At 42.6% G+C, this 144,179-nt stretch overlaps 2 protein-coding genes across 10 annotated transcripts in view; both read left to right on the plus strand.

Moving 5' to 3' along the window:
* The first annotated feature begins 7,645 nt into the window (after positions 1-7,645).
* On the plus strand, positions 7,646-102,108 carry SPIN1 (spindlin 1). Of its 9 annotated transcripts, none has more exons than XM_059724871.1 (8): positions 7,646-7,939; positions 15,226-15,365; positions 49,704-49,858; positions 58,285-58,513; positions 76,786-76,834; positions 89,130-89,383; positions 91,789-92,022; positions 98,583-102,108. In XM_059724871.1, exons 4-8 carry the CDS (start codon positions 58,462-58,464, stop codon positions 98,780-98,782), a joined length of 789 nt encoding a protein of 262 aa, XP_059580854.1. In that variant the 5' UTR covers positions 7,646-7,939; positions 15,226-15,365; positions 49,704-49,858; positions 58,285-58,461; the 3' UTR covers positions 98,783-102,108. The 9 variants fall into 9 exon arrangements, with proteins under 9 accessions (XP_059580854.1, XP_006277633.1, XP_019333624.1 ...); XM_019478076.2 differs by lacking the exon at positions 7,646-7,939 and adding an exon at positions 8,552-8,819; XM_006277571.4 differs by lacking the exon at positions 15,226-15,365.
* A 34,008-nt stretch (positions 102,109-136,116) lies between these two features.
* NXNL2 (nucleoredoxin like 2) overlaps positions 136,117-144,179 on the plus strand; it is an 11,570-nt gene continuing 3,507 nt past the window's right edge. The window contains exon 1 of the mRNA XM_006277570.4: positions 136,117-136,447. Within this exon, the coding sequence (XP_006277632.1) occupies positions 136,146-136,447 (302 nt within the window). The 5' untranslated portion in view covers positions 136,117-136,145. The remainder of the gene's footprint in view (positions 136,448-144,179) is intronic.

A 144,179-nucleotide genomic window follows, 5' to 3' on the forward strand; every position in this document is an offset into this window, starting at 1 on the left:
CAACCACATAAATCAATTAGGTGCATACACACACACACACTAACAACTCAGGCACATATACATCCAAACCAGCCTAGGCATTTGCATACCTATCACCAATTCAAGCACATACGCACCAAAAATTAGACAACAATTGGATTGTCAATACCCACACCCTCCGTACACATACACAGATCACTAATTCGTATATCACACATGATGACATGTGTGTGTATATATATATATATATGTGTGTGTATTCACCAGTTCACACGCATACCACCCACCTGCACATACACACAGGTGAGTTCCTAACTTGGATGGTATGGTGTGTGTGCGCTTGGGGTACCTGGAATACTTGGGGGAAGGTTAAGGTGAGAAAGAGAGCTGAAGTATAGGGAGTGAAAGTTGCCAGAATTGGGATTAGAACTGGTGGACTAGAGAGAAGCTGGCTAAGGAACTGAGACTTGGGGTTACTTAAGGTCAAATGGCCCCAGGGTTACTCAAGGTCATTGATGCAAGGGGAAAAGCCCAGTGGGAGAGACAGCCAGGAAAAAGAGAGAGGCATAAACCTGGGGGTTTGGAGCTGGAAACTGAGGCAGACAGCTGAGAGACTGGGGGGGCAGAAAAGTGGTGGCAAGGAGGAAACAGTCAGGAAACAGACACAAACCCAACTCAGGGTTTCAAAATAACAGGTTTATTAAATAGACAACACACTACACAGCCCCATAAACTTATTGGTTCCCCCCCTCCACATACACAAGCACCCACAATGGCAGCAGGAGAAAGAGACTCAGTGGAAGGGCTGGAGTCCAGGTGGGGAAGAGAAGCAGAGTCCAAGTCCTTGGTTGAAGAGGGGGTGGGGGGTGATAGCTACCTATCCAGGCTGGAAAGGGGTCCTTGTCCAGTAGGTGTTGTCCAGAGGACGGTTGCCGGCAGGGCCTCTGGGTAGATAGGTGGTGTGGCGTGGTGTTGGTATAGATGGAGAGGGCATCCCAAGGAATCAGTCTTCACTACCCCTTTTTATGGGGCACACTACCTCTGATCTCCTGGCACAATGGTGGGCTGTCTCATCTTTTGTTTCTTGAATGCTGAGGGTGGTTCCAAGGGGCTGGGTCATTGGTCCAGGTATTGGTTTTGATGGTTCTGTCATTCAGAGGGAGCTATTTTTAGACCTACTGCCATTGTTTCTCAAGCACCCTCATTCATCCCCATTCATTCAGGAACCAAGTTACATAGGAGGGGGTAGGTATGAGTCATAGGTTACACAACAGGGCATGAGGACAAGGTGGAGACCTGACAAATAAAATGGAAACTTGACATGATTTATGCTAACTTACATATGCAGGCCTAAATCATATAGTATAAGTAAAACAGTAATATAGAACAGCAAAAATCAATATAAAATAATAATTATACAATATAAAGAAGGAGAAAAACCCCCCAAATACAACTTGCTACCAAAATAAAATGCTGAAGCTTATCCTATGTCTTAGCTCACTTATACTTATCTATAGGGAATAGAGAGGGAGAGAAAAAGTCAGAAAAGGTCGGGGAAGGGGAGGGAATGTATTTTTAAATAAAAAAAAACAACAACAAAAACTGGGGGTTTTGCTACAGCAGCAGGGAAGGCAAGTGATGGGGGAACAGGTGGCAGGGAGCAAGGGGCAGGGGTTCCTTCTCCTGCCCCCTTACCGCCTCCCTCTCTGCTGCTGCTTTTCCCACTGAAGCAGTGGGGAGGCGGGATGTATTTAAGCCAACCCCTCCACTCCTCCCCCCCATAATTAGATTCTAGAAATGGAAAATTCATTAATTTGTTATAATTTTCCAGGTACAGAATCTAATTACTGGGGAGTTATCTTAAAAATTGAAAGTTGCCTTCGATTTGGGTAAATACATTATTGTAACATCCATGAATGAAATGCACTATATATAAAGGAGATGGAAATATGGTAACCCTACATAACTAGAGATGTGCTCTTTTGAACCCATGAACTTGTTTCCTTGTAGAGCTCCTTGTGATCCAAGTCACCCTAAAAGGGGTAAAGACAAGAAACTTATTGGCTACACAAATGAAGGTGTGATTATATCATAGATAGTAGCATACCTGTGCAAGTTTAATCAAACATGGGCATAAATAGACATGATGGCATAGATTTTAGAACATGCTAGCAACCAAGGTTTATTTTCAGAGTTTCTAGACAGTTTGTACTCTGTTTGCTAGCACATATACTCTCGTTGCTGTACCCCATGATGACAAGTCTCCACTGCTATTGCTATTTTGGTATGTTGTGGCTCCATGTTCCCCCTATGGCTTTTGTCTTCACTAAGAAAAAAGTGCTGTTGTTGCTTCTTAACATGAAGTAAAACTCTAGTACAATGGCTGTCAATCTTTTTAGACTCAAAGCACCCCTTGGAAAATACCAGCTCTTAGCTTTCTCTCGTAGTTGACTATTGAATATAATAGAGCTATTCTTCTATTGCAAATAACTCAGAAAGACCACAATAGGTCTAAATGGTTTTGACACACTGGATTCCTATTTGAAATCTCTGGATTTATCTTGCAAAGCATGTACAGGTGCTTGCACACCTGAGTTCTAATATTATGCAGCACCCTGTGTCACCCTTAAAAGGAAAAACCTTGAAAAGCATTAGTTAAACATTTATGCCGAGAAGAAACCTTGCTGTTATACAAAGTCCCTTTTCTAGCTTAAGCATTTGCATATACTTTCCCTTCAGCATCAACTTAAAATAGATAGATGCTTTGGTTATTCTTTTCTTTTATGTAGCTTCGTCATAATTCCTAACAAACGGGCCTTAACTTGAAATATTGATTCACCATAATTATAGCAACAGTGCAGGGCTGAACTAAATAATGTGGAAAGAAGATACTATAGCATCAATAGCAAAAAAAGCAATAAATCATAATAAATTCAATATTCAAAGGGATATTTGATTTATAAGTTTATGTATACTTTTAAAGTAATAAAGTAAAAGTTACAAATTCATCAAAAGTCAATGAAGGCAAAAAACAAAGTTTATCTAAAAAGATGTTTTAGTCTCTATCTTAAAGAAGTAGAAATACTTAACAGTTTAACAAAAAAATTAGATCACTATGTTAGAACATCATCTCCTTGATCAGTACTGTATCTTTGAAAGAATGGAATTTCCATATCTTTGAGACATATTAGTATGTAAGGTTGTGAGTTCATCACATCACATCACTCCCTCTCTCTCTCTCTCTCTCTTTACTGGCTGAAAATTTTACCAGTGTCTTTTTTTTTGCAGCTATGTTTCTTTTATATATTATCACTGTTAGACTCCCCAGGGAAGCTGTAAAGCACGAAACACAGACAGTACATGTGTCTCAACTGTTTCTTAGTCTTCTGTAAAACAAAAATTCTCAAGGTGGAAATGAATGTCATCTGTTTGCAAATTAAGTTGCTCATCAAGTCGTCTGGGGTATATGGCCCTTGTAAAGGAAATATGAAAGGTTATATATGAGGTTACATTTGCTTTGACAATTATTGTTTGTCCTAATCTGTATAGAGATCACCGCAAAATAAAATTGCAATAATTTGTCTGGCAGCAGCTAGTTATCTATTTAATAATATAAACTACATCTATATTAATAGGGTCACCCATTCCTCTTACTATTGACCAGAAGAAGTTCATTGTAAAAACAGACCTCTTTCTCATAAAGGTCATTTATGGTCTCTTATGTTTTAAAGAGACGTCTGCTAATATCAGTGATTTTCTCTCCTGGCACATTTATTGGGTTGTTTCTTCACTCATTTATCAGTATATGATATCTTGAATAATCTATTTATAAAAGGGGAATAAAGATACTGATAAAGGTTGAGGGTGCTGGTAGGAAACAAAACTAAGTAGGCAGGCTCACATGGCAATGACAAAAACGGCAAGTTTTGCTAATAAAACTTTCTAGTGTCAACTATTCTTGTTAGGGCTAGGAATTTGGCCCCCAGCAAAATATAATTTTTGCCACAAATCCAGTACTTCACTTTTTGAAATCATTTCATTCACCTGATGGGTGAATGCTTGATCTCCCAAAGCTTGAGTCTTGAATTTTGTTCAGATTCAGGAACTAGGTTATGTCTTTAGTACTGTGTTTCAGACCCTTCTACTATGTTATTTTCATTCCCTGTGGGACTGTGAGATTTTGCAAGTTTATTCTTATAGGTGTTAGGGATATTTGTTTGAGAAGTCACTGGCTGTGCTGGGAGAAGTAAGATATTTTTGAGGGCAAACTTTTACATAGGTACTCGTTCATCAACACCAAAAAGCATTTTACTTTGTATGCTGGCTTTTATTCATCTGCTTCTATGGAATGTAAACTTTCACTTAAAAAAAGACCGCTGGTTTGCAAAGACTTTTAGAATATGAACATGCTGTTGAATAAACAAACATGTAACCTGACATAGTAGAAAGTAGCTCTATTCATGTACGTAGCTGTTCTATTACCGGCTTATGGGTTTCTACAAAAATTGAGTTAGGGGATTCAGTTAGAACAAATTTAAGTCTTGTCCCCATTACAAATCGTAACCCTATTGCAACTAAGCTAGGAAATACCCATGTTGATAGGAGGCTCTTTGTATTAGAGTTCTCTTTCTGTGGCACCTTACTTGGAGCAAGACAATTCATTAGTCCTTTAATATTTTCAACCTAAGGTTATCTTCAAAGGTTGTCCAGCTTCACCTTTATTTTGTTGCAGTTTAAAAGTGACCAGTTATGATTGCACCACTTCAGCAAAGGTGTATTCTAAACATCAGGCCCTGGACTCTGAGTTGGGATTGAAGCTACACACCACTATCCTGTCTCAATTTCACCCATCCTCCCCCCTCAGGTCAAGCTGGTAGACTTTACCTGGCCTGGTGGATCCTGATTTATTTTTGTCTTTTCTGGAAGACCAAGCTTTGCTGGTATTCAAACCTGAGTTAGTTTTCTAATAGGATGGGAGAGTGATATGACTTCAAAATTTCCGTCAGGAGAGAGAAGGCCCGGTATACCCTGTCCCACCCTCGAAACTGTTATATCTGGAATTTCTGCAAACTCCCACTATACCCTTTCAATCCAAACTTATTTTGACTACTGGCAGGAATTAGGCTTTACATATTTTTGGCTCACACTGCATTATATTGCCAAACTATTTCTGTCAAACACAAATTTGCGAAGTTCAAGGATGGTTTGATTAGATAGAACATTTCTGGTTCAGATTACTGCCTCAATTGTTCACCGTTTGATTTTTAGAGCAACAGATGATTGGTGTCAGAGCAGTCATAAATCTGTGAATGGGTCTTCATGTAACATCCTCAGATACACGAACAAGGGAAATAGACTATTGGGTGGTGAAACATTCTTATTTTTATAATATTTCACTTTGTTTTTAGTTCTGGGTATGTCTTCAGAGGATTACTGGTATCTTTTACTTATTTTGTGTGATTTTTCTATCCTTCTCGTAAAAAAATTCCTTCCTGAAAAAAAATTTCACTTTGCCTTCAGCTGTCTACTCTCTGCAGATCACACAAATTAAGCATTGGATCATTCCAATATTTAAAATTGAGATTTTTAGAGAACTTCTAGGTGCTGCAGTAAGTGGTGACAGTGATTCAGTAAGTGATATTTACCAGTGCGTCTGGTGAAACATAAAGCATTGGTCCTGGTCATTTGTGGCAGCTACAGATTTTGCATTATATCTCATAAGATGTGTTACCCCTTGAAATTTGGGACCCTCACATAACTTTCCCATTTGGAACAGAGATTGATAATGGGGAGCTAAGTATTTCTTAGTTAGTTAGTTAATTTGTATACAAAATGTACAAAGCCCTGTTGCCTTGGACAGCAGTAGATACTAACAGCATGTTCAGAGAGCTTCTTTTTGAGGGGATTCCAGGTCACCTTAAAAAGCAGATACTCTATTCTGCCTCTTTTCAGGAAATTCTCCTAGATTTATAATCAAATACAGATTTGTTTCCTCCTGAAGACCACACTCTGCACTCAACCTCCCTTGCATTTAGTTCCAGATCTCAGCTTGAGTCCAAGAAACCCCATAAGTCCAGATACTTCCTCTAGTTTCTGGGCCTGGACAGCCAGCTTCAGCTGGCTTAGTTAACAATTAAATATCATGCTACCTGGATTTATTGTATATAGCATTATAATCATGTATTGGTTTTAGTAGAGTCACATGAAAAGGGCAGAATTTTGTGTGGAAGGTTAGCAGAGATAGAGTGGAACCTTACTTACAAATTTCTTGAGTTGCTAGTATTTAGAATGGCTTTTTAAATATTCTCCTAATATTCTTTTAAGGTCAATATATTCATTCATCACTAAAAAAAAAAAAATCTGATAATGGCTTTGTCTTTCTACTCTCCAGATTCCCCAACTGAGCACATTCTACATATTCTACATTTCAATGCAATAGCTAATATGAAAGATTTAAATGTAAACGTGAAACTTTTATTTTATTTTCACAACCTAACTCTTGGCCCCTTGCATCCCCATCTTTATGGTATACTATTACATCAGTAATTGTATTGGAATGAAGTATATGTAGCTGGATTTGACTCAAGAAGCAAAAACAGCAATTTGGGAGCTAGGAGTAACTGGCCAATTTTTATATTGGCAAAGCATGCTTGAGGAGAAGCCTTGTTAGTGAGAAACAAAGCAGTTTCCTTCAAAACTCTTGAGAAGCAGGAAGCATATTTACATATAGTTCACCAGAGCTGTTTTAAAAGCATTGAGTTCACTGTTTTTAAGAAGCAAGAAATGGCCAGGCTGTCCCTTCCACACACAAGGCAGCCAGAGTTGGACGGCTCTGGACATTTTGTGCTTTACAAACAACACGAATGAGAAATCTCGGGGGTTGGGGGGGCACAGATTTTGCTAGTAAAGTGTGTGTGTATTGTGTTGGGGGGGCGGGTAGTTTTTCTATGACAGGAAACATTTATTTCTCAATTTGTGCAATTGATTTTTGATTTTCAGCAGGTTATTTCCATAGTGGTTAAGATGGCCAGCCCTGGATTTCTGTGTGCGCACATGCGTTTTGGTCAGCCCTCTGTGTGCATGCGCTGGTGAGCTCTGTGTGTGTATCCATGCATGCATGCGTATGCGTGGGTCAACTGTGTGTGTGCACGTGTGCGTTGGTCAGCCATGTGCACGTGTGGGTCAGCCATGTGTGCATGCGCTGGCAAGGTGTGTGTGTGCATATGTTGGTCAGCCATATGCATGTGTGGTCAGCTGTGTGTATCCATGTGTTGGTCAGCTGTGCGTGCATGTGCTGGTGAGCATGCCTGCACTGGTCAACTGTCTGTGCTGTGTTGCTTTCCCACCCCGTGCCTGAAGGGAAGCGACCGCCTCTCTCTCATTGGCCCAGGCGGGGCCCTATGAGCAGGGGCAAGGGGCGCGGGCGGAGCGACCCCAGCCCCGGCCAAGGCAGCGAGGAACCCCCGCGTGGGGGGGGGGGGGGATACGCTGCCCCGAGCCCGCGCAGACGCGCTCCTGCCCGAGCCCGGTGGAGCAGGAGGGGAGGGGAAGCCCCCCGCTTTCCTGTCGCAGTTGGGCGGGCGCAGTGCGCGTGCGCGTCGGCGAGGGGAGGGGGCGCGGGGGGGGCGGGGCCGCGCTGGAGCGGCGGCTGCGGGCGGAGGATCACTATTTGGCAGGAAGGTGAGGAGGCCTCGCTGCCGGCGGTCGAGCCAGCGCGGGTAGTGGGGGATCCCAATGTGGCAGAGGCGCGCAAGAGGCAGCGGCGGTGGAGACAGGCGAGGGCAGCAGCAGCAGCAGCCGCCGCCGCCGCCGTCGTCATCATCGTTATCGTTGTCCCTGCTGCCGCTGCGGAGGAGCTGAGCTGAGCTGAGCTGGGCGGCCCGGCCTGGCCCGGCGCGGGGAAGGGGGCTCTGGCCGCTGCGGCGCTGGCCCCCCCGGGACGCGCCCGCCCCGCTGGCAGGTGAGAGGCGGGGGGAGAACGCGGAGCGCGGGCCGCAGGGAGCCACTGTGGGGGAGCCACGCCGCTCCCCGTCCCGCCCCTCCCGCGGGGCCGCGTTATTTATTCCCCGCTCCCCACCCCACCCCCCCCGCGCCCCGCCCAGTCCCGCCGCCGCCGCCGCCGCCTCCTCCTCCTCCTCCTCGACGGCCCTCCCGGAAGCCGCCGCCTCGCTCTGGCCCTGCCCCCCCCGCGGCTCCGCCCCGCCCCGGCGCTGCGGCCTGGGGCCCTGCGCGGGCCCCTCCCCTCTCGCGGCGTCATCACCGCGGGCGTTCGAAGGGGGGGGGGCTGCCCCCTCCTCCCGTGCCCGGGGTGTTGGGGGGAGGGGGGCGCACTGCGGGGCGGGGGGAGGGGCCCGCAGGCCTGCGGCTGTGAGACACGGGATGTGTGTGTGTGTGTGTGTGTGTGTGTGTGTCTCGGGCTTTCTGGGTTCCTTTGTCTGCTGCTGCCGCCGCTTTCCCCTCCTCCTCCTCCCTGTGCCTCTCTCCCTTCCTCCCTCCCCTCCTTTCTCGCCTCCCTCCCTTCCTTCCTCCCCTCTCTCCCAGGCTCCAAGCGCTGCTGCAGCTGCAGGTTTGTAAATACTGGACCCACACACACACTCTCACACACGCGCACACACACACGCACACAAGCAACATGGCTGACGCTTGTCCTGTTCCTCCACCAGGCTCTTTTCCTCCTCCTCCTCCTCTGTCTGTCTCCACTGCTGCTTAGTCTCTCCTCCCCCCCCTCCCCCACCTTTGTGCTTTTGTCTCTTCCACCCCCCCTTCTAAAAAAAAAAAGAGAGAGAAGGGGGGAGGAAAACAGTTCACCCTCTAATTGCGGGCATGGCGGGATTTCAAGGGTAAGGATCCTCGCTTTGGAAGCGTTTGCCTTGCGTTTTGCTGTTTGCAACCAAATGCAACCTAACGTGAGAGCGGGTTGGGAAGGCTGGCCAGGCCTGGGCCGGAGGGGGAGGGGGCGGGTGAGCCCGGCTGCCAGAGGCTTGACTGGAATGTGCGTATCTTTTTCTCTCTTTGGGCTTGGGGATGAGAGGGGGGGAGGTGATGCACCAAAAGGCTGGCAGAGATGAAATACTGTTACACGTGCAGCATGCTCTAGGGCTGTTTCTGTGGTTGCAGGGCATAGCTCCTTGGGAGGTATCAACCCAGGATGGTCATGTTATAACAAACCAGTTATGTCAGGATGGGGGTGGTGTAGGTGAAAACCATAACATGCTGAAGCTTTTGGCCATCTTCGCTGTCCCTGCACCGTTTCTCATGAGATGTCAGTTTTGTAAAGTGCTCTCTCCTATGGCAGAATCCAGAACTGGAATTAACACTTGTCATATCCTGCTTTGCAACGCCTACTTTATTATCCAGGTCTGTTTGCCCTTGTGATGACCATGTCATGTCCAAAGTATGATTGTTTTTATGGAAACAACACTCGTGCTTTCCAGATTTTTAGAAATGCCCAACACCATCATGAACTTTAGTCTGCTATTGAACTGAACCAAGCGCTTTTCTTACCTCTCCTGGCACTAGTCAGGCAGTCACCCCCCCCTCCTTCAAGTTCTCTTACCAACTGCACCCCCTTCTGGTTTCGTTGGTGATGACCTGCATTCTTTTGCTAAACTAGATGTTAAACTAACCTCATTTCTTGTTTATATTTTTACCATTTTCAAGTGATTTGGAAGTGTGTTCCTCCTCCCCCCCCGGTTATTTTTTAAGATAGTAGTAGTCTACTGCATCTTGATCCTAAAACATACGTTTCCTTGTTTTCTGGGGGGTTTGCAGCTAATGGTAAAAAGCTTGTTTTCAGAGTTGAAATTTCAAGGATGATGCTGGTGTTTAATTGACTATCATTCACTTAATATAGCTGGTATTAAAATTATTGGGATAACTTACACTGCTGCTTTGCTGTAATTATTCCACAAAAACTTGCTGGCAGTCATAATTTTCTTTCTTAGTTGTCTGAAGAGTAACGTTTCAGCTCTTGAAGTCTTTGCTTGGGAAGTTTCTAGAAGTTTCTAGTTGACAGAGACTGCATACTTGCAGTCATGAGAAAAAATTCAGAGAGATGAAATTAAATGTCGTGGTCTTTAATAGAGTACTTGTGATGTTTGAGCATACAATACTGGAGTTAACTGATATGTTGACATACACACTGGTTCCACTAGTGCTTTTCCTCCTAATTGCGTCTAAGCTAGAAAATGCTAATTTGCTAGAGGTGAAAGAAATCTTCTCATTCTGAGATCATAACTATAACATGAAATTTGAGGTCAGTTGTAGATCCAAGTTACAAAATCTGTTTGGAATGCATATCTATGTCATGGATTCTGAGCCAAATATAATACTAATGCCTGCGAGGCCGGCTTTTCCCTTTCTTCTTCTATCTCTAACAGAAGTTTGTAACTTTTTATTATTTTTTTTCCCCTAATACTTGATACAACCTCAATTAAGTTACTTCAGAGTTTGGTTATGGTCTTGATCTGGGGTGAGGTTCACACAGTATCCCATCTGAAAGACCAGGTAATGGAACCATTAAAACTTCCAAGAAGATGATGAGTGCTATGAATCACGTGAGACACAGAGAAACATATCAACCACATTTCAAAATTGACATTTTTTAATGTTAAAAACGTGAAATGCACTATGTACCTGAAAAAAGTTCAAGGTTTCTGGGTACAAGCGCATCTGTTCTGTAACTGAATAATAACTGGATGTCTAACAACTTGAATCTTTTTGTAATTTTACTGTGTAGGTGAGTTTGCGCCCAAACAAAAATAGTGAAAAAAACTTTTCATGACTGTTATGTACCTAACAGATCTGACCAGTAGATACGATGAGATTGATCTCAACTTTAATCCTTTCTTTGAGCACAGTACAGCGGCTACTATAAGACTATTTCTTGTACACTGAGGGGAGAAAATATTAGGCTGCATTTTAGGCACAAATGCAATACCATGGCTAATAAGAAAAAAATGGAATCGCAAACTACATTAAACTTTAATAGATGACATTTTTACCTAATCATATTGTACAATGAGCCTTTCAAGAAAATAAATTGCAAACAAAAAATTACTGCACAAAAGAAACTAGGAGGTGGTGGTGAGAAATGGGAAACACACAGACATCTTCTCTAACATAAAATATTTGTCACTGGACCTTTGTGAAAACAACAAGCTATAATTGAGTTGTTCTTAATTTTAACAGCAAATTTCACCAACTTAAATTTTGATGGTTTCAAGTAATTTAAGTTCACCTTCTGTTGAACTCCTAAGGTTTTCTAACTTTATGGGGGCATGAGAAAATACTTTAATCAGTTTATCTTATTCCCTACCTTTTTCCTCATTTGCTGCCAAACTAACTTTTTAAAATCATGTTGAGATTTGTAAATATTCCACTTGTGGAATAAATGAGCCTGTTTTTAAAAATTTAATACAACACTTTTTTTAATTCCTACATGTTTTGCCAAATACAGTTGGTATTTTGAAAAACAACAGAACAGCTGAACGTAGTCATTTAAAGGTCTGCTGCTCTAAATATTTTGTGCTTTTTGTTTCTCTCAAACTTTAGGAAGGTCAAACCGACTCTGATTATGTACATGGCAGGGAAGGTATTTTGTAGATAATTATGGAAACTTGAATGATAGTATGGTTTAAAACAACTTTAGATCATGTTGTTATATTTAAAGGATGTTTGTGAGAGATTAGTCATAAATAAACTAGGCTGGATCACCCTAAGTGATTACCTTTAAAATATTTCAGAGGTAATCAAGTTGCAGATCAAATAGCAAGAAAATACCAAGAACAGCTAATTTTTAGGTAGTTTGTAAAGGATTCAACTTCTATTCTTTGAAATATTGTTGCATTATCTTGTCACTGTGGTTGGTTTTAAGCCAGCTCATGGTAGATCTGAGAATTTTCTTTAGAAGTTGATATAGAAGTCACCTTATTTGATCTTATTGCAGTCCTTTTCAAATAAGTGCCCTTACCAGGTGGCTTTAGACCCGAAAGAAAAATCAATTTTTTTATCTTGTTTTTAAGTATGGTTGAACAGCTCTTTGGCTATGGCTTTGGCGTTCTTATTTCTTCTTGCTCTGTTACAAGTCTACATTCCATATATCAGCATGTAGTCCATTTACTAGCTAAAAAGAAATATTCATACGTGTTAGCAGGCTGCACAAGAAAAATATGACTAATCAGAAATATCAGTAAAGACAAGTCTACGGCATGTGCTTGGTGCTTTTGCTCCATGGGTCAGATGCCAATGTGGGTCCATAGACCCAATCCAGTGCATGCTAGATTGGGCCCCGGTCCTGCATTCCATATGGTGGTCATGGGATCAGGGCCCAGTGCCCTGCCTGCACCCCCTGAACACTTGGGATTGGGCCCTGTCCCCTTGCCTATATCTTCTCGTGATCCAGCTTGGGCCAAGCTGCCTATTTTTCAGATCGGTCCCTATCACGCCATCCCTACCTTCTTGCACTCTGTATTGGGCCAAGATGCCCCTCATGTGCAGGAGCCATCCACGTTGCTCACCCTCAGCTGTGCGTGGAAGATCCAGCCCTGCTGCCAAAGCCCTGCGTGTGCCTGAAGGGGAGGGAGGGAGGGCTTACCCACCTTCGTGCATGCAGGGAGAATCACATGTGCAGTGCCACATTATCCAAACCCTGTGGATCAGAAACTTGGTGGAGGAGCGGTTCAGAGTTAATCACCACCACTCCTTCGCTACCTCCCAGCCCAGTTTCTGGACCCTGGGGGAACCCGGCAGGACGGATTGCATAGCTCCATGGACCAGACCTGCCCCTTAGGCTGGGGATTGGACACTGCTTTTTTATACGATCAAGGAACTGTTCTAAGTAATACCAGTGAAGCATGTTCCTGTTGCGTATATGCTGCATCCTGAATCATGCAATGTAGCTACCCTCACGTGGCACTGAATCTCCCAACATGGCAGTCTTATTGGCAGGTGGTCACTACTGCACTGTGTCTACATTACATCCCTTTTCCAGTAGAGTATGCATGGCAAGCATCGTGGTAGTGCTGCCTAGCGTGGTCTTTTGATGCTTTGACGTAGGTGATCCTTAATGTCTGAACTAACCCACCCCCTGTCCCCCATAAGTGTTTAGTGTAATAAATTGTTTTAGGCAGTTTGATTATATCATCCATTAAAATAAACTGTTTAACGGATTAGGAGTCCTTAAAATGCCTTGAAATTTCAACAAAGGCATATAGTTCAACAGTTAGCAGTATCTGTATGTTTCACCATGAGGATGAATTTTACTTGGTATATCAAAACAGGAAGTCAAATTTTGCAAGCCAGTGTAAGTGAAATTAGGACTATAGTTGAATCTGCTCCCAAACAGTTTTGAAAAATATGTTGAAAGTGTTGTCTTGGCTAGGAATCTCTCTCATTTTATGGAGTTGCTGTAAATCCATACTACATGAAAACTTTCATAATTCAGTCTATTGTTGATTTTTTTTTTTTAAGTGTAATAGTTTTACCACCTGCTGTTATGTTTAAGTATAACCAGCAGTGTGCATGAGAGAACATTAAATAATGTATGAACATCAGTTCCTAATATCTACATTTTAGGAAACTTGTTGTAGACATTTACTTATAGAAACATACTCTAAATCAGTATGAGAGAATTAGAAAAACATACAAGTTTTTTCACTGGGATAACCAGTTCACAGTAGCTTTCACTAAAGAGTAGTTTAATAGTTTTAGAAGCCGGTATTTTTGGGTTGTGGAGGTACATTGTAAGAGTGTATTTCACTAAACTCAATCAAACTAGTACATTATTTTTTTGTAGTTCTTGTAATTATGGGATTTATTTATACTAATTCATACTAGGCAAACACCTAAAGATCAATGTTATCTCCATCAAACCATCCTGCATCTTATGTATATTTTCACACACAATTGGACATTCGGCAATGGTCAGTTTGTTAGGGCCTGATCCTGCATATATTTCCTGTTGAGTATGGTATTTGTTTCCATGAGTAGTTTTGTTGACTTTAGTAGAATTACTTATGGTAATAAAAATAAAAAATAATGGCAGTTTTGTGCTAGTTCAGGCAGTTATATTTGTAAGTTAGCTATAGGAGGGGTTGTAGAAAATGATGTCATATATTAAAAAAAAAAAAAAACAACCTTTCTTAAAATTGGCCTTGCCTATTGATCATCATTGACTGATCCCACACATTCCTAAGAACTGATAACATTTGTATTGGAAGCTAGCAACAGCAATTAACCCTGGTGTTGTGACTGGGATAACTACCTCTGACCCTTTCCTGGTCTCAGATTGTTGCCTCCCTTGAGATGCAGTCAGTAATTTTTGTTCTTAACTCTCCAGGTACTAACCTTACCTGTTCTGTATTATATTTAATAGCAGCAGTTCTTCTCCTTGGGAGTGCTAATTAATGGGATCCCTCAACCTGATACTGTGCTTAGCACTGAGGATTTTTTATTATTATTTTTATTTAGGACCTAAACATTTCAGTGGAAACAGAACTTGAAATAATAAACAGTCCACATGAATGCCTATCTCCTTTGAGGTTTATCATCCCTGTAAGTTTGGAATGTCCCCAAATTTTTCAGTGACTCCTGCAAGACATGCCTGTAGGTCATAACCCATTGGAAAATCTCTGCTCCTCTCTCTGCCCAGAATGGTCCTAAATGTTTAATGATTCTACTCTCTAAGTTCCTAGTCTTGGCAAGCAGCTGCCTAAACTTTGGCTGAAGCCTGGAAAGAGATGGTGGTTGTCATGGGATTGCCCCATTAGCATATGTTTGGGAGGCTGTTTGTACTCATTGTGATGTTTTCTGTTCACTTCTCCAGCATACTTCTATTAAGCTAACCCAATACATTTTTCTCTCAAATAATTTTAATGCACCTATACAATGATGAAGGCAGGGTGGTTAGCATCTTTAGAGACTAGAACCATAAACTTCCCTAGACAGCAGCTTAAATTTTATGATAATATCTCACTTCCTAGGTCATAGTGTTTATGAAATTACATATTAATACCCTGAGATTGTGACAGCTTGTGTCCATCAGAAGGGATGCCCATTGAAAGTGGAGTTGCTGTTTGCGCACTCTTTAATAGTTGGCAGTAAAGTTGGGCATTGTATTTCCAATAAAATACCACTGTAAACTGTTAAGTAATCCTGACTCTATGATCTGTCTACCTTGTCAGTCTCTCTAGAATCTCACCTTCCTTCACTTTCACAATAATGTAACATTTCTGTGTTTTCTTTCAGTTTATATCAATGTTACGAAAATGCATTTAAAAAAGATATTGTTCCCATATTTCTGCCACCAAAAACAAAATACAGAAGGAAAGAGGGATATTTGACCAATTATGCTGGCCTGATAATCTCACATCTCAACATTCGTTAAGGTGAGGAAAAAAAGTGGCAGTATGTCACTTTGATCATGTTGCTACTGTCTCGAACATCCCTTCACTGACTTAATTTATCACATCAAACATCTGCTTCTCCTTGCTTTAAGAGTCCTTCATGGTCTAACTCTACCCTTTCATTTCCCCCTCCTCAGCAGTATTGAAATAATGATTTCTGCCTCTGGCCTGGTAAGCCATCCCCCATCACTAACTTGTTAGATTCTTGAAGCAAGCACCTTTGTGCTTTTATTTCTTGCTGGTTGGCAGGAGCTTCTTTATAAATACCTACATTGCCACCTTTCTGTACCCCCTCAAATTTCAGCTCTCTGAATTTTCAGTTCTCTGTTATGATGTTACCAAAAATACTAGTGTACTCAGAAGATGCAACTTCTCATTAAATCATAAGACCTCTGTGCAACTGACCAATGTGTTTGTCAGGAGAAGCGAACCATGGATGCCCAGGTAGTACCACAGTGCACACCACAAGATTTGGCAACACCAAGAAGCAGTGCCCTGTACAGACTATTGGGACCAGACCATATAGAAAGGTTGGATTTGGGGACTCGAAGAAGACGACCAAAAATATTTGAGTTAAGATGCTGATACTCTGCAACTGTCTATGTTGCTGAACAGTGTTACGTTGTTTCTTGATTTCTCCGCCTCTTGGAATGTATCTCTAGCCTTCCACTTAGTACCTACCCTGAAGAGCTATCAGTTTGTCATCTTGTTCTTTATTGTATGTTGTCTAGTAGAATGGGTTCTCGGTCAATGACAAAGTCCCCTAGGTGTTTTGGGGCATTAATTCTTAGAACAGGGGTGGGCCAGGCCATTCTATCTGGCCCATGGGGCCCCTAAAAAATTTAGAAAATTAATATTTATCTGTCCCATGCTGCCTGTCATGCAGGCCACAATGGCTTGCCAAAACTCAGTAAGTGGCACTCCACCCAAAATAATTGCCTGCCCCGCCTTAGAAATTAACTTCTTTTTCTTCAAAGACCTCTGATTGTAGAGGTATGTTAATGTATCTTAATATAAATATAGCTGGTTCTGTCTGCATTGGTTACTTCTAAGATCTATTGCTGCTTAGCTGGCATATTCTCTTTCAGATGTTCAGAGAATCCCTAAACACTGGTAGTCCAACCAATAAAAATGTTTATCATCAGATGTGGAACTGCAGGGATTAAAGGTCAGAGGAAAAATAGCATGTTAGTTGAGCCTGGATGTGCCCTAATGATAGTATCACCAACACTAAGAGGAGTGAACTCCCTTTTTCTTTTATTCTACAACCTAAGTAATACTTAAGTGAGTGTAAGAGGTCTGCTCAGTAGAAGGTTCTGGTCCCTTGCATAGTATGACTTTTAGTAGTGCTGAACAGTAACAGATATTTGAGTAGCGGGGTGCTGTAGGTGTTCAGGATCTTGAAAAATTGGCGAGGGCTACCCATGGTTTTTTCGCTGCAAGATTTTTATTGCAAAACACTTTACTCAAGAAATACACACCATTTTTCCAGTGAAGAAGGCCGCTTAACAGTGGGAATGTTTGTGTTTGGCGGGGGTGGGGAAAAGGTGGCATTAAAGATAAAGGTGGAGGGGAGGAATCCATGCTCCTTTTGACTGTTCTCCAGAAAACTGTCTTGAAATAAAGATCTTCCTAGCAATGTTTCTCAAGTCCTTGACTTCACTTTTCTTCCCTTCCTTCCCGCCACCACTTTTGTGTTAACTTCTGAAGGTTTGGCTCATGTTTATTGTACAGTCGAACTCCTGGCTACTCTGCTTTGTCTTGCGGAGCTACTTCTGTAAAAAGTCATTCTTAGGCTGTCCTTTTTAATTTTGCAATCTCTCAAAGTAAAGTTTCAACAGGAAAAATATATAGTTTCTGCTGAGCCATATCTAACTTCCAGTAAATCATTGTTATGTTTTGGTATAGGCCAGTTGTACTCAAGTTTTTGGCCCCTGGGCCAGATGAGTGCTGTGGGGACTGGTCTATGGGTCAGATATGGCTCTGTGCTGCCTCCACCCAGACCCTCATGTCCAGATTGGGCTCTACAAAACCTCAGCTGGCACTTGGACACCTGAATCAGGTCCTGGGGCCCTGAGCCACCCCTACCAGACCCCACACACTGGGATTGGACTCTGCACACCCAATCCAGTGTGTGTGTGTGGGGGGGGGGCATGCTATTTGGTCCATGGAACTCCCCACAGGTCTGGAAATTCAGCAGCAGGGAAGCAGTGCCACCGTTTCCCTCCACTGCCAAATTTTCAGACCTGTTGGGAGTGACAAAAGCCAGATGGCATGGTGCTGGGGGCCAGATCTGGCTTGCAGCCCAAGGGTTGAGCACCCCTCGTACAAATACTATGTTACAATATTTCGTATGGAGTTAATTTTTGTTGTGTTTAAACTTGCTTCCTGAACATGGCACTCTTTCAGTGGGAATGTTGGTGTGACAAAACTGAATTTTGTTTCTGGCAGTTCACGCAAAGTCTGAAGAAATTTTCAGTGCATGGCAGCCCTTGTAACACATCCAAAGCAATGCATATGCTAACTAACTTATACTGGAATATTCTCGCTCCCATCATAAATCAGTTATTTCTCTCCTCTCAATCCAGTATATCATTTCATTCACCAAATGCCTCGAAACACTTCTGCCCTACCTTTTTGCTCTACTTTTTGGCTTTTTATTCTTCTGCCTTCCTGAGTGCTCAGATATTCTTTTAGCTTCAAAGCTATTCTTCTTAATTTTTTTCTCCATTCTTCAAAAAGAACTCTAGCAACACTAGGAACTTTCTCTTTTTTTACCTTGCTTTGCCCTCCCATCCAAAAAGAGCCATCACCTCTCCAGGATGACTTTCCCAATAAAATATTTAGTCATTCTTGATTTAATTGGTCAAGATCCTCAAACAAAACATTTTACTTGTAAACTGAGCAAACGTGATGGTTTTTGAGATGCAATAAATATTATATGCTACAACATAGATGATTTTCATTTTTCAGAGAATAAGCACTTTTAAGGAATGTTCAGGGTCTAATTAGTAAATATTTTAAAAAGTGAATTGTCCTAAGCATGGTCTTGCATCGCCTTCAGCGTTTCATTGTCAGGGCCTTAATCTTGCAAAAACATGACATAATAAGTTGATGCAGTTACATACCTAATTAGAGACTTAAATGTTTAAACTTAAAGGCTGAAGTTCAGATGAGCTATAGTAAATGTGCCGATGATGATAAGGGAATTACCATGCTTTTTATTTTGAATCTAGCAGAAATGTAGATTTTATGCAGTATATAAGAAATGTATGTTTAGGATTATACAAAAAAACTAGAACTCTTGGTTCCAAAACGATACCTAATGAAGTAATGAAATATTTCCTACCTATGGGGACTTTTTAACATCTTGTACCATCTATACTTTTCCCAGAGCCTGATGAAGGGACTTTGATCCTAAAAGCTTGCAGAAAAGGACTATTTTCTTGCCATTTTCCAGTTGGTCTAATAAAAGGTATCATTTTGGAACCAAGAGCTCTAGTTTTTTGTGTCTTTTTGTCTCAGACTAGTACAGCTACCAAATACACCCCTATTTAGGATTATGTAATTTGCATTAAAAAAATTGAAGCAAGACATTTTCACAAACTATTTTCTCACATAGTTCACACACCTTATTTTGGGGAAGGCAGAAAGAATTTTTAGAAATTAATGTTATGGTCAGAGAGTAGGGATGGAATCTGATCTTCAGCTCACTCACCCTCACTTTCCTACTTGGGCAAAAGCTACAACTTTGCCTTTCACAACTGAATTGTCAGCAGTTCTTGGTTGCTCAGCCAAAAACTGAAACTAGCTGCTGTTGAAGACTGAGTTTCATGGGCTGATCTAGGATTATAAAAAGAGTTAAAACCAGTCTGCAGGGATGCAGAATGGGAAGAGACATAGCAGGAGCAGCTAACAGATACCAAAAATTGCCAAATAAAGGATAGCTTGATTAGTGGAACATCAAAATATTGAAAAGGAGACAGGGTAAAGAGTAATTGGTGGGAATTGGATCTCTTATAATTATCAATGAAGTCAGTTGGCTGTTGGTGCTGTTTGAAAGAAATGCCCCTTTGTTGCCATGCAGTTAGTTTTAAACTGGCGGGGGGAGGGGAAAGGGTGTAGTGGAGCAAGCATCAAAGAAGGATATGACAGTACCACAACTCTCTTCTCCCCTGCAGTTCTACGCCTGCTGTACTTTCTCCCTCCCTCAACGCAACTCATAGAGGGAACAAAAAGAAGCAGTAGCCATCTTTGCCTCTCATATTTTTATTATGGGTGGAAAATCAGCTTCCATGCTGAAGGCACACACATTCATTTTTTGGAAGGTTAATTTTTGGGGGAAAAGGTGTGTGTGTGTGGGTGGTATGCAAGTAAATGTGGTATGACTTGAAATGGGTTTGAGTTGAATTCAGGTGCTTGTTCCTCAGGCTCTGCAGTCTGCTATGGTACAACTTAAATGAAAATGAGAAGTTTTTCTTTGGGTTCATTAATTTTCTTGTTCATTCTGGTCTTGCAAAAACTTGTGCAGGTAATTTAACTTAAGGCAACAGACCAGTTGAGATTGGTGGAGCACTTGTCAGTATGGTAGGTATTGCACATCAATGCCAGAAGAAGTCTTGATAACTTCCCCATTTATATTTAGACGGAGCTTAGGATCTCTCTGTCGGTGTGCTCCCACATAAACAAAAATTTGAATGTTTGCCATCTTGTTGCTGGTAATATTTAACAAAATAATTTATGCCAGTAACTAAAAAAGACTTTTTGGTGAGTCTCTTTGTTTGTGTACAAAACTAATACTAGGTAGTTACATTTCTAAATTGTTAGCTGCACCCATTCCATGGAGCTTTTGACAAACCATGGACACCTGGGGTGTGCGAAGGTACAAAATTACTTTTTCTTTGGCCAGAAGGGATGCATTAGGCTGCTTATTTAACAGCCAGAGTCTTGTGGGCTATAAAAGGGGAATTATAGCTTGTATTTATGCAGCACATTTCCAGAAACACGTAAGAATATTTTACACTGAGATTTTACATAGAAATTGAACATGGTATCCAATCTTTGTCAGAAATGCTATAGGAGTTTAGGAGGGTAAGTGAATACTTCAGATTTGATATTACAAGTTGAATTTTAAGTAGGTAAGTCATAAATACCTGAGCTGGGAATTGACTAGAATGATGTGAGTGGTGATGTGTCATGACCATGAGTGGTTATGGCATTGGGTTTTTATCTGACCTGGAAGGTGGCAGTTTCATTTGCAGTTTTGCCTAGCCATTAAAATATCATCTTAGCAATGGTTCCCAGGCCCAGGGGTTATGATCCTAAATTGCTTCTGACACTGAATAAGTGTAGTTGTCTGCTTGGGGTCCAATGATCCTTTGCAATTTCCTTTAGCGGTCTGAGGAGACCTACCTTCAAGTACAGGGTAGGTCTGCCAGTGCTAATCTTGCACTTGAGGCAGAATGGTTACTGTGATGCAAGTATGCTTCCTTTTTAAAACTGCTGTGATACTAGAGTGAAGAATAAAAATAACTGAGAGGTTGAGGGGTAACTTCAAGTGCTATCAGAAAGTTACTTGAGAAAAAGCGTAATGGCAAAGTAGGTTGTGGAAGAAAATGCAACCTTGAATTAGATTAGTATTACTTTTGGCTTTTCTGTAGCTTGCTAACATATAATTTTAGTTTACCAGAACACTGAGATGTGCAAGTGGTCAGAAGTGCCTTGCCTTGAGACCATGGCCAGAGCCAGATATTACACTCCTTCCGTTATAAGTGATTGGAAACCAGTCTAATAGATCAGAAGTTTGGCACATACAAACTGGTTTAAAAATGGCAGAACCTGGTATAAGATTTACCCACTCCACCAAAGGGCGAATATGTATTCTCTTCGCTATCAATCTAAACTATGCTGCTTAGAGTAAACCACCTAACTTAGACTGATTCCTCCTCAGGCTTTTTAAATGTCTGTAACTAGCCCGTGGGAATGAGCATGATGTGGCTGTATTAAAACAACAAGAACAAAGATCTCTTGCTTTGAAGTGTACAAACATGTTTGTGTAAAGCAGATGGATTAAAAGAGTTGCAGTGTTGAAATGAAGGGCAATTGAATCAATTTTGCTTTTAAATGGAAAGACTTATTTAAAAGAACTTGTGCACTTGGTGTTTTGTTTCTTTGTTTATAAAGAGCTGACTAAATCGGTGCTCCTGCTATTGTTTGGATTTCATGGTATGGAGAGAGAGAGAGAGAGACTGGAATTCAGGAATTCCAAAGTTTTAATCACAGTTTTGCTGTTGTGTTCGTAGCCTTGAACAAGTTACTTAAGGATTCCCTCTTTGTTCTTTCTGTTTCCACATTTGAGGAATTTTTTGCTTTCTTCTTGGGGTTCTAGTATGAATAAAAAAAATGTTTGTGTATGTTTGATTTGGTAAACTGTTGTGTAATAGCTGTAAGGGACCTGCAGTATCATTAAATTGTCTTTGTAAGTGCTCTATATTTGGTTTTTAGTATTCTTGTTGTTAAGGTATGTGCATAATTCTGCAATAACTGACTCATTTACAAAACCATCTTGCTGTTCTTTAGTATTATGAAAGAGGTTTCAAGAGGCTTTTTTGGGTTTTCTTGTTTGTTTGTTTGTTTTAATTTTTTTTTTCAGTTGTCAAGTTGGAACAAAACTAGAACAGTTAGTAACTTTCTGCTGTCCTAGGCCACCCTGTGTGACTTGGCCCCTGCTGCAAGCTGTGTAAGTCTACCCTTGGGCATAGCCAGCTACCTACACGTGTCCTCACCAGCAAGCCCTATCCCCTCTGTATTGATGGGAAGTGCAGATGCAGTAGAGGAGGCAGCTATGTAGCAGTGGGGAATGCTGCAGAGAAGATAGTCATCATGGCACAGCTCTGAGTTGTCATTTTTCTGTGGTGGATCAGATCTCTTTGTAGCCTGGATCTGCCCCACGGGCCGTAGGTTGCCAACCTCTGGACTAGAAGTCCAAGTGATGTTTTTCTTAACTAATTACATTTAGTTTCATCCATAGACTGTGTCGTATTGGACAGTGGATAGTAAAAGAATACTTTCATTTCTTTCTTTAGGTTGACTTTAAGCTGAAACAAGCTGTTTCAGTCTTACCAGCTGTTTTGTCCTCTTCAGCTGATTCTTATTTAGTGGCACAGCCAAGTATGTGTCTACTTTAATATTAAAACTCAAATTTTCACTTTACTGTTAGTGCCCTTTTCCCTGGACATTTTGTGTAGGGGTGCTGTTAGTTTGAAATTGAGCTATCCAGTCCCTCTGTTACTGCTCTGGATTTTTTTTTTTTGGATCCATACTCACAACCAGTTCCCATATTCTGCCCTTTTTTCTACTATCCCACTCTTATGGGGTTGTGGGTACTTCCCTTGCTTCAGTTTGATCATAGCAGTGCTTTTGACCTGAACTCCTTCAGTCCTTTTTGCCTGGTTTTTTTTTTTTTTTTTTTAATTATTTTAAATTGGACCCAGATCTTCATAGGCTAGAAAACTGAATTACTGATAACTGGAACCAGTGAGATCATATCAAGATAAGTACCAGCAGCATGGTATAGTTATGTTAACCAGGAAACTTTGATTTGCCATGTGTTGTTTTACATTTGCTGTTTACTGCACTGTTGTAGTAATACTGACCTTTGGGTATCTATGGCTGCTTATAAATGGTAAAAATAAAATGGTGCTTTACTTTTTAAACTCTATGTGCTCTCGTACTGAGCCCAGCACATGCCCAGAAGAGGCATGTTAGCTGGACTTGGCTTGCCTGTCACAGACCAGCTGGGCACTGTGAGTGTATCAATTCTATCGCAGGCCAACTGGGCACTGCCAAGTATCGGCCACTGAGCTGTTCAGTTTCGGGTCGAGGAGGCAAAGTTGAGAGTGAAGCAAAGGCAGATTTATTATAGCTTAATAACATAACAGTTAACAGAAAGATAAATGTGATAAGCAGATAACGCAGTATTAAAGAGCTAATAGTAAAAAATAACAGATAGATGGATCAATTCTGTCGCAGGCCAGCTGGGCACTCTGAGGGTATCAGCCACTGTGCTGTTCAAAACAACAGATAGACAGACATGGGTTGGCAACTTATCAATAGTCCCTCGATGCCAGGTGTGCGCCAAGTGATTTTAGCGAAGTCAGGTGTCTCCAATTGACGCTGTCAGAGGGAAAGTCCCTTTGATCAGGATTTGATCCTCACTCACACCGGGAGTCCGGAATCCAGACTTTGAACAGCAATGACCGTTCTGTTCCCTCCTTCCTGCTGGTTACCTGATGCACATGCTTTTTTTATACCTAGTCTTATGCTAATCTGTTGGTTTTAGAGCCACACACAATCTTGCCCTATAGCGGTTACCCTATGGGATTGAAAGGTGTTAAAAATTATCATAAAAGGTTACTACCTAGACTTGTGTTTATCCAATAAGCAAATTACAAAGCAGTACCTTTTAGGTTTGAAATTGACATTACTCTGCCTAAGCCCACCACTTTTAGGTTTCTCTGAATATGCTTTCTTGGGACGTGCTTTCCTGGAATGTGTTGGGTGTGCCAGGTGGTTGGATCCAGTTTTTATCATCAAGGCTGAACCCTGAGCAAAAACCGTAAGATCAGCTAATCTTGCAGCTACAGCTTCGTCTTTGGGGTCCAGTCAGTTCCACGATTAATACGAACAGTTAGTTTTATCATTTTGGTTAAATTTATGACAGACAAGTTGCATTTACTGGTTACGAACTTACAAGCTTTATATTAGCTAATATTACCTGTTAAGCAAAATACCAAATGCCTTCAAGAAGTGTGTATTTATTGCTTATTAATCCCTCTGGGTCTGGCCATCACACTTGCCCGATGTCTGTATAGATTGGATGCTTTAGTGGGGGTTTTTTGGGTGCTTTTATCTAATAGCTGATTGAGTCAGGTATTAGGTGAAAGCATGAAAAATCCCCGGTGAAGCACCTGTTTTATAGAGGTGCAGTGGAGTTGGGTCCAACTAGCATGCTGCTGCTTCCAGTAAAGTAAGTTGTTTGGTGGTGGTTGTTTTTTTTTTTTTTTTTAAATGTCTGTAAGCAGCCTGTAGTATTGGTGTAGTTTAAGCTGTGGTTTGTAAAAGATTCAGGAAGGTTTGTGGGATCAAAAAAAGAATTTTGTTAGATGAGGTCAAACTGGAGTCCTTGTTTTTTCAAAATGTGAGGTAGCATGAATGTTGAGCTTCTTTGCTTTTGTGAAAAGGTTTGTGTTGGAGCTGTTAAGAGAACTGGGATGAATAAGTGGAGAGAATACTCACAGCACAGTGGAAGTGACACAAACCAGCAGTTTGTGACCAAGAAGCAGACTGAGATACAGGGAGACAGTGACTGGCTAGAACAACTAGTTTGATCAGACTTGTTCTGGAGATCTGAAACCAGAGCAAAATGTTGACATCTCCATCCTAATTGTAGAGTATCTCAATGAGCTCGCATCAGTATTGCAGTTCTAAAAATGAAAATGAATGCTTCTCCTACAATGCAAGATGGTCCAACTTGTCCAGTGGAAAAAAATTGCCATAGTTTGAGGTATGAATGTTTTCTTCTGAATGCTGATAGAGAGTTACTTTGCAACAAATATTTGATCATATGAATTGTAGGAACATGCGTTCAAAATGGACAGTGCAAAAGACCATTGAGAGCTTCCAGACTTGTGCATGAATTATTGTTGGGATGAATGTACCCACTTTGTCCCCTGCTTCCCGCACCCACCCCTTTGGGTAATTTCAGGGGTGCTCATTGATCAGTTGTTGAAAGCTTTAACAGGTATCATTGTGGTAGCCACCCCTGGAAGATGGCATGAAATAATGCAGGAGGCAAGAATTTTCAGAAACTTTGGACAGAAACGGGCTAGTTCCATCCGGTTACATTTGTATTAATGATGTCTGTGTTGACTTGATGACACTGAAACATCTAGCTGCATTTTGCATGACAGAAATTGCAGAATATTAAGAAAGTAGCTAAAACTTGGTAAGAGCATGTGTGTAACTGTGGCTTGTTTGTTTTTATTCCTCCAACATCAGTGAAGACTGGATTAACAAGTGGCCTCAGGGTTAACTTTTTCCTCAGACTTGTTCCACTTCCCTGAATGGAAGAGCCAGCTGCTTTGGGCCCTGGTCTTAAGTTTGGGCCCTGGCCATTTGCTTGGAAGAATTTCCTGGGTGCCTGTTCTCCCTCTCCCCCACCTTTTAAAGTGCCTTTATATTAAGATACATTTCTAACCTGCCCCAATTTAATAACCTCTAATTCTCAACCAGAACCTTTTTTAAGGGTAGCACTGTTCAGTGTGGAAACACTTGCATACAATTCACTAGATTAAACCCAGAATAAACCCACTTATTCAAGCAACTCCGTAGGCCTGGGAGCAGAGAGGCAAGTCCCTTGGGCAGAGAAGGACTGAGTTTTACAGGGAAGTGGCCTGTGTTTTATTTTGAATTTAGAGAGGGACCAGGGATCTGGGAGTCTAGAGAAGGGACTGTGTAAGGGGACCAGGAGGGTCCGAAAGCCCGAGGGGGCTGAGTGCATAACTAGGAAACATCACAGAGAGACCACCTACAAGCTTTGGGGCATGGTGCAGGGAAGATGCGCAAGGAGCCCTTAAGGCAACAGGTGCCCAGCAGAGGCACAGATGGGCTGAGAGGGCCTGCTAGCCTGGGGGTGTAAGACTGTGACTGGGGACCCAGGAGAGGCTCGGTGGGGATCCACACAGGCCTAGGCTCTCTCAAAGTCCGCAGGCAGCTTCCTCTTTACCTTCATTAAGAGCAAGGCTTGGTGGGCAAGATTCAGTGGAAAGGCTGCTGCTGAGCCTGCGCCAGGCAGGGGCCACCTGGCCACCAGGGGTGTCATGACTGCCTCTGTGGCCATGGACCTGCTACACTTACTTTTCCTGTAGAACAGGACTGTCCATCTTTTGGGTGGGTGGGGCCAGACACAGTGGTGTGGGTGCCCCCCTCTGAAACTGCATTGCACCAGTGTCCCTATATCCTTTGTGCTGCACAGGATCCTTCAGTTCCTTTGAGCCTCCCAGCTGTGCACTCCCTCAGCCCAGCAGGTTGTGCCATGCAACCCCCCCTCCCCCCCCCCCCAGGTGTGATGGGAAGTAGTAGAAGAAGGAGGAGAAAGGGAGAGCCCTGTTGTAGAACAAAAATATTTCCCACAGTTCAGTCAGATATCAATTGGGTATTTATATATTGTCTTAATGTATTTTGCTTAAAGAGATTTCTACTCTCAGTGACTAGTTCATCCTGTTTTCATTGTTAGAAACTTTATGGAAAATCTGACAAATTATTACCTATGGGTTTTTGTTATTATAATAAGCATGCATCACTTTTTTGAGGTATACTTAATGTGTTTGTCTTTAATCACTCAGTCGACCATGTTGGATCATTCATTTAGCAGTGCATCTAAGAGAACTGATGCATCACATCTGGGATTTCCTTATTTGTTATGCACACGCTTCTAGTCAAGTGGAAGGGCATAATGGTACATAAGATGAAACTGAACAGTAATTATGTAATTTTCTATTTATTCACCAGTGGGTCTTTAAGAGCTGACAAAAAAAAAATCATGAAGCAGCTTGTAGTGTAGTGCAGTACCCCATTACAAATGGGAATTACTTTATCTGCTTCTGACTCTCTCTTTTTTTTTATTTTATTTTTTTCCTGTTACACTGATTAGTATAACCTACTTAGTTGTATAAATTTTGTTGGTGGGAGAATGTCTGAATGTTTAGCCATACTGGCATAACGGCTTCATTTGGCTGAGGTATGGTAGAATTCTCTAAAGCAGTGATTCTTAACCAGGAGCCTCAGCACTATGCGGTGCTTTGATTTTCTTTCAAGGGTGCTGCTGGGTACCACACAATGTTACCCCTGATAGCATGCAAACATGATACACAAGATAAATCCAGAGACTTCAAATACAAAACTATTGAACTCTTGGTTCAGAGATGATACCTTTTATTAGACCAACTAAGAAATAGCAAAAAATAAATAAATTTTTGTGATTTCTTAGCTGGTCGAATAAAAGGTATCACATCTGAACCAACAGTTCTAGAGTTTTGCATTTCTTTTTGTCTCAAACCAACATGGCTACCAAATAACATCCATGAGATTTCTAATATGTATCTGTAGGGTTTAAAAACATTGGTCTGTTGTGGTCTGAGTTCTTTGAAACAGAAGAATTGCTCTGTTATTTTTCTGTAGTCAACAAAATAAATGAGAACTCAGTGGGTATTCTTTTGACCTGAGGCACCTCTAGGAAGAAGTTGAGATCCACTGCTTCAAAGCATGTGACTATTCAGGGTGTGCTCGTTGTTGACTTCTTGCCTAAGGTTCAGATGATTGTGTGACCATCTTTTTATTCACACTGAAAACGAATTTGAAGAGTATATCTTTGCATTTAAATTTGTCATGCATCCCAAGTTGTTTTGCTCTTTAAAACTGGTTTCTAATTCAGTTGTTTTCTGCTGTTTTAAGTTTTCTGCCTCCTCTGGAGGTCCCTGAGGCAAGCTGTTAGAATTCAATCAATTTAAACTCTAAAACTAAACTATTTGGCAGTTCAGAATAAATGGCTGAATACAGCTCCTTCTCCAACTGGCTGTGTTTCTGCATGTGTTGCAGAGAAGTAAGGGAATCCTAAATTTTATTTACTGCCATAGTACACCATAATGGCTCACTTGAAATTTCAGTATGTACCTTGTCACTACTTAATAATGAAGTTTCAGTTTGTTCAGGCATGCACTGCATCTCTGCTCTGTAAAAGCTCATAAGAGAATGTCAACTGAAGTTTGTAAGAGTGCTCATTTTCTAATGAAAATGACCTATGTGTTATTCAGAAATTGCAAGCTTTTTAATTCACAGAAAATGAGGTCTAGAAATGTTGAGGAGTATCTGCAAATGGCTCGTTATTTCAGAGCAGATGGCTGCATTATCTTGTCTAAATTCTCTGAGAGCCTAGAATAGTGAGGAATAGTTCTGCATGGAGAGAATTACATACTGTATTCTGCTATTTGTTTTGTTTCTGTATGTTTGGCCTTGTTTATTAGATTATTTTCAATTTCAACTTGTGAAATACCAAATCTAATTTTAAGAGCAAATAGCATATTGGATAAATTTGTGGAACCATGCTAAAATTTCTGAACCTGGAATGTATCCCTCTTCACTTGCATGTTTAGATGATGCAATACATCAGACAGAAGGATGGGAAAGATGAAGCGAACTGGGTTTCACAGTTTCTTTTACTGGCTAGAAAATTTCACAATTGACACTACCACAAATGGGTAGAATTACAATGCATCTGTGCTGTTTATGCTAGATAAAAAGAAAAAATATTTTTGAAATTATCACTTTCCAAGTCTCATCATTTTTTTTTAAAGAAAGAAAACTATTACTTCATTCTGTTAAAACTTATAGTAATTTCTGCCATTCTGATAACTTATGAAGATATAATCAGTTTTAAATGGTCTTTTAGGTCTAGTTTCAATGTTTTACTGTCAAACGGGATAGACCATTTGGTTGGGGTCCTCGGGGTGGGGGGAGGTCTGTCTTGGGCCTGGCTTTATTCAGTATGTACACTAATAATATGAATGATGGGACAGAGTGCCTATAAAGTTCTGATGACAGTGTTCCAGTTGAGAACTCAAGTGCAGCAATATAAGATGAGAAATAATTGTCTAGGCTATGATAAGACCACAGACAAAATGTTTTGACAATGTAGTGCTGTTGCAAACAAGGCAAATGCCATGCTCTGATGAATTGTATGTAAAGAGTTGTATTTAAGAAACAGAAGAGATTTGTTCTACTCTACTCAACACTGATGAAGCATCAGTAAGAATACGGTGTCCAGTGGGCATCCCACTTCAATAAAAAAGCAGACTAATGCAATCCAAAGCATAGCAACAAGAAAGAATGTGAAAATATGGCCTACGAAAAAAGCTGAAGAAATGGCACCTGTCTTTTAGAAAAGAAAACTGAAGGGAAACAAGTTTTCTGATTTTATAAAAACTATCATAGGGAAGATGGTCATCACTGGGGAAAGACGTAAAAAACTTAGCTAAATTTATGCTGCAAATTAAAGTGGTATACTAAGGGAAACCTTGCTGACCGGGAAGGTAGTTAAATATTAGAATAGGCTATCTAAAAATATTGTGAAATCTCTATCGATCAAGGTTTTTACAAGCACAAGAGACCAACTTGTTTCTGCTGGGGTTGGACTAAATCACTTTCTTAAGGTTCTTTAAAACCCTAATGCTTTATGTTTGTGTTCTTATTACAGGACAATGTCATGCTAACATCCTATGTCCAACAGTTTCAGCATAAGTAATAATAAAAAAACTGGGGAAAAACTGGATTGATTACCGTGGCTTCTTCAAAAGAATTCTGTTACTCTGCTTTCTGCATAAATTTGAGAGCAAATTTTTTAAAGTGCAGATCAGAAAATAAGCTTCTCAGTGTTGAAACTCAGACATAAAAAGTGTGGTGGAAAAACTCCAATACAACTTGTAAATTTAACAATAAGCTGCTTTTAACTGTTTATGAAAATCGGAGCAAACAGTGGTTGATCAATATTTCTTTATGGAAAGAAGTATTTTGGCATGACAGAAAAGGGTAATTTTCGGTGTCATCAGAAGTAGGGTAAAAAATACATGGAGGAAAATAAAATAAGTAGATGTAGCCTAAGCATTTTTCTGTACTCTGAAACAATTAAAAAGGAAAGAGGCAGGCTGGAGAATGGCAGCCAGTGTTTTTTCTACTATATGGTATTTGTCACAACTACAGAAAAATGTTGGTAAATTAACAACATATTGAATCACATGAAGTGTCTGTCTTCCCCTGCTTAATTTATTATTCTGTCTTGATGATAGAGAAACACTCAAAAAGACAGATTTTCATGTGTCATGTGAACTTTACTTCTACAAGTTGACACTCCAGATTTCAAACCCCCCATTTTCCGTTGTAGTTGATGCAGAAGAGGTTGGGGATACTAAGAGTTGGAGAGGGAGAAGGTCCAGAGAATCTTACAACTTTTATCATAGCTAAAGCAAATGCACCTTGGGAGTCAGGCAATACTGTATTGGAGGCCACCTATACAGGTATCTTAAATTAGAAATAGTATGGCAGATACTTCCCTGTAATGGGCGTGCTAATTACAGTGGTCACACCTGCTAATTGCATCTCGGGATAAAAGACTTTGTCCCAGAAAAAATCCCATGTCTGTTTTTACTCCTACAAGCCCATTGTCCAACTCTAAATACCTGTTAAGTATCCAAGATAACATTATTTCCTAGGACAACTTCAGCTAATGTGAGTTAATTGCTGTTTATTCCATGGACAAGCTCTGTGTTAAAAAGGTGGTGTTAATGCAGGTTTTCACTGGGATCAGTCAGAATGGCCTCAAATGCAGTGTTTCTTTTTACCTTAACTCTCCTTCGAGGGTTAAAGCTGGAGTAGTTTTACTGCATTTGAATTTGAATGGTTCTCTGCTCCCATACAACTGGAATGTACCAGCTGCTTCCCTTCCTGAAACATTCCACTTCTGAAAGGCTCAAGGCATCCATGTGTCCATACTCTGTATGTAACACCGTAGCAGGGACAGCGAGTGGTTGGGCTGAGCTCTGCCTGAAAGAAATATGCTGGGTTGTCTGGAAGGGGAATGTTGCATTAAAAAATACTGTGTATTGTTAGACAAACTTGGATTGTTTTCTTGGCCATCCATAATTGATAATTCTGCTTGCAGTAGATCTGACCTTCAGCAGAAGGAAAACATAACAACTTGGTTTTCAAGTAGCAACTTATCTGCTCTTGGTTACTCAGGTCTTTTTAAGTAAGTTTAGCTTGGTTAGCTTTGAGCATGTGCAAATATGTATACATAGATATAGTACTATTGCAGAGTATTTGTAACTAAGTTCTAATGTAATTTCATGTTTAGTTGTACAAAATCCTAAGTCCTCTTTAGTTGTGTAACTCGTCTCCTCTGGCAGGCTTGGTGGATGAAAGTATTTGCCATAGTTTCAGTTGAGCGTAATTCTAAAGCTACCAACAAGATAAGCGCTTGAATGTGTAGGCCCTTTTCTTGAAATCTGAAAGGCATACAAGCATGAGTAGTTATTTAAAACTCATTTTGAATATCCTAATAACTTTCTAGGCCCATCCTATGCAAAGGTGACTTATAGAGAGCTTTTGCTTACTCTGCTTTGTATTTAAGAAAAGGCTGGAACTACTTATTCCACAAATTAAGAGAATTTAGCTGATCAGTGGAAATCATTCTCTTTCATAATCTTAAATTTGGTATAAACTTTTTGCTCTGCAAAATTGTCATTTAGAACTGACTATGTAATCTTTTTTTAGAAAATGTGTATTGTGACACTTTCCTGCCCCTGAAATGGGGCTGGCAACAAGATCAAAGTTGTGACATTTGTGTTCTATAAAAAAGGCTTTTTGTTTCGGGTGCTGACTGTTTTAAATGATAGAAAAAAATGGATTCTTGGATGTTAAAGATTCTAACATGAAATATGCTATTAAAAGAGCTTTTTATGATAAATCTGCTTGTTTGTAAAAAGACTACATTTTTTATCTTGATTGATTTGGAAATTAACTGGATATATATTTGCAGAATAGAGTGATTCAGCAGTAACTTGTCAGACGTAATGTATGATTCTTGTTTACATCCAAGGTGAGAAGTTTTTTATATTATGGAGGTTCAGTAGAACAGTAAATACTGTTATCTTTTTAAGATCCAGTAAGGTTGGTCTTGCATCCAAATTTCAGAATCGGTTTGAAGTGTTCATTTAACTTCTAACAACAAAATAGAGTTACTTAAATACTCCTTGACAAGTGTCAGTTATCCTTTGTTGCCAGTAGTAAACTTTCTTTAGGTGTGCTTTGGATTCTGCTGTTTGTACACATGGGCAAGTCATGTAACTGAGGACACTTGAAGGATACAAATATTAAAACTACTCAGTATTCATTTGATCATAGCTTTTGTTTGAATAGTGTATATAGGTGCCCTTTTCTTTTCCTGTATACAAAGATGAAGAGAAAAATAGTGATTCTAAAACAGGCATGTAATTTTGCAGGTTAGAAATAATTCTGAAACAGAATGTGAAGCATAGTTTTGAGCTGTGATAGCACCTGGGAGTTCAGATTCCAAGTCTTGTTCCTGGTTCTGCCACAGACTGCCATCCACATTTGTAAAAATGCCTTTGTTTTCTAGTGTCTGCTCCTAAACGGGGCAAAGGAAAAATGTCTCAAGAAAAGGGTTGCTAAGAATAAACTTAATGTGATGTGGTAGACAAGGTTCTTTGGGTAAATCCAATATCTTTAATTAGACCAACTCAAACAGTTGGAAAATTCTTTTCTTTTCTTTTCTTTTTTAACTTTGGGAACTTTTCCAACTATTTGAGTTGGTCTAATTAAAGAGCAAATTTATCCACAGAACCTTGTCTGCCTATGATCCTAGACCAACACGACTACAACCTATACCCCTGAAACGATGTGGTATGTTGGGTGTGTTTTTTTGTTTTTGTTTTTTTACATAGTTTGCATGTCTTTGTACAGAGTTCATCAGCATTTCAGTAGATGATATTTGTTATGTAGGTATCTGAAAACCTTTAATGCATCAGAACCTTGTCTGTCAATGGAAAAATAACTTTGTTGGGAAATTTAAGCAACCAGGAAGATGAAATCTGGCATTCTACCGGTGGAGATGTCTGAGTTTAGAATGCTTTTAGACATGCTGATGCTTTGTACTACAAGCACTTAAAAGCATTTTTGGATAAAAATGAGTTCTTTGAAATAGTACATATAACGTTAATATAGGGAAAATGATCAGCAAATCTGAAAGTATTTAAGGTTCTTTGTGATGTAACTGAGCCAATGCTACCTAGTGAAAGAAATGATAGAATTACAGATGGTACTAGTGGCAGGCAAGGCGTTTTGGGTAGATACAATATCTTTTATTAGACTAACTAAATAGTTGGGGGAAAATGTTCTTTGCAAGCTTTCAAGCACAAACACCCTTCTTCAGGCAGTGGGAGACTTTGCTGATGTTATCAGTTCTCCCAGGTAGAAAAGAAGCTGAAGTCAACTAGAAGTCAGTGAAGATGCAAATGAGTGGAAGCTTGGAAGACAAGGAGGGGAGGGAAAAGTGTGAAGGAAAACTGGTGGTCAAGTAACAGGCAGGTTACCTGGTATGTTAGGTGTCAGGCAGGTTGTAATGTGTCATAAATCCCCAATGTCCATGATTTTTTCTATCCAGTAGACTTGAAGTGAGGTTCGTAGGCCTGTCTATGAAAGGTAAGTTCCCTTTGAAGATTAGAACTGAGAGATCGGAGAGAGAGTGATTTGTCTTGAGAAGTGGGAACCCACAGGTAATTGGATAGTTTTGTCTTTGGATTTTGGTGTGAGTTCATTCTGGTACAAAATTGTTGTTTGGTTTCTCAGGGCATTTGGTGCACCGGATGAGATGTATATAACATTTCTGGAGGTACAGGTGTAAGATCTAGGAATGGTGATGGTTCTGTTGTGGGGTGTCTTGATTGTGAGACTAGCAGTAATACCAACTCTCATGAAACAGTTGCAAGACTCCCGATGCCCAAATCAAATTAACTCTGACTCATGATCTCTGGATTAGCCCTAAAATCTTGGGATTTACTTTCCGGTGTATGTAGAGAGTGCCCAGCTGGTAAGTCTGGAGGGGAAGAAGGGGCAGGAGGAAAGAGAAGGGATGGGGGGGGGGAGTAGATTGAGGCCCCCACAGTGAGGGAGGGAGTGGGCCAGGGGTTGGAGTGAATGGGGCCCTGGGGCCGGGGCAAGTCATGTGGTGGGCAGCTCATATAGAGTGAGGTGAGGCGCAGCTCCACACTAGTGTGCACCCCCAGGGGAGACATGGAGGGCATGTGCCCCCCTGGGTTTGTGCACTGGGCTGAGGCTCTGCACCGTGCTGCCTTGCCCTAGGAGCTGCACAATGCCATTGCAGCTCACCAGGTGGGCAGGGGATGCGGGGTGCACTGGCTGTGCTGTGTGTCCCCTGCCTGCTTGGCTAGAAGCACACCGCCCCTTCCCTCTTCCCCCCTGCCCCTTTCCCTCCATTTTCCTGCTGTCCGTGTGTCTGTGTCTCTGTGTTTGTCTGCTTCTCGGTCCCAGCCACAGGCCTCCCCGCCTCCCACCCCCAGCCCTGCTGCTGCCGCTCCTGACCCCACAGTACCCTGCATCCTGCCAGGGTGTGCTGGGACCCTCCCTTCCTGAGCTCCAAACCCCCGCCCCCCCCCCCCCCACACACACACACACAGCCCCCCACACCTTCACAGGTAACCTCCCCCATGCGTGCACAGTTCAAAAATATAATCTCATGATTTACTTGACAACTCTTGATTCTCTCTCTATCTATATCTATATCTACCAGAGAGAGTTGGTGTATATGTGTGTGTGTGTGTATATATAATTTTTTTTTTTTTTTAAGAAATTGTCTCATGATTCTTGGCTCGGGGGAGGTTGGCAATATTGGACTAGTGGAGGTGTGTTGACTGGTTTTACACTTCTTGCCTTGGAAAGGTCTGGATCCATTTGGTGTGGTTTGGGGTAGGAAGTTTGCTTCTGGTGGTGAGGCTAGCAAGGTTTGATGCTTGTTTAAAGGCTAGAATTTGTGGGTTCTGGAAAGATCTCTTTAAGAATTGGGCCTTCTAGTATGGGTTACAATTGTTTGAGGATTTTTCATATAGGTTCCATATTGGTTCCAGTCATAACTAATGGTGTGTGATTAGCGGGGATTTTCTTTTTGTACTGCAGCAGTTCTTCGTGTGGTATCCAGGTGGCTCTTTCAAAAGTGTAATCTATCTCTAGAGGAGTGTCCTTGTTGAGTGAAAGCCCGTCTGAGATTTGTGAGGTGATGGTTGTGGGTGTTCTCCTCAATTCAAAGTCAGTAGTATTGGAGAGCTTGGCTGTATATTACAGCTTTCTTGGTGTGTTTAGGGTGATTGCTGCTTCTGTGCAAATATGTATCTTGGTCCATGGATTTTTGTATATGGTGGTTTGTATTTTACCATTTTGGATATTGATCATGGTGTCTAAAAAGTAAATATTGGTGTTGGAATATTCAAGAGAGAGTCTGACGAAGGGGTGATGATTGTTGAATTTTTGATGGAAATCAATCAGAGACTGTAGGTTTTGGTTCCAAATGATGATGTCATCATCTACATATCTCAGGTATAGTAAGGGTTTGATGGTCCAGTTCTTGAGGAATTCTTCTTCCAGGTAGGCCCTAACAAGGTTGGCTTATTGCAGGGCCATTTTGGTGCCCATAGCTGTGCCCATGGTCTGGAGGAAATGTTGGTTGTTGAAACTGAAGTCGTGTATGAGGATGAAGTGTATAAGTTCAGTAATATCTTTAGGTCTGTACTCCGAGTTGTAATCTTGGTCTTGTAGATATGTAAGACAGGCTTGGAAGCCATCCTGGTGTGGAATGTTGGTATATAAGCTGGTGATGTCCATGGTGGGTTTTCTTGGGAGGGTCGTCCTAAGTTTTTGGAGAAGGGCTTTTGTGTCTTGGATAAAATTTGGTCTTTGGGTAACAATAGATTTTTAGGATGAAACCTGATATATTTCTTCATCTAGGTGTCCATGGTTGGCTATGATAGGTCTGCTGGGGTTCCTTTGTTTGTGGAATTTAGGGAGCATGTAAAATATTTCTGGATTCGGTAATGGAGGGATCAAGTTCTGAAGTTTTTTTTTCTTGTAGGTCAGATGGAAATAATGTGATGGTGGTTTTGAGGTGAAGCACCATCAGGGTGTAACACTGCTTGGCCCTTCCAGTTTTAAAGAGTTAACTTTCTAAAGGTGTGGATAGCCATCATGCTTAGAACAGATTGACTTTTATTAGTAGATGGTAAGGATGGTAAATCCAAAAAAAGATGACAAAGCCGATACGGAAATACAGAACGCCCGGGCGAGGGACTAACAATAGAAGGATGGGGGTGAGGTTGGGAACGCACCTAGGTTACATGCGATACAAAGTTAGCCAACTAAGCCCGGGGGTAAGGGGAGAGGGGAGGGGAGGGAGGGGGAGGTTTCGCGACGCTGAGAGAGAAAGAGGATAGAAACACACATACCCGTGACAATGGTCCGCAATGGTGGAAGAAGTGGTCCGAAGATGAAGTGTCTCAGTCTAGATATAGTCTATCGCGGGGGTCCTCAATACACTGCAAACCCCAAGAGTCTAGACTTGCATGCAATTTTAAACTGGTTTAAATTTTCTGGAACATATCAAAAGCACAGGGAAGAATCAAGTACTGTTTTGAGCTGGTCTATCTTGAACCGATTTGATGTTCTATGCGGACACAGAGCATTCGGTGCCTAGTGTCTGATCGATCTTCCAGGCATCCCAAACTTCACTGTTTCTCATGCCTCCCCACCCCCCACCCATGCAGGGCAGTGGGGTTGCTCTGGAATGCAACCAGGCCTCTACTGCCCAAAGGTCTATTGCATCCAAAGACTGTAGTCCTTAAGGGTAGAAAAACAGCCTGTGTGTCAGTGTTACTTCTCTGTTAGGAACCGGGGTGGGGGCCTTAGGCTAATTTGGGGTGGGAGACATAGCCAGGTTCTGGGGGGAGTGCTTGGTGGTGGGTGGGTGGTTTTGCTTGTAACAGTAAACAAGCAAAGGTTCAGTGGTGGGGTGAAGGGAGAACAAAGCCATTGCACAATGGGCACTTAACAGAATGGCTGTCAATCCCATGCTCCATGTAATGTGAATTAGCTCATTAACTGTTAATCTTCCCTCTGTGCTGAACTCTTGCAGCCAGCCCTGCCCTGTAGGTTCTACCCTGCATGTACATCTCGATGTAATTCCTACGTTGAGCAGCTTTCTAGGGAAAGGTACTTGAGCAGATTTCCAGAGAGTCTTTTTTTTTTTTTTAAAGCCACAGCCTGAGATGGAGACTGGGAATTCCATCCCAGAGCAACTAACCCCTGTAAACTAGTATCCAGTACTAAATATGTCAGACAACGAAGGGAGTTCACAGAAATGCAAATAGTAGAGAAGTGAGGGTTGAAAGTAGTTTGGGAGAAGGACCCTTCAGGGGAAGCCCAGAAGCTGGAGGTGGATGGATACTAGGTTAAACAGCTCTCACTTGGGGACTGGGAATGGAATGAGGAGCTAAATCTTAAAGATTGGGAGAAGAGTGTGGAGGGGACACGCACAGGGTTTCAGTCTCTGGGGTAGGTGAAAATGTGGATAATTTTCAGTCAGTTGTGGAATTAAACCTAGAGTAAACGTTTTTCCTCTGGAAGCAAATAGATATGAAATGCACTGGCAAAGTATCTTGTTTCCCTCTGGTGTTAGACCACATGATAATTCCTGTATTTTTGTGTAGTACATGGATTCTTGAAGTGTCATCTGTAGGTCGCTGGCAGCATGCAGAACACTTGTATGCAGACCTCAAAGGGACTTACTCAACGTGGCTTACCTTGATGGAACCAGCTGGTCTGCAAGGCTTGTCACCATTGACTGTTTTAGTAATAAATTAATTAACTGACAAACCTTAGAAGCAGCCGTTTGAGTCTTCTGGTACTTTGTGAGGCATGTTTTGTTAAACCGTTTGAACAGGAAGGTATTGCATTTGCAGACTTGCTTTTTGGGTGTGGTCCCCACTGCACATAGAATCCAACCAAACTGCAGTACCTTCTTATGCCACTTGAAAGCTGACAGTCATGTCTACTGCCAGCTGTTAATGAATTACTTTAAGTGGTCAGTTGGAAAAACATTTTCCTGATGATTAAATTGGAACTAAATCAGGGGTGGGCAAAATACAGCCCACGGGCCAAATTTAGCCCATGGGGTTTTGTCTGGCCCACACTGGGTCCTGCCTGGCCCAGACGTCATCCTGCTGTGACACGTCCCGTCACCCCCTGGGCACACAGCAGGGCTGGGGTGGCTCCGCAGCTGGACTGCCTTTCTGGGTAGCCCAGGCAGCGGCAGCTCCTTTCAGTTGCTGCCACTGCTGGTCCCAGCCCCATGGTACTGGCAAAAACGTGCGCAGTTATAAAAGCAGCCCCTCACCCTCACTGCTGCACAGTGCTTTCTGCAACAGCTGCGCGGAGCCTGCACTAGGCAGCCCTGCGTCTCTGCTGCTGTCACTGCATCCAGGCTTCCCCGTGGGGGAGCACAGAAGACATGCAGGGCAGCTTAATGCAGGCTCTGTGGGGGCTGCAGCAGGAAGCACTGTGCAGCGACAAGGGAGAGGGGCTCATTTTCCCCTGTGCTGAGCACACTTTGCCCTGCTGGTGCTGCTGCAGTTATTCAGCGTGAGCAGGCGAGTCTTCAGCAGGCAAGGAGCACACCCCCAACCATACCTACAAACCCTCCCCTGCAAACTCCACAACCACACCCTCCCCCACACACAGTCACACACTGCAGTCATCCACACCCACAAGCCTCTGGGGAGAGCCCTGCTTACTGCTCCCCACACTTCCACACAACCCTCATACACATCCACACACATACCTGCCCACCCATACTCCCCACCCCTATATCCCTGAGATATACAAGAGTAAGTCTTCATTTCAAGCTATTATGCTGTCATCTCCTATATACACGACGCAAACACGCACAAATCAAGACAAAATTATCTTTTTAAGATGAAATTAAAATACGTTATTGTGGATGTTTTATTTTTAATATATAATTTGAGTTGAGGGTGTTTTGTTTCCAAGGTGGCAACTCCCCTTCCCAAAAGGAATACTTCCAGGGCAAGGGGAGGGACTTCCAGTGGCAAAGGTCAAGGGTTAGGGGGTGGGACTTCTGGTCCCAAGGCGGTGACCAGGAGGCAGGGCTACTCTTGTGGCCCTTGACAGCTCCCCAAAACTTGTTAAGCGGCCCTCCAGCCAAAGGGACAGGCAACAGAAGCTAAAGGAAGAGCCTGGAAATTCTGTCTTCCATTGCAGCCAGAGGGCTGAGGGGAACTGGACTGGATTCTGGGACTGCAGCGTAACCCCTCACAGGCTACCAGTTGGACAGTCCTGATCTAGTTGGTAAAAATGGGTGAATTTGATTTAAATCACAATTTAAATCAGTGGTCAGGAAGCCTCAATTTAATCATTGTTTTCTACAAGAAGTCCATTCTTGTTGTTTGATATAACCTTAATACATATTCATGACTCGGAGATAGATGTAGGTTTCATTTTTAGAAGGTACACACTATACATTTTAAAGCAGTGATTAATATTTTTTCAGATTCATTTTGCAGCTACATCAGAAAATTTAATGATGATTTTGTTATTTTATTTACCAAAGCTAATTGAAGCAGGTACTTGTGAAGTCATTGGGAGGTGAACTATCTCCAGTTCACTATGAATCATGGATATTTGGGGATATTTTTGCCACACTGTATTGGGAGGACAAAAACAACAGACATTTAAATTTGCTTTATTTAACTAAAACAATAAGCTTATATATTTTGGATATTTTTCTTTAACAACAAACCTGTATAATTATTTTAGGAAAACGCTTGTATTTTTGAATTTTTAACTATTTTAGTCACAAATGTGAAATGTGTTTTTAATAAAAATTAAATAGATTATTTCAGCCAGATCAACATGAGAAACCTAAAATACTGGGTTATGCAGCAAACTCAGTCTTTACCTTCCTGTTTCTGTTCAGTCATAGACTGGAAAAGAAAGACACACTTTTCTGCTTTTTCAGTTCCCAAGTGATTTCTCAATTTAGAATGAATTAGTCCAGAGGAAGAAAATAATTCTTTCTATACCTGTAGAAAAAGCTACTGTTGTTGAAAGATGAATTATCACTTCAGTAGTCTCTGGTGGATCCAGGTGCTTAAGGGCATTTATACACATACCTTTTTGTCCTGTGATGCACCACTGATCCACCACTTTGGAGCAGACTCGATTAATCAAGTCTGTTCTGCATGCAAGCTGATGCCAACTGTGCTGTGCCATGTGCAGTTGTATAAGTAGTGAAATGTGCATCAGCGTGCAGAAAATGGCAGCAGTGCCCTTTTGAACTAAAACATCTTTTGTGTTTTATTTCAAAAGCGCACTGCCGCCATTTTCTCAGCGCTGACGTGCATTTTGCCACTTGCACAATGGCAAATGACTCAGCACCAGGTGGTTTTCAAACGACTGCACTACTGCAGCACTTGCATGTGTAAAAATGCCCTAAGTGATTTCCATCAGTTCAGTGGTGTGACTGTCTTTAAAATCTCATCAGCAAACGTATATTTCTTGAGTGGTTTCATTCTTGGCCCTGTAACTTATTATAGTTGGTATTATCAAGGGATGATGCCCATGTCCTCCTCTCGGCTGTTAAGGATTGACCCTAGTACCGAGTATTGAGAATACTGGCAAGAAAATGAGCTGGAGATAGTGCTTGATCCATTTGTTTCTTTTAATGCCTGTAGTTTAACTCTGTTACTGCGTATTTCTCTTTTTCAAGGTCTCACTCAGTTCCTTCCACATTTCAGCAGCATCAGCAATAAAAAAGCAATTTCCCTGCACTTTGTTCAAGGCTATGGAAATAGACTTCAGGATAGTCAGCATATGTTCTACATTTCTCTTTACCCCAATGTTGAGACCTTTGGCTATGACAGTTCTATCTAGTTTGTCATGATTTTGTTTGCAAACTCTCAGATTAAGTCAGTTCTCAATATATTGCTCAAAACAGTCCACTACTGAGTTCCATCGCACGTCTCGTGGGAGACTTAGTTTGATTCCTCCTGCTTTCTTCAGAGCAGCTGCTGCAAAGTGGTTGTTACGGAAGCAGTTTGTAATGGCAGTGACATTAGCCTTTATTTCTGGAGCACTGAAGTCTTTGGCTAAGAGGTGCATCAAATGAGCACTGCAGTTATGTTATTAGCTTGGGGCTTCCTTCACTTTCTTTTAAATTTCTGCTCATCTTTGATACATTTGCAGCATTGTCTGCCAAAGCTGCATACTAGACATTTGAATTTTTTTTTTGCAGTTATTGCTTTTACTGCTACTTCTCCTATGTAAGTATTCTGCTGTGTGTACATTTCTTGTTTCAATTGTTTCTGTAAGGTAGAGAATCCCTTCGGTTGTCGCACAAATTACTGGATCATTGTGGACATGGCTCCATCCATCAAGACTCAGGTTAACAATTTTCCCCTCTAGACTTCTTGTACACTGTTCAATTTCTTTTTTCATATACTTCATCTAGCAATTTGCTTACTATATGTGCTCTGGTGTGTGGTCTGTATCCTGGTCATAATGACTGAACCATGTCAAGGACGTGTTAGTTCTCAACCATACGGAACAATGGCCACAAGCTAGCAGAAACAATGGCCACAAGCTAGCAGAGAGCAGATTTAGATTGGACATTAGGAAGAACTTCTTCACAGTTCGAGTGGCCAAGATCTGGAACGGGCTCCTAAGGGGGGTGGTGCTCTCCCCTACCCTGGGGGTCTTCAAGAGGAGGTTAGATGAGTATCTAGCTGGGGTCATCTAGACCCAGCACTAACTTCTTGCTGTAATCTGCTGGCTCTTATTACAAACTTATCTATGGTTGTTTCTGGATGATGGAGATTGGACTGGAACACCGGTATCATTAACAGATAACTCTGAAACTGTAGGCCATGATGAAGATGATGATGAAGATGGATAATCAGAATCCTGTATGATCCTCCTGAACAAAAGAAGTAAATGCAGTCACTACAGTACTGATCACTTAGTACTAAGTGCAATGAGTAATACAACTTTAGGAGTGAAACTGTATAAGAAGCAGCCCGTTTCAGTTGTTAGTTTAGATCACAACTACATTAAAAATATTGATAGGATAGTTCCATTAAGTAACATCTATATTTTTTGCTCAAAATTTTTTATGAGAATTCAAGTAGTCCAGAAGTCCAAAACATGTCTAAACACACAGGATCTCTAGGTTAAACTTCCTTATTTCATACTTCTTTCTTAAGGACTGCCTATCCTCCCTGTCCAAAAGATATGGGCAAGGAAGTCATGCAGTCCTTAAAAAAAAAAAAAAGTATGAAATAAAGTTTACTAACTTGGAGATATTGCATGTTCAGACATGTTCCATTCATCATCTTCAAAGCAATTTCCTCCTGAGAAAGATCACTTCTCATGATGTTTCATTTGGGCAGCTGTTTGTATTTTACATGCATGCCTGTATTCCCCATAGGTAGAAGAACTTCATTAAAATTTTCCCAAACAGGGTCTCTTTTATGGCCTGGCAAGCCTGTTGCCATGATAGGTTTTCCTTTCTAGTATACCATTCCCTCACTAGCTCTCAAATCATTGAAGAGACTGTACTCAAACTTACCCCTCAAGACTTCTGGAATAGTGTGCTCAAAACAATTCTTTTGTTTCTACTGCTCCTCCCTCCTTGAATTTATCACCAGACTCCTCCTCCTTGCCCAGATCTGTTCCACCCCCAAAAATCCTCTGTTCATCTAACTTTTTGAAACTTTGCACTTTTAAAAAGAAGGAAGGGCTTGACTCTGGGTATACAAATTTGCAGTATTGAGGAGACAGGAGAGACAGGAGGGCTGATGGGTAGGTAATCAGGCCTGTTATTTCTAGGGTTCCTGGTTTTCTCTAATTAACCCCCCCCCCCCCAATCCATTATTAAAATAAAAGACCCCCTCTGGCCCTGCTGGTGCTTCTTGCCCCCCACCCACAACTCCTGCTCCCCCAGCCCTGCTAGGGGGGGGCTTCTGGTTGCCAGGGCTATGGGGCCAGGGACCCAGCTCCACAGCCGCCAGCCCCTAGCAGGAGGCGGCAGCTGCTGCATTGGAGTGGAGCCCAGCTTCCCCCCCCCCCCCGCTGTCTGCCTGCTGTGGCCTTGGGCATGGGTGCTGCTCCCCGCTGCGGCGTGCACTCCCAGGGGCCAGGGGGACCTGTGCCCCTAGATCTGTGCGCAGGGTGGGGGCTACCCACTGCTGGTTCCTACCCTGCTGCCCTCTCCTGGCACCTTCACAGCCTGGTGTGTGTGACCCAGCACTACAAAGAATGGCAGAGCCATGCAGGAAGCTGCCTGCCAGTGTGTACTCCTTGTTATCCTGACAAGGTATTTCCTGCCTGCACGGCTACAGCGGGGGCAGCAGCACAGGGTTGTGCGCAGGGAATGCAGAAGCGCAGAGCTCGCAGTGGCAGGCAGCTTCCTGCATGGCTCCACTGTTTTTTTGCAGCACTGGGTTGCATACACCAGGCTGTGGTGCAGCAGGACGGGGACCATGAGCCTGAAGTGGGCAGCACTTGCCTTGTATGCAGATCTGGGGGGCATGGGTCCCCCTTGCTCCTGGGGATTGTGTACAGCAGCAGGGAGCAGCCCCCCCCCCCCCCCCAGCACCCAAGCCTGCAGTGGGCAGCCTGCCCCCACCCTGCACACAGTTCGGGGGGGGCGGGTCCTTTCCCTCCCCAAGAGTCCGTGCAAAAGCGGGGAGCTTGCCCCACCCCCCCAGACAAACTGCCCACGGCCCTGTCCTGCTCACCAACGCGGCCCTGCAGCTGCCCACTGCAATCCTGGGCCCCAGGCACTGCCCGGCTGGGCAGAAGCTCAAGCCCTGCTCAACTCTCTATGAGGGGCTCAATCCCCTCCTCCTCCCCCCCCCCCCCAACTTACCTGCAGGAACTGTTCGTCCATACATACACATGGTGCCCCCTGCCTGATCACCCTTCTCTGACTCTCTCCCAGCCCCCTGCGGGCTGGAACTCTGCCAGCCTCCAGAGGGCTCTTTGCAGTACTGCACAATTCGCTGGTTTCTTCCATGAAATGAGAAATCTGCCTTTGCCTCCCGTGAAGATAAAATCCACGGTTTACTCCACTTTTCTGTGGGAAACAGAAAACCCAGATCCCTGGTTTTCTCTCTGCACATACAGTTAACAAGAATGTTATCTCTGAAGGTGCAAACCCACAGTTTGAAAACTGAAACTAAGCATCTCAGAGATGCCTAATGGGATCTTCTCAACTTTTTTTGTACCAGGATGCATTTATAATCCTTGATGGCCAGTGCCCCTCACCTCTGGCCCCTGTCTCCAGGCCCCAGCCCCATGGTGTGCATGGTTTGTGTGGGGTATGGGGGGCCTCAAGCCGTCTCTTGCAGCCTGGAACTCTTACAGCCTGCAAGGGAAAAGCCACTGTTTCCCACATTTTTCTCTTTTAAAGGAGAATCTATTTTCAAAGGTTTTTTGCGACCCTTTCATATTATCCTGAGACCCACTTTTGGGTTGCGACTCACGGGTTGAGAAACACTGTTCTAGACTAAACACTGAGTCCTGTTGGGTAGAGTGTTTTTCTTTAATCTTTACTAATCTATAGAGAAGCTGCTGGGAACTCCATAAGATTGTGCCCCTAATATAGTTCATGGCCTGTTGTGACCTATTTATAGAACTTTTCTAAAAAAAGCTGCATGAATATATTGTCTCAAATAGTATATAATTAGAAGTTATAATCCCTGATGCATGTTGATATATTTGAGCTTTAACATACCTTAAGTTAAAACTATCCTTATATGGGTTTGTTTGTTTTAAATCTTAACAAAAATATAAAAAATACAATTAAATAATAAAAAATTTGAATAAAATCCAATTTTTTCATAGATTTCACAGACTTCATAGACATTGGGGCTGGAAGGGACCTGGGAAGATCGAGTCCAGCCCCCTGCCCAAAGGGCAGGAAGTCAGCTGGGTTCATAGGATCCCAGCAAGATAAGCATCCAGTTTGCTCTTGAAGGTGTTCAATGTAGGCGCTTGAACCACCTCCGGTGGCAGGCTGTTCCAGACCTTGGGGGCTCGGACAGTAAAGAAATTCTTCCTTATGTCCAGCCTGAAACGGTCTTGTAGTAGTTTATGACCATTCGACCTAGTTGTCATCCCTTGGGGCGCTCTGGTGAACAAACGTTTCCCTAGATACTGGTGGTCACCCCTGAAAAACTTATAGGTGGCCATCAGATCACCCCTGAGCCTGCGCTTTTCCAGGCTAAAGAGCCCCAGGGGTTCTGCCATCGGAGGGTCTGCTTCCCTGACCTCTGATCATGCGTGTGGCTCTTCTCTGGACTCTCTCAAGCTTCTCCACATCCTTTTTGAATTGTGGAGCCCAAAACTGGACGCAGTACTCCAGCTGCGGCCTCACTAAGGCCGAGTACAAGGGGAGAATGACGTCCCGGGATTTGCTTGAGAAACATCTATGGATGCAAGCCAGCATTTTGGTCGCTTTACTAGCCACAGCATCGCACTGTGGTGCGATGTTAATATATATTTAAAAATATATATATTAAAAAAAACAATTTTATTTTTTTTAATCCTCCTTAGTAAAAATAGGTGTGAAGGCATGGTGAACAGATTTTATTATGGCCTAGGATCCAGAGTATATATTCTAGGGCATGGGGTTTTCAACCAGGGGTACATGTACCTCTAGGGGTACTTTGGAAGGCCCTAGGGGGTACGCGGCAGCAGTGCGGAGAAGCCGGCGGCACTGCCAAGCTCGCTGGTGGCACTTCCACTTCTGCTGCCCCACGCTGCGCAGGTGATGACCCCTCCCTCTTCCCCCTGGCTTGTTAACCGGCTGCCAGGGGACTCCCCATACCAGGGGCAGACAGTTATTTTGGGTACAGCGTCGCTTACTGAGTTTTGGCAAGCTATTGAGGGCCGCATGACAGGAAGCCCAGGGCAGATAAAATATTCATTTTCTAAATTTTTTAGGGTCCCCGCAGGCTGGATAAAATGGCCTGGCGGGCCACATTTTGCCCACCCCTGCCCCATACTCTGACCAAGAAAGGTTGAAAACCCTTGTTCTAGGATTCCCAGTGCTTTTGTACAGGCTGCACTGAAATGTGCTGCCACATCTTTGTTACTTTTTTTGTTTTCTATGCAACATAGATTAAAGTTAACACAATTATAATTTCACTAAAACTGCATTTTAATTTTCTGTGTAGATGGTTGTTGGCCTACTCTAGGAAAAATTCAAAAACTAAAAGCTGGCTAATGATGCTTCCTAACAAGCTGCCATCTAAGTTTTTATCTGTGGTTCACTGCATGAAATCTTCAGGATCTAGTAAAGGCAGTATTCGCCCCCCCCCCCCCAAAAAAAAAAAAAAAAAGATATTGGACTGCAGATGAAGGATGCTTTTTGTAAAAGCTGCAATCCACGGATGTGTTGGATGCCCTAGTAAATTTTGTCTATGCTTCTAGGCTAACCAGCTGCATACAAATACATTGGTGCAAGTTTCTATATTTTCTTGTAATATAACCTGCACTGTTTCCCTAAAAACCAGCTAGGGAAAATTGGAGTGCACATTATATCTGAGGAGAAGGACTCCTCATGGGTCTGGAGATTTAGGGGAAGGGGCAGAGTGGTAGCAGCATTACCTGCCACGGCTCTAAGAGCCACGGGCATTAATGCTGCAACCCTCCCTCCCCTTCCTTCACAGCTCCCTGCCCCCTGGATTGTCAAATTACCAGACCCATGGGGAGCCTCCCCAGTCATGGTGGAACGGGATTCTGCCTGGGGCTGGTCTGCGGCCAGACTTGGTGTACCAGGTCTGACCCAGCACTTGGCTCCAGAGCTAGTGAATGGTCCAAGTCCAAGACCATGGCCCCAGAGCCAGTGTGCAGGGTCAGACCTGGCACGCAGCCCCAAAGCCTGTGCACCCTACCAGACTCTACCATGCATCCCCAGTACTAGCAATCAGACTGGCCCCAGGGTGTGGTCCCCAACCCCAGAGACCCCAGACCTCTGGCACTTACTTGTATTCAAGATTCCCTGCCCCCCCCCCCCCCACTTGTGGCTTTTAAAAAATAGGGTTCATGCTTATATTTGGGGGCATGTTATATGCAAAAATAATATGGTTTAATCCTCAGCTTCAAATTAAGCAGGGAGCATCTGTATCTCCCATTGCCCTTGTGGGATTTTTGACAATTTGGTATCTGAAAGTCAAACTACTTACAAAGGTACTTACTTTCCTGGATTTAAAAATCTGATTAGAGATGCACACATTTGCAAAATTTAGCTGTTATTCCAGTGCCTAGAAAATCTTAGAAGTCTTCAAAACCTCATTGTATGCATAGCACAGTTTGAGTTTGTGTGTACTGTAACTTAGATGATTTCAATTAACACTAAACATTTAAATCTTTGATTGCTCCTGGGCTGTAGAATACTTGAATAGTCTCAAATTTATGGATTATTTCACCTGGGGATTCAGTTTGTTGAAGGACAAGATAAATACTATTCTTAATGTTGTTTCAGAGAAAAAGTTCATGCTGTTAGGTTTACTAAATGCTTATTTTCTTAGAGATTTAGCTCTTTCTGCTCCAATTCAGTCTGCTTAGTGAGGTAATCTCTAGTGAAATGGTCATATTCCTGGTTCTAAAATTAGGTTTTAAACTAGCCTTTTTTGCGAATTAGAACAGTCTTCTAGGACAGGCAGTCTACAATGTAATCATTGTAGTAGAGGGAAGGAGGAGGGGGGGTTGTTTTGCTGAAACAGCCTTGGCTTTAGCTGTTCCATGAATACAGCAAAGGTGTACTTCACAGTTCCTACCGTCTCCCATCCTCCAAGATGACTGAATTGAATTTCAAGAGTAGAGTTTCTCCAGCCACTTAACTCCAGATAACCATAGGCTTATAAAGAAGAAAAATGCTTTAGTATGGTACTTAGTGCTGTAATAAAATCTTTGAATGACAAATTGATCTAATGCATCAGCTTAGAGGGAGAATATCTTGCTGGCTGTATTGTGAAGAAAGAAACCACTCATGCTGTATTGTGTTAAATGTTAAAATCACAGCTCTTGGAACAGTAGATGGAGGTTCTAGATAGAAGTCTTGGAAAATTATTGGAGGGAGGGAGATGCAGATGAGGCATCGAAGATTTGTGAGGAATGTAATACCATGGTTCTCCAGTTTTTTGAGAATGCACTGTCACCATATTCATATGTACTTTAATTTTAGCTGTCATAAAGCGTCCTTCAAGAGTGCTTGGAGCTTGAAATTTTAAGCAAGCAAGCATATCAATGCATTTCATTTCACAGTGTTAATTTATTCATAGTGTATGAGCCTTTTTTTTGTAATCAAGCTCATACTGTTAATTGTAATAGTTGGTCTGAATGAAGAGGCATAATTCAAATGCAGGGTGTTTATATAACTTTTCTTCAAACAAAGTCTTTGCTGCATAAATAACGACTCTGTAGATAAGAGATGGTATGTAAGTTTTGATGCTGCTCTGTGTCAACTGATTGTTGAAGGATGTGCATTCTCTCTCCCTCACAAAGTATGCCTAGTGGTAATGAAGAATATTGTCCTAATATTTAGACTTTTTAGTATGTGATTCAGTTTTCCAGAAAGTGCAGACTTGTAAACTTTTAAAATGCAGCATGCATTGTCATACCAAAATTGTCCTTTTCACAATATAATTTTATAAAACTCCATTTGAAGTTGCAAGGCCCTTGAACTACAATGTAAGCTTGGACTGAAAAAAGGCTGGGCACTTTACATTCAGATAAGTTACATACTCTGAGTAAACAAAAAGACCAATATTCTAAGGTTTTTGCATGTCATTGAAGGCTCCTTATCTTGTTTCTCAGGGCAACTTATTCCTTACAGGCCCTAGCAGATTGTTGCAAACTGTAGTCAGACTGATGTTACTGATGTAATATGCAAGTTGTATCAAGTACTGAGTGTGTTGTTAAATGGGTTTATCCCTGGATAAAAATGGTGGATCAGCCACAGAAGTAGTTCTTTAAAACAACAACTTCTTGTGATGTGGAAGTATCCCAAGGTAATTTTTAACGCAGGGCCAGCTGGCGTGTTACAGTTCTCACACAGTTCTAATGTCTGCCAGGGGCCTAATAATAGCCTTGAAATTGATAGTTCCTGTTCAGTTTTAACTACCTAAGTGATGAAACAGAGTACAAGATCATTACGAAATAGACATTGGGGCCAGAAAATTCCTTTGCACTTAAGCAGTTTGTGCCTAACATATGCAGATCACCTCCCATTTGTTGCACTGCAAGCAATAGGCAAAAACTGGACATCTGCTTATGCCATTAAGTATGTTGGATAAAGGCGTTCTAGTGGAGTGTACTGCAACTTTTTTCATCTTTTTTTTTTTTAACCAGAAGTAGCTGTAACTGAATTCAGGTATGTGACAATTGGCACCTGCTGTAAGAATGTTACAAGGTGTTCAGTTCATTGCCCCAAGGATGATGTTTCAGAGTTGCCCAGATTAAATTTAAGAAATGAGGGAAGAGTTAGGGTAATGTAGTCAAATTGATGTTACTGTTGTGATTACAAATTATATTGTGGTTTTTCAGAATTAAACCAAAGTAAAGGGGGAAGAACTGCCTAGAACAAATCCTAAAAGATAATGAAGGATAGGTGATGCCTGAATTTGAATTCCAGCCGTATTAACCAGTGAATTTAAAATTGAAATCGGACATCAGATGCCATCATTGGTCTTAAATCCCAGGTGAGCTAAAATTATGGTTCTGAATATTGAAATGTAAATAAGTATAGACTCTCCACTGAATAGTTGTCAGTTTGCTCGAATTAGTACAGCCAGAAACTTGGTCCCTAATTCAGACAAAGGACAGTAGGCATGCATGTGTTCTCTTATGTCTGGCTTTTGTTTTGTGGCTTTCAGAAGACAAAAAGTTAAGAGTTTGACATCCTATTAAGCTTGAAGTAGGGAATATACAAGTGACTTGCATGGGGTTTGGGGGACCTATAAGAATGTTCTTTACTACTTGTGTTCCATAACCACTTTCTGTCCCATCTCCTTTCTCTCTTACCCCTGCCAAACCATGATACTTTTGTAGTTTGGATATTCCCGTAATGTTCCAGATGGTTCTGAACTGGCTTCTAGAAGATGTAGAAAAGAAAATACTGCTTGCTATCCTTATTTTTTTTTTTTTTTTTTTTTTTGCACCAGATATATTTTAAATTCAGAATAACTTATTCAGTTTGTTTCGCCCTGGAGTATTACAGACACTTGACGGGTCTTATTGGTTAAAACCCCGTCTAAAAACAGCCCTTGTATTTGACTATATTTGAAAACTAATTTGGTGAAGTCCTAGGAGGAGGAAGCCACTAGATGGTGCCAGAAGGCCTGCCTATTGGTTGATGTGTCAATCTCCTCCTGAACTGTGGCAGTTCGTTGGCACAGGAATATTTATCGGGGTAGCTTGGCTATTTTCCTGCTTCTAGCTGGGTGCATTTTTCTGCTTCCTTCTGACAGTTGACAAACATTTCTTTTCCCCCTGCCCGGAATGCAGTCCCCTGACAGTAATGCTTACTTGATAAAATTGTTGGGTTTTTTGGATGGGATAAGAGCAGATCAGTGGTATCCAACCCATGGACCCCTGGAGGTCCACAGACTATATCTGAGGGGTCCACAAAAGATGACTGTGATCAATTAAAAATAAACTTATGTGAATACCCGTACTTACAATCCAAAGGGGTCTGTGAATACCCATAATTACAGTCGAAAGGGGTCTGTACCTCCATTTAAAATTTTCTAGGGGTCCACAAGTTAAAAAAAAAAAAGTTGAAAACCACTGAAGTAAAGGATTGTAGTTTATGCTTTTTAAGTACATATTTAGGAATGTTGGCTTACTTAAATATTGGCAGGGGGGTGGGGGAGGAGTTAGGGTTCTCATAGGATAATGGCTTCAAGTGGCTAGTAACAAAAGTCCCCACATTGGCATTTACTAATGGTGCAGGAGTCCAAAGTGTGGCAAAATAAGCAACTCAAATCTGCTGTGTGATTTTTATTGACTAGTAATATGGCTGAGAACCGACATGCATATTAATAGAGAAAATTCAGTCTAGAGAATTATTTTAAGTATAAACAAATAATTTAGAAAGGAGTTTGGTATTACCTGGATTACCTGTCTGGTTGGCTTGATAAGAGGCAACAACAAAGATGCATCTTGACTCTTACTTATACCCATTTCAGTATCTGTTCGTGCTGTTGCAGACAGCCAGTATAGGTTCTCCCTGTACTGCCTGTGGAGAGGTAGGAGGGAGGAAGAAGATGGCGCACAGCCTGGCAGCAGGCCTTTTGGAACCTACTGACTTCTTTGACTTTCTTCGCTAGTTGATACCCCACATTTATATATTGTTTGTATTTAATAAACCTTATCAGATTTGTTTATTTTATTTATTTTACTGAGATTTGTAGGAACTGAACAGAATCGGATGTTTCTTGGCCCTAGAAAATGTCAGTTAGCTGGAATTTATAGCATCAGTCACTGCTACTAACATTCTTGAACAAAAACAGTAATATACTCTGTTTGGCCTATTTAGCTCAAGGCTTATATGACATTTCCTGTCAGGTCTCTTGTTGTAGCTTGATCCAGCTGCCAGTTTAGCTGGACAAAATTGCTTTCTTCATTTTGCTGCCTATGTTAGGTGTAACTGCAAAGGTTTGTTTTATAATCATTGAATAACAGGTGCAAGCCATCTGCCATAGCCATACGTATGCAGCTAGGCTGCACGTGCACACCCCAAACATACAACCAGACACAGAAGAATTGTGCAACTTGGTGGTTCTCAATCTTTTTACTCAAGACGCCACCCTTCAAAGTGTCATGTCTTAGTACTCACTCATTTTTCTAACTATGGAAAAATAATAGAGCAATTGTTCTGTTGCAAAGAACCTGGAAAGCCCACAACAGGTGAGCAAGTTTTTGACACTGTGGCTTCTTGTTTGAAATTTCTGAGTTTATCTTGCAAATCATGTGTAGATGTTTGCAAACCTAACAGTGCTAATATTGCATGGCACCTATGAAAGGATCTTGTGGCACCCTGGGTGAGAATCACTGGTGACGGTTGATAAAAACAATTCTAAAATGTTGTGCTTTGAGTTTCATTTTCTGTCTATATCGAGCATGACACCAAATTATGAGTTAAAAACCTTAATTATCATTTAGTAAAAAATGACAGGCAGTGCATTTTTGAACATAAAAGAAATGTAAAAATTAATTGGAATAATTGTTTTAAAGCTATTTAATAAATGCAGTTTAGCTTCTTGATTTATCATGATGTTATGGTACTGATGGCTATCTATGCTACATGTGATGATCAGTACAGAACTCTGCAATTAAACTAAAGCTGCAATATGTATAACTAAGTGAATTTAATTTTCTTTATTTAAATGCTAATTGTATACAAGTTTCCTGGGTTAGCAGGACCAGTTGCAAGCTAATTAGTGGAGGGTTTGTTTTCTTTTTTATAATTTTGACAGTACCTATGAAACTGCTTTAAATTTGCCTAATGTTCAGTTATATGTAGCTGAAAGTGTTTGTATATGTCCGTGTCATTTTGCAATAATTTGGTTTCAGAAGAATAAAAAATTCAAGTCCCATTGAAGTAAATGGGTATCTTATCCAGTATCTTCAAATGTATTTATGAATTTAAATTACTCTGATTTTTACACCTGTAATACAACTGCTTCAGTACTGGCTAAAACATAACCATTACCTGATTTGCCTGTGAAATTCTGAATTATTAATAGAAATGATTGGATCTGTAGCATAAATAAACATTTGTTAAAAATCCAGTGCCGTGTAGTAGAGTTGTCTAATTTGTAAGCCCTTGGGGATTGCACCAGCAGGAGCTGTTCACTGTGGTGGTGGTGTAGATGCTCCCATCCCCATGCACCCTGGGGCAGCCTCCTGCCCCCCACCCCTTAGTTTGGCCCTGACTTCTTTTGTTTCATGCCCCCACTCCTCCCTTCCCACCCAGGCGTCAGACACACCCTCACCTCCATGCTGATGCCCTGACCAGACCTGAGGGGTGAAGGCAGGAAGTGACAGCTGCAGGGAGGAGCCTGAAGACTCTTATTGCAACAACAGCTGAAATGATGGAAGTGGTGGCTGGGCAGGAGCCCTGGGATTGCACTTCAACCTTCCACAGACCAATAGTTGGACAGCACTGCTATATGCAGTTTAAAGACCACCTGCTCCAAGCTCCCTGCTGCTCTGCCACACTTCCCCTGTGTGCACGGGAGCAGCGTGGGCAGCAGCGCAGGGTTGTGCCCCTCGCTGCTGCCCCTGCCTGCAGGGAAAGTGTGGCAGGGCAGTGGGGAGCTGGGAGCAGGCAGCTTTCTGTGCCGCCCTCTGTGCCCTGCTGTGCCGTGTTCCAACACTGCTTTGCAGAAGCGGCGAGGGCAGCACAATGGAGAGCATTGTGGGTATGTGCTGTCTCCCCGGAGCCCGGGGCCGGGGCCAGGGTGGAGAGGCAGTACGTACTTGCAGCTGGCCCAGGCTGCTTGCAGCAGGGCTTCCATGGGAGCAGCCTGGGCTTCATGGCTATCAGCAGCTACTCGGAGCTGGAGACGGCTGCAGCCAGGAGGCTACAAACACCTGCTGCCCTCTGGCCCCGGGCTCTGGGGAGGCAGCAGGTGCTGGCACTGCGCCCGTTGGGGCCAGGGCCGGGGAAGCAGCAGCTGTTTGTAGCCTCCCGGCTGCAGCTGGCCCTGGCTCTGGGTAGCTGCTGATAGCCACAGAGCCCGGGCTGCTTCCAGCAGGGCTTGCAGTGTTCGAGCTGCCTGTTGGGAGCAGCCCGGGCTCCTGGCTGGCAGCAGCTACCCAGAGCTGGGGCCGGCTGCAGCCAGGAGGCTGCAAACAGCTGATGCCTCCCCGGCCCCAACATGTGCCAAGGAAAATGGCCTTGCATGCCATGCTCGGCACGCATGCCGGGGGTTGCTGACCCCTGTAATATACCTTGACTTAAGCAAGGCTTTTAATACCATCTCCCACAGCATTCTTGCTAGCAAGCTGAGGAAGTATAGGGTGGATGAATAGACTGTAAGGTAGATAGAAAGTTGTCTGCAGTCTTGGGCTCAGTGGGTAGTAATCAATGGCTCAGTGTTTAGCGGGCAGCCAGTATCAAGTGGAGTGCCCCAGGGGTCAATCTTGAGGCCAGTTTTGTTCAATATCTTCATTAGCTATCTGGAAGATAGGATGGATTGCACCCTCAGCAAGTTTGTGGATGACACCAAGCTGGGGGTATAGTAGATACGCTGGAGGGTAGGGCTAGGATTCAGGGTGACCTAGACAAATTGAAGGATTGAGCCAAAAGAAATCTCGTGAGGTTCAACGAGGACAAGTGCAAAGTCCTGCACTTAGGACAGAAGACTCCCATGTACTGCTATTGCCTGGGGACTGACTGGCTAAGTAGGAGCTTTGCAGAAAAGGACCTGGGGGTTACAGTGGACAGTAAAATGGATATGAGTCAGCAGTGTGCTCTTGTTGCCAAGTAGGTTAACAGCATACTGGGCTGAAATGGTAGGAGCAGCAAATTGAGGGAAGTAATTATTCACTGTATTCTGCACTGGTGAGTCCACATCTGGAGTACTGTGTCCATTTTTGCTTGCTCTTCTTCCCCCCCCAGTAGAAATGATGTGTACAAGTTGGAGAGATTCCAGCAGAGAGCAACAAAAATGGTTCCGGGGCTGGTGCGCGTGACTTCTAAGGAGAGGCTAAGGGAACTGGGTTTATTTAGTCTGCAGAGGAGAAGACAGAGGGGATTTGATAGCAACCTTCAACTACCTGAACTGTGATTCCAAAGAGGATGGAGCTAGACTGTTCTCAGTGGTGACAGATGACAAAACAAGGTGCGATGGTCTCAAGTTGCAGCAAGGGAGGTTTAAGTTGAATATTGGGAAAAACTTTCTCACTAGGAGGATGGTGAAGCACTAGAGAGGTTACGTAGAAAAGTGGTGGAATCGCTGTCTTTGGAGGTTTTTAAGGTCTGGCTTGGCAAAGTTCTGGCTGGAATGATCTACTTGGGGATGGTCCTGCATTAAGTAGGGGGTTGGACTAGATGACCTCCTGAGGTCCCTTCCAATCCTAATTTTCTATGATTCTATGTTGCCAAATGCCTACCTGAACTGGTAGTATCAGAACCACAAACTTATATAATGAGGAGGAATCTTAACTTTTTGTTAGTTTCTGCTTTACATGTATGTTGCTTGGTAGATATGATTTGTGAAAGAATTAGCTTGCATCTCAGCACCATGCGTTTCAAAATATAACTACTTGTCAACTGGAGGCAATAGTTATTTATGACATTGTAGAAAATGCTTCAGTACACAAACGTAAGGTACCTAGTCTAATAGTCCTGTTCTATTTCAAGGTGAAACTGAATTGGTTGTTAGTAGTGTGGAAGCAGGCATAGATTTCTTGCTGTTGGTTATTTACCTCATTGTTGTCATCCGCAGTCCATCATTTTGAGATGATCTCTACCACCTCTCATTGGTGGGTCTTGAGGTGACTTTAAGAGACCAATCCTTGAGCCACAAACCCACCCACTGAAATTGCAGTCCTTTCTGCAGAGAAGAGTAGGACAGGCTAGGATTTTTTTCCTTTTCCTTCCTCCCTTGTTTCTCTCTCCTGCTTTGAGGGCAAGGTGCCATACTTTGAAATGGACTGCTGCCTAGTTGAGGTTGTGGTACTTTTGAATTTACCTCTTAAAATATGGCTTGAAAGCCTAATTAAATTAGCAAGAAGACCATTAAACTTTTGATAAATGTAAGACCAAATAGTGTAGCAAAATGTATAGCTTGCCTAATATCAACCATCTTCTTGCACCTCTCAAGACTCTCAGTACTTTCACAGATTCATAGACATTTGGGCTGGAAGGGACCCCGGAGGATCATCGAGTCCTGCCCCCTGCCCCAGGGGCTGGAAGTCAGCAGGGATCATAGGATCCTCGCAAGATAAGTATCCAAATGTGTCTTGAAGGTGTTCAGAGCGGGTGCTTGAACCGCCTCCGGTGGCAGTCTATTCCAAACCTTGGGGGCTCGGACAGTGAAGAAGTTCTTTCTTATGTCCAGCCTGAATCGGTTGCGGCGGAGTTTATTACCATTCGATCTTGTCATCCCTTGGGGTGCTCTGGTGAACAGACGTTCCCCTTTAGGGTTGTTGCAAGCAAAACTTGCACATGCATATTCATAAAATGTGCTTTTTCTTCCGCTAACAGTGCAACTAGTTTAGACTTTACACTTGCATTACAATTTATTTACTTTTTTTAAATGCTAAGTTTATGTAAGTATACACCCCCAGCTTGGGTATTTTCTCTGTGACTGTCTTGGTTTTTCCTGGTAGAATTATCTGTTTTAAGCTCAAGGAGTATTACGAATAAGTTATCTAAATTTTGCCAGTTGGCAACAGCATTAGCATCCTGTTGTTTTTATTGTTTAGTGTTTTCCATATGATTTCTTGCTAGTTCTTTCTAAAAATGTTATGCTTAACATTGCACTGCGTACGCGTTAACAGTACGTTCTGTGTTCACCTGTCTTTTTCGTTCTGTTCTAAAAACTATTTGCAACTAGGCACTTCTACAATAAGTGTGAAAGCCAGACTTAAACCTGACTGATTTAACAGACAGCACAGCATGCATTGAGAAATAATGTAGAAACATAGGAAAATGCCACTTTGATCAGTCCGGTGGTCTGTTTTACTAATGTAATATCTGGCTATGGTCAGTACCAGACCTTTAAAAGAAAGAAACGGAGAATCTAATGATGAATGGTCAAACTAAGAGAATGCAAGTAGAAGTCCTCCTTTAACATATCTCGCTCGCTCTCCTGTGCGTGTGTACTCTTGCACACAAGCTCTCTGTCTTCTCAAAATAATATCTGTTCAGCTTTTTCTAGGTTGCTTCACATGCTCACATCTTTCTCTGCTCTAAGTTCTTTACATCTTAGATCTTTGGTGCATACAATGACATTTTCTAGCAAAAGGAATCGGGACTCTGCTAAAACCAATCTAATAATGAACTGACTGAGATAAAAGGTTTTAAAAAGTGGTCAAACTATTTTTGGCATTCTTTTCCCCTAGAATTTAAGATGGAAAACAAATCCCTAGTTGTAGCTTTTGTTATATTTGTGGCAGTGGTACAGGCATATGTTTGAAAGCAGAATGTTGCCTCATAAGGATTATCAAAGTCTGGAACTCTTTAACCATGATGTGTGCTTGTGTGTCAGTTGCATTAGATAGTTGCAGTGCTTGAGGTGAATAGGTTGAATAGGATCTTTCAGTTTTCTAGCTCAAAAGCTTCAACATAGACTTGAAGCTGATTCATAGTCCCTCAAGCTTTTCCAGAACATCAAATACATTAATAATTAGACCTCCAAAAATAGTAAATACAAACTTTACATAGTCTCCCCTATTGTCACCCCCCCAAAAGAGAATAATGATATAAAATGATTCAGGAGCCAGATACTTTTTACTTGTCTTCATAAACCACACATGCTGAGTCCCTTTTACAAAAGAGCTTAAATTTGCCATTAATTGTGTATTGCAATTTTTTTCAGAGACTGAAGCTTCCCAAGTATAATTTCCTTCTCTAGCTAAATGAAGTGTCCCCTCTTTCCCCTAATAACTTGCGTGCAAAATCTTAAATCATCTGTTATCTCTAGTGGTTTCTTGGCTGGGTAATAAATCTGATGGTCTTTTGAGCTATCAGAAATACATGGTTAGTACTGATACTTTTTGGTGTGTGAATAGGAGGTATTTGCATTAACGACATATCACCCCACTCTTTCCACTACACTATGGTAAGTATGTGGTGCTCAATCATCAATTCTGTCTTGCTTTGATCATTTTGAGAATTTTTTTAAATATAGTCCATTCTATACAGATTTCTGGTGGGGGGGGGGGGGAACAAAAAATAGAGGAACATCCTTTCAGTAATACCATTTGATCAGATTTGGTTTTCTGCAAGGCTATTCCATTGTACTTGCTGAACACCAAACCAAAATAATAATAATAAAAAAAGGCAAACTTTCATTGACTGCAAAAATGAAAGGAGCGGAGGGTTGTATTGCATTGCTTATATTCTCCAAGCGCTATAATTGGGTGCTGAAATCTTTGTTTGTTTTTGCAGGGCAATATAATTGAAAATACTTCAGCTTAAATTGGAAAAAACAAATTATTAATTGGATGGTGGATTAATAAGAAGCGGCTTCTATCTTTCTACAACTAAGAGGAAATCTTGAAAGTTGGAAAGAACTGGATTTTCACCCTAGTCCAGCAGCTTTGCTGCTCACTTAAACACAGATGAATGAAGACCCCATTTGGAAAGACACCAGGTCAGCGATCCAGAGCTGATGCAGGTAAGCACCCCTTCCCCCCTCCCGTAATAACAAGTAAAACATTGCACTTGTTTTTTTATAGATGTTCTTTTGTGTATTTTATGATGTTTTTAATCTTTGGTTCTTTTTCATCTTGGTATTAAAAATGTGACTATTCCATTCTCATCAGCTTCATTGAGTGTGTGAGATCTGAAGTGTCGGAAATTCAGAGTAGGTGTAAATAAAAATTTCCAGCAGAGGCTTGTATGTAAAAATGTCTTGCATTATTTTTGTTGAAAGTTTGTTGTAGCACACAGACAAATGAAATTCAAAAAGGGGGAAGGAGGTAGGAAGAGCTTCATAATATGACTAATCTATTTTGGTTTAAAGGCAGAACTTTAATCACTGATTCCCACAATCCTACTAAATAAAACTTCAGAGAATGATGTAGTAAATATGTACAAACAATGCAGTTCATACTTAAAAACTCAGCATTCTGAAGAAGCTGTTCAGTCAAAAGAAGAACCTTGAATCTGTTTTGGGCCTTGCCTGCAAGTGAAGATCCTTATGTGGCTATTGTCTTTATCTCGGTTTAAGTTAATTATTTCATCTTAGTTTAAAACCAGTACCTAATTCATAGAATGGTGAGATTGAAAGGGACCTCTGGAGGTCATTTAGTCCAGGGTTGGCCATCCTGAAGCATGGGAAGCCTGTGTGCGCTGTACATCAGATCAGGAAGGGGGCAGAGAAGAGCAAGGGATTGGAGTGGCGCTTGAAGAGGGCAGGGGGCTTAGCTTGTGGCAGACATGTCAAAAAAGTTGGTCCTTACAGCCCCGTCCTCAAATGCAGGCATGTGCACTTGCAGCAGCTCAAATAGCAGCTATACACATTTGCGCCGGAGATTTGTGCTTCAGCGTACATGCCTGAACATGCACTTTGGTGTGGGGCAAATTGTGCCACTTGTGCTCTTCCTGGATCTGCAGCCAGGGGGAGCTGGAGCTGGGTCCAGCACCTGGGTTTGCACTGCCTGAGACCCGGGGGCTGCACAGGTGAATGAAGCCAGGCCAGCACACTCCTTCACACAAGACCAGCATGGTTCCAGCCACCATCTGTGGCCCCCGGGTGGTGAGGCATCATGCTGGAGCAGCAGGGACACGCAGCAGCCATAGAGATGTTCTGGCCTATGCTGGGGTATCTCCTTAGAGGACCAAGCCTCTGGTTGCTTCAGGGCATGTTCTCGGAGCACTCCCTGCACCACTTTTTTCTGAGGTGTGTGTTTTGGGGTTTTTTGGGTTTTGGTTTTTTTTGTTTTTTGTTTGATACCAGGATTTCCAGAGTCCTCTCTGCAAATATGCAGTGTGGGGAACAGTTTTTTGTTTGTTTGTGACATGCAGCATCTCAAACTGCTTTGAGACACCGCAACAGGCACGTGCTTGATTGTCTGGACATGGTGTGCTAGTCCAACCTTTTTGCTCAGGATTGGCTCTGAGTAAAACTCTCTAGTCAAGTGTCTCTTTAAAATGCTCTTAAAAACTTCCAAGGATAGAGATTCCAAAACCTTTCTTGATTGGCTATTTCAGTGCTTATAGGCCCTCATAATAAGAAAGTTCTTTCTAATATCCTGTCCCTGTGACCACAGAGAATTAGTCTATAATCACCCTTCCGGTTTTTTAAAAACTTTTATCAACTCTCTCTTCAGTCTTAATCTTTGTCCACACTAAACAATCCTAGTTCTTTCAGCCTTTCATCAAGTCCTGTTCCAGTTCCCTAATCATTTTTGTCACTTTTTGCTCTTTCTAATTTATCTACATCTGCCTTGAAGTCAGAAACCCAACTGGGCACAGTACTCCAAGTGAGGCCTCTCCATTTCCAGGTAGAACAAGAGAATCACTTCCCTTGGCTTGCAAGCAACAATCCTGTTTAATGCAGCCCAGTTTGCTGTTAGTCATTTATGCAGCAGTTCATTTATACCAAACCAAAAAAAGAATATCTACACTGCTTAATGCACTGGCTTGCCTAAATCTTTTCTAACTTTATTGACTTTGTTAAGCCAGTGCAACCTGAAGACAAATTCTTATGCCTCACATTAAAAGCCATAAGCGCTGACACAATAGAACAGGGGAGGCCAAAATACATCCTGCATCCATATCGGGGCCACCAATTGATCCTTTCTGGCCTGCCAGCAGCTGCCAGGAGCTGCTCCGCTCTGCCACAGCTGGGACCAGGTTGTGTAGCGCACAGACTCCTCTCCCTCCCTAGTTTTTCCTGTCGGTGCTGCAGCTGTACAGGCCAGGCCCTGCAGCCAGGCCTACATGGGGGAGGGCATGATGTTGCATGCCGAGTGGCCATATCCCCCCCCCATCCATTGTGATGAGCTGCTACCATGCTCCTGGTGGCAGCCAGCAGGCTGGATGGGAACAGTTAGCATACCCCTGCCCACCCTTTCCCCAGCCCTCAACAGCTCACCAAAACTGTTTAAGTAGTCCTCCAGCCCAAATAATTGCCCAGCTCTACAATAGAAGCTGATAGCTTTATTGACTGGGGCATGGGTGGTTAGGCCTAAAATAGGTTAGCTTGATTAGTGGAATGACCATTAACACTCATTGTTACTTCACAGGTGATTGTTAACATGGGTGGAGTAAAAAACCATGGGTCATTAACAAGCCATTGACTCCCTGTAGGGTGAGCAATGCATTTCACATTGTCCCATATGGTCACCCGGATTATAAGGCCTTCCTCTTAGCTCTGCTTAAACTTTATACTCCAGTGTTCTGTGGCCACCCTTCACTCCCTTAAGAACAAATACCCATCTTATTGTAGACTTAGACCTTCCTTTGTTCCTTTCACTTGGCATTCTCTGGAGTTCCTGAAGAAGTATCAGTACTTCCATAAAAGAGAATATATACCCTTTTCCATAATTTCCTTGATTTGCATTGCACAATCCCTAAGGGATGGATTTGGTCCCCTAAGGGTTAAGCCAGTCTCTTGTTTTTTTTTTCCTTTGGCAACTGGCTGCCACATTTCAGAAGACAGCACTAGCACTTTAAACTGAGCAATGTCAAGGTTTACCTTTACCTGGATATAGCTTAGTGAAACTTTGGATAGTGGCCATTTCCTCACTGGGGAATTAGGGTGAGATCCAAGCATTTTTGGTAGAGACTGTTTTCTGTCCAAATGAGAATACTGATTGCAAGTTGTTTTTTGGGGTTTTTTTTGTTTAACTCAAGGTTGTCACTGAATTGCATTTCAGCCAACCAACCTACCTGTTTTTTTTTTCGCAAATCTCACTCACTAAAGCTACGTATGTTTGATGTAAAGAGTCTTTCTCTGCATAGAACTTTCTTGTGGCTATTCATTTCCTTGGCCAAAAGGTCCAGAAACATAGCGATTTTCAGCCCGGAGGTTGTCCAGTTAAATATCCGATTGAGTCAATACGTTCTGTAAGGTTGCTAAAGGTGGGCTTGTTGCTCCACCAAAACTCCAGCAACTCTGATAGAACATGCCGTATGTCTGCAAGGCTGCCACACAGTATGCTATACATTGCCTTTGTCAAATACTGTGACTTCATAGAAACCTCCAAAGCAAATACAACATCTGTCACTGTTGGTCTTCAACTGTGAGACCCATTTGTAGGGCTAAATACAGAAAATCAAAAAGCCTGAGGAGAATGGATTCAATCTTCTCAGGTTAGTCTAAACTGTAGATTGAACAGATAAGCAAGTGAACAGACATTGACTTTTGATTCTAGAAATGCAGCCACATGCCTGCAGTGGCCCAGGCCAGAAGCCAGGGAGTGCTGGAGCATGTCCCTACTCAGCTACAGCAGATAGCTTTGGCTAAGGCTAGGCCACCCACCCTGTGTGGTGGGGCTTGCAAGGGAGGTGCAAAACATCTGGGGATGCTGGGGGATTGTGAGTGAACTTGAATCTGGAGGGGATCTAGGACAGAAGTTGAAACTGATTTAACCTAAATCAGTGAAATCTAATACTACATCCATCCAGGTTTATCTTTAACTGGTTTTGGCCACTGCAAAGGCAGTTTGTGTACTGAACTTCTGTTGTGTTACAGATTTGAACAGGCTTCTGATTACTTGTACCAGTTCATGTAATTTCTGTCTCTAGCTTAGCTGATTTGGAGTGACACCAAACTGGCACTTAAGAAATAGTGTGCACATAGAGAAACAATAGAAGTGGAAAGACATTTGTTACCTTACTGGTAAAGAACTGGAATTCTTTATATATTGCCCATATGCACATTCTCCATCTCTTTATTTTCCTTGAAGTGCAGGACATGCTGGGTTTCTGTTGTTGCAACCAAAGTGGAAATTGCATGCTATCTTGTGCATGCACAGAGGATAAGGAGAGATGGGAGTCATCAGGTTTGAGTATGAGATGCATGCACACCTACATAGGACTTAAGAGATGCACCAATATACCAGTCACATATCAGATCAGCACTGACAACAGGAAAATTAACATTATCAGTCGTCTTTTTTTTTTTTTTTGGCTGATGATGTCACCAATAAATGCCGCGTGCATGTACGCAGCCACCGTATGCAAGCGGCCTGGCACCTTGGAGAGCGTCTGGCCAGTAAATCTGGGAGGGGAGTGCCGGGGGGGCGGGGGGGGGAAGGCGTTTGTGGAGGGGCAGATCGAGGCCCCCCCTGAGAGGGAGGGAATGAGGCAAGGGCAGGGGCTGCCCAGCCAGGGCGGTGAATGTGACCCTGGGAGTGGACGGACCCAAGGCCAACTCGTCTGAGGAACGTGGAGGGAAGGGGAAGGTGGCTTCCCGCTGCTGTGCGGTGGTAGCCCCAGTGGAGGCATGGGGGTATGTACCTCCCTGGATTTGTGCGTGGGACCAGGGTGGACTGGCCACTATGGACTCAGGGCCAGGGGCTGTGCCAGCCTTTTCCCAGCAGGGGGCTGGGTCAGGGGTACACATAGCAGCAGGCAGCTGTTCACCCCCCACTCCAGGCTCCCCAGATGAGCCACCTGCAGGTCTGTCCCACTCCCAGGGTCTCATTCACTGCCCTGGCTGAACAGCCCTTGCCCCACTTCCTCCCTCTACTGTGGGGGGGTCTTGATCTGCACCCCACCTGCCCTTTCCCACCCCCCAGATTCACTGGCCAGATGCTGCTCTCCAAGCTGCCAGGCTGCATTCCTGTAAATTGGCTATCTGATTGGTATCAGCCAATATGGCTAGTTAATAATCAGCCATTGGTATCAGCCAAGAAAATCTTTATCCATGCATCCCTAATAGGAGAATGCATGTGGACAGCACATCTCAAACTTCATTTACTTGTATGTATTCTGTCATTTTTGTAAATTTAGAAACAACTCTGCATCATGTTATCTTCACCCTTTGTACTGGTACTGAAGGGAATGAGAGGATGTTAATACAAGGGTTTTATGGTTTATTTTTTCTTTGTTTGTTTTTTTTTGAGGGAGACTGCTTCTGGGAACCTGGGAATCCAGGCTTCTTAGAGTGTTATTTAACTGCTAGATTAAAATGTTATTTAATCTGTTAGATTATTTATCTTTTTTAATGGTGAATTTTTTAGATGAATTTGCTTGCTACCAGTGTCTGGGGTTTTTTCTAGTGCAGTCATTTATTAGCTTTCATTCTCAACAGTTTAAAAAAAAAAAAGTGTCTTTCACACTCCATATTGCAGCAGAATCCAGATAGTGAACCTGAGAGAGAACCCAATTTATATAATGTATAATGCATCTACTGAGGCTGAATTGGTGCATTTCAAGAATACATCTAACAGTTATTGTGTGATGCTTCTTTGAATTCGATATAAAATTGGGAAAGCTCAGTTGATAGGAAACTTAACCAAGCAGTAGCCCATGTTAATAATTATAATTTTTTTGTGGTTAGAATTCAAATTCATTGATTGAATGACAATCTCTTGCAGTTCTTCAGGGATAAGGAAGTATTTTGCATTCAATTCCCAAATCATTTAAAAAAAGCCACCAAAACAGAATGCATTGCATATGGAGTGTGAAGTAAAGTTCTTCCAGCTTAGTATGTTACATTTCAGTACTAATAGTAAGACTTCACTTCATCTTTGCTACCCTCCATATGTGCCACTGTCAGCTTTTGAAGGAGCAACTGATAGTTATGGCATTCTTTCTTGATGAGATTTGAAAGACTGCTTGATTGTCATCCACATTAAAATTTTGTTATTTCTGTTATAATTGTCCAACAAGCTTTGTGCTAATAAAAGTACTGAGGGAAGAAATGCCCTGGACAGATATCTCCCTTAATTTATCACTTTTCATAACCTCTTTTCTACAGTTAAAAATTTCTAATTAAAAAAAAAAAATCACATAGACACTTCTTAAATACTGAGGGTTGGGCTTTGGTGTTTTTGCTTTTCAGATACAGCTTATCTACCTACAAGGTTTAGGAGGTTAGAAAGAAACATGAATCAGAATGAGTTTTTGAGGAACTGATCCAAGACTGCAAATGTGTGAACATGACTACAGTAAATTTCACAGATGGTAGACTCAAACAATTTATTTTTTAAATGGCATTTAACTGGTATCCCTATTTTCTTGTATCCTTAAGCACGAATATGTTTCTAACTGGGAAACTAGGAATCTGAGGGTTTGTTATTAGATGCCGAAGAACTTGAGGATAGAATTTGCACTGGAATAAAAAAAAGTCCCAAGATACCAGATAAAATGGAGATTTTCCCAGATGATTTAAAATTTGAACAAAAAGGGAAAGATGAATGGCATTTATGCTATATTACTATGAGCTTTTCAGAAGCTACTAGGCAGATCTGAAGGAACAGTGCATTGGATCCTTGAAGTCCTTGTATGTGTGCGGCCCGGGAGCAGTCCGAGGCCCTTTTTTCGCGCGGCGGGCTGTGGCCAGCAGCCCGGACACGCCGGGTTGGGGAAGGCAGGCGGCACGCTAGAATTAGGCACGGACGCTTAATGGTTGTTTAAGATTGTTTACTTACACCGTAGATGGTCACGGTGCAGGCTGGAAAACTTCCAGGAATACTTCACTTAAGTCCCAGTTTAAGGACTCGGACAGAGCTCTGGATTCACTCACAATTCACTCACACGAAGTTTGCTAGGCTCCGTGGAACTTTGCGCGCAGGGAAGGGTACGTCGAGGGATCGTTCGGCGACGGGGAGAGGCGAGAGGCTGATCAGACCCTTGTTGCCTTCTTGATATTCACGCTGGGTCCGATAGGCTCCGCAGCGCTTGGAGATCTTCACGAGATGTGAAGTCTCCTCCTCCTGATGTTCGTGGAGTCCTCCAACTTGAGGCGGAAACCACTCAAGCCTCTTATACGGCTAGCAAGCCAATCGCTAGCTGCCACATAGGAATAATTTAGAACTGACCAATAGTGGGGCACGAATCTGAATACAAATGGCGGGAACTCCTTGCAACGTGCATCTCCTTTCTGCAGCTAAGAAACGCACCCTGCAAAGAAAGCTACAAACGGCGGGAAAATAATTTAGCAGTGCTGAAGCACACAAACAAAAAATCACACCCTTGGGTTGTGACAGTATGGTCACAAAAGTATTATGTATTGGATTCACTGAGACTTAGTGAGATGAATGCTACCACGGGTGGTTATGACCTGGTTCAGGAGTGATATGACAGGGAAAGAGGAGTGGTGTATTTTAAAACATTTTTTTTGCATGTAAAAAGAGTACAGGTTTCCCTCAATTCTATGCGAGTTCTATATATGTAAATTTGCTCTTATGTGATGACCTTTTTATACCCCAAATTCATTATGTGAGGTAAATTCCCTCTTAATGCGATTGGCTCCAGGACTCTGCTTGTCCCCATTCACCCCAGCCCCTGGACTGCGCCATGCTATGGTGCAGGCAGGTGGTGTCAGCTGCTCCCAGGGCTGCTGCAGCAGGGGCTGTCATGAGTGAGAAGAAGCGGAGGCCCAGGGTGCGGCAAAGTAAGTCTGTGGGGGAAGGGGCGCAGCGCAGCCCAGCAGCTGCAAGCAGGCGGCATCACCTGCTCCCAGGGCTGCATCAGAGGCGACGATGGGCTCTTCCCGGCTTTTGGGGTGGGCAGCAGCCTATTCCTGTCCCGCTGCAGACTGGGGCGGGTGGCAAGTTTTAGGGTGGCAGCAGTCCCCCTCCCATCACCATGGCCCACTCCGAATGCCAAAAGAGCCTGGTGCTGCTGCCAGCTCCAGACTGCATCAGGACAAGAGCAGGCTGCCACCTGCCCTGAGCACCAGGAAGAGCCTGGTGCCACTCCTGCTGCAGCCCCGGGAGCGACCAGTGCCGCCTGCTTGAATATGCTGGGCTGCACTGCATCCCTTCCCTAGCCCCAGCATCACTCCCTCCCTTCCTCACCGCTGTGGAAACCTATCCTTATTTGTTACATTTATAAACTGGGTTTCCTTTATGCAAATTCAATTTATGCGCAGTTTTGAAGGTGTGCATCTACTGCATAAATCAAGGGAAACCTGTAAATTTGTTCTAAAGCCTGGTGCAAAGCAGGAGATAGGCACAGTAAAAATTTCTGGATCAAGGTGAAAGGGAGCAACTGCAAAGGTGGTGTTATAGTGGACATCTCATTCATCAACAAGCCAGGGGGAGGAGATGGTTGAGGTTGGTCTCCTCTTCCCCCCCCTCCCCCCCCCCCCCGCCTGCCCAAAAAGAGCTAACAAGAGTGTCCAAATTACTGGACCTTGCAAGGGGCTGCTTGCACCCCCCCACCTGACACGCATCCCCCTCCCTTGCCCCAGGCACTGGGGGTGGGGAGCAGCAGGTTGGGAATGAGGGGCACTGGGTCAGGACTGGCCAAAGATGTTTACAAATGGGTCCTAGTCCTAGAGTACTTGAGGAACTGACTAAGATAATTGCAGAGCTACTTGCTATTCTATTTGAGAATTTTTGGAGGTTGTATGACATTCTGAATAACGGGAAAAGGGCAAATAGCTTTAAAAAAAGAAAAAAGAGGATGACCCAGAGAATTACAGAGCAGTCAGTTTGATTTTTATATCAGAAAAGTTTAAGGAGCAAGTTGTCAAAAGGAATCTGTTTCTAAGCACCTAGTGCAGTAATAGCCAACCTTTTTGGGTGGTGTGCCACAAGTTTTAAGCCCCAGCCCTTTGAGTGCTACTGGCCTATGTTCCCTTAAGGCATATGTGGCAGAGTTTGCACTTTGGGGCTCCAGAATGGATGTGCCTCTGGCTTGCATGCCACACATACCAACTGCCTAAAGGATAGCATGGTAGTGATTAGGAACAGCTCATGTAGATTCATCAAGAGCGAGTTATGCTTGACCAGTCAGATTTCCTTGTATGACAAAGTGAAAAGTTTCATGGTTTGTGGGGGAGAGGGCTTAGGGAAGTAGGGATGTAATGCATCTTGATTTTTTTAGCAGGGCTTTCCACACTGCATCCTGTATTATTCCCATTAGTAAGCTGAGGAGAAGCAACCTAAATGAAAATACTGGGAGACAGCTACATAACTCATTGGATTCTTACATTCAAAGAGTAATCATCGATGGATTGATGTCCGACTGGGAACAAGTATCAAAAGGGGCCGCCTGCAGGGTTGTCGTAGTTGCAATACTGCATAATATCTCCATTATGATTTGGAGGATGGGAATGAGTGCATAGTCACAAGATTCTCAGGTGATGCCAAGATGGGTGGGGTTGCAGACACTGGAGAATAGGATTATAATTAAGAATGACCTTAATAAAGTGGAGAAATGGTCTAAAATATAATCAGATGAAATTCAACTAGGCAAGTACAGAATCCTGTACTAGAGAAAATAATTGCATGCAGAGATACAAATGGGGAAATTACCGACTATGCTGCAGTACTGCAGAGAAGGACCTAGAGCAGAGGCAGGCAAAATATAGCCCACGGGCCAGATCTGGCCTACCAACTGGGTCTGTGTGTCCCACAGCAGGTCCCTTGGCCTCACCTGGCCCATGCGCAGGGGGTAGCCCGGGGCCATAGTGCTTGCAGCCAGTGTTGCCATGTGTCCTATCCCTGCATGCAACTCTCGAGCATACTGGGAACTGTAGTCCACAGGGGCAAGCATTGGGGAGGGGCCAGCATGGGGGCCAGACTTGGCTTCCCAATAACCCCATGGCAGTGGTTTGCTCTGCCCAAACACTTCTGGCTGCCACTGCCATTATCTCTGCCGCTGCCACCAGACCTGACCTTGCTGCCTGGGCACCCTGGCCTGTCCATCCTGCACCCACCACTGGGGGTACCAGATTGGGTGGGGGGTGGGGTCTCCATGGAGACTGGGCAGGGTACATTTGGCTTGGCAGATGGGATGGGGTAATGGGTGGGTGGGGAGCAGTGCCCAGGAGCAGGACAGATGGATCGGGCTGGGGCTGGGATCGCAGGGTGATGATGGCACAGGACCCAGGTAGAGCTGCAGTCCACTTCCTGCACGTCCCTGGAGTGGGTGGGTGGGGAGCAGTGCCCAGGAACAGGACCCTACTGGCTCCATCTGGCGTCCCTGGCAGTAGCTGTGGGGCAGACAGGGCCAGATAGGATCAATTAGCATCTCACTGCCCCCACTTCTTCCCCATCTGCTGTGCTAGGCAGTATGAACAGCCATGATGGGGGTGGAGGCCAGGTCAACACCAACAGCACTCCCCCCCCTCCCCCCCCACCTCTGCTCCCTTGCTTCCTCTCTTCTGGCCTTCAATAGCTCATGAAAACTCCTTAAGTGGCCCTCCAGCCCAAATAATTGTCCACCACTGACCTAGAGGTGTATGGACCACCAGCTACAATAAGACTCAAATATGTTCTTTTTGCAAAAAAGGAATCGGTACCCTGGCTGGTATTAAAAGAAGTGTTGCCTGGAAGTCAAGGAGAGTAACTTTTTTTTCTCTATTTGGAACTGGTAAGGCCTTACCTGGAGTAGTGTATCCGGTTGTCGGCACTGTAGTTCAAGATGTAGGCAAATTAGAAAGAGTTCAGTAGTAACAAAAATTAATTGAGATCCAGGAAACATAGCATAAAAGGAAAAGTTGGAGGAACTGGGATTATTTAGTCTGGATAAAAGAAACCAGGGAGGGATTTTAAAACTTCAGAAAACTGAAGAATGGTTATAAACTAATCACCAGACTGTATCTTCTACAGGGGACAGGAGTAGTCAGAGTCGTCAGTTGTAACAAAGGAAATTTTAGATTGGATATTAGGGAGCATTAAGCATTGGAATACATTACCAAGAGAGGTTGTGGGACCTCTATCCTGGAAATTTCCAAGAGCAGGTTAGACAGCATGCGTGGTTTAGATAGGTATATGATGCTGCCTTGAGCTGAATAAGATCAGCTCCCTCCCATCCCTATTTTTTTTATTTGTTGCTGGAGGACTGCATTGGCATTACATCAGTTTTGCTTATTCTGATTAAGGATGTTATTTTGTCAGGGTCTCTTGGGCTTCTGTTACATATGTGGACACACACAATATCTTCCATTAATGTGCAATAATGACTGAAAACATTGCATGCTAAGTAATCCTAAATATATAGCTAATGTACACCTTGACCGAGGTAATGACAAAGAATGCTTTTTTTCATAGTGGGAAGGAAAGATGGCAGCTGAACTACATGAAAGTATTTTAGTCACCAAATAATAGGTTACAGTTCTGAAACTTAACTTAAACACTGTAAAAGTCAGAGCCCACTAGTTGCTCACAGACCTTTTTTTTCCAGCTAAAATAATGTGGGGAAATTTACTGTTGCACAGGTGACTGTTTAGCAGTAGAAGGCCCTAGTAGGTTTAGAACCTGAATGAAGTCATTCTGATTCCAGGCCTGATTACTGCATTTAGTTTTATCCATGCACAGTCAAAGAACATCTGAAACTCCTAGGAATTCTCCCCTCCCCACCCCCTTCTCCCAAGAGTTTGGGAAATGATGAAGCCAGAAATCAAATGGTTATATATTTATTTGTATTTGCAGTATTTGTGTTTAAATGCTTCAGTTGTTTTGGTATTGTTATAGTTAGGATTTTTTTCATGGAAGGAGATGAGCAAAATAGAAGACAATACTTGGCTGCTACTCTCTAGGGTAATGAATGGGGTTTTTTTGTGCGCATGTGTATGAGTGTGCGTGCCATTCACCAACTTATAACAAAACATAGAGGTAAGTCTGCTTTTGTAATAATTGGCTTTGAGGCGCATAAAGGTGGCGATTATTTGTGTGTCATTTACATTGTGTTCAGCACTTTGCAAAATAGAATTGCAGTCCGTGTCCTTTGTACCTCGAATCCTTTTCATTAAAAATTATGCCACAATTCACTGGGAAACAGGTTTCATGAGTTTTCAGTTGTTTGTGTTGGTAGTGGTTGAATTTATTTAAATTGCTTTTTTAATTCCTCCCTGACAGCTAAATAATGTGCACATACCCAACATCATTAAATAATGAATTAATCCTCCAATTGATTTGACATATGATACCTCAGACACTGACATACTCTTGAAACATGCAAGGAGCAGAACATTCTATCTGCTATCCAACCAAAAAATGTCACCTACGACATAATTATATTAAGTGGTTCCAGTAATATGGCAGTCTTCCAAATCTTAATGCACCTTCTCTCTTTTTATGAGTAGATTTCTGTTCATATTAAATTATGGGCATTTGAGACTTTTTTTTAAATCTATATTTCACAAGTCCTTGAAGTAGGTGTAAATGCTCACATTTTTTTTCTGTGGGCCTTGGATTAAGTTATTACTACATGAGCAAGAATTACCTGCATCAGACATTTAGCCTCCTCTCCTCCTACCCCCTGCTTCAGTTCTGTGTGATGTCCATTTCCAGTTGAATGTCACAGATATAATAAATACTTTACTATGATGCAGTCTGGCCCTGGATGCAGTTAGATGCACCTTTTGAGGCGCATCGCCCAGGGGTGTTTTTGCACCTTTGTGGGTGCTGTTCAGCTAAAAATTCTTCTTTGTACCCTGCTACTTGACCACTGAGAACAGACTGAGATGCTCCAAAGGTCACCTCCCTGATCTACGGTGCTTCAGCTTTATCCAGTTTACCATTTCACCTAGCTCTTGCCAGCTGTTAGCCAAGAGGCGCACATGCCAGCTAGAAAGAATGCATCCGTGTCCAGTTAAGTGCTTGGAAAAGATGGATTCCCCCCTTTCCTTGGAAGAGCCCTGTCTGTATGGTCAAATGCCCTTGCATCGTAGTTGTCCCTGACAGTGTGCATTATAAAAGATAATAAAGTTTTATTATAAACACAAGAACACACATAAGAGATCACTAACCAGATGTTGAGTTAGAGATACAAGAGAGAGAACCTGATTTTATCCTGCGTCTTAAACCCAAGAATGCAGCTTGTACCCAGGTCAACAGGTTAAAAGCAGCTCTTGCTTCTGACCTTTCTATCAGGGCTTTCTGCCATTTCTTTTGGCCAAAATATTCCGCCTACTCGTTGAAGGTTCAAAACTTTTCCCTATACCCAGGAAAACTAGACAACCCCAGCTCTCGGGGCAAGGCTTAAGTATGGTTTCTTGCAATGCATAGGGGAGGCATGTGCCCCCCCTGAAATTGGCCCTTGCTGGCTGGGGAGTGGGGAGCGTCGGCTGATGCCCCCCCAAGAAGCACCGCTAGCACTTCTGGTTTTGCCAGCAGCACTTCCAGGGTCAGCAGTTGGCCACTAGGGGACCCCACCCTCCCTTCGCATTCAGCATTTGGCCGCTGGGGGACCCATCCACTGCTGGGGCCCCCCACCCCCCAGTCAGCGATCGGATGCTGGTGCCCACCCCCAGAACCAGGAGGCACCAGTCGCCTGTGGCCCATACTATACATACAACTTCCTGCCCTCCAAGGGTGCGTGTTTACCAGACCGAAGACTTTCCTGGTCTAATTAGGACCAGGAGAATATTTGCTTGCTTCAGACATCCAAAACATACAGTCTCTTATCTAATTTCCCCTCTGTGAGAAATTCCCTTTGGTGAATAGCCAGGTATTATTCTTACAGGTCATATAAATTTGTCATTGTCTGGAAGGACCCATGTCTTGTGCCTCAGGCCACATGCACAAGGCTCTATTTTAGGGGCAGGTGGAGGGTTGCTTGCAGAGTTTTGGCAAGCCATCAAGGGCTGCGTGACAGGCAGCCCAGGGCAGATTAATATTAATTTTCTAAATTTTTTTAGGGGCCCCACAGGCCGGATAGAATGGCTTGGCAGGCCGCATCCGGCCCGCAGGCCGCATTTTCCCCATCCCTGCTCTGTTTGATAAGTTAACAAGCCCATGTTACATGCTAATTTTCAGTGATCAGATAACTTCTCTTCAGGCTTTAAGCCCCTCCCAGATGTGAAAGAAACTCATTTAGCAATAACACTTAAGAAAACATTGTCATCTTAGGTAATCCTGTCCTTATTTTAATGTATAAGAAATACACTTTATATTAAATACTATAATGCATATAAACATATATAGAAGCTGAATACAACCTTTCTGTTAAGACCGCACATGCCATATGAGTAAAACAAACTCAAGAAAACATGTGAAACCTCACACAAGCCCCTCAGATGTTTGTGACATTTATGTTGAAATGGAAACATATATCCAATGACGCATATTGGCATAGAGATCTTTTTTTAATTGAATTTCTGTTAAGTTACTTTACTGGAGTGGTGGCTAGTGACAATTACTATCAGTGCCACTTCCATTTAGGTAAAAGCATCATTTAACAATATAATGTAATAAAAATTGGGGCATGTGTTTTCACCATCATACATTAATAATTTACAGATTGCTTAAGTGTACCTAGTGTCTTTCAACCCCATTGTTTACTTCACTGTAATCATATCCTAATTTACTACATCATATATGGCACTAGAAACAGTGAAGCCTTGAAAAAGAAGATAGTATCCCTTAAACTGACCATTATTTTGAGGCTGCTATTATTTTGAGGCCTTACAAAATGAGAGCTAGTTGGTTTTTGGAGGGTTTCTAATACTATAGCCATAACAATAGTCAAAAAAGATTATTCTGTGCTTAGTGAGTGGTTTTTGCATTTACCCAAATTTAGCATATAGCCCCTTTTCAATCCTGAGGCTGAACGGTGTACACCTTAAATGGTTAGGGCTGCACACCTTAAAAGGTATATGCTTGTTTATGATCAGATAGCCTGGTTTTCTCTGTTAAAATATTGCAGTCTCTAATAAAGTGCCCCTTTTCCCTCCCCTCCAGTCCACATTTTTCTGTGATCAAAATGAAATGCACCTATATATGTACGTATGTATGTATATGTACGTAGATATCAGTTGAACACAAGGTTTTATTGATATATTTACAATTTTAAAGCAGTCTGGAAGCCTATCAGTGCCTCAGTCATTATACTAAAATAAATTCTAAATAACTATCATGGAAAATCAGAGCTCCTCTTGCCCCCTTTGCTCGCTAGCATGCGAGTCTAGCTGCAGCGGTCACCCCTGCTTTGTGGTGCTGAGCAGCCCTGATATGCTGGTGTCCTGGCCCTGCTCATGGTGCTGCCCCTCACTCCCAAGCTACAGTCCCCCACAGCCTTCCATCCTTGCCAGTGCCCTCATTCCTGAGCGGTGCCCTGTCCTTGCCAGCACCCCTCACTCCTTACCCACAGCCCTGACTCCCCCTTGCCATCCTTACTGGTGCTCCTTACTCTCTCCACATTCCCCTGTCCCTGCCAGTGCCCTTTGCTCCCGACCTCAGCCCCCTGACCCCACCACCAAACCCTGCTGGAGGAGACCCCAGCTGTCAGAGCTATGAAACCTGGTGGATGTGTCCTGTCCTGCAGCACCAGCAACAGCCAGCCAGCAGCACCTGAGCCCCTGCTGCCACATGCAGGAGTTGGCAGCTGCTGCAGCCAGAGAGGGAAGAGAGTGGAGCCTGCCTGCCTCTCCTCCCCCACCCACGGGCTGCATGGCCAGAGTGGAACACGGCCTAGGGTGGATGGGGGGAGGATGTGGGCTGCCCATTGTAGGCCTTGGGGCTCTGCCCTGCTGCCCTCCCCCCTGAGGACCTCCACAGCCCAATGGGCAGGACCCAGTATAGGAGGTCGAAGCGAAGTGGGGCAGAGAGACTTTTAGCCACTGCTGCCGGGACCCCAACACCAAATGCACCTCTAACAGTGTGAAAAGTAATGAACCGTGGGAGGGCCGCACCGTCCTCACCTCCCTCCACCAGCTGCTTTCTGGGCCACAGCTCTACCCCGTTGCCGTAGCCCAGCTGCCGCTGCTGCTTCCACCAGGCTGCTGCACTGCCCGCCACATCGCCCCTGTCGGGTAGAACCTTAGCCCAGCATGCAAACGGTGGGAGGAAGTGAGGGGAGCATGGCCCCCCTCCCCTGTCTTTTACTTGCACTGCTGGCAGTGGGGCCAGTGTGGAGGTGACAACAAGTCTTGCCTCCCCACTCCACCCTCCTGTGCTAGGTTCTACGGCGGGCCACGTTTTTGCTGTGGGCACATAAATCAGGAGGGCACATGTTCTCCCCCACCATACCCCTCCAGTGCATTGCCTGTGTCCCCCACCTGCCTCCATAGACTTATCTGCAGGAACTGCTCTCTGCTATGTTGCTTGGCTGCTGCATGCATGTGTGCACATATGCACATGTATGTGGTGCCCCTTGCCTGTGATCAACACAGGGATCCTGATTTTCCTCGATTAAAAAATTAAAAAAAAAAAAATTACTAATTCTCTGATAAAACCCCCAAAATCCATGATTAAAATGAAAAGCCCCCTCCCCTTGCCTGGCTCTGCTGGTGTCAATCACTTCTCCCCCCAGTCCACAGACCCTCAAGCTCTGTTAGTGTGCCTCATTTCCCCCCACCCAGCCCTGCTCATACCCCTTACTCCCTCCCTATAGCTCACTTGCTCTGCTCATGCCCCTGCTTCTCCAGCCCCACCACAGCAGGCTGACAGGGCTATGGGGCCAGGGACCTGGGTCCACAGCCCCCAGCAGTTGGCAGCAGCTGCTGAAGTGGAGCAGAACCCACTTGCCACCCCCTCCCCTCCCCTCCCCCCCCCCCCCCGCTGCCTGCTTGACTGCCTGCTGAGGGCTCGGGGGGGGGGGGGGGGGGGGGGGCTTCCTGCCACTGCGTTGCTCCCAAACCCCGCGCACCACCCAGCTGGGCAGCAGCCCCAGTCCCAGCCCTGCCCAACTCCCTCCCTCCTTATGGGGGCCTCCTGCCTGACCACCCTCCTCCTGTTCCCTCCCAGCCCCCTGCACGCTGGAACTCTGCCAGCCTGCAGAGGGCTCATTGCAAAGCTGCAAAACGCACAGGTTTCTCTGCTAAAATGAGAAATCCACGTTTTCCTCTGGTGAAGTGGGAAATCTGTGTTTTACTCCGTTGTTCTGTGGGAAACAGCAAACCTGGATCCCTAGCAGCCTCCTCCCCCTCCCCCAGCCCCAGGCAGCTCTTTTGCAGGCTGGAACTCTGCCAGCTTGCAAGGGGAAACCTATGGTTACCTGGGTTTTTCTCTTTCAAAGGAGAAAATCCGTATTTTTCCGCATCAAACAGAAAACCCACTTCTCTGCTCGTGATACTGAGAGGCAAGTTTTAGACGGTCTTCTGAAAGATCTGCTAAGCTTTTTCCATGAGTATTTTTATTTCATATAAAAACTAGCTACATGAAAAGTCTTTCAAAAATTGGCAGTGGACAGTTTTGTTTAACTTGCCTGTGAAATTTTATTAATTGTACGTTGGGACCACGTTACTTTTTAAGACACTGTTCTACATGAAGAAATTTTAATAGATGTTAAGACCTATTTAATTAATCAGGTTAAGTGGGGAGAAAAATAATTGTCTGGTATATTTAAGCAGAGGCTTGAGAGTTGGAAATCAAAAATTTAGGCCCATCTTTTGCCACTTCCTTACTGGGTAACTTTGTGTGTGTCTACCTTCCCTAGTCTTTGTTTTTAAGTTGAGGATCAAAATACTTTTATAATTGGTGAGGAGTAGCAGTGGAAAAGTTGAATATTGTAAGTAATACGACAACACAGCTATAGTGTTGATCTGAACTATCGTAATTTTTCCTAAAGTTGTGATTAGAGCTTGGTCGTATAGGAGAACTTGAATATAATCATTGGTTTTTTTCTTTTTCATTGTTACCTGACATACAAATATAAATTATAATGGTAATTTATCCAAGTTTAGCTGTAGAAAGATTTCAATTGCAGGAGTTTTGTCTTCATGCTTTTATTAATGCTAAGTGTTTGTATTGTTGTTAGATGTCTAAATTCTAAAATTTTGCAGATCGACCTTTTGACCCTCAAAGATGAATATGAGGATTTTTCTTGGCATACTGCATAAACATAATTAATTTTATCTGCCTCTTTCTGTTGTAGGGCATGCAGGAGTTTCTGCTAGCATGATGAAGAAGAGAACTTCCCACAAGTAAGATATCCCTTATTCTTTCTAAACTGCAGCTGTTCTTCCCAGTGTGGCATTCACTGTCTTTACTCTAGAAGGATATCCTCCTGTATATATTACTGTTCCAGCCCATTACTTTTTTGTTCTAAGAACTCTGTAGAATTGTGTTCAGTCGATACTGTATTTACTCAAATCTAAGACAAGTTTCCCCCCTTCCCTCTAGTCAGCATTCAGGGGAATACTTTATCTCAGATTCATGTACAAAACAAAGTGGGGAGCAGGAGGCTGCTATGTTTATCAGACCCACAACACCCTCCTGCCTTCCCCTCTACTACCTCCCCCCCTGCTTACTGTCAGGCACCGTTCAGCTCCAGCTCATGCTCGGTTCCCTCCCAGGCATAGAGCACATGGAAATTTTGTCCCTTGCCCAGCCAACCAGCAGTACCAGCTCTGGTTCATGGCCCCTACACAGCCTGTCAGCAGCACCAGCTCTGGTGCACGGCCCCTACACAGCCTGTCAGCAGCACCAGCTCTGGTGCATGGCCCCTACACAGCCTGTCAGCAGCACCAGCTCTGGTGCATTCAGCAGTGCTGACAATGCTGCGTGGCTGGGAGGGGCTGTGCTTCTGTGTGCTGTGCTCCAGGAGGGAACAGAACCCAGTAATATCTGATAGTAAGGAAGCGGGAAAGGGAAGAAGCAGAGACTGGAGAGCAGGTGGAAGGAACAGGGATTATGGGGAGTAGGAGGGGAGGGTCACAGGCTGGGGCTGGGGATTTTTGGTGGAGGGGGAGCAGGAAGACTGCAAGGGGAAGAAGTGTGGTGGGGTAGAAGGGAAAGGGGCCATGTAACCCCATTCCCCGCAGCCACTGCTTTCCCTGCCATAGCACTTGGAGGGGGATGAATTTAAGACAGTCCTCCACTAATTATATTCTGTACCTGGAAATTTATAACAAATTTCCCATATATAGTATCTGATTATTGTGGGGGGTCTTAAATTCAGGGTCAGCTTAGATTCAAGTAAATGTGCCAAAGGGTTACTTTGCAAAAATGTTAACTTTTTTACTAAAGGAAAATAATTTAGTGCCTTTCCTTTTTTAATGCTGATGTTTGATTGTCAACATTACATGAGAAACGAGCGTATAAATAAATTCTGTAACTTACCTGAAGATTTTGGAAAAGTAAGTGGCAAGGAGAGTGTGTGCCAGCTTCATTGTCCAAGTGGACCATTGACCATATTGCTGTATGGTCAATATAAAATTGTAATATTTCTGCGATTAGTTTGTCAAAGTAGTAGATTATATTTAATCCAGTAATTGCTTTGTTTTTTGCTTTTGTCATGGGGATTTCCCATATTTGTTCATTCTTTCTTTTTCTTTCTTGCACTGGCATCATGATGGGGGTTTTTTTATTTTTTTAAATCTTAACTGCTCCCCAAACTCTCCCTGTGACTTAGGCAGAAGTAGCTGGATAATGGAAAGGATACATTTTGATAAAATGAGACAGGATTGCTTTCAGCACCTAAATAGATTAGGTCTAGTTAGTTCTCTGATGGATTTCCAAGACTTAAACTGAGTGCAGGTGAATTTAATCAGTATTTATTAAAATATTTGTTTGACGTGCAAAAACCTGGCTATGTTTTTCAAAGTATGCTTCTCAGCAAAATGGTACACATCAGTCCAGGACTGTTGGACACAGTCGGCAATTCTGCAATTGCCTCTAGATGCTAATATCCCAGCAACAACACAAATATGATGTATAATTCAGATCCCGCTATAGCTCCCTCCCCTTCCAGTAACTTTCATCTCTTCCCAAGCCAGAATGAAAAAATGAATTTTGTAGTGCACCTTGATGATAAATAAACTCTAGCCATCATTTTTTTGCATGCTACACCCCCTCCCCCCCCCCCCCCCGATAAGATATACATCTTGTTTTGGAAACATGAAGAAAAAGATTTTTCTAGCAGCACAGCAAAATTCTGGTCACTTGGAACAGGAACAGTCTATTCATCAGGGTCACTCACCCTCCCCTTGCTGCTCAGCCAAAACCTAGAGGTTTGACCCTGTTGTGGCCAGTGCCAAATTGGCAGCAGCTTTTGGCTGCTTTTAGATTAGCACACTAGCAATACTAACAATATGAAGAAAGGGGCCCAATATTTAGCTATGATCCCTTGGATGAGTACAAATACTAAAGTACATCTTACAAATATTTTAATATTGAACTATTATTTATTCATAGGTTCATAGGTTCACAGATGTTAGGGTCGGAAGGGACCTCAATAGATCATCAAGTCCTACCCCCTGCATAAGCAGGAAAGAGTGCTGGGTCTAGATGACCCCAGCTAGATACTCGTCTAACCTCCTCTTGAAGACCCCCAGGGTAGGGGAGAGCACCACCTCCCTTGGGAGCCCGTTCCAGACCTTGGCCACTCGAACTGTGAAGAAGTTCTTCCTAATGTCCAATCTGAATCTGCTCTCTGCTAGCTTGTGGCCATTGTTTCTTGTAACCCCCGGGGGCGCCTTGGTGAATAAATCCTCACCAATTCCCTTCTGTGCCCCCGTGATGAACTTAAAGGCAGCCACAAGGTCGCCTCTCAACCTTCTCTTGCGGAGGCTGAAAAGGTCCAGTTTCTCTAGTCTCTCCTCGTAGGGCTTGGTCTGCAGGCCCTTGACCATACGAGTTGCCCTTCTCTGTACCCTCTCCAGGTTATCCGCATCCTTCTTGAAGTGTGGCGCCCAAAATTGCACGCAGTACTCCAACTGCGGTCTGACCAACACCCTATAGAGGGGAAGTATCACCTCCCTGGACCTATTCGTCATGCATCTGCTGATGCACGATAAAGTGCCATTGGCTTTTCTGATGGCTTCGTCACACTGCCGGCTCATGTTCATCTTGGAGTCCACTAGGACTCCAAGATCCCTTTCCACCTCTGTGCCACCCAGCAGGTCATTCCCTAGGCTGTAGGTGTGCTGGACATTTTTCCTCCCTAGGTGCAGCACTTTGCATTTCTCCTTGTTGAACTGCATCCTGTTGTTTTCTGCCCACTTGTGCAACCTATCCAGGTCTGCCTGCAGCTGTTCCCTGCCCTCCGGCGTGTCCACTTCTCCCCATAGCTTTGTGTCGTCTGCAAACTTGGACAGAGTACATTTGACTCCCTCGTCCAAGTTGCTGATGAAGACATTAAAGAGTATCGGTCCAAGGACCGAGCCCTGCGGGACCCCACTGCCCACACCCTTCCAGGTCGAGACCGACCCATCTACCACGACTCTTTGGGTGCGACCCTCTAGCCAATTTGCCACCCACCGGACCGTGCAGTCATCCACATCACAGCCTCTTAACTTGTTCACCAGTATGGGGTGGGATACCGTATCGAAGGCCTTCCTGAAGTCTAAGTATACGACATCCACCCCTCCTCCTGTGTCCAGGCGTTTCGTAACCTGGTCATAGAAAGAGACTAGGTTGGTCAGGCACGATCTGCCCGCCACAAACCCATGCTGGTTTCCCCTCAGCATAATTTGCCCTGCCGGGCTCTCACAAATGTGAGCCTTGATAATTTTTTCAAAGACTTTACCAAGGATGGAGGTGAGACTGACCGGCCTATAATTGCCCGGGTCCTCCTTCCTCCCCTTTTTGAAAATGGGGACCACGTTAGCCCTTTTCCAGTTTTCTGGGATTTGGCCCGTGCGCCACGAGCGTTCGAATATTCCCGCCAGTGGCTCTGCAATGACGTCGGCCAGTGCCTTCAGCACCCTCGGATGGAGCCCATCCGGGCCTGCCGACTTAAAGGCATCCAGTTCTTCCAAGTGACTCTGCACCACCTCAGGATCTACGCATGGAAGTCTGGCTCCTTGCTGCTGCCTCTCTACAACCCCAGTGAGAGACTTGTGTCCCTCGCTTAGGAACACTGAGGCAAAGAACTCGTTGAGGAGTTCAGCCTTGTCCCCCCTGTCTGTCACCAATTGTTTCTGCCCATTTAGCAGCGGTCCTATTCCTCCCTGGGCCTTCCTTTTACTCCCAATATATCTAAAAAACAATTTCTTGTTGTCCTTTACTTGGGTTGCCATCCTCAGCTCCATGGTAGCCTTGGCCCGCCTAACTGCCTCCCTACAAGCACGAGCAGAGGAGGTATATTCATCTTTAGTGATCTCACCCTGTTTCCACTTTTTATGTGCTCCCCTTTTGGCCCTTAGGCTGCCCTGGATTTCTCTGGTCAGCCATGGAAGCCTCCTGGCCCCTTTCCCTCTTTTGCCTCGCTCGGGGATCGTCATGCTTTGTGCCCGAAGGATCGTTTCCTTTAGGCACAGCCACCCTTCTTGGGCTCCCATCCCATCAAAACTCCTACTCTGCAGTGCTTCCTTGACTAATCACCTGAGTGCATTGAGATCAGCTTTCCTAAAGTCTATTGTATAGCAGTTTATAATAACAAAATAAGTCTTGCCAAAACATACTTTGAACAGAGAAATTAAGCATGGTACTGCTTTCTGGATATAGGTAATAAAATAACCTTGACTCAACTTGCCCTTAATTTTTTCTCAAGCACTGATTTACTTTCTTATCTTAAACAGTGACTTAACAGCACCTTTTCCCAGTTACACTACAGTCAGACTCTGTTCTCTGACATTCTTCACATCAGCTCTCTGTCCACATAAACTAGTATCTGAATCGAGAGTGTTATCATTGTTTCATGGAAATGTAACACTGAGGTAGTGTTATGGAGAATGTATTCTTACCAATAACTTTGTGGCATGGTTCCACAGTTACTATTCTGTTGTACCTTAGTTTCAGTACCTTAAGACAGTGTGCCGTTTACTAAGCATTTACTTGCCAACAGGGGGACTTCTACCTCCTTTATACCTCACCTTGGTTTTGATTAGACTATTGGTGTCAAACTCACCCTGAGCCAGATCCTGGCTTTAGGGCTCTTTGTGGGCTTGGTCTAGCCTGGGGAACAGAGCTGTTTCAGCCTGGGACACATGGCATCATTCGCAGCTCTGGTTCTATCCTAGAGCAGTGGCAGTAGTAATGGCACTGCCAGGTCTGCCATGGCACATATGGCACAATTGCTGCTGCCACTGCCATGTGCCCTGTGCCATGGTGGTAGCTCTGACTGCAACATGAGGCATGCAACAGCTCCAGCATGGGGCAGCGACAGGGTCAGTGATTGAGAAGGTAAGACTATGGCAGTGGCAACTGGTAAAGCAGCTGGAAGGCAAACAGGGCTGTATCTGTCCTCGCTCAAACTTCCTGCCAATCTCCATGTCCCATGAGTCCCAAAGGCCTTAGATTCTATAGCAGACTGTGGTCCACACCCACCACTCCTTTTCCCTGCTATGTCTCCCAACTTCAGGTGACCCACTGGTAACCCAGCAGCCAGACAGAATGCCTTCATCAATGGGATCTGGCCCGTGAGCCATCTGTTTGACACCACCTAATTAGAGTAATGTGACTGCTTTTTGCTGCATTTCCTAAATCATTGGCTTAAATTTGGTTATTCTAAGGAGTTTTAACATCATCTAGAAGAGCCACATTGTCTGATAACAGGACTATCCATATACTTTCTATTTAAAAAAAAAAGTAGGGGTGCACCAATAGAGGTATTTGGGGCTGATAGTGATAGCCAATTTTTAAGGAGGCATATCAGCCAATACCGATCCGATTTCCAATACACAGCCTGGCAGGCTGAAGAGCAGTGTCTAGCTGGCTGGTAAGTCTGTTGTGGTAGAAGGGGATAGGGAAGGGAAGGGAAGGGGCATGGGAAGGGCAGATTGAGGCCCCTGCTGTGAGGGAGGAAGTGGGGTTAGGGCTGAGGCAGGAGCTGGGCCAGGCACTGACCAGGTGGGGCTTGCCAGGGCACAGGGCGGAGCCAGGGCTTGTTTGGGGGTGGGCAGCTCCCGCCACCGCACACACCCTGTAAGGGCATGGGGGGCAGGGGAGCAGCGAGTGACTCTTGGATCTGCGCAGGATGGGGTGGACTGCAGCTGTGGGCTGGGGCCAGGGCAGTACCGGGCTCTTCCCAATGGGGGTTAAGCTGGGCTGCACTCAGGGCAGACAGTGGCACTGGGAGGGGGGCTACAGGCAGGTTGTAGCCACCCCAAAATTTGCTGTAACCCGCCCCCCCCCCAAGTTTAGCTGCCCACCCCACCCACAAGGAAGAACCCAGCACAGCTCCAGCCTGCAGCTGTAGCCCACCCCACCCCACCCCACCCCATGCACATCTGAGGGCACAAGCCTCCTGTGCCCTTGCAGGGTGCACACAGTGACAGGAGCCGCCCCACCCTGCAACCCCAGACGAGCCATGGCTCCGTCCCATACCCTGTTCCAGCTGGGCAGCACCTGCCCCAGCCCCACTCCCTTTCTCACCTTGTGGGCCTTGATCTGCACCACCCCCCACCCCTTTTCTTCCCCCCTCTCCTTGCACCAAGACAGATTTACCAGCTGGATGCAGCTCTCCAAGCTGCAGAGTTCTGCTCCTCACCACCTATGTGCTGCGCTGTGGCTGCACACATGCATGGGGCATTGATCAGCCACATTATCAGTCGCATCAGGCAGATTTCTGATACAGTCAGTTTTCTTTATATCAGTGCCAATGCAATATTGGAATCGTGTATCGGTGCACCTCTTAAAAAAAAAATAGCATTTTCCTAAATTTCTATTTGTAATGGATCTTATTTCAGTCTGAATCATGTAATACAAATGTGGATTTTCTTCCTGAAACCACACAAATATAGGGATATGGGAGGGTGTGCATGGTGGACATTCAGAGTGGTCTTATCTTATTGACAAGCGTTCTTATGTACTACCAAGAATAAACAGTTTGCGTCTTTTCCGAGACTACTTATAGCTTAAGTAGAAAGGATAACAGGGCAAGTTGTTACTGCACAAGGAATTTCAAACGGGATCTGCTTGCATATCAAAACTTGTGAGTTTGTAAATGTGACACCTCTAGAAAACATTTTTGCATGTTTTACCAGTGAATTTTCTACCTTATGGAAACATTCTTCAGAAATGCCAGTTAGAGTTTTGCAGAGTAGCAATATGGCCTTCAGTCATATTTGCTCTTTGTTATCTCTGGATACTTCAATGATGGCATGATGAAAAATGCTTCTCCAGTCACTATTTAAAGAGACTGAATAGCCATCCTAAGTAGTACTGCTTGAAAATCATGTGATGTGTATACAACTATTTGTGCATACAGTTATTCCAGGGGTAAACTGTTATCCCAGTAGTAAATTGAGATATTTGTACATGCACAATTCCATGACCTATTTTCCATGCCCCCTGTCACCAGGATTCCAGTGGTGGAGGGAAGCAGGGGTCAGTTGGAGTAGCTTCTTTTGTTTATGCCCTCCATTAGAGGCAGGACACCTACAGCTCAACAGATTACTGCTAACCAAAAGTATTTGGCTTGAGTTCTTGTACATTTGAAGTTGAGTTCATGCACATACAACAAATCAATAAACCACACTTACTGTAAGTTAAGTAACCTTTCTTATAAACCAAGAAATTCAGCATTTAAGATTATACTTATTAGGAAATCCAAATATTCTGGTATGAGAAACCACAGGAAAGGCACCTATATAGCCCCATTTTCTTATATTATGGAGCACTAATTTTGATTTTATTACATCTGTTTATTTGCTTCCCTTTTTTCTCACAATTAACATTTTAGTATAATAATAAGATACTAAATATTTCTGAGGTTTCAGTCTACTTTGGGAAGAAATATAACTTCTAAGAAGTACTGAATTTTAAAACAAACTCTATTACCAAAGTGAGAAACAAGTTCATCTTTGTCTCTAAGTAAGACAAAGGTAGTTAGACTGGGTATGGGCTTGTTATTCCAAAGTGGGCAGCCTTTTCCATTTATAACTGATGATGGACTATGACAAATACTGTACCACTTGAAATAATACATATTTGCCATATTTTTCAAATACGTGTTTTTGTATCTTGGAATAGCAAGAATGAGTAACAGGTTGTCACTTTTAGTTTACATGTGACCATTAGATTTTTTTAAACCTGATATTCTTCACCCCCCCACCACCACCACCATTTTCCTTTTTAAAGAAGGCAGTAAGATTTAGGCATTAGGGATTAGGTGCATTTTGCCTGCATTCTCATAATTCCATGTTGCAGTTATATTGTCATCTGTGTACCAAACTCAGTATTTAGATGAGTAGTTCTCAACATTTTTAGGCTCGAGGAATGCTCTGATACATCCAAGGCGCCCCTTGGAAAATCCCAGCTCCTAGTTCTTGCTTTGTTTACTAAGTAAAAACAGTAAAGCAATTCACCTGTTGCAAAGAACTTGGACCATACAAGGTCAGACTCTTTCAAACACTAAGGATTCCTATGTGAAATCTCTGGGTGCATTTTTTAAATCACGTTTGCTCACTTAAGAATTCTGTGATTGTGTAGCACCCTGTGGCACCCTTGAAAGGATGTGAAGGCACCCTAGGATGTCATTGCACCTTGGTTGAGAATAATTGATTTCAATTTATGATGGCACTTCCAGTGCAACTATCACTCTGATACCTAAGGACCAATCGTCAGCCCCTTTGCATGTGCCATTTCAGTAGTTATTTATGATGACATGTTGGGGGGGGGGGGGGTTGGATTTTTTTTTAATCCAGGAAAGAGGGTGCCCTGTAAAAATTTAACTTATAGCATTTTACATGGTATGCTGGCAAGTACAGTTAAAGTACAATTTCTTTTAATCTGCAGTTATGCTATTTAGTGCGGCATCTTTATGAATTTGTGCAGAAAGGGGAAAAGGCAGTATGTGAAAGTCTGGTCTGTGCACCAAAGTAGTAGCATAAGCAGGAAATTTAAAATCTATAATGGTAACGTGGCCACATGGGATGTTATAACAGTTATGATAAAGCTCATGCAAGTCAGCATGTTGAGAACTTAAAAGGCAAAGGATTAAAAAGAAAATCTTTTATGTTTTGTCTCAAGTTTTCTGAAATACAAATTATCTTGCAAAAACTGGGAAAATAAAACACTGCTGAGGGGCAACACTGAGCCATAGAATGTTATAAAGATGCATGGTATCTGAATGAGCTTTGTATATTCCATATGAAACCAACTATTAAGGTGAATAAGGGATGTGTTTCATATTCACAAACTATATTATAAAATCCTAGTATAAAAGACTTGCTGAGTCATTTCTATCCTCCCTGAAGGAGTACATAAGAATACATTGTTTAGTCCTGGTAGAAATCCGTTGTCTCATCCATCATCTCATATGTATAAAGACACACAATTCTCTTTTGGCTGCTTTTTGGTTTGGCAATAAAATAATTGAAGTTGACAGAAGATAATAGCCATATTGTTCATTACAAGACACTCTTCTTAAGGGGAGAAAAATTTTCATTTACAGGTAGTTTTGGTTGATTCATACATTGTAACTTTGTTCTGCTTTCTCTGTGTACCACTTTGTACACCAGGCAGAAGCTTATAGCCATTTTTTTGGAAAGGCCAGGTTCAATATTGAAGGTGCATGATGTCCTGCCCCCTTTTCCCCCCTCTTCCCCCATTGTATTTTTAAAAAATTGAGCTATTTTTTTGTATGGAACATTTTTCAAACCAATGTTAAGGCATCAAATGCTTATAATCAGAAAGTAAAATTGGTTATTCAGTAAAACCAAAATATATTTATTGGTTCACTCTAGAGTGCAACATAAAGCATAGACAGTATAAATGGTGGAAATACAGATTTTTTTTTTTTAAATAATGAAGCATTAGGGACACAGGAAAAGGAAACTTTATAACTTGCTTAAACTTGGCGTTCTCTCTTTACTCACCTGTCCTAGTAAATTCTTTTGTTCCTTTTTGTTTTCAGAAAGAACTAGTCTTTTCATCTTCATGTCCAAAGATGGAGGGTGGGTTATCTTCAGTTAAAATTAACTCATTCCATGCAAAATCAGCCTGTTTTGTGGCATATAAGAGTGCAGTTTTGCTTCATTGATTCCCTGCAAATTAAATTTCTGAAGTAGTTCCGAAATAGTCAGAAAAAAGTGAATAAGAAAAAATCCTAATTTATTTAAAAATAAATAATGAATTTTATGCTTTTCCCTTCATTTCCTGGAGAAAGTTTGTTTGATATATGTTTGTATGCTAGCAGTCATTTATGATGCGAGTCTCTCTTCAAAACTGAGAGGGAAAATCCTGATTAGATTAATCATGACAAGTGAAATCTGTAAGTGGGGTGGAATCTGTTTAATTTCCCATTAAATATTCTTTAAGGAGAATTGCAGATGTGAACTTGGAACAAATATAGCAGGAACTGTCTTTTTTCTAGAAACCCCAGGGGATGGAGAGCTGCTATTTCAATCCGACATAATTTATGCTGTTGAACAACTTCGTAGAATGATGGAAACATATGATCAGGCTTTCCAGATCTCACTCCAAGTCTAAGGCCATTTCTTGGGTTTCTTCCAAATATTGTGTTACTCTGAGAGATTGATCAACGCTCCTACTGATACATATTTGGATTGCTGTTGCTGTTTTCTCAAGAATGACACAAGTTGATTTTTGTGCAATTCAGTTAATAAAGAATAATGTTATTCAAGTTCTTGTACCAGATTAAATGGTTGGCAAAGTTGTAGCAAATGGTAATCTATCAAATTCAGAATGACTTTATCTTATGTTTTATAGTAAACTGTTTTAAACCTGATAGCTCTAAATATTTTATCAAAGGTGCTTATTGTATGATAAAAAGAATATGCAATAATTTAGTTGTATATGTATCTCTCTTTAGCATTACTATATTATACTGATAATCATATAGCATTTACTACACATGTGCTCTCTATATTGTGGTTCAAATTTGTTTTCATGGTATACCAAAATAAGGGAGTTGTTTTGTTTTATTTTTTAATTGGCCAGCTATTACTATTTGGCAGAATTGACACAGTGACAAATAGCAAACCTAACTATTAGTCATGACTTGTTTAAAAAAAAACTTGCAGGTATTCACAAGTGGAAATCTTTTGTGCTAGTGAGTTCTGGTTTTGATGGGAAGTTTTATAAAGAAGACATAAAACACTGAGGAAGAAGTGAAGCAGATCTAGTCCTACTAGAAGGGGTATCTTCTGTGGTTCTCCCTTGTTGCATGTCATTCGGGCAGTGTGTTTACTGAAAAGGAACCATGCTGTTTTTTTGGGACATTGCATGTTTGTAGAGCACTGCTGAGGTTATACTTTCCTTACTGATAGCATTAAAAAATTATCCTATCTTCAAAAAAAAAGTGGAGACTAGGATAAAAAAGTATATTTGCCCTACAAGAACAGCAACCAAACATCACATTATCCTGGCTGTTTCCTATTCTTTTAGGGGAAGTTAGGGAGGTGTCTTAATCTCAGAATCTGATAGATATTCAATGTCTTGTTAATAGAGATGATATTGGGGGGTGACTATAATAAAGTCAGACAACTTTCATTTTGAAGGCAGAATTAAGGTGTTTAACAGGTAAGTTTTTTTACTTTTCCATCATTAAATTGGCATATGTTGTTTAGATATCAAGAAGGGCTAATTTGCAGAATTATCTCAGGTTAAAGAAAACCAATTTAAACTATTAGGAATTAGTGATAATGAAAATGATTTTACTTTATACTTCAACTGTAGTTGTTGACTTGAGTCTTCATAAGCTGTTTGCAGAACTGTTGGGAACTAGAATTTTTGTTGCCCTAAAAGTTCTTATATTGAAATATTTTCATTCTCCATTAGAACAAAAAAAAAATTACAAACAAAAATTCTTTAAAACTTCTACTTGGAACCATCCATCACATGCTATATGCATATAAAGTTGAATATAGCCATCATAATAAATATAACACTATAAATTAAGTGAATCAGAGTGGTACTATAGAAGTGATATAGTATCAGCTTTCTCCTATCAGCAAAATTAATCAATTGGCATTTCCCTGCAAAGTGTTGAAAATTGAGGTCTGTCAAATCAATGGAAAACTGTTGTCAAAAACTGTTTTCACAAATACTACTTAATGGATCTGCTTATTTCAAGGTACTTGGCAGTTCTTCAAGTACTGCACATTACTGCGTCAGTGTTCTTTTTCACTATTGTACTTATTGTGTTTTCTAGATAATGTTAGATAATCAGTATAATAATCTAGCCTAGCAAGTAGTAGTAAGAATAAGGGATACACTAAAATGTGTGCAATATTTGCTCAATGAGTAAGCATAAATATACTCATTTGAAAATATATGGAAACTTTCCTGTTAAAAAAAAAATTACCTTTAGTTAAAATTAGAAGAAATGTTTGCCTGTTCAGTAGCTTACATATGTTTATCTATATGCAGAAAGCACCGAAACAATGTGGGACCAAGCAAACCGATTTCTCAGCCCCGAAGAAACATTGTAGGCTGCAGAATACAGCATGGATGGAAAGAAGGGAGTGGACCTGTAACACAGTGGAAGGGGACAGTTCTTGATCAGGTTCCTGTAAATCCCTCCCTGTACCTTATTAAATATGATGGATTTGATTGTGTCTATGGACTAGAACTGCACAAAGATGAAAGAGTTTCAGCGCTTGAAGTCCTTCCAGACAGAGTTGGTAAGTGTTTTTTGATGCACATGCATTATGTTGCATGCTCCTTCTGCATATGTGGTGGAATGCGTTCTGCCAGATAAGTGGACATTCAAGTACAGGCAACCCCTGCTTAACGCTGTTTTGCTTAGCGCTATTTTGCTGTAATGCTCATTTTAATTGATACCTGATTTCACTTAGCGCTCAGTGAGTTTCATTATAGTGCTCGTGCTTGCCATCTTGGGTCATGAAAAGCAATTGCAGTCACTATCTTGGGTCATCAAATATGTTCAGTTTTACTTAATGCTTGTTTTGCTTAACGCTCAGTTTTTCAGGAATCAATTAAGCGCTAAGCAGGGGTTGCCTGTAGTAAAAAAAAAACGATGAAATTAGTACATTTTTATCATACTGTGGTAGGTAATTAAGATCCTCTGTTCATATTGCCTGATATTATGGCTTTGGCTGCCATTCTAAATGGTATGCTTGCACATTCTGTAATATTAATCATCCTTCCTTCTGTCGCCGCTGAGAGTCACGGCACGGGGTTCGGGGCCTTAGGAGCCCTAGTTGGTGGGCGGGTACTTGTGACGCTTGGAGTGGAATCACGTACTGACGTGTTTTGGTTAAGCAAAAAGAGTGTTTACTTACACTGCTCGTACAGTGCAGGTCAGAAGCTTGCTTCGATTACAGTTGTAAACAAAACTTGGGTCGGGCAGAAATTACAAAGTTCGTTTGGTCAGTCTGCAAATGTGTCAGGGTGTTCGGGGTGTTCAGGCCGGCAGTCATCTTACGTCTCGGGTGGGGGTGTGCTAGGCCCCCTTGGGTCGGTGACGGGGAGTCCTTAGTGGTTGATCAGGCCACTAAGTTCGCTCTGAAACACACGTGGAGTTTGCTAGGCTCCACAGTGTACTCAGAGTTCTCCACGAGGTGCGTGTGGAGTTCTCCAACTTGGGCGGAAACTGCTTCAACCTCTTATACGGCTAGCAAGCCAATCACTAGTCGCCACATAGGAATAATTTAAAACTGGCCAATAATAATGTGAATTTGCATACGAGTGGCGGGAACTTTTTTCTAAACTGTAATTTTCCACTATTGTAGCATTTGGTTACTGGGTTCAGGCATAGCGGAATTTTCCTCCATGACCTAGTTACTGCCACCAGAATGATTGACAGCAAAACTATGCCATATGCATCGAACCCATGGAATTCTCCTCTGGGCTATACCAATTCTCCTCTGGGCTATACCAATTCTCCTCTGTGCTATAGGCATCTAATTAATGGGTTCTGACACCTTCAAGGATTTATCCTTAATAAGTTTATACAATGCTTAGTTAGACTAATACTCTGTTTAAATGCTAATGTGTTGACCCAAGAAGATGCTTGCATGAGATCTAATGCGAATTCTCTCTCTACAAAATATCTTCTGGTCCTTCTACAATTTTTACTTTGTATCAAGTTCTTTCAGATGTGCCTTTCTTGATAAATACAGTTCTTTTAAATGAAATAACAAAAGCAATAATAAGGTGTTTGTTTTTAACGGCTCACTCTGACTGGTACATCCTACAGGTTTTTTTGAAACCCTGAAGTTCAGTGTTCATAATTTGCACTAGTTGCCACTAACTCTCAAATTGGATCAACCATTTGCAGCATTCCCTAGTGAAAACCTCATTAACAATAGACTCTGAAAGCTGTTTTGCAATTGCTTACCTTTGCTAAAGATTAATTGTAAGATAAATGAAAATTGTTTGGTATGTGCTATATAACCCACCATTGGTTTTCCTCACTATTTTGAATTATTTGTTAACATGACCCTGCGCTATAGCTTCAGAAACATATTGTTGTTGTTTTGGAAAAAGTCGATTTGAATTATTTTAATAAATAATCATCACTAACGTTTTGCATCTTTTAACCTGACTATACCCAGGGAATAAAGATATCCATCAGGGCTGTCCACAGGCTGCATGCAGCCTCCAAGGGGTTAATTTGTAGTCCCCAGATTCCCACTCAGGCGCTGCTTCCCCCACCCCTACTCCATTCTTCTGGCTCCAGGCTAACCCTGCCCCACTCCGGCTTCCACCTCTTGACCCCACCTTAGCAGGTGTCCTGGTATGCTCATGCAGCATGATACAGCAGGGGAGCCTGAAGCCAGTGAACTGTGGGTAAGGCTGGGGTGCCTGTGCATGCAGTGCAGTGGGGGGTGCCCACACAGCTCATGTCCCAAGCAGCTACTGACTCTCACTGTTGAGGCCAATGAGGCAGGCAGCTTGGTGTGTGCACCTTGGCCCCTTGAACAGCCCTGAGTTGCATGAAGCAAGTAATTGTTTCATAAATAAACCCATTTGGACAAAGCAGTTAATATGATTTCTGTAGAATATGTAGTATCCAGCTTTCTGAGTAAACCTGAATTTATTAAATATTATGTACATTTTTCAGCTTCATCTCGAATCAGTGATGCTCACCTAGCAGACACAATGATTGGCAAAGCTGTGGAACATATGTTTGAAACAGAGGACGGCTCAAAAGATGAGTGGAGGGGGATGGTCTTGGCTCGAGCTCCTATAATGAACACATGGTTTTATATTACCTACGAGAAGGATCCTGTCTTGTACATGTATCAGCTCTTAGATGACTATAAAGAAGGTGACCTCCGCATTATGCCTGATTCCAGTAAGTAGGTTAATATGTTTTGTTATATTAACTATATAGTAACAGTTGCCTCTAGATTAGATTTTTGGCTTATGGTTAATTTATTAAATGAAACACTTTACAAACTCAGAAATCTTAAGGAAATGTTTATCTGTAATTTTAAAGATGACTTCTAAATGAAAATTTGTTTGAAATGAGGATCAGTTTCTAATGTTAATGCTTTATACTGCCCTTTTCCACTCCTGCATGGTTTATAGCTATCCTGTTTTATGTATTTGTTTAATCAAGACGTGATTTTGATGTGAAAAAAGAAAAAAAAAATCTACATTTTTTATTATCTTGGCATTTTGCTAAATGCAGCAGACCACAGCGTGAGAAGGATGAAGAAAAAAGGAAATATATATACAATAAAGCAATTTTAAAAGTTAGTTACACAGTGAATAAATGCACATAAAACTCTCTTGTCCTTAATATTCCAGACTTCCAAACCAGGCCCTATAGAACAATTGAGACACATTTTGCAAAATCTAAAATCACCGCTACCAAAATAACCATTATTTCCCCTTGTGATTATCCCAGGTCCTACAGAATATTAAGAGCTAGCCCTCCAAAATTTTTTTTTTTTATGATTACATTTGAGTCTGTTGAGCCAAGCTTAGATTTTTTTCCAGTTTCTGCTATCCTGCAAAGATGGAAACTGTCAAGTGAAGGGGAGGGAGTGTGCACATGAGTGCTGTATTCACACATGTAACACAAAAAGAAAAAAATATATAAATGCTATAAAGGCTTTTGGCTATATTAAATTATATTAAATTCAGCCCTTATTTAACTAGTTTGGAACTACCAGTTTGCAAGTTGGTATGCTTAGAATAAGTGAAGGAGAATTCAGTGTTGCCGATATCTGTATTCCTCTCAACCATTATAGAAGTTTATTCAGTTGGAATCTAAAATTTGATGGTGTGTGTGTGTCGGGGTAGGGGGTGCGGTGGCAAGTCATGATAACGAAAAATGGAGATAGGAGGGGTGCTTTGGATATTTTTTAACTGGAAGGTAGTTGAAGCTTTTGTTCCTACAGAGAGGTTTTATCTTTTTCCTTAGAATCCTAGAGAAGTAGTGGTGGAAGGGACCCCCAGAGGTCATCTAGTCCAACCCCTTTCCTGTGGCAGGATTATCCCTATCCAAACCATCTCATAAAAATTTATTGGTTAGCCCAGGGGTGCTCAACCTCCAGCCTGTGGGGCTCCCCATAGGTCTGGAAATTTGGTGGTGGGGAAGCAATAGCAAGTTACACTGCCACCCCTCCCCTGCTACCTTATGCCCCGCAAAGCCAAATTGGGGCCACATCATGCCCCCTTCTCCTCACACGGCTGTACTGGGGTCCAGCCACACTCCCTTCCCCTGAAGGGCCCAAATTTTCCCCTCCAACCCCCCCCTCCCCCCCCCCCCCAGCTGCATTGGTCCATGCCTTTTCACCCTGTGCACTAGATTGAGCCCACTGGCAGGATCTGACCAACTGAGCACTGTCCCTCTGGCCCAAGGAAGAAAAACATTGGGCACCACTGGTCTAGCCTTTTCTCTGCCAGGAGTTAGAGAGAGTAGTATAGCTACTATATCATCTTATTTTGGGATGTATAGTATGCAAGAAATTCACCCTGTTTTGGAGAAGGATGAAGAAAGTTTTCCAGCCCCATACAGCAGAGCAGAGCCTAATCTGCTCACTCACACTCCTTTTCCTGTCAGGCAAAAGGTATTGTTTTAACTTTTTTTTCAAAGCTGAATTTCTGCTCAGCCAAAAACTGAAACTGTATCTGAAGAATGGACTTCATGGGCAGATCTAGGATTTCGAAAAGAGCTAAAACCAGTCAGCAGTGCTATGAAATACGAAAAGAAAAACCAGGAACAGTTAATAGATTGCAAAATTGCCAAAGAAATGATAGCTTGATTAGTGTGCTACATCAAGACCATTAAAAGGAAAAAGGCTAGTTAACACCTTTGGAGTGAAGAGCAGTTATGAACGAAGTCGATTTATGAGCCGTGAATATAACTGACTTTCTCAGCACTGCCTGAATAGAAATGCCACTGCTGCTGCCAGGCAGTTGCTTTTAATCTTTGGGTGGAGCAGGAACCAAAGTAACATAAGATTGCACCACTGCAACCTCTTTCCCCTCCCCAGGCTGTCTCTGCTGGACTCTGCCCGCCCTTCCACGCAGCTGCTGGTAGGAAGAGAAGGAAAAGAAGCAGCAGCCATTCTGCGGTGTCGGTGCACTTTTATTTTGGGCAGAAGAATCTGCTTTTCTCTTTAACATATGCACCCCAATTTTGGAAGGCTGATTTTGGCGGAAGGTGCTTGTTCAGTTCTTGAAGGCACTCTTTGAAACCATAGGGCGTTTATACACATGCTCCGGGGGGTGGAGGGGCCACTAGAGTGGCTCCAAGAGCCACTCTAATTAAAGTGCCCAGAGCACCTTGTGTATCAGGACTTCAAAATGGCAGCAAATGCACTTTATCTAAAGCTTGTTTGGCGAGCTTTAAAGTGCCCCCCATTTTGAAGCATGGGGACACTAATACACAAGATGCAGGAGGCTGCTGGAGTGTGGTAATTACCACGCTTCAGCAGACTTGATTAATCGAGTCTTTTCCAACATGCTGGAATTACAGCGCATCAGAGCAGCCTCCCTACTTGTGTATAGGCGCCTATTAGGACTAAGCATTTTTTTAAAAATGAATTAGTTGATAATATACAACTATATAGCAAATATGCCATAATCTTTAGTTGTACAGCAAATTACACAGCTGTTATAAGAAGAATAAGTAACCTAGAGCACTGACAGAGTCTGGTTTATTTTGGGGATTGGGGGGGAGTATAGAAAGGCTAGTTATAGTAGATTAAGTGTGCGGAAGAAGCATCAGATAAATACTGAAAGATTTTTCAAATTTTAACTGAAAAGAGAAGAGTGATTGTTTAAAACATTTGTTTCTCCCAAGCCTCTTAAATCTGTATTGACCGGGCAACGGTGAGGGAACACAGTTCTTTAAGTACTCTGAATACAAATCATTTTCCCTTGATACACCTCTCATCCTCAGCTGATCCTGTTTCATTCACTGGTTCTCCAGATATCCACAGACTCTTTCAGGGCTGGAGAGATTTGAGTTTACCTTTTTTTTTTTTTTAAATGGGCAAACTTGTTTTGTAAAAAGTGGTACCTGATTCACTACTTTTGCCTCCTAGCTTGATTGTATGTAATGGATGATTTGGCTTTAGAATGTGTTTCTCATTGGATTGGCAGATGAAGCTCTACATACATGTTAGAGCTGTAAATCATTCATTGTCTTCTGAAATCCATCTCTCTCAAGTTTTAGGGCTTTGTGACTGTTTTAAAATCTTAGAAAAATGTTGTCTGAATGAACAAGGAAGTGGCTGCAGCGTGTGTGGTATGAAACTGGCTCTTTGTTCAGATTCACCCAACTCTCTGGCAGAGTAAAATTTTTTTAAAGCAGTATGAATCATAGATGGCAAAAAACCATCAGCAAATCAGGCCTTCAGCAAGTCAGATGAAGGATTTGTTTTAACTTGTTTCTACCAAAACGAGTTAGTTTCCATCCTTCTTTCTGTTCAAGAATAGGATATAGTTTGTCATGGGACTAAAATTTCCACCACACCCAACAGCTCTTCCTTGCATCAGATAGACAAAGGACAAGATTTGCATTAGGCGTGTGCAAAACAGCACCCTTCTGATTCGGCTTCCATTTTGACGATTCAACGGAACAGCGTTTCGTTTTGAGTTTCAAACCCACTGTTCTGTTTCGTTTTGTTTCGTCGAAACTGTTTTACTGTTTCGATGGTGTTTCGATATTTCGCCCATACGTTATTATGGGGAAACATAACATACAGCAGGCAGGCAGATTGGGGGCTCACCTGCACCCCCAGGAATGCTGCAGGGGTTGTGCCGGAGTCCTCCGGGGGGTGCAGGCCCCCAATCTGCCTGCTAGATGACAGACTGGTGCTGGGCACAACCCGCATCCAGCACCAGGAACATCCAGGTGGCAGCACCCGGCTCCTGTCACCTGGCAGGCAGATCGGGGGCTCACACCCAGGAGGACTCCGGCACAGCCCCCTGCAGCCCTCCTGGGGGTGCCGGTGGGCCCCCAATCTGCCTGCCTGCTGACAGGAGCCGGTTGCTAGTGTATGGGGCCGGGGCATATTAGCTCATGCAGGGACCCTCCGCCCCAATCCTGGAGTGGAGGAGGGTCCCCACATCCTCCTCGAGTCGGTTCCGGTACGGAGCCGGGGCAGATCAGCTCGTGTGGGGACCCACCACCCTGATCCTGGGGTGGGGGAGGGTCCCCGCACGAGCTGATTTGCCCCGGGCCTTGCACCCTCCTTGAGCCAGCTCCAGTATGGGGTCGGGGCAGATCGGCTCGTGGGAAGTCTACTCTTTATTGCTGTGTTTACAGATGCTACACTAGGAACAGTTATTCATCTTAAGTTGTGGGAACCATTCTGAACGGTGTTCTAAAACTACAGAAGTCAGTGTTCCAAGGATGTTAGGGATGCAGTTTTCAATCCTGATGTGCTATTTACCTCATAGTTTAATTTGTAAAATTGATGAGATTTTTCTACATGTGCTCTTAACTTATCATGTGTCCTTAGAAAAACTGCCTTTTCCTTTTCTCTTACATCTGCAAAGAGACTAATTGCATTCTAGGTTTTTCCATATAAGTAGGGATGCACTGATTTTGCTATTTGCACAGAAAATGTGAAATCAGGCATTTTTCATGAACGTTGGAGAAATCCATGGAAAAAAAAAGAGCCCTGTGAAAAGCAGGGTTCCATGTAAAATTAAAAGGTTTCTCAGTTTCATTGTCCCCCAAGTGCTGATTAGGCAAGAGGGCTGCCCTCATGCCATGGTGGGGAGAGCGGGGCTGGACTGTGGGGAGCAGAGCTGGGGCAGGGGGGCAGCGTTGCCATCCCTGGCAAGGGGAGCGGGCCTGGGTCAAGTGCAGAGCTAGGCCAGGCCGGTGGGGGAGCATGGCCCAGCCAGGAAGTGGGAAGGGGCTAGGAGGGGCAGAGCCAGGTCAGGTCGGAGGAGCCAGGGGGCAGCTGGATAGTGGTGGCTCTTTCCTGTGCAGGCCAGGCCCAGGTGGGGAGTGGGGCCAGGCCAGTCCAGGCTGCCAGTCTATGTGTCTGCCAGCTGCCCTGGCCAATCAGAGGCACTGGGGAAGCAGACATGATCTGTCTGCGAAATTGGAGCCCGGGGCCATGTGAAATTTGGCCCCAGGCTCTGCAATTTGAGTGCATCCCTATATAGAACTTTTCTTTTATTGTATTGTACAAGGAAGAAGGGACTGTTTTGTGTCCTGATGCTAAACTTTTGCCATGGATTCCTTCTAAATCTGGCTTTGCCTGTTGTTTTTTTTTTAATTTGTTTCCTGTAGCAGAGAATGTTATTTCCATAAATATGAGGTTTCTAAACTTCTAGGACAATGCCTGACGGAAAATAACTTGGGTTACTGGTAGCTCTGGGGGATGAGTCTAACAAGAAAAACCTTGTATTAACACTTTCCGTATGGATTCGATTCTGTGTACAGACTCTTTCACTCATTGGTATAAATTTAGGCAACTTAGGTTTCAAGATCTAAACTAGGGTTCCTGTTCTTCCCTCCCTCCCCCCATGTAGTGAAACCCAGTTAAATACCTTTAAACTTGGATGAAATGCTGTGGAGGCAGTTTTTGAATAAGTACAGTGTTGTGACATCTTTACATTTCCACTCTCCTTTCCCAGTTGTTTGAATTTCTTTTACTACATTATTGAACTAGAGAGAGAAATTGAAAAACTTTGAAGAGTGAAACCCCTCTGTAACCTCTGGTTCAGACATTCATATCCATTAGAATTCATTCTCATGGCCTCCAGTGGGCAGTGTTTGGATAAGTAGAATATCAGTCCGTGTGCATATTCTACAAATATTGGTTCAGATCATTCGACACTTCTTTTTTCAGAAGTGTCATTCATTTGTTATAATCTTGTATGTGTATGCGATAAAGTAGGAGCCAATATATTCAGTGCATCTGAGAGTATAGGTATAGTATAAAATTGCAACTGGAATTTTATGAAAGTAAAATGTTATCTAACCACGTCCCCTCTTGCCTCCCTGTGATCATACTTTTAAAAGTGTAACGCTGAACAGTAGTTGTCTGAACAAACTATATCTTCTAGACTATTCTTTGAAATGTGTAAATCTGCCGTCCAACCCCCAACTCATTTCTTATATTTTCACATATTCCAAGGCAGGGGTGGGCAACGCTTCAAAGCTGGGGGGTGAGGGTGAGAGATTTAATAAGTTTAGTTCAGAGCATAGGCTACTTCTGGCTCAGCCTGCAGCAGCTGTCACTGCTCCCACCCACAGTGCCACCATCACTGCTTCTGGTTGTTGCATGAGCAAAGCCACTTCCCACCACCGGCCAGATAAAATGGCTCCAGGGGTTGCCAGCCTTTGTTCTTAAGTAACCTTGGCAAATGTCACCTGGAAATAAAAGTTGATAACCTCCTAACAAAGTGCATTTTGTGTCTATGCTTTTATAGATGATTCGCCTCCAGCAGAACGGGAGCCAGGTGAAGTTGTGGACAGCCTGGTAGGCAAACAAGTGGAATATGCCAAAGAAGATGGCTCAAAAAGGACTGGCATGGTCATTCATCAAGTTGAAGCCAAACCCTCTGTCTATTTCATCAAGTTTGATGATGATTTCCATATTTATGTCTACGATTTGGTGAAGACATCTTAGACGTCATTGTGAACTTTTGCCAAATTTGTGGAACTATTACATGTAAAATTTGTAGACACAAAAAGACTTGACTGCTTTCCAGTTTAATGAAAGCTTAAATGTCCCTGCGAACCCACAATCTCTGCCAGCAAAACTGTTTTGTTCTGAATAATACAAACATTTATGTGAACGTGACACATTTTGTGTAAGGGAACTCCTTTTCTTGAAGGAAGTCGATATATTTTGGGGGGAGGGAGTACGGTAAAGAACAGCGGCAAATTCAAGCTGTGTAAAGTTGATCTAGTATTGTAATCATTAATCTAAATTTTTCATAGATTTTAACTTTTTCTTCAACCTTGCACTCACCTGTTCAACTGCCACATGCAAGTGTAGTTTGATATTTTTGATATTGCCTTCTTATGTAACATTAAATTTAATTTCTTGGCTACTGGCAGTCCTTGTTTTCAGGGTTGGGACAGAGGTGGTTTTGAAAGGTTTAAATGGCTTGTGCAGTGTTAAGGAGTACCTAACCCACGTAACATCAATCTACTGTGTTTCTACACTACTTCAAACTAGCTGTTTAAGGAATAGCAATGCTTGGAATTATTTGTGCATCTTAGTCACAAGACGGTGTATGATTTATGCACCTTGCAGTGAAAAGGCTTTAAACTATGAAAGGGTATAATTAATCTGTATGAACAGATAATGAGAAAATGCAGGTTAGTGGCCCACATTTACAAGCGGTAGAACCAGTAAAAATATCCATAACAAGGCTGCCTTCTATTCTAAATGTTGTATTTTGTTATACACACTTAGCAAAACCCAAGTGCTTGGTGCCAAGACTTTTATTTTAGTGAAGGAGAAGCATTTGTTGCCTTCTGCTCAGTCTGCTGCATTCCCTTTATTTTTTCTTTTCTTTTCTTTTCTTTTCCTTTTTTGGTCCAAGAAGGCCTGATCTCTTCTTTCTGGCTTTTCCACATAAGGAGTGTCCGGACAAATCTACAGCTTTAACCTGTTGTCGCCTTTTGTGGTGTACATTGTACTTGCTTTGAGGTATGCTGTTAACGTGAATTTCATTCATTGAACACTAGAGTTCTGCATGCCAGTGGTGTAATATCTAATGAAAGCTATAGGCAGTCTCAGTGGTTCGGTCATCTGCATTAGATTGTGGATGTAAATAGCAACCCACAGCAGCAGAATCCTTTCACAGTTTTAATCTTGCAAGATAGTTATAAACCAAGGTAGTTTTTAAATGTGGCAGCTTTTTAAAAGTAATCAGGATTGCAGAAATGGTAAGCATAGCAGCAAAATTGTCATGTCACATTAAGGCAGAGCTTTGGAAGTGTAAAAGCACTGTTTAATGGAAATATGATATATGAAGCTAGTTATCACTGTTGAGGGAAAGAATACCCAGATATCCAACCTTACACAGTTAGTGGAAGGCTAGAAAAAGGGGTGCTGTTTATCAGAGCTCTCAGAGGCCCAGTGACCTCTACTTTGGGTGGTGTTGATACTGAAGACTTACTGATTTAAGTCCCTTTCTATCCATTTTTTGCCTAATTTCATATTTTAGCCTTAAGGCTTGTGCCTCATTATGCTGTTTGAATGGTAATAAATACTCATTATATAAATACAATACCTTAATTCTTTGTCCATTGCTACTATTGCATTCTGTCCAGTATTTCATCATGGGCAACCAAAGGCAGGCTATTGTCTTTCAGTGAATAGCTTCTCAATGCAGTTCTTAAGCACTAAGTACCTGAGTCGTAAATGTTCCTTGTGTTTTGAACAAAGTGAGCAGATTTGCAACACAGTGTTTTTTCATCCTGCAGATCTGTTATGTGTTTTCTATTGACTCTTAAGAGTCCTGCATGTAAATCTCAAAGCTGAGCCTGGCTCCATGAGCCCAAGTTGATATTTGTGGCACAAGAATGAGTGAGTGTATTGATTAAACACAGGATACATGAATAACCTAGTACAATTGGTTTTGGGCTATACATCTGAGGAATACAAGGTTTGTTTTGAAATATTCAAGGTCTAGGTCTACTGAAACATTTTTAACATTATAGGCTTGCACTTAATGGGTTTTCTGCAAGCCACTTTAATACACCACGTATTCTGCCAATTCAAATATAATCAATAATATGTAAATTTTATGGTTGTTTTCTTAAGTGTCCCTGTTGTGTCTGTTGCTTTTTTTTTCTTTTTTTCTTTTTCTGATAGCTTAAACCACCTTTTTTGAGGCTTGAGACTAATTCCACTCCCTGCCCATCTGCTTTGGGCTTTGTTTTAGGCTCATGTTTCAGATCTGCATGCAGTGCTTGCGTTACCCTGGTAACTAAATGTTGGTTCCTTGTTCTAGGGGTTCAACATTACTTTCCAAAATTATCATGGGGCTTGTGATGACACAAGCCATGGATCTGTGTATAAAAGTTATTGGCCTTTCTCATTTACCTGCTGTAGTATTGTTGTATATTGTGTGTGCGTGTGTGTGTGATGTCAGGCTGCCATGTAAAACTTTTAAAAGGAAAAAAAAATCTTAAATGCAGACCATCCTTTTTTGCATGCTTAGAAGGTAGAACGTTCAATGTAACAAACTAAAGTTGCATGTTAAAATGTTTAGGTTTTTGTTTTTGTTTTGTTTTTATTTTGTGTTCAGTTTTTTGTGAATTTGCTTATTGTGCTGTTTTAATGGTTGTTAATAGGATTAAATGCACCGGTGAGGCGAGCATAGTGCCAACGGAAGGTAATTTTCCAGTTGTACGTTTCATACAGCATTTGAAGGGACCATGTATTCTGTTCAGGAGTAAATAAAATCATAGCTGAATCTGAAACACTACATTTTTTACTTTTTCTTTTGAGTGCCAAACCCTAAATTTAGTTGGAGTAGGATGTATACAGACCTAACTACATTGGGGAAAACCCTTTTTATTGCAATATATAAAAGCCTTCTTAAATCAATTAATTTAAAAATGAAGGTTTTATCCGAAGACAGAAGCAATTACAATCATTTCAGGGAAAAAGAATTATGGCAGAAACAGTTTCTGGTTCCTTGAAAATGCTGTGCTTTTTGTATTTTACATCATTAGTGCAATTTGGATGGTTCTTGGTATGTGTATAGTTCAAAGGTCTTCGTGTTCACATTTTAAGATTAGGTAATGACTTCATCTTTAGAGCTTGGTTTCATTATTTTTATTTTATTTTGAACAATGTAGACAGTTCCCTGTTCTCTGCATTTAGAAGTATAAACACTTTAAATCTGTTACTTAATTCTGTAAGTAATTTTTATAATTATGATGTAACTCTATCCTTAAAACATTTAAAATAAACCCTTTATGTGCAACTTATGACTGTAAATTTTGTTCTCATGAGCAAAATATAGTGATGTGTTTTAAAATTGTGAAGAAGCAGTTTCTTCAGTTTTATAATTAAAAAGGATTTATTATTTTAATGTTATGAGCCATTTATGCTGATATAATACTATGCCCTTTTGGAAAAAGTTTGCTTGTTAAGCCAAGTCTTTATTCTCTCTTTTGCCAAGTAAGTATGAGTGTTGATAAAATGACATTTAAAGCGATGGAATTTGATTATGAAGTGAAGTATAGTGCTTAAATTGTACTTTTATCAAAGGCAAAAAATAAACTAAGGGAGTTATGCAAGCCTGTGAAGGAGCCTGTAAATTAATATATTTTCAGTGCATGTTACAGATGTCATTCTGAGGACAGTAGTTCTGATATTGTGGATACTGGAAGCATTTTTGCTGGTGTTGCTCCATGCCTCCTTTGATTCAGTGTTCCAAATTTCAAGTTAAAAGGTAGATCTTTATTTCATTCATTAAAAAAAAGTGTTCAGATGAAAATTGGCTGTTGAGACTGCTTCAGTGATGATACTTTTCACCCACAGAGCTCTAATAACTTTACAAAGATGGGTAAGTATAATTCCTCAATATATGAAGATGTGGGAGGTTTTTTGTTTGTTAAAATGTGTGCTTGAAAGGATATTTTAAGTCTCTCCAAGCAGTTGAAAAAAGTTATTCCCTGCTCCCCCCCCCCATGTGTACAGAAGATTTAATGCACTTCAGTTGGAGCTTTTGGGTGGGCAACATTTCTGACCACATTTAATTAGGGGCCTGAACTGTCAACTTCAGACCCCTAGTTTAGAAAGTCGTAGCTGGCCATTGAAGGGCATGTAAAGTCTCTGACCCTAGTCCCTCCTAGGTTGGTGGGACCCTTCTGCCTATGAAATTTGTCTTGAGCGAAGGTCACTGAAAGCAAAATGTTATATAACTTTTTGTGAGAGCGAAGAAACTCAAAAAGCTACTGTTACTTAGTGTTGCTCAGTTTTGTGCTGAGTTTTCCCCTTTTGCCGTTATAATTTGAGAGGTTATGGCAAATCAGTCTACAAGAAATTAGAATTATTTGAAGTAGAGGAAACTGCAATATGGTTTGCTTCCATCCTCCTACGTTATAGTAGGCAAGATTTTAATTCTTAAACCAAACGAATTAGTCTAATTCAGTTTTTTTTCCATTGGTGGTTTTGTGGTCCTCCATGGAAGTCTTCCATTTCATAGATTTCATAGATTGTAGAGTCGGAAGGGACCACAATGGATCATCGTGTCCAACCCCCTGCCCCTGGCCGGAAAGAGGACCAAGGTCAGATGACCCTAGCCAGGTAACTATCAAGCCTCCTCTTGAAGACCTCCAAGTTGGGTGATAATACCGCCTCTCTTGGAGGCCCATTCCAGATTCTGGCCACCCTTACTATAAAAAATTTCTTTCTAATGTCTAACCTAAATCTACTCTCCACTAGTTTGCACCCATTGTTCCTAGTTACTCCCTGGGGCACTCTGGCAAATAGCGCATCACCAATTTCCTGTTGTCCTCCCTTGATAAACTTATAGGCGGCTACAAGGTCTCCCCTCAGACATTTCTTGTGAAGGCTGAAGAGATCCAGATCTCTCAACCTCCCCTCATAGGGTCTTTCATGGAGGGGTAGGGTCTTTCCATCCTCTGTTCTTCCTGTTGATGCCTTTTCCTAGTATTCCTAATTTTGATGACAAAATAAAAATCCACAATGACATTTCATTTTATATTTGTAGTGTTGTCTTCTGTGTGTTATTGTTTCTCAGATTGGCTGTCTTCAGAAGCTGTTGTCATTTTAATAGTATTTTTCTTTTGTCTGAATTATCGTTTTTTCTTACAAATTTGGAATATACCAACAATTTAAATTATTATATACTTGAGCTGAGACTTAATCAATGTCATACAACTGGTGTCCTGTTAGTAGCTCAGATTCTATTCTGATGTAGCTGATAATGCTTTTCTAATGAATGTGAAATGTTTACATTTCGTTTCTAGTTGAATTCTGCTAACTTCAGTCTACTTGTTTGGATTAAGGGTTTATTTATTCATTTTTAAAATCTAATTCTAAAAAATATTTCTAGCCTCTTCTGGACCAAATTTCCTATGTATTTGCTTGGCAGGTTTACCACTACCTTTCAAGCGATTAATTTTACCCAACTGAGGCCACACTCATTCAGGATTTCAGCAAATGTCTTCATATCATTCAGTGCTACATCAATGCTATTCGGGACTTGTCTACACCCGTATTTGAACTGTTTGTTAGATGGTTTCAAAACTTTATTCAAGTGGCTTATTTTGACTTGTATTAACCATGTTCCACATCTACTTAATGGGGGTGTCTACACCTGTTGCTACAGTAAAATTGTTACTGTGCCGTGATTTAGTACATCCTTTTGGAGTAACAGCCTGTACTGCGCCATACGTGCTACACAGTTATTTTTAGCAGCTACTTTGCCATAGCAGCATGTTATACTGGGGGAATATGTCGCTATGGTAAAGTAGCTGCTGGTCATGTGTAGATGCCTGTGGTTGCTACATTGCCATAGCTTCTCACCTAAATGCATCCAATGTAAACTAAAAGAAGTAATTTTTAAATCGAATAAGAGCCTAATGCAACCTTCTATGCCAATTGAAAAGTTAAACCAGTGCAGCTAGTAGGCGTGTGCAAAGCAGCTAGTATTTGCTTCAGATTTGGGGGACAGTGATTCGATTCGGTGATTGGAATCACTGTCCCAAATTGATTCGGCCGAATTACGTAGGTCCATCCCCCACCTGCGCCAGCTCTGACTCATTGGGTGCTGCCAGGTGGGGTGGGGTGATCCCCACTGCCCTGCACTGCGTGGGGGCTCTGCATGAGCCCCCTGAACACCCCCCCCCGCCCAGCCCCTTCCCATGGCTGCCCCACCCACCCCAGTTCCAGCCCTTTAAGAAAAAAAAAATACCCTCAACTCACCATTTCCTGCCTGGCAGGGGGGGATCCCTACTGCTCCCCACTGCCCCACACTACATGGAGGGGGCTCTTCCATGAGCCCCCCATGGCTGCTGTAGGCACTGGTGAGTACAGGGGTTTTGCTTTTTTTCTAAAAGGGCCAGAGGTGGGGTGGGCAGGGCAGCTGTGGGGGGGGAGACTAGGGAAGTGAGGGGGGTGGGGGGCTCATGACAGAGCCCCCCCATGCAGTGGGGTGCAGCAGGGATTGCCCCCCCACCTGGCAGCACCTGGTGAGTGGGGGCTCTTTTTAAGCACTGGGAGCTGGTGGGGGCACCCGTGGGGGGAGCTGAGGGAGCGGGCAGGGGGTGGGGCTTGGCAGGGGTCCCCCCATGGTCCCTTCCCCCTTCCTCCAGGCCCCTCTCCCCCACCCCCTACTTATCGGCATGGAGTCTGGCTCCAGCTCCCTGCTGCAGCAGGTGGGGACTGCTCGAATCACCAAAGGTCTCCAAATCTTTTCCAAAGATTCGGAGAGCTTCGAGTCGATTCAGACTTTTTATTGGTCCCCTTATTAGATTTGGATTTGGAGATTCGGCCACCGAATCGGGCCGAATTTCCTCTGAATCAAATCGGTGCCTGTAGCTTCGCACAGCCCGAGCAGCTAGGTAGATAAGCACTTCAGTTGTTTTAATACCTATTGCGTATCCCTGTTTTCTTATTTTAGCTTGCTTGGGAGACTGACCTATAGAGAACTATCAGCTGTCTTAAACGTAGTCTTTTTGTTTCCATTCACTAGGCTTGTTAACTCACCAAAATCTAAAATTGAGTGGGCATCTGCTGTAACTTGGCTGAATTCACTAACCAAGGATGAAGATGTACTCAGGCTTGGAGAGGGTTCTGAAGCTAGTTCCTTAGAATGAAACTGTTTTGATGACGATACTCCAGTGAAGTTGCCATATGTGTTTTATGCAAGACTTTTTGTAACATGGACCCATTTGCTAAGGGCTGTACTCAAGTAGATTTTACCACATTCTGATTATTTGACTTCTCTGGGCATTTTTATCCTTAAAAAAAAAAAAAAAAAAGGGACACAGGTCACATTTTTTTTAAAGTTGCTCTTAACTTAAATTTAGTTTATTTGGTTAGAAAATAAAGCCAGTCGTTATTAAACTACAAGACGTTATTTGTGAATATATCATATGATGATCTCTGCTAACCAGAGAAGTGATGTGGCAATTCTCTTTGAGGTTCCCATTGTTTGGGAGTCAGCATGGCTAATTGATTTGGCAAAGTTATTTCTTTCCAACTCTTCCTGTTCTCCTAGGATATAGGGCGAGTTATTTCATCTTTGTGCTAGAAATTCCCATAAAAATCTTAATTACCTTTTTCATCCTCTTTAAACAAGAGAAATCTATTACAAGAAGAATCCCTGCCTGCAGCCTTAGTCAGACTAGTTCAGAGAAGCATAAATTTTCATAGGTGACAGCCTACTTAGAAGCTATGAATGGGCTTGCTTTCTGCTTTAAGATGCCACCATGCCCTACCTTCTGTCTGTCTTCAGACAAGCGAGGCTAACACCCTCTCTCATACTGTTTGTAACCTAATACGATATTCAAAACAGAAAGCACAGTGACAAAAAAACAACCTTGTGAAATCATGCCACAATCTGGGGAAAAGATGACAGCAGCTGACCAAATATACTTTGATATTTTTCACAGTCTTCCAGTTTCCAGTGGCTCGATTCTGTAACTGAAAACCATCCATACAAATAATATAAATCAATACATGTTTACCAAGAGATTTGTACATACTAAAAAGTTTATGGGAGTTCTGCTTCCTGAAAAACTTAAAGATGGAGTGTAGTGTCCAGGTACAATTTGGTTAAGACAAAGTTTCAACTTCCTACCATCAAATGGGAAAAGAAATATATTTTTAGTCTTGCCTTCTGAATCAAGAATTTCACTTGGTGCAGATGTATTTACAGCTTCCTTGCTATCATCAGCTGATCTCTCTCCAAATGAAAGAAAGCAGACTTCATGTTTCATATTGACCATTACTTGTTGCAGGAGCTTTCATTTTATTGCGCGGTAAGTTAATGATTCCTTTCCCTCTCCTTGTAAGTTTGTATTTAAAAGCTGTTAGTTTTGTAAGGAAGTGTATGGATTTGCCTACAACTAAAAGTTTCATTCCAAAGATTGGAGAGGGCAGGAGGAAAAGATGCTAATACATTTTTTTGAAAAAATAGGGGAGGAAAAGTTTGGAGGAGAGACAGAATCCAAGAATGGAAAGATAGGTAAACCTATTGTTTAGTTTTATCAGCTTTTTCCCTTCAAAAAAGTGTACTGTATTAGGTAAACAAGGGCTATACCACTGAATAGCACCTCAGTTTAAAAAGATATATATATATTTGTGTACTGGTTATGCCCAAATTTCAGCTGCCTTACATGGGGGCCGCCTGGGGCTACAGCAGTGGTGATCCTGCTGCTTGGAGCACGGCCAGCAGCCGAAGCATGGCTCCAGCTGGCCTAGCTCTAGCTTTGGGCAGCATGTGCCACTCTGCTTTTTTTTTGCGGGTTTTTCCAGGGGTCAACCCCCCCCCCCCCCCACCCAGCTGCTTCCTTGCAATGCAAAGAACAGTTGAATATGCAGTATGTAGCACCACAGATGTTTCTGCAGCACCCCATACCACACTGCCACACTTATCTGGGTGCAACCTAAGTGATGGTTCATAAAGAAGTGATGGGATGAGGATTGTGTGCTTTTTCAGGTTCGGTACAGCTTCAGCTCATTCAAAAGAATTGTGTAAATGTTTGCTTACTATATTGTTTAAGGACCTGGTCTTTAGGCAGAAAAGCTGCACCTGAAGCAAAAAGGGTCAGAATAAAAGGGGTCAGCTGAGATACCGAAAGTAGGTTTGATTATTCTTAAGTAGATGCCAGTATCACGCAGCAAAATAATGTTATTTTGGTTTGGATGTTTTTGTTTGTGCTTCTTGTACTCTTACTAAAACCAAATGTATAAATAAAGGAAATTGTTTAGATTTACTACTATTCCTTGTTAGATGGATCCGTAACTCCCTACAAAAACAGACCGTTCTGTCAGCCCTTAACTGCTATTTTATGGGAAGTCCATCTCACCCAGGATATTAGAAGCAAAGTTTCAGACCGCTGAGATGAGTGCTTGTAGTTGAGGTAGCATTGTTAATGCTCTTCTTCACCTGGAAATGAATTGGATTCTCAAGGCACCTGTTCTTTGAAGGAGAAAGCAGTGTAGCTTCAGTATGTGCTCCTAATTTGGAATCCTTTTATTACTTTATAACCAAACAAGATAGAATTCCAATACACAGGAGATTAGTATCTGTGAAAGGGGAAGAGAATTTGACTTGCCCAATTAAGCTGAATAGAAAGACAGTATGATTGTAGAATTCTTTAAAGGAATGAACTGCATTATGTGTATTGATTTTTATAAAGAGCTGAAAGTCATTTAGGAAAAGTGTTTATAGTGATTCTTAGACAAATCACTTTCCTATCTTCTTAAATTCTAGGAGACATGAAGTCTTGCATTGAAAAGTCCCTCTGTGGGGTAAAAAACTGCAATATTTTGCTCTTATAATACTGGTTCTAAATTAACCATGATGGAGATGGGAACTTGGTTTTGAATAATTCCACAACCATTCCACAAGCTCATACATAATAGAAATGCTAATATGAATACCCCATGGGAGGCATTTTAAACCCAATAAGCAATCCCATTCCATCAGTAAATGTTAGTGTGTTTAGAAACTATGGAAACTGGAACTATTGAGTACTTGTGTGAAAAAAGCTGTTGCCTATGAAAGCTTGTGCCTTTCTGGATGAGTTAGTTGTGCCTGTGCCTTCACGGATAAACACTTAGAATGGTTTAAATGCAGTTTAAACTTAAAGCAGACAGACAGATGAGCTTGTTAACCCTTCCAGGTTGATTTAAATTGGTTATCAAAAGTGTACCTGGAAAAATCAAGTACTATTTTGAAACAATTAACTGTTATATAAGGACCCAAAATGTTCTGAGACACAAGTTTGGTCAGTCTTCCAGGAATCCCGTGCTTCATGACTCTTCATCCTGTTGCACACTGTTGCAACTGGCCACTCTGGTATTCAGCCAGAACTCTACTGCCTCCCCTCTTTTTTTCTCTCTTGTTGGTACTTTTTATCCCTTGAACTGCTTGTTCAATAAAAGTTATCAGCTGTGAATTCACTCCTTACTTGACCATGCTCCTTCATCCTGCCTCCCCCTTCTCCCCAACCCTTTCCCAATCAGTCACGCACATTGCAGATTCAATGACAGGCTATCAGCCTTTATTGAACTCATTAGAAGAATGGAAAGCAAAAAAGTGGAAATGCCCTCAAGCATAGGTCATCCACCTTTAGGACGCACAAAGCAGGAGTGCAGGTACTCCCCTACCCCCCACACATCCATTGCAAGGCATACGGGGCTAGATGCTCACTTCTACCCCCTGCTGTTGGAACCACAGCATTTCACACAATTGTTCTCAGTGACATTTGGGAACAATCCAATTGTTAACTGTAGTCACAACCTAAGGTTGCCACCCCCTGACTTCAGACTAGCATAGCTATTATACCTAAGCATACCTAGGTGCTATCCCTTTTTACAGGTGGACAATTGAGGCATGATGAGACTAGCTAACGGATCTAAAAATGACTTAAGCCCTGTTTTAGATGCTTACTTGGATGTTCAATGTCTAAATTTTGTAATCCAAAGAACTCCCACTCAGTGGCTGCCTAACGATTGCTTAGAACTCATTAGGCTTTAGTACCTGCAGTTCTGCTGCTGCCCTGCAGGCCCAGTTCAGTAGGCTTGCTCCCAGTATGCTGTAATAGTAAGAGCTTTGCTAATGCTAATAGCACGAGTTCTGCATGCTGATTCCATAGTAGGCTGGCGAAATGGCACGTAGCCTCCTGCTCTGTGAGCGTGACCGAACTGTGAACCTAGATAGTAGAATGTTGTAATACAGTGGAATGTGGTAAACACCAGGTGTGTTGGATCACGACTCATCCCCAAATTCCTAGCTTGGGATAACCAAATCCCTAGCTCGAGATAACGTTATTTACTCCAAACTATATAAGCTGTACATTCTTCAGTTACAATGGGTTCCTCAGCTCTGGCAAAAGTTCCAGCTTGCATGGAGCCCCGGCGCAGACTATCGCATCTCCGGGATTGAGACACTCCGGGCCAGGAGAACTATGCGGGGTGGCGGCTGCCGCCTAGGGCCGATATGAAGTGACCGTCCTCTCTGCTCTGTCCTATTGCCTGCCTCTGCGAGTATCCTTAAATAAAGCTTTGCAAGGGTGAAAACAACCGTGAGTACGTCCTTTGTTCAAGCACGGGGAATCTTCTGAACCCAAGTAGTTAATTCTAAGACATGCCCAACACATTCAGATAGGACCAGCCCCCTCTCAAACACAACCAGGGGAGGTACTGCCTACCCACCTTTCACACAGTAGTCCAGTGGTTGCATACTTTAGCTTACGATAAGTTAGAGCAGCCAGGAAATAGAAGACCCCAAACCCACATTTCTCAGGAGAGTGCCCTAATATCAGACTATAGGCTGATAGGACATAGATCCACTATGGGTGGCTCTACCTCCAGCCATTCTGTTGCCGTTCTGCCTCAGTGCACAAAAGTTTGTGAGATTCATGGGAACAGAAAGAGAGTAAGCAGGAAAGAGTGTGGTACATTAGCCTAGTGTTCAGGGCACCTAGTTAAGAGGTGACTCCTGGGTTCCCATTCCTGCTTCTAGCACTAGATCTGTTTCTTTATCCAATAACTGGTTAATCATGTAAAATGAATAAGCAGACTCAAGAGCAGGGATCAGAACCCAGGACTCTCAGCCAGTAGGATATGCAGGCACTCTTCTTTAGGCTTAAATATCTCTGGATGGTCATTTTGCAGATGAAGGATCTGCATCATGTTTCAAAAGTAGATCTAAATGGTCACCTTTTACTGACTGTTTTGCTAACCTTTTTTCCATCGACATGTTGCCAGGGTAAATAACAGGCAAATTGCTTACTGGAAAAAATGTAATATACAAAACAAGCAATTTTTTAAAACTTGCAGACAATGTGATATTCTTTTCTTGTTTTCCTGCTCTCTTGACTGGACACAACTTTCTGTCTTGAATTCAAACTGAATTGAACAGGACAACACTAGCAAGGGGCACTGTGACCCTGGAGAGCCTGGGAAGTGGAGTAAGAGCAACATTCATGACTTTGAGGTTCACCTTGACGGTCTAAACTGCCTCTTTGGTGAGTCTGCTGGTTTGGAAACCAACCTGAGAGCACCTGGCTACCTTAAGCAGGTCACGCTCTGCAAGGGAACAGGTACGCTAGAAAGAGGATAACCAATTTACAGCATGGTTGTAATGACTGGGGTGCTCAGTCACAATACAGTAGTCCTTTAACCTCAGGTCCAGATTAAGACAGTAGAGGGCTCTGCTCCGTGGCATGGTTCCTTTCCAGCTTGGGGTGATTGACATGAAACTGCCACTTTTCTTGCGGTGGGCAGAGGTGTACTTCATCCCATCCCACTGCACCTTGCCTTTAGGTATGGTGAGGGTCTGTCTTTGATGGAGAGCTCTCCTCACACCCACCTGACATGAGGGTGATGCCAACAGCATGCCAGAAAAGCCTAAATGAGATTGGGGATAGGATGCCCTTTAGAACAATCCAATGATATTTGCTTAGTTTGCAGACATCAAGCAGAACCCAGGCCAAACTTATTTTTGGGAAGGACAGTAAAGGAGGTATATCTGAGAGTTGGCTATAGGTCTGCGAAGTTGGTTCTAGAGAGGGATGGAGATCTCCATAATGTGGTTATTAGAGAGATTAATGCTACCTGGAAATGCTTAAGTATGGAAGACTTTGCTTTCCCAGGTATAGACTGGAGAACAAAAGCTGTTAATAATGGCAAGACTAACAGATAATGTTGTATCAGGCTAGAGAGGGGTTATTACGGGAGCTCCCAGAAGATCACCCTGGCGACTAATCTTGTTTAAATTTATTGTTAGTGATCTTGGCATGTAAAGTAGAGGAATGTGATGATGAAATTTGTTGATGGCACAAAGCTAGGAGACTCAATTCAGAGGACTGGCGTAATAAGTATAGGAATAGGCTGAAATTGAATAGTACAAAATGAAATGTTATACATTGAAGATTAATAAAGAAAATGTTTCGTTTTAAACTGGGCATCTCCCAGCTGGAAACAATTTTGGAGGAGGATGTGCGCGTACTCACTGATTCTGGCTTAACCATGAGCCCCATGTGTGACACAGCTATGAAAAGGGCAAATGTGACCTGAGGAGGCATCAGGAGAAATATTTCCAGTAGAGTTAAGTATTTGTGTCATTATGCACGGATTTGGTGAGCCCTTATATGGAACAGTACTTATCGTTTTGGTCGCTTGTTCTCAAGAAAAATGAACTCAGAGATGGGTGCAGAGACAGTTTGCTAGGTTCTCCATTCGCCTGATCATGCTATCTTCTGAGAGGAAGATAAAAGGGGTTGGCTTATTATCAGCAAGCAAAGCAAAGGCTGAAGGGAGATATGGTTGCACCAGAGAAAGAGAAAAGTCATTTTTGGTAGGGATTCAAGCTGCTGTTGGAATAACTGGGGATAAACTGGCCATGAAAAAATTTAGGCTGAAAATTAAGAGGAACATTAGAGTTCCTGAAACATGTTTCTAATTAGAGTAGTAAAAGCAAAACCTGAACTTTTAAGATGAAGATCAGTTTGTGAAAGATATTATGTTGCTTAGTTGTCTGCAGCAGCATTGGACTGGACTCAGCAACTCAGGAAGCGTCTCCTAGTCCTATGCCCCCATGTTTTCAAGCATTCTACATGTCCATAAAGTCTAAAAGTAGTTAATTTTTAATGAAAAGTGAGATCTTATTATTATATGTCCCTATGACTGAGGAACATGTCCTTTGATGTCTTAACCTTTATTTGGTCTTGCCTAGGTACAGACCCAGAGGGGTGCAGTGGTGCAGCTGCACCCTGCTTTTGGATTGGACCACACTATGGGAGCCTCTGAGGATTTTAAAATGTCCCCATTATCAGCTGGCAATAGTGACAGCGGCAGCAGTGGCAATTTGCAAAGGTAGTTGGTTTCCCCACCCTGACCAGTACCCAGACAGCGGGTGCAGGGAGAGGAGCCCTCCTCACTCATTGCTGCTGTTGCTGTTTCCAGTTAAGTCCAGTCCCTGCAGCCTGGCAGGAGTGGCTTTGAAGCATCCCCTGCCTCCAGGACAGTGGGGAAAACAGCAGTAGCAGGTGGGAGGTTGAACATGCCTTTGAGCATGGAGTGGGTGAGGATTCTTACGTGCTTTGGAGACTTTAATGAAGTCCCTATAGGCTCATGTGGTTCAGTCTGCAAGCACCAGTGGTGGTGGGAGAAGGGAGCAGGGGTGCAGCCATTCCTGCAGCGTGGGTGACTGCTTCCACACACCCCTTTGTCAAATCCTGGATCCACTCCTGGTCTTGCCTGACCCTAAAATACCACAGTTAGGAGTTGAAGTATACATAGGATGTAACTCTCCTTATAACCAGACTAGTTGAAAGCATTTGCCTGGTTGTGGGACTTGTACTAGGTTCTGTCTTCACTAGAGATTTTAACCAAGTCCCCTCTCTCTGTTGCAGTTATAGAGTACAGCAAATCTATATGATTGGTTAATTCAAAACCTAAGTAAAAGTAGTTTGGTACTGCCCCTCCTCTTCCCCACTTTAGGGCTTGTATGTGTCTGGTTCCCCCCAACCAAGGAGAAATCAAGCTACAATTGTATTTCGACCATACAATCTACTTAGTCTTTCAACACTCAAGTGGTTTCATAGATACCATAGCTTCTTGCTGTAATGTACATTTCCTTGCTATTTGGGATCAGCTGTTTATCTCAGGTGTAGCAAGGCATGTAAAGGGTTTGATGACTGACCTGGTATAGAAATTCTCCCATGATTCCCTAGTTCCTATATTGTGATGTGTTTATATATGTTTTCTCTGGAATTAGCAAGAAGCATTATTTTTGATTCTATGGTTTTCTTTCAAACAAATCTGATATTTAATTTGGAGCAATGAAGTTTCTGGTTACACAAAAGAATCATGCAAACATGGAAGCTGTGTCATTAAAACCAATGGAGAAAAAAATGAGCGTGAAAAACAGTTTTATTTATACATGCTGTTTTTTCAACTGGCATTTTAAGAGTGTGAGGCATCAGTAAAGTCCTAAATATTTCTTCCAGAAAATTCCCTTAAATCACCTCCACAAGGAGGAGAGGGGGTTGAAGAGGTTAGAGAAGTGTTAAAGGGGATGTGGTCTCAACCCTGTGGATCCTGTGGTTTATTATAGAAGGCCTTCCCTTCATGTTATTACAATGGCTTCCCTTCTGCTTTTCTCAGTAGCAGTCATTGGCAGAAACCTCCCTGGATAGTAAAAGCACCAACTGCATTTAATGCTTCAAGCAATAGTAGCTTCTGCTTGTTTTTCCAGGTAGAAGCCATTAGGATCTTTAAAAGAACAAAATTAACAAACATACTTGGTTCCCTTCTATTAATCTACCACTTCAAAGCAATTGAAACTTTAAGTAATTGGTGAACACATGTTACCACAAGTTCTTATCTTCACTCTATATTCCCCATAAATAAACAGGCAACCAAAAATATAAATTAAAATTTAAAGTACTTAAAATATGAAAAAATAATTCAACCATATCAATTAAAATATGTATTATGTGGAGGGTTATTGTCAGTTTGGGCAGTATGCATCTCTTTCTGGGACTCAACAAAAAGTGCTTAAAGTCCTGTTTTTGCTTTCTTGCCTCCTTTGTCAGGTCATACCAAAGACCTAGACTAAAGATTTGCCAAAGACTAAATCTGAAAACTTGTACAGTGTGTGTCACACACAACCAGAGCCTGGCCAGGCACAGCCACACTCCAGCTGCTGACCAGGCTCTGTGCACCCAGATCACCACCGCTGCAGCCCTGAGAGTCCCCCAGGACCTCATGTATGGCTTCTGGGGCCAACTGGCTCCAGCCTCCCCTACCCCACCCAGGGCACCTTGCTGCATGCCAGAACACACATGCAGGGGCATTCTCCGGGGACAAGTGGCACCAGAAAAATATGTGCCACTGCTGCTTGTCTCCAGGGAAATGCACGTTCCCACTTGCTTGTGGGGACATGGCCTTATTGTCCAACCAATTTTCTTGGATTTCTTTCCCCTTAGATTTGCCTCACCTTGGATCCTGCCCACCAGTTCCTTGAGTTTTTTAAAGCCTTCTTTTCTGAGGTCCAGTGTCTTTATTCTGCTGCTTTCCTTCCTTCCTTTCTCCTTCCTTCCCTTCGGATCTGGGACTGTTATCATTTCATGATCAATGTCATCCAACTTACCTTCCCTCTGTATATTTTCAGCTGACCAAATCTCTATTTCCTTTCACTTTAACCCAGAGATTTTAAATAGAGCTACCTGCTTCTTCACTGCGTACCTCAGAGCAAGTGTTTATATCTGTAACATAAGATAACCCTTCCTTCTTTTCTCTTCTGCCTGTCCTTCCAGAACAAGTTGTGCCACTCATGAAAATATTCCAGTCATGGATTATTCCACCATTTCTGTTATCCCAGTTATATCATATATATCCATTATCAGCTATGTCAGCTGGTGGAATCTGCATCCTTGGAGGTTTTTAAGGCCCGGCTCAACAAAGCCCTGGCTGGGATGATCTAGTTGGGGCTGGTCCTGCTTTCAGCAGGGGGTTGGACTAGATGACCTCCTGTGGTCCCTTCCAACCCTCGTTTTGGATGATTCTATGGGCGCCTGTACACATGCAGCGAGGCTGCTCCGACACACTGTAATTATGATTAATCGAGTCTGCTAGAGCAAGCATGGTAATTACTGCGTTTCAGCAGACTCCAGCATCACATGCATCAGCATCCCCACTCTGAAAAATGAGGGCAGGGGTGCTTTAACTAAAGCCTGTTCAATGAACTTTAGTTAAAGCACCCCCATCGCCATTTTTCAGTGCAGGGACACTGCTACATGTGACACTCAGGGTGCTTTAATCAGAGCAGCGTTCGGAGATGCTCTGATTAAAGAACACCCCCCCCCACCCCCCCAAGCACGTACCCTATAATTCTACAATTTGGCATATTAGGATTTCCACTGCTTCCCCGTACACTCCACACTTACAGCATTATGGAGCCTTAATACCTAAATATTGCTTCCTTCCTGGTACTCAAACAGAAAAGAAACAGACATAAAATCTGATATTTATTGGACTTACCTTAAAGAGTTGCTCTTATATGCTGATAGATTTGTAAATGAACTCATAACCGAGATTTTTTTGGACTTGCCAGATATCCTGTGCTGTGAGGAAAATAAAAACAAAGGTGCTTCCTTTCCTATCTAATGACCACAAATCATATTCTCTGTATCTTTGCTCATATTCTTCTCATACTTGTATGACCTATACTGTTTATTATGATGACAAAAATCAAAGAGCCTGAGACTAAAGCCTGGGATGGTGTGTGCATCAGTAGAAGCCTATGGTCGTAATTTTTTCAGGGCAATGACTGTATGTGGTTATAGAATACCTAGCACAGCCCTGCTAAGGGAAACTGTGTTCTGAGATAATCATAATGAATAGCGGTTTAAAACATAGGTCTTACCTTATCTGTATGGAGGACAGCAAGAGTGAAGTCCCCAAGCAGGACTGTGTATGCTAAAGAGGAGAATAGCTCTAGAGTGCATCTAGCTGTAGCTTCCTGAAGCAAAAAATTGTAGCTTTTCCAGGAACTTAGCAGTGTGCTCTGCTGGTCCTCAGAGCAGCTTGTATTAGCAACCACCACGTCGTTGTTTTGGCAAACTGTTCCTTTCTAAGTGTTCAGTGTCTCAGCCCTGTAATTTTTTTTCATTACTTTTTATGCAGACTTGGCACTTTTCCCAGGACTTGGTCCATAATAAGGTAACAAAGAGTGGAAAAGTATATAAAGCGAATGGGAAATTCAAACAAGAATGAGGATTTAAATACTGTTCTATTGCTGCAGTGATTTTTACATGTGACATTAATTTATAATCGATATAACAATCTGAGAAAACAAAAGAAAGTCATTCCAAGTATATGCATGTTGTCTATCAGCTTCAATATATTAAAATTATATAATTCCATAGAAAGCATTTTTAGCATTAATTTTCTTTTTCTAAATAATAGCTTTATCCTCTTACTGTTTACAAAGCTAACCTAATCTGCAAGATGAACAGCAAAGGAAAACCATCCTGGATATTATATTTTGTACAACCTACAGAAACTGACACATGTCTAATAGCAAGATTACTAACCAAACTTTTCTTTTTTTTTCTTTTTTTTTACCAACAGCCAAGCTTTTTTACTGAAATGTTTTTACTGATTATATACACATATTTTCCATAACGTAAATGTAACTTTTCTGCCAGGCTTTGCCCTGCTGTCTGAACCCAGTTAGGCTGGGTTCAAATTTAGGTATTTTACATTAACCATGTAAAAACAGTTTAAAAGCTTGCCTGTCAGTAGAAAGTTTTCAGTCAAAAATTCTTGGGTTGGCAACCCTGCTTAATTGCAGCAACAGTTCTGCCTCCTTCTTTGCTGTGGAGCCCTACTTATGCTCTGTTGCCCCCACTTGCAACCTGTACCATGCTGCCTACCCCCCACGGCCCACCCTGAAGCCTTACCCCCACTAACCCCACTCCTCTCATCTCAGTATAGATCCCCAAAGAAGCTTGTCTGTGACTCAGCAGTATTACAGGCAGCCTGAAGCACATGACTGAGAATGCTCTCTATAGGGTGCTGCACTCTTGCTCAGACAAATAGGTGCTACTGTTGTGCACTGTGTTGTTAGAGCATCAATCAAGTGGCAGCTGCTTAGTGTTTTTTACTGATGGGTAAGGGTTTTTTTAATGAACTTTCCTAACAGTCATTTTTAACCTGATTTTTTTTACTGACAATAAACTTACTAACAGTTGGCAACACTATCTGGTTGTCAGTTTCCTAGTCCAACTGAAAAACCCAGGACCACTTGGCAAAGGCCACTGCGGCCAGAGCGGGACAGATCTCCATGAGCCACAATGTCCTGGGCTGCGAGAGCCAGATGCGCCCCCATCTCGTCATCACGAACAAGGAGGCCAAGAAGATCGTGATTGTGGATGTGACCATCCCCTTCACTGATGCCTGGTCTCACAAGCAGGAGAAGTATGCCTGTGACGTCGGCGTGCCACCATCACGGGCACAGACGGAGGTCAGGAAGGGTTGCGGGGCAGACCAACCCCGAGACAGAACCCTGGGCGGGGTTACTTACCTGCGGGAGAGACAGCAGTGTCAGAGCCGAGACCGCAGCAGCAGCTGCAATTACAGCCACGTGAGCTGGCGTTACACCGGTTATTTAAGCAGCTATTCCCGGTGAGGGAAACAGCTAAGCCAATCGCGGCGGCCACCGTGGGAGAGTTTAAAAGCCCCGACAGCACCCACGGGCAGGGGGAGCGAGAGAGAGAAGGCAGGCAGCACAGCCGGTGTGCTGCAGCTCCCCCTTGGGAAAGGCACCAGATAGGCTGCGCCGAACCCACGCTGAAGCTGAGGCAAGGTTTGGAGCCTCTGACAGAGGCAGGAGGAGGCTCGAAGCCTCTATCAGAGGCAGGTAGCAGGAAGCTCTCTGCCCTACCCCAGGTAGGGAGCGGAGAAGTACCAGAATCCCTCTCGGGAGGAGGGAATCAGGGGGAGCAACGAGGCACCCTGCACAGATTAGCAGGGTCCCTAAGGGAAACAGAGACAGGGATAGGTGGAGCTGTCCCTAGGGATTGCTGGGTCCTAGACACCAGTCCGGGACATCTCCCCACCCAGGCAGAATATTATTTCTGGAGAAAAAGGGGAGGGAAGAAGGACCGCCAGAGCTAGCTGCGGAGCCAGCGAGAGTAGAAGACAGGCTGGCCCAGTGATACTGCTAGGCCTGGGTCCCCACAGTTGGAGGAAACCAGCGGCAAGCAAGCCTGCAGTGCACCGCAGGCCACCATCCCACCAGCACGTGATCGGTTGGCGAGTGGACGGGGTGTAGGGATGGCGGAGCCCTGTGGAACAACAGGAACAACAACCGTGAGTACACCCGCATTGGGGAACCCCTTGGATAAAGAACTCCACTGAAACCCTCTCATAACTCAAACATAACAGGAAAGTTGTGGCAGGTGGGACGAGGGGAGGGGCTACCTAGACAACGGGTGATACCGGACTCAAGACGTCCGTCATCACAATGCCCCACTAGCTGACATCTTGAGTACCACAGCTATGATGTGACGGTGAATACACTCATTGTGGGAGTGCTCAGAGCCTGGGGCCCCAGCAACGAGAGCGTCCTGCATGCCTGCTGTGTCTCCTGCCAGTATACCAAGCTGATGCAGCACCTCATGGTGTCTGACACCATCTGCTGGTCCCGCAACATCTACATCAAGAACCTCATGGGCCAGCGCCAGTACATCAACCTCACCAGACCGACTGCCACTGAACCAGACCCAGAGGGGACCGCCTAAAGCCCCCTCTGCATCTGATGGACTCTGAGAAGTATTCTTCAACCATGGACACTTGACAAGGACCCCCGCGATAGGACTCTATGGACTGAGTAACTTCTTCATTCAACCTACCCCCTCCACCATCACAGACTTTTGTTATGGGTTTGTCTGTAACTATCTTTCTCTCAGCATCACGACCCCCTCCCTTCCCTTTCCCTATCCTACCCCCCATCCTTGGGCTTAGATAACTAATATTGTAGTTATGTAACCTAGTTGCGTTCCCCTCCTCACCCCATACCTTTTATGTTAGTCCCTCACTCAGGCACTTTGTATTTCCCTTATGGCTTTGTCATTTTTGGTTCATACCTCTTAACATTTTCTAATAAAATCAAATCTGTTCTGTTATCTCCCACAAAGAAATGGCGCTGAGGTTATTAACAGATATCGCCAAATGAAGTGGATCAGCTGATCTACTTCATTGGGCAAAATAGACATTGTTTGTTGTCCCATGGGATTGGGCCCAATCCTTTGGGACCATAATTGGAGGTCTCCAAAAATGAGGGAACCCCACGTTTCGGGGCACAGCAGTGTAATACATGTGCCTGGGGAATTGTTTACAAAGACCTGGCATAGTCAGTACAAGAGTGGCTCCTTTAACTGTTTCTGGAGCTACATGACAGACCTGAGGTAGCAGGGGAGGGTTGCCAGACTGCTTAAACAGGCTGGTGTAACATAAGAAAGCACGGATCTATGATTACATTTCAAAATAGAATCTGTAAGGAGTGAGAGACTGGAATACCTGAGAAGAGAGAGAAGCAGTGAACACATGAGAGTCATGAGAGGTATGTGAAAAGTGATGCATATGAAAAGCATGCTATGGTCAAGGCACCCAAGGGCAGGGTGGGAAAGGGGTGCATATTTGGCTATAAAACCTCATACAAAGATGAGGTCTGTGGGATTTCCTCATCAACTAAGAGGACCTGCAGCTCCCTGGAAAGACTTCTCAGAACCTGGCTGCAAGGAAACACTCTGCCCACAGGACTGCATAAGATCTATGCAAGGCTTTCTGTTGTCTTTTTGGTTTATTATGTTGCATTTTAAGTTAAGGTAAGTTGTATATGTTGTCACTGTCTTATTTGGCTGTCTTAGCTTAGGTGGAGTTTTTCTGTTGTTCTTTGTTGTCTGCTTGAATTTGCATATTGCTGTGCTCAATAAACTATTTCTTCAGAGAACTGACTGTTATTCAAGCATTCATGACTTCAGTGCTACTACCTAAAGTCTAATATTAAGTCTGATAACAGTATCCCCTGTTGGGGGATTCCCAGGCTATGTGTCTGCAAGTGGGAAACCCAGGGATCCCCCATTTACAGAGGCACACCCCAAGTTGTGTAGCAGTGTCATACATTTCTGGGGACTCCCCTGTGAGGGATTCCCAGAATGCGCCTCCTCAAATGGAACCTGGGCAGGCACTTCTGGGGCTTCAGGGGCAGCCCCCAAAACAGGAATTCCCAGGTCATGCACAACTGGGCCAATGAAGCCCCAGGAGTGTCTGCTTGGGTGGCTGGAGCACAGGCAGCTCAGAGCTGCCCACACTTTTCTGCCACAAAACAAACAGATGCCCACTGCAAAATAGTGTGACAAATGTATACCACTTATGTTGCAGCCACAGATTTTGGGCATTTGTGGTGGAAGGGGACATGGACATCTGTTTGCTTGGCCTTTGTGCCACCAAGACACTGAAGTGATTGGGACAATGGAAAAGCCAATGTGGGCAGTGATGTGGATGTGCTTGTTAACAGTGTATTGAGGGAGATTTTGCTGTCTAAACATAGTTTGTTTCCTTCTAAAATAACAAGCTAGCATCCTGAACTGACCTCAGTAACTTCACCGTTTTCTTCCTTTCCATCCCAATATACAAATAAACCAGCGGAGAGATTGTATACATAATTCCCTACAGCAGTGGTTTTGAAACTTCCTAAAGTCAGGAAACCCTTTCATATCACTTATTCTGCCCTGGAACCCCTCCCCCCATCCTAAAGACTGGTGATGCCAGGGGATCTGGCCGGACAATGGCAGAGCACCCTTTCCTAGACCTACTCACCATAACCCCCAGAGTCTTTGCAGAACCCTTGATGACCTATCATGGAACCCCAGGATCCCATGGGACACATATTGAAAACCACTGCCCTACAGTATAGTGTATAGTGCTTTCTTTATAACTGAACTGTCCATAATTCTGAAAAAAATTAAGTGGGGTCTATTTAACAAATTCATTAATGTAGTAAATCTGGTGACAATCTGATTTAACATGTGCAAATATTTAATTGATACAGGTGTAGTGCTTTTTCTGGTATTCCTTTGAAGCCAGAGTGTAGTCATAATCCTATATATGTTTTGCATAAAATGTGTTCTTTCACCAGGATGATCTTTTGTAAAATAATTGATTAAATGGCTTTTGTACATGTGCATTCTCTCTCCCCTCTGTGTATGTGTACAATTATCTGTGTACAATGAAATGATGCAGAAACATGGTAGATCTCTTCTGGGAGACTGTGTGTGCTCTCTCTCTTCCCCCGTGCCCCTCCCCCTCCCCTCTCACGAGAGATCTAACATATTTCCACATCATTTCGTTGTTAGGAAGTCTCAGGTACCCACATGCTGGAATCATTATGAATTATCAACACATAAAAACACAAACCCGTACTTCAGGAAAAACCTTTTAAAAATAAACTTTAAATGTAACACAAAGTATTGTTGTTTTTTTGCTTTTTTCCTGTTCTCCAGCCCAAAATGCGTGATTTCCCTACATTATGCACTTTTCAAAGATAAAAAGCAGCAGACATGGAAATGTACTAATATGAGCTGTTTCATTTAATAGTGTTAATGAAAAGGTTTTGATATTGGTCAGTCTTGGCTAGTTGCAGAGAAAGCTGTTAGTAATAATTTGAGTAATAATTTGAAAAGATGCATTCCCTAAATGCACTTTGTGCCCCAATATAACCATCTCTTCATTGTTGGAGGGTGAATTATGTCGCTGCCTACTTGTTTTTACTCTTTGTTCCTTCTAAATCTTTTTGAAGACAAAAGGAAAAGTCCATCTCCAACACAACCAAACATCATGAACTTTACTCAGCAGAAGTTCCTTGCCTCAGATCCAACCACTCAGAAAATAATATGATTATCTGATGTGGTTGCTGCAGATAATAATGGTCTGTAATTTATGAGTCAGCAGGTCTTTTCCAGTCTTGTTTCTAAATAAGCTAGAGGAACATAGGGATCCAGTGTTCAATATTTCTGTCTGATCTTAAGATATAGATGGCATCAGTTCCAAATGTCTCATCACAAAGAAATGACCACTTGATATAATTATACTAAATTGCTAGAAGGACGAAGAGAAGAGAGAATGACTGAACTCAAATGAACTTGTTCAGAATTTTGTGTCAGTATTTTTCCATTGCTATAGGCACAAACATTGTTCAGTTGCTGTGATGCTGGTGCTATATTAAATCATCCTGAATTGCTCCCCAGTCATACCTGTTTCGAAGTCAAATATGCTGCAGCAATGAAATCTAGAATATAAAATTGGCAAGTTGATGTACACTAGCACAAGATACATTCATGCAAACATCTTCTTTTATCCCAGGTTTTTCTCTTCACAAGGCAAAAAGTAAAACACCTGATTTAATTTCCCATGGCTCAACAAGTTACCATTTGTAATTTCCAAACTAATTAGCAGTTCTAAGAATTCAGCTCTGGGCCTTCCTATGTATTATATAGTGCATGATTTTCTAGCCTCAACATATATCTTATTTTAGTTGTTTGTTTTTTTAAAATATACCTTCCAACATATCATATCCAGATGGCTTACTCATTTTTAATGGCATTCTCTTCCCATTTCCTCATACTTCTCTTCCTCTCTGTTAGTATTATTATTTACTTCAGTGCAATGTCTTGGGGTAAAGTTTGCATGAAAGATGTGATACAAAATAAATTGTGCTGTTTAATAACATTTTCAGAAAATCTACTGTTTAAAATAAAGGGACATGATTTATGAACACTGAAGAGTCCTTCCATGCTAAAGTACTTTGGTTAATGGCCAAATAGTATAGCTCTTACTAATTCCTTACTTAACAGTGGATTATGAGTAAAAACTATGGGCTTGTGCAAATATTTCTGTTTTCTAGACGGTGTTTATATTAGCTGTTACCTTTTATGGCTATGGTATGTTGTTACACTGACAGTTTGAATAATAGTAGTAAGGTCATAGTTTACAAACACTTTGCCCTAGTTATTTTGTTAACTAGAAACAGAGCTAATACTTTCTTTGCTATCTTCAAGGCCACTGTATCCATAGAGCTAATACTAGAAACATAGAGCTAATACTTCTTTCATCTTCAAGGCCACTATATCCATGCACTCATTAGAAGGGAAAGTGATTTCAGTAAAATGCACAAAAGAATTACATTCATACTACAATTATATCAGGTGTTTGTTTTTTTTCCCCTACCAAGCTAGTGGCATAGCACATAAAAAAGGGTACAGACAAAGAGCATTGTGAATCATGTGTTAGATAAATACAACTTAAAAAAAATTGCATTATGAAATCATTTAATCCTTTCTGGCTTCAGTTTCCCATGTGGACACTGCTTTTTCATCAGAACAGTGCGGCCTAGCATGCGACAGAACGCAAAACTAGGACTCCGGAGACCTGACTTCTATTCTCAGCTCTGCCACTTGCCCCTTGGGTGGCCTGGGACAAGCAATTTCACCTCTCTGTTTTCCCTTCTGGAAAATAAAGTTGATGGTAGCAACTTTTGCAGAAGCATGAGAAAAAGTATTCTCGTATTTTCTCATATAAAACACGCACTTTTCCCAATATTTAGCTGCTAGAAATGGTGTGCGTTATAAATGAGGAAATACAGTAACCAGTTTTTGACCCTGCTAGAGAAAAGCAAAAATAAGGCTGTGGTGCTGCACATGAGGCTCCCTAGCTGCTGCCTATGCACACTTTTTCTTCAGCAGAAGCTCCTGTTTCAGAAGCTGCTACTCAGTTATTTATGATACTTAGCAGGAAAGATCTTCATTCTGACTTTCAAAAATAAGGTGAGTATCTTACTGTATTTACTCAAATCTGAGAAAAGGTTTTTTTCCCCCACAATTAGCATGGGGATAAAGCTCCTTGTCTTAGAGTTGGATACAAAGTGGAGGGCAGGGGGGTAAGTGACTGCTGTGCCCACGAGCCTGGATCAGGGCCAGAGTCTGACCCACAGCAGCCTCCTGACTTCCACTCCACTTGCCCTCTGCAGTTTCTGCCACCTCCCCACCACCGCCCGGCCCCCCTTACTGTCAGGCACAGCTTGGTTCAGGCTGGATTCCCTCCCAAACACAGGAGTACATGGGAACTGTCTGCTGTCCAGCCAATCAGCAGTATGGATGATGCTGCATGGCTCAGCAAGGGCTGAGCTTCCATGTGCCTTAATTTGGAAGGAACAGAGTCCAAGAAGCATCTGATAGTAAGGGGGGAGGGAGGAGGTCAGGGACTGCAGCGAGGTGGGGGGGGTGGAGTGCAGAGGGGAGCTAGAGGTGGGGGGAAGAAGGCTGCAGGGGAAAGAATCAGAGAAATTAAGGGCGGGAAGGCACCTCAAAAGGTCAAGTCCAACCCTCCTGATCTAGGCAGGAATACTGCTGAGATCAAATGATCTTAACAAGGTGTCTGTCCAGTTTCCTCTTGATGATTTTCAACAAGTGGGGCCAGAGGGCGAGGGGGCCACCTGACCTTTCCCCCCAGCCACTATTTTCCTGCTGTAGCTGTGGGAGGAGGATGAATTTAAAAAAAAACCCCAAACCCTCCAATAATTAGATTCTATACCTGAAACATTTGTTTTATACCTATAACAAATGTATACATTTTCCACATATAGAATCTAATTATTTGAGGATCATCTTAAACTGAGAATCAACTTAGATTTGTGTAAATACGATATTTGGTGGGGTGTTGTATGTGAAGAAATATGAGTACAGGCAGTCCTCGACTTACAACGTTTTGAGTTGCAATGTTTTGCGCTTAAAACCTTTATAAATGGACACCCTGTTTACACTTTCTGATGTCAGTTTTGACTTTGCAACGCTTGATCTGACGCCAAGCCATGCCAGTGAACAAGTTCACTGCGTCACCCATCTCCCTGGAGAACATCTGTCCAAACTTCCTTGGACACTTTCTTTAAGAAAGCAGACAAGACTCCAGAAGAACCTGCAGCCAAGACTCCTGAGAAGACTCCAGCCAAGAACCCTTCAAAAAGTCCAACCAAGAGCCCTTCAAAACATCCAGCAAAGTCTCCTCAAAGAAGTCCTTCCAAATCAATATGATTGCTATTTACAGTATAAACACATTGATGTAGCTATATTACTCATCTATAATTGATTGAGTACAAAATAATTCTGGGTTATTTTTGGTGAAAATAGGGTATCGGGCCTTGGTTCAGGAACCAATCCCCCATTTATAACATTGTTTCCTATGGGAAAATCGGTTCCAAGTTGCAATGTTTCAGCTTAAGACGTGGTTTTCAGAAACCAATTGTATAGTAAGTCTGAGAACTGCCTGTTCATAAAAATTTAGTATTATAATTAGTTAACTTATTTGCCTGGCTTGAAACAAATTTTTTAATCTAGTAGATTTAAACTTTTCTACACTGAGCCTCCCTTCTATCTAGTTAGGATCTGGATAATACTAACGTTGCATTTAGCAATAGGAATGATCAGAGTGGTGGTGACCCCTGATATCCCACTGATTCCCTTCATGGACCCAGAATCGGCTACACTAAGCTTGCTTCTTATTTTTTTGTTTCATACTGTAAACATCTGTTTCAGGTGACTGCTGGTTTTTCATTTTGGTCTTTTACTAGTGTACTTATTATGTTTCTGTTGGCTGTTAAAGCCAAAATTGCTACACAGAGGATGCGTCTACACGATATGCTAACTGTGCAGTAGCCTAATAATACTGCACAGTAGTGCACCACAGACAGAGCTAATATGCTACTGCACAGTATTATTAGACTACTGTGCATTTGCATCACTAAAAAAGTGGTCACCAGCGCTACTGCACAGAAACTCTAGTTATTACACATTTATTTAGTACTTGATTACACAAGTTCTAAATTAAATGTGTAGTAACCACTACACATTAATGAATGTGTTGACATGCCCAGATTTTACCTGTTCAAGTCTCTCTTACCTCTTTCTCAAAGGGCCTGATCCAGTGCTTAATGAACTCAATAGTCTTCTATTGACTTCAGGAGATCAGGGCCAAAATAAAGAGCTGAGAAATTCTACTACTGGAGTTTCTCAAAGAGTCGGGATAAATGTTGGAGTACTAGGAAATCTAGTGCCTACAACTGTGTGTCATCCTATTCACTTCAATGGGACTTTGCACAGTAGCCATCAATGAAATCCTCTGCAGCAAGGGATTAAAAAAGGAGTTGGAGAGGGAATGAAGGATGTGTTTACAAAGTACAAGGATTATAAATAAATTGTATATTTCTTTCAAAACCTTCAGCTTCTTAGTTCTTTAATTTCCATGTGCATAGTTTATAAAAATATTAGGCTTAAAATCTAGGGGCAGAGGAACAATGCCATGTCAACTACATTGTGTATAAGAACCAATTTTAATGAATAGTTTTCACTTTCTCCCTGCCTGAAATGAGAAGCATGCCTTGGAGTTAAACTGATAGCTCAGATTTGATTTATGAATAAGAAGTGACTGATACAAGCTTGTAAAGTAATTTGTAAATTCCTATTTACTCACCAAATCCTGGCCTGATTTAGTTCTCATTAAATAGCAAAAATCCCGTGGATATTAAGGGAAGTAGGATCACATCTGCAATGATTATGAATTCATAAAAAAATCTTAGATTTGCCATTATGTCAAAACAAAACAAAGAAAATCACTTATCAACACATTGAAATATAACATGGGAAACTTAATACTGATATTTGTCTTCAGGGGAAAATTATGTACAGAGCACCTTAAGGATATCACAGTAAATTTTGTTAGAATCTGATATTTGCCAGAGGTTTTATTAACCAAGTATTGTTTACAAGCTTTCAAATAAGCAATGTCATCCCTCTCTGGAGCTACTATGGTCCCTTGAGGGAGGATCAGGGACTTTGCATAAATAGCTCCATGATTATGAATCTAAGAAGAGATTAGGAACTAAGTAAAGCTCAATAATGTTAATGCCCTTAATGAAAATAGAAGGGAAGAATCCCAGTCGACATTTGCAGTGAAGGTCCATATCTTTTAACAGATAGAGCAATACCCTGCTCTGGCTGCAAATTAAAATGAAACTTCTTTGTAGAAGCCACTGCTTGTGTCACAGCAAATTAAATCTTTTGTGCTCAAGTCAAACATAATCAAAGGCAACGGCAAGATAAAATCTTTTCTTTTTTTCTGTAACTAAGTACTGCTTTGCCAGTAGTCTTCTGATGCACAGGCAGAAGTTCATCACCTGCTTTTTTAAAGGGAAGGAAGATAACCAGTTATTTTTTAACTTAAGTCTCGAAGGCTTCTCTTTAAATAGTCTTAGTCAAGTGCTCTGAACTATGGTTGAAGTATCCCAACCAAGCTGAGCTTTGTTGTTGTGCTGTTAAGAAAAGAGGATAGCTGCTCTACTGTTTTAGCTATTGCATGGGAGATGAGAATGATAGGGCATGGAGAAAAAAAAAGGTGAAACACTTGAAGGAATGAACCATGTGACATGGGAGTTCTCATTTTAAAGTCACTTGTTTCTCATTGCTAAAAGGAAAAGTTTTTCTGCAAAAACAGAAAACTATTGTACCTGAATAAAAATGTTTCTAATAATTTTTTTCCAGTTATACTGGAGTATCAGAACTGCAATTACCAATTAGCCAAAAGCACTTAAAAAGGCACACTGATTTCTTAATGATTAATTTGTGTATCTAAAAACTCTTTATCAAGCAAAATATTAGCCATGGTAAGCGTGGATTACATTTACAGAAATTATATGAATTGGCATCATGGGAGAGGGTGAAGATTCTGAAGATCTCTCCTTAAACTAAGGTGGCTGTACCAATTGTTACTAGATTTGCCCATCACTTTGGGGTGTGCTCATTTATTAGGGGTATGTTTTGGTATGTTTCTAGGGTCTTTGTAATTCTATCAATGTGCTGCTTGTGTTACTTGTGTTTCTATATGGAGCTGTATCTCTCCCTTCTGCAAGTCCTCACCCCCAATGGAGCTATCTTGCAGGACTCATTTTCAATAGGGCTGGGTTCCTCCTGCTACCAAATCAGTCAAATACATACACACACACACATAGATTAACGTGACACGCCTGATCCAGCTGGGTTGATCAGCATGTATAGGCTGACACCCTCATATGCCAGGAATCAGTTCATCAGGGTAACAATAAAATGCAGTCAGACACAAGCACACAGGTGAACAGAATACCTCTGAATCCGGCTGGGTGTCCAGCTGACACCCTCATGGGCCAGCATTCAGTTCATTAGAGCACATCTGAGCCAAACTAGATCAATCAGCCTATACAAGCTGATCCCCTTATGTGTCTCAAACTGAGCACGTCCCAATCTTTTGCCCTAACTGTCCTAGTAATGGTAGCCTCTTGCTAAGCAGACCCCACAGTGTTTTTGGGCTTCACAGGGATCTTTGGCTTACGTAAAAGAAGCATTGCTGCAGGGGAAGGGGAAGTGGAGAAGGAAAAATTCACCCAGTTACCACCAGTTTGGCTATAAAAGTTATTTATTGCTAAGCATATTAGATTTATAATGGTACTAGTAGTAATAAACATGTAAGGAAAAACAAATAAAACAATTACAATATTACTCTGGTTTAATTGAGTATTTGGGGAAACCTAGCTCAAACTTAACTAATAAAATTCAGGTCCAGAAAGCTATTCCTAGAGAGAAAAAGAGAGAGAGGGAAAGAAGGAGAAACAGAAAGAAAGAGCGAGAGCTGGGATTTCACCATTCCAAGGCAGTCAGGTGTTTTGCTGATGGGCAAGGTTCCTAACACAATAGTTGAAGGTTAAACAGGTGATGGAAAAAGGTGATCTGTTTTTCCCAGCTTCTAGAGAACAATAGCGGATGAAGTCAGAGAGATTTCTCCCTCTTGAAGCACACTGTTTGCTGCTTTACAACTTTCTTATACCCTTAGTCCAGCCTCTCCAAAGCATTCTTTTAATTGTGTAAATCAAGAAGGTCCCAAGCCATAATTGGCAGGGAAAATCCTGTTATATAAACAGTTTCAATTTAAATGAATTACCTTTTTCAGTGACAAGGGGTTATCTGGTTTGGAACATCTCAAGAAACTGATTAACAACCAGGAAAAACATAAAGTTTTAAGGAGTAACCAGACACCTAGGACCGAGCTTCAAATTATAATGAATATAGAACATATACTGGAAGGGCTTCTCAGATGGCCTAGCTATGCTTACACTGTGAAGTTCGTATCAGTGTTTTGTATTTTACCTGTTGTGAATAAGCATCAGCTTAGCATGACTTTCAGATCTTACTGTAGTCTTTTAGTGTTCATAAACTTTGAGACTTCCACCAGTCATCCCAGGAAAAGTATGACTGCATTGGTGGTCAGGATTCCAATGGGCTGGATGTTGTGATGAACCCTTAACCCCTCTGACTCGGCCTCCTGCCTTAGCATTCCCTAACCCGGCAACCGAGTTTTAGTCAATCAAGTTTAAATAGGCCTCCTATGCTAGGACCAGGGAACGTATGGCCCGAGGTGCCTATTACACTTTTCTTCTGCTTAGTTCTGGTTAGACGAGGTGTGTGTGTGTGTGTGTGGTGGGGGAGATAGAAAAAGTTCTTTGTAAGTCCAACAAGCTGGATACCAAGGCTCCCTCAGGAACACAGAACTGACAGGTAACATGATATTAGTTTAAAATCTATGTAACACAAGCCAAGAACTTAGTTTTGATTAAGACTATTGAAAAAAGTATCACCGTGCTACTCCAAAGAGTTACCTCTGCAATTACAAAGCTAATAGTTGGGCTTGTCCTGAAGTTCTTAAATCTTGAAAGGGACCTCTATGCTTCTTTCTTACCCACAAAAGTGATTGTAGCAGGCTTTAAAGTAAGATCAAATCAGTCCAATGAAAAAGGCCTTTGAAAGAGAACAAAAGGGAAAAAGAGAATCCTAGAAAAAATTCTCCAGAGGTGTTACAAGTTTTAGCTTGGTCTCAGCTCAGTCTATGCATACTATAAATTGTATTTGATCTTTAAAGCTAAGTATAGATGGTCAAAAAGCCTGGGGCTGAACCAATTAAATCTTTGCAGATTAGTCTAAACTAGATAGATTGAACCAATATGCATAGGTGGAGGGAGAAAATATTATTTGTGGGGGCTGAGCGCATGCATGCTTGCATGTGCATGAACTCCCTCCCACCCCAGCAGGTAAGTCTGTTGTTGGGAAAGAGTGTGAGGGGCCAGATCAAGGCCCCCATGGTGAGGGAGGGAGTGGGGCAGAGGCAGGGGCAGGGTTGAACGGGGCCCCAGGGCCAAGGGTGGATTTGAGACGCATAGAGCCCATGCGGCTTGTCCAGGGGTGGGGGCTCCCACTGCAAGTGAATGTCTGTTCACTTATTTGTCAGTTCAGTCTATGCAGTTTAGACTAACCTATGGGCTAAGTACAGACAGTCAAAAAGCTTGAGGCTGAATCGATTCACTCTTTACAGATTAGTCTAAGCTGTGTAGATTGAACCGATAAGTGAACAGACATTCACTTTTGATTCTTGAAATGCTGCTACATGTCTGCAGTGGCTCAGGCCAGAAGCCAGAGGGTGATAGAGCATGCCTCTCTGCTTAGCTGGAACAGGCACCCTGGGTCAAATCTAGCCTGTCCACCTGGCAAGGGGGCATTTGCAGGGGAGGTGTAAAGTATCCTGAGAGGCTGGGAGACCGTGAGCTAACTTGAATCTGGAGGGGATCTGGGATAGAAGTTCAATAAACCGGTTTAACCTAAATCAGTTCAGTCTGATACTACATCCATCCAGGTTTATCTTAAGCTTGTTTTGGACATTTTGAAAACAGTTTATGTGCACTGCCCACATTGAGAGTTCTGTTGTGTTACAGATATGAACCAGTTTCCAGCCATTATACCAGTTTATGTGTAATTTCTGTCCCTAGCCCAATACTTCTTGGTTTTGTGGTTCCTATGCACCAATCCATATAGTCAATATCTAGAAATCAGCTCTAGATATCTAAGAACTGCTATATATTGGATGCTCTTTTATTGGAAGCTTTGTTCTAGTAGACATCAGATATTTTTTGTGATATTAGTCCCTTTCAATGTTTAAATTTATATCTGATATTTACTAGATATATATCATAATCTTCAAAAAATAAAATGTTGACCTGGACCTTATGAAATGTGTGACTCAGACCTAAAAAAAAGGGGGCAACCATTAGGAGAGAGAGCTTCAAATTAAGTTCAACTCAAGTGTTTAATGCATGTAAAATGTTTTGTAATAGTTTAATGATTCAGCATTTGTGAAATCAATTATAAATATGAGAGCATTTGGCTTCTATGGCATGTGGGTGCTCTTAGGAGCAAGAAAATTAATGTACCTTGTAATCCGATCCCATAAACCTCACAGAAATGAGAGGATGTACTTCATGAAGCCATCATAATCAAATTTATTAAAATTTAAGAAGCTACTATAGCACAGTTTTGTAATTTTGGCCTCTCTTGTGCAGGTTGCACTATAGTAGCAGAACAAGATTGAATCTGTAATCAAGGTATAATTGCTTATTTCTCAAATGTGCAGGAAATTAATAAAAATATCAACAGCATATTGTGCATGTGTGCGTGCATGTTTGAGTACTAGGATAAACTGAAAGAACTAAGTCACCATGAAGCCCAAGCACAGCACCTGTTTCTCTGCCCTCTACCTACATCCAAATACGAATTATTAAGGAATTATACTTGATGGAAGATTAATAGCTGTCTTAGAGGATAGGGCATATATTTAAACATTACATTTGTTACTTGGTAAATCAAATTCATTAATAAATAAAGTAAAAAAAAATACAAATTGTATTGAAAGTATCTATTCTTTCACATCAGGAAAATTTGAGGTATACTTTAGTAGTGGATCTAACCATGTGCCCTTAGTGTTGTAACCATGATAAACCAAAAAATATACAAGACAAAGAGGGTTTTTTTTTTATTCTATCTTTTATTGGACCAAATGTATAGTTGAGAAGATTTGCACACAAAGTGCCCTCCCTCAAGTCTTGGAAAGATGTCTCTTCAGGTACTTGAAAGGATTAAGAAAACTATTAATTCTGTGGTGGAGTAGGTATAGGTCCAGCAAAAATGGTCAGAGTGGCTTAGTCCCGAGAAGCTTGAATGGAATCTTTAAAGGGGAAGTCAACTAAATAAGAAGGTTTGAGGGGGATAGAAGGGAAAGAGAGGGAAAGTGCACAGATGCTAAAGCCATACTATGTGTTGGTGTGAGAGAGGCTGAGCAGCAAAGTCAAACTGAGTCGCAACTAAAACTAATCATTCAACAGAATACCTTGAAAAGTGCTTCCATTTATCATTTTATCAGAAGACAATGCACACATTTACAGAGGTATTGGAAAACAACCACATTTATAACAGCTATATTTTATTGTTGTTAATATCCAAACAGTATAATCATTTTCTGATTATAAAGGTTCTATTCGTTTTCTTCTGGTGAAATATACAGACAATTTAAACTTATTGGTGTACACACGTGTGTACACACACGCACGTGCACACACACACACAAGCTCCCATAAAAGCACAATGCTATACAAGTATTTAGTATTTTTTTGAGAACTTTTGCTGCCCTAGGCAAATTAGAAAATGTATTACCTTTGCAGTATATTGTCCTGAAATATTTTCCTGACCCTAATACTTTGCTGTTCTTTAGGTAACCATATGATCTGCCTATTTAGTACAGTCAGTCAGACCACACAGTTGCTTATTTATTAATCTTATTTGTCTTATACGATTTAACAGGATAAGAAACAAAACATATGCAGACAGCTCACTTCTCTGTAAGAAATTAATTTTTAAAAACCTAAGTCAAAAGATTTCAGTGCAAAATGATTATTCTCACTTTAGGGTAAGCAGATATTCTTTACCAGTTGTTCTTCAGTAAGATTCATTAAGGGAATCTTGATTTAAAATTACTGAACTTGGCCAAGGTTTTTTTCAGAAAATATCACCAAGATTTGTGACTTACTCTCAAAACACTAACAAATGTGTACATGTTCCCTGTTGTTAGAAGTGATGCAATCAATGCAACAGTTTCCTTGATTCACACAATTGTGGTAGGAAGGAGGATTAATATCAGCTTAATCCATTTTGCACCTTGGTCCTAAACTCACCCTGAAAATGCAGAAATGCTCTTCCTTCAAATTTAAGACTGAGATTTTGGATCCCTAGAAGGTGGCATTTGCAACTCAGTCCCTTGAATATATATATATGATTGCCATCCATAATTCTTACAACTACTTTTGTAAGTCACTAGGTGCACCTACACAAGGTGCTACAAGCACAATAGACTAATTTTACTGCACAGTAGTGCGTCACAGAGAAAACTGCTAAAGCACAGTTGAATTACATAGTCTACTGCACATTCGTGTCAAATAAAAGAGATGCGCTGGTGCTATTGCACAGTAGCGCCGATTACAGCACATTTAGTACCTGTTACCAGGTACTAACTTGCTACTACAAGGTAGTACTTGTAGGTACTACAAGGTACTAATCTTCCATCAAGTACCTGTTACAGGTACTAAACTTAGTGCGCCATAATTATGGCACATTAATACTTGTGCAGATGTGCACACTATGATTACCATGGGCTTTTTTCTCCTACCTGAAAGAGAACGCCCCTGTATTGAAAAGTATATCTAAGTCTATCCCAACCATGCAGCTGATCCAATAAAAGCTATTGCTTACAGAAATCTGTGCTTCTCACATAACATCACCATAGTATTTCCTAGAAAACTGTAGGGGACCTTGGGGGTAACATTATCTGTTTGCAGAAGCAAGGCTGTAACAGTGACAACTAAATACTTGATTGCTGCATCTGGTATTCACATTTATGCTGCTGTAAGTGAAGCGTACTTTTTGTTGGCTCCAGAACTTTGTATTTCTTTTGAGCGTAACTATCAACCTAAGTGGGGTGTTAACATAAATTTAGGAGCAGGAGTGCAAATTTTTAGGTTGTGGATGCTGAAAACATATTTAGACACAAAACCAAAAGTGGCCTGATTGATAAAAACCACCCAGCACCCTCAGCTGCAATTATCAGTTCTGCATTTTACTTATTTGCTTGTAATGAAAATCTGGTCAGTTTTATTGATATGCCCAAATGTGGATATAGCTGTCCCCTGATTCAGAAGGCACCAGTTGGCCACGGTGCTAGCTCCAGTTTGGAGCAGTGATATAGTCATGTCAGCAGGGGCCTGGAGGATTGAAAGGGAAGAAACCCTCTGCCCCCAGGGATTCCCCTGGTTCCCCTGCCCCCTCCTGGAGTTCCCTCCCTGGGGCATTACTTAGTTGTGGCTGCCCCCTGCTCTTCTGGTGGTCAGGCAGGCAGGTTAACAGCTCCTGACTGTTCCCCTGGAACAGACAGTGTCCTGCACCTGAGTATAAGGGCCTTGTTGCACCTTAAGCTGTGAGCCACACAAATGTTGTTGAGTCCTAGTGCTTGCTCACCCCCTTAACCTAGAAACCTTCTCTGAGCGCCCCCCACGTGCACAGCTGCGACTTGACACTAGAGGCCTGGTGAGTAAGGGCAGGACTAGGAGCTGGAGCTGCCAGTTGCCTCTAGGGCAGCATTTCTCAACCTGTGGGTCACGACCCAAAAGTGGGGGGAAGGCCGAGTGGGTGGACATGGCGGATTTGGCAGCGGGGGTGGGGGGGGCCGAGCAGCTGGACAGGAAGCTGGCGGCAGCGCGGAGTCGTTGTGGCTGCTCCACCTGCCTCCCCAAAGTGCAGGGCCTGGGGTGGTTGCCCTGATTCGCTCTTCCCCCCATCCCAGGGCAGCCCAGCCTCCCTCATTTCTGATTGCACGACCGAACCCAGCCCAGCCCAGCCGGCCTCAGGCAGGGCCTGGCCTAGAGCCTGGTTTGTACCAGGACCCACTTGTAAACGTCTAGGGCCGGTCAGGACCCATTAAATAATTTAAGTCAAAAACAGCCCCCTGGCCCTGCGGGTGCCCTCACTCCCAGCCTGCTGCCTGCAGTGCGTGGGGGGACGTTGGGCAGGGGTTGTGGGGGGGATGGGAAAACCCCAGAGTTTTCTCCTTTAAAGGAGACGCCATGGTTGATCCATGTTTCTCAAAAGTTTGCTCCCGACCCTCGCAGATGTCCTCGCCACCTACGTCGGGGTCGTGGCGGCGGGCTGGGGGCGGGGGTGTGGCCGTGCCGCGGGGCGGGGCGGGGCGAGGCGAGCGGCGGCGGCGGGGCCGGGGCCGGGGCCGGGGCGGCTCGGGCGGGATGGTGGACGTGTTCAGCGGGAGGCTGCTGGTGAACAAGGAGGGGCAGCGCGTGGAGGCGGAGGCGGCTCTGCAGAACAAGGTGGTGGGCTTGTACTTCTCGGCCGCCTGGTGCTCGCCCTGCCGGGACTTCTTGCCGCTGCTGTGTGACTTCTACAGCGAGCTGGTGGAGGAGGCGCGCCCGCCCGCGCCGCTCGAGATCGTCTTCGTCTCGTCTGACCGCAGCGCCGAGGAGATGGCGGACTACATGCACGCCATGCACGGCGACTGGCTGGCGCTGCCCTTCCACGACCCCTACAAGCAGTGAGTGCCCGGCCCCGCGCCTTGCTCCTGCCTCCGAGCCCGGCAGCGTCCCGGGGCAGGGGGCAGGCCCAGACCCTCTCCAGACGTCGCTGCCCCGCCTCCCCTGAAAACCCCTGGCCCTCGTTCCCCCCGCCAGGTCCCCACATGCCTGAGGGCAGGCTGAGGTGATCCTGCGTGTACCCTTCAAGTCCCTTCCCAGGAGCCTCTGTAACAGCAGAGCTGCTCAAACCCGGATCCACAAGCTGGATCCCTCTGGATCTGACAGCTAGATCTCCCCTGGATCCAACAGCTTGATCCCCCTGAATCCAGCAGCTGGATCCCCCAGATCTGACAGCAGAATCCCCATGGATCTGACAGCTGAATCCCCCAAGTTCTGACAGATAGACCCCCTCCCCTTGGATCCAGTAGCTGGATCCCCAGATCTGACAGCAGAACCTGCTTGGATCCAACACCTGGATCCCCCTTGGATTTGACAGCTGGTTCCCCCCAGATCCGACAGCTGATTCCTCCTAAATCTGACGGATCCCCTTGGATCCAGCCAACATCTCCTTTGAGCTCCAAGCCCCCTAGTTCTGCCATGCAAACAATCAGAATCAGATGTAGGTGGTGCATGGATGAGCACCAAGATGCAAGTTGGACACACACCTCTTGTACAAGAAGACATCTGGGTCCTACTGCCTTTAGACACCCTGATGCTGCAACTGCACTTGTCCAGCATCAGTTCCAGCTTGAGCCCACTGATATTTTGCCCCAGTCACGCAAACGTCATTATCTAAATAGGGAATGGATTTAACCATTTCTGTTTAAAATATAGACCTCAATGGGTTTATACGAACTCTGTCTTGTGTATGTATGTGTACAATAATATTATATACATATAATAATGATGTGGAAATGGGAATTTTGAGTGAGAAGGGAGCAAAACTTGCAGATGAGTTTATTTGTTAGTCCAGGGATGAGTCTGAGGAGCTTCTGGGAAAGCCAGAGAAGCTAGCTGAATGGGCAATATGATGGCGAATGAATTTAAATATTGTAGAGAAAGTTTGGAACTACTCATAGACTCGAAGGAGCTCTAACTCTGGAACTGACTGGGGTGTCACTGTACTGTACATAACTCAGTGAAGGCTTCTGCATGGTTGGGATCACAACATTTTAGGGTGTTGTGTTAGGATGCAAAAAGAACAAGACAGAAAATACAGAAAAAATATTATAGTAACTTTATAAAAATCAATGGTGCAGTCTCACTTGGAGTACTGTGGGTTGTATGAGTCACTCCATCTCAAAAAGGGCATTGCAGAATTACAGAAGGTTCAGAGAAAGGTGGCAAAATGTAGATATTAGTGGTGTTAGTCTGAAGTCAGTTGGAAGGCAGGATAAATATCCACCTTTATAGATTATACATGTACCTTTATGTGTCCATAAAGATGCATATCTGCCCTGCTGTCAAAATGTATCAGCACAATGAAATTCATGATTTGATATTGAAAGGACCCTAACTGCTTCCCTTTGAAAAGAGAACACCCAACAGACATGTATAGATAAAACAAAGAACAGTACATAGAGAAGGTAGGTCTGGAAGTTTTGTTCTCCCTGAGTCTACACGAAACGCTTAATACCCACTGGGCTAATTCTACTGCGCATTAGGGCAGCTGGCAAAAACCATGCTAATGCACAGTAGATTAGTACAACGAGCATTAAGCATCGCACAAAAAACGTTCGTCTGCACTAATGCGCAGCAGTTTTAGTCCAATGTGTATTAAGCGTCACACAAAAAGCACTGATCTGCATTAATGTGCAGTAGCGCCAATTATGACGCATTAAGTTAGTACCTGTTATTACTAACTTACAGGTAGTAAAATTAATGCACCATAATTATGGCACATTAATGACCATGTAGGCACACCCCCTGTTTCATAAGAACAGCGAGAAGAAATTCGTCAAGAGTGGAAGATGGTAAATTCAGAACTGGTAAGGACAAATATATTTTCACACAATGTATAATTAGGCTGAGGAGTTCCTTGCCACATAATGCTATTAAGAGCAAGAACTTAATATGATGTGAAAAAGGATTGGCTAATAATAACCAGAATTCATACACCCAAAACTAACAAATGTTAAAGGGATATAAAAACTCAAACCTACTGGGAAAATAAGGATTGATGAAAGTTACTCAGCTTTGCATTCAAAGTGAAAGTAAAAAACTCACTTTTCACTGAAAATAGGAAAAATATTGAGGAAAAATTATCTGTGAAATAGAATCAGCTTTTTTTTCCGACCCAGCTTGACTGTCTAATTTGTCTGCTGTCCCATGTCATAATAGTTTGTTACCTTTAAAAGCTATAGGTTTGAGACTCTATTTAGGTACTTAGGGCTTTGTTGGTCAGAAAAATCAGCCTTATTTAAAAATAAACTTTTTCGTAGCATTTTGCCATGTTTGCTGGATTGTGGCAGCAACCTTTTCAGCTTTTTATAATAGTCCAAGGTGCTTTTGCTAGTTGACTGGTTTCTATAATGTCTAATGAATTACAGTGGCTAAGACTATTTGTAGTTGGGCTATTTGAAGTCTTCTGTGTTTCATGGGTTGCAGGGAGCTTTAACACTTCTCTCTTATATCTAGTAATAGTATGAGACACTTCCACTTAGGAGGTTTTCAAGGTAGTAATTGAAATGGAAAGTTGAGAATTTTGAGAACAGAATTCATGCAGCTTATTAAACATTTTAATTGCTAACTTATTGACTATAAAAACTAAAATAAATGAGGCTGTTCCTCTTGTTAGGATAGCTATAAATTTTAATACTTTTCCCAGTCATCTATTCAGAATAGATGAATGGATTTTATGATGAACCTCTACCAATTGCAAGCTGCAGAATGGCTTTAATCTTCAGGGTTGAAGTCCTGGCTTTATTGAAGTCAGTGGCAGAACTGCCAATGTGGCTTTCTCCTGGTGAGTTTAATTGACATATTGCTTAAAACTGTTAGCAGCTGGTGAGTTGTCTCCACAAATGCTCCCAAGACTACAAACAATACTTAGCAATAAATTGTTATTTAAAAAGAAAATGCCTCTACTGTAGAGAAGGTAGTTACTGGGTACATCTACATGTTCAATTAGTGTGGCGCAATAAACTCTGGTGCGAACAGCTCCCAGGTGCAGCATCTACATGTGTGTCTGGGACCACAGCAGTTTGAGAGTGGGAAGAGCAGCATCAGGTTGGCAGCAGGCTTGTGGGGGGGCAACCTCAGGCTCTGGGTCACTGCGTCAGGTAGCGTAGGGGCTGGCTGGGGCACAAGCATGTGCAAAGAGAGGAGCTGTGTGGGTAGGCAGCAGGCGGGGGTCTGGCCCCCTGCTGCTTGGCTGACTGAGCACAATTTATGCCTGGGTCAGTGTTTCACGTGTGTTTAGTTGCAGTTATTTTAGTACTATCTTACAATGGAGAAAATTATTTTGCTGGAGTCTAATAGCATCGCACGTGTAGACTGTGATGCTTTACACCACAGCAAATTAGTGTGCTGCGTAGTTAAGTGCATGTGTAGATGCACCCACTGTATGGTAACAAGTGGAAAACTTACAGCAGGTTTCTTGTTCATTCTTCCCTTCATCCGACACCAGTGCCTTGCAGCTTTGGAGAAGGGTGTTGGGGCAGTAATAAGGTATCATGAATGCAGCATCCAACATTTACATAGTAGATTATTTGACTGTATTCTAACAGCATTAGTGCAGTAGAACCTGATTAAAGAAAAGACATTTCACAATCAGGAGAGTGAAACTCAATTAAAAGGATTTTATTTGCTCAAATGAATTGAAGTAATTTGGGACTTGAACTACAGGCAGAGGTTAGTACAAAAGAATTCAGACAGAGAAAGCACCGCTGCCTTTGTTATGCACAGAATGCCTGCATAAGTACCGAATAAACCTGGACAGTTGTTATGGATGGACCACATTTTGCAGGTGAGGACCATTCAGTTGCATCTAGAGGTGGTATCTCTTTAGAGGGAATAGTGTCCTTTTTTGTTTATTACTGGTCCTTTCTTTTTCTCCTTGTTTTTTGGGTTTTTTCGGGGTGCAGGGGAAAAGGGGGTAAACTAGTTTGAAGCCTGCTGTCTTAAATTAGACATAAGCCCTTTGGGCAGGGATTTTCTGTAGGTTAGTATAGTGTCTAACACAGTGCAGCCCCATTCCTGTATAATGATAATAATAATAATGATTATAATAATTAACATAATTTTTTTATATTGTGGTGTATATTTGTGTAAATGGATGGTCTTGGAAAATCAGCTGCTTTTGCACATTAATTGCAGTCTATATAGTAAGTTTTCCCACACTACAGTGCACTTTGATTTTGAGCCAGAAAGTGGCCATCTCTAAGCATGAGTAGTTCGGTTCTACTTATTGTGTCCTAAATCAGTGTACCAGGGCTATCTGCAGCATGTCTGCTGATGCCTCAGCTCTGCCCTGCTGTTCATTTTACAGTGTGAACATACCTGTAGTGTATTTTCATGGTTGTGAGAATCAAAGACAAAGCAGGATCTCAAGCATACCTCCGAGATTTGCATTTGAACCATTTCCCTGAGGTAGGGCTGCACCCGTACTGATTCATGCAGTCAGCGGCACAAGCAGCAGAAAAAAAACCCCCTGATCAGATGTTTCTCTTGTTGCTGTTAGCATGAACTTGTGATCCTAGGGGAGAAGAATAAAGACAAACAGAAGGGAAAAGAAGCAAATCAAGGAAGGGGGAGGGGGAGGGGGGCATAGCAGATGGAGAGGGTATGATGTGTAAGCGAACCATTGTGATCTAGGCAGGCAGACTTCAGCACCTGTGTGGAGCCCAGTTCACTCAGTATCACACCCTGTGGGTTCATAATGTCAATCTTAGTATAGGACTGTTTTCTTTGTTATTAAGTCACCTCTTCCCTCTCCCAGTAGGTCTGAGATTACTGAAGCAGTTTAGTTAGCCTCTGGAGATGTATGCACTCCTATCTGGCAATTCCCTCATGCCATTTTATAGACCAGCATTGACTGACTCCATGTTCTGCCCTCCTTAACTGGTGTTAAGGATCTCTAAGATTCAAAACCTTTGGGACGAGGAAAGTGGAATCCCTAAAGATCCCTGAAAAAAAGGGAAAACTAATTTAGATTTGGATTTACGTGAAGCTTCTCACCATGGCATGATGTCAGTGTGTGGGAGAAATAGCAGCGTCTGAGGCTGGGACTAAATACATAAGAAGAAGGGTGAAGGGAGGATTGTTTAATTTTAGAGATTGACCTCGTAGCTGAAGGAAACTCAGAAAAAGAGTCTCTCCTTTCCCTCTTAGAATTCTAGACTCTCTACTGCCAGTTAATTTAATTAAATTTGGATGTGCTTGCACATATGCCTGGTAATATTTAATGTAGGAAATCTTTGAGTTTGTTGCATGTAGACAAATAGCATAAAGAACCAATAACTATGGGGCATGGTATTTACTGTAAGCAAAGATTAGCAAGACTGCCATTGTTTACAAGAAGAGCTGTCCTTTGAGTTATAGGTCCCATTCTCCTAGTGGGAGATAAATATATCATGTAATTCCCTGTGGTTATGTATTACAGTGTATATCATGTTAGTACTCCCATTAACTTTGTAATTCCTGTGAGTGTATTAGCTATATAGTTAAAAGAGCAGAAAGTAAGTAATGGCTTAAGTCCTTTTTTGCTGCCGTTTGAATTAAACTATGAGCTCATTTTTCATTATAGTTCACTTTAATCGCAGGTATCCACTGAAGGCCTTGGTGTAATGAATAAAGCACCAGAAGATACAAAGACAGATAGCTGAATAAAATAGCTTACGCAGCGAAAACAGTGATTAATGATGAAACATCTTTGTCATAAATATCTACAGCCAGTTTACTAAATTGATGCAAATGCTGCATGGCACATTAACTATGTTTGTAGCCTACAATCTAGTCAAGTATACATTCCAGAAGTTGATAAAATCTTCGTAAGCCCTAAAAACATTGAACGGAGCATTACTTTTTAATTAAAAGACAAAGCATTTTAACCATAAGCTAAGGTGGCTACTTAGCTTTAAAGTTGAATGGTCCAGAACCAAATAATGTTGCCTAAGACCATCAAGGATTTTAATTTATAGATCTGAGCAGTTAAGGGAATGTTGGTACAAATAAAATATCTTCATAGCCCATACAAATATTTCAATTTATAAATATTTTATTGCAGATTCTGAAAACAACATTTTCTTCTCCCACTTCTCTACTCAGTTTAAGACCCCAAACTGTCTGCTTATACACTGTAAACCTACTTGTAACTGTTGAGCCTGTAGAATAAACATTTTTCCATGTGGACTGCATAGTCTTGCAAACCAGCATCCAGGTGCTGCGTATGAGCCAAAACCCCGACTAGAAAACTCCTTCCAGTTTACCTGCTTATTTTTAATCAGTGCTGTTGATGTCTGGTCTCTTAAATACGCAAGGCAGAGACCCTCTACTTCTTGACTTTTCTCTGTGGGCCAGATTCAATAATGGAACTGGGCACCTACAGGTGAGGCTCTGCAACGCCTACATTTGAGACACCTGACCTCTTGAATAGAATACAACACTCAGTGTGAATTCTAACACTGTGTATGTGGAAAGTTGCCTCCAAGAGTAGTCCAAAAATAGCTGCATGCTGAGCAGGGACTTTCCTTTTGCAAATAGTAGGACAGTGGTTCTCAAACTTTTTTTTTCGCAGACCTCTTGAAAATTGCTGAGGGTCTTGGAGGGCCACTTAAACTTTTTTTCTGTTCTGCAAATAAAGCACACAACTTATATTTTAATATTAGTAATCTTATCTTTCTAATGCAATGGATGTGCCTGTTTTTTTTCAGCTAAGTTCTGGGAAGTCGGGTGCAATGTTCGTCAGCTTTAGCCTTAGGTCACCTTTCTGTGGACCACCTGAATGGAGCTCGCAGGCCAGTGGTGGTCTGCAGATCATAGTTTGAGAACCTCTGCAGTAGGAAATACTGACCATGAGGGTGCATCTGAACTTCAGGCCCTCTCTGGAACTTAGGTTTGTGCAAGGGGGAGGATGCAATGCCTGGAACCCATCCCTGCGCATATATGCTGTCATGTAGTCTTTGAAAGAACTAACTAGGGCTCAGTTTTTAAAAAAAGCACTAGCACCATCTTTTGTCTAAGACTTTCCCAGGAAGCTGAAGCCCTAGGTTCTAGGCCAGGGGTGGGCAAATGGTGGATGGGGCCAGTTTCCACGGAGACCCCAACAGCATCTGCACCATGATAGCTGGAGGCCAGGGTTTCCGTGGAGACCAGCCCCAGCAGCACTGGCAGGGTGCGGAGCTGCTCTGGAGCTGAGCTGGGATCTTGCAGCCATGGCACCATGGTCCAGAGCCAGGGCAGAGCCATGATCTGCAGCCTGCATGCTTCAGACAGGGGCTTGCAGGGAGCAGGTTGCGGCTCTGCCCTGGCTTCTTGCAGCGGTGATAGTGTGGTCCAGAGCCAGGGCAGAGCCACAAACTGCTGCCTGTGTGCCCCTGCCCAGAGTATGCAGGCTGCAGACCGCAGCTCTGCCCCGGCTCTGGATCACGCTGTCACCTCTGCAAGATCCTAGCCTGGTTCCACAGCAGCTCCCCACCCTGCCAGGCACCCTGCCAGGCTGCTAGGGCCAGTCTCCATGGAAACCCCTGCCCCACTCTATCACAGTGTGGCTGCTGCTGGGGTCTCCATGGAAATTGGCCTTAGCCACTTGAG

The sequence above is a fragment of the Alligator mississippiensis genome, chromosome 3 (assembly GCF_030867095.1).
Source record: "Alligator mississippiensis isolate rAllMis1 chromosome 3, rAllMis1, whole genome shotgun sequence".
NCBI lineage: Eukaryota > Metazoa > Chordata > Crocodylia > Alligatoridae > Alligator > Alligator mississippiensis.

What these genes read in the sequence shown, in the direction of transcription:
- SPIN1 (XM_059724871.1), top strand. Translation starts at nt 58,462, where the DNA reads ATGAAGACCCCATTTGGAAAGACACCAGGTCAGCGATCCAGAGCTGAT. An exon ending in AGTCCTTCCAGACAGAGTTG is followed by an intron (nt 89,384 to 91,788) that starts GTAAGTGTTTTT and finishes TACATTTTTCAG; the next exon opens with CTTCATCTCGAATCAGTGAT. An exon ending in CCGCATTATGCCTGATTCCA is followed by an intron (nt 92,023 to 98,582) that starts GTAAGTAGGTTA and finishes ATGCTTTTATAG; the next exon opens with ATGATTCGCCTCCAGCAGAA.